Source organism: Loxodonta africana, chromosome 12 (assembly GCF_030014295.1).
Source record: "Loxodonta africana isolate mLoxAfr1 chromosome 12, mLoxAfr1.hap2, whole genome shotgun sequence".
NCBI lineage: Eukaryota > Metazoa > Chordata > Mammalia > Proboscidea > Elephantidae > Loxodonta > Loxodonta africana.
The window spans coordinates 98,849,412-98,966,239 of NC_087353.1; the positions used below are offsets into that span (position 1 = coordinate 98,849,412).

Here is a 116,828-nt window from a genome sequence, read left to right on the forward strand (position 1 = left end):
GAGAAATGCAGATCAAAACTACAATGAGATTTCATCTCACTCCAACAAGGCTGGCATTAACCAAAAAACACAAAATAATAAATGTTGGAGAGGTTGTGGAGAGACTGGAACACTTATACACTGCTGGTGGGTATGTCAAATGGTACAACCACTTTGGAAATCGATTTGGCGCTTCCTTAAAAAGCTAGAAATAGAACTACCATATGATCCAGCAATCCCACTCCTTGGAATATATCCTAGAGAAATAACAGCCTTTACACAAACAGATATATGCACACCCATGTTTACTGCAGCACTGTTTACGATAGCAAAAAGATGGAAGCAACCAAGGTGCCCATCAACTGATGAATGGATAAAGAAATTATGGTATATTCACACAATGGAATACTACGCATCAATAAAGAACAGTGAGAAATCTGTGGAACATTTCATAACATGGAGGAACCTGGAAGGCATTATGCTGAGTGAAAAGGACAAATACTGTATAAGACCACTATTACAAGAACTTGAGAAATAGTTTAAACTGAGAAGAAAACATTCTTTTGTGGTTATGAGGGGGGGAAGGAGGAAGGGTGGGAGAGGGGTATCCACTAATTATATAGTAGATAAGAACTACTTTGGGTGAAGGGAAAGACAGCACACAATACAGACAAGGTCACACAACTGGACTAAACCAAAAGCAAAGAAGTTTCCTGAATAAACTGAATGCTTTGAAGGCCAGCAGGGGCAGGGGTCTGGGGACCATGGTTTCAGGGGACATCTAAGTCAACTGGCATAATAAAATCTATTAACAAAACATTCTGCATCCCACTTTGAAGAGTGGCATATGGGGTCTTAAATGCTAGCAAGCAGACATCTAAGATGCATCAATTGGTCTCAACCCACCTGGATCAAAGGAGAATGAAGAACACCTAGGACACAAGGTGATTACGAGCCCAAGAGACAGAAGGGGCCACATGAACCAGAGACTACATCATCCTGAGACCAGAAGAACTAGATGGTGCCCAGCTACAACCGATGACTGCCCTGACAGGGAACACAACAAAGAACCCCTGAGGGAGCAGGAGAGCAGTGGGATAAGCAGACCCCAAATTCTCATAAGACCAGACTTAATGGTCTGACTGAGACTGGAAGAACCCCAGTGGTCATGGCCCCCAGACCTTCTGTTGCCCCAGGACAGGAACCATTCCCAAAGCCAACTCTTCAGACATGGATTGGACTGGACAATGGGTTGGAGAGGGATGCTGGTGAGGAGCGAGCTTCTTGGATCAGGTGGACACTTGAGACTATGCTGGCATCTCCTGCCTGGAGGGGAGATGAGAGGGTGGAGGGGGTTAGAAGCTGGCGAAAAGGACACGAAGAGAGTGGAGGGAGAGAGCAGGCTGTCTCATCAAGGGGAGAGTAATTGGGAGTGTGCAGCAAGGTGTATATGGGTTTTTGCGTGAGAGACTGACTTGATTTGCTTAAAGCACAATAAAAATTATTAAAAAAAAAAACTCCTTCTTTGGAAATCCAATAGCTTTTACGCCCAGCTTCATGGTATAATGGACTAGGCATCAAAACGCCAGCCCTGTCACTAATTTATATCGAAACCTTCAAGTTTTTAAAACCCCTGGTCCCGTTTCCTCAATTACATAATAACTTGGCTTAACTTAAAGGCTCCTTTCAGTCTGGAATGACTCATAAGACATGAAGTAAAACACACCAAATCGTAAGCTTTGTTTACACTAAAATGCAAAATGCTGATTTAAAAGCAGAACCAGAGATTACTATTAAATGTGCTTATCATTTGAGGGAAACTAAGTTATTTCTTTTATCATTTCTCATATAAAATCTGATATTGTTAACTTGCATGTGTTATTCTTATTTCTCCATATTATAACAAAAAAAAGCAAACCCACCGCCATTGAGTTGATTCCAACTCATGACCACCCCATGTTGTTACAGAGTAGAACTGCTCCATAGGGTTTTCTTGGCTGTAATCTTTAGGGAAGAAGATTGCCAGTCCTTTCTTACAAGGCACTGCTGGGTGGGTTCAAACCACAAACCTTCAGGTTAGTAGTTAAATGCAAACTGTTTGTGCCACCCAAGGACCTCGTCCAGATTATAAACTTCTTAAAAGAAGAAACTGTCCTTCATATAGCTGTGATCCAGATAAAATACTATTGGTATTTTGACTCTGGGTACCAACTCTACCAAAGAGCCCTGGAGGCACAGCATTTAAGTGGTCTAATGTTTGGCTGCTAAATGTAAGGCTGGTGGTTCAAACCCACCCAGCAGTTTCATGGGAAAAAGACCTGGTGATCTGCTCCTATAAAGATTACAGCCTAGGAGACCCTATGGGGCAGTTCTGCTCTCTCACAAGGGGTTGCTACGAGTCAAAACCGACTCAGCACACAACAACCAACTCTACAAGATTCCTGGTGGTACAAATGGTTTGTACTTAGCTACTAATCGCTATAGGCAGCTATGAGTTGGAATCGACTTGACAGCAATGGGTCTGGTTTTTTTTTTTTTTTTTGGTTTACTAATTGAAACACTGGCAGTTCTAATCCATTTGGCAGCACCGCAGAAGAAAAGGCCTAGCAACCTGCTTCTGTAAAAATTACTACCAAGAAAACCCTGTGGATCACAGTTCTACTCTGAAGCACACGGGGTCACCATGAGTCAAAATCAATTCGAGGCAACAGGTTTGGTTTTACTGGCTCTACCTAAGTTGGGAACTGCCTCCTGTAACTTCAGGCCATAAGGGATTTTGCTTTCCATCCATGCTGTCCTTCCTTTGCCAACAGGTTGTCTCTCAGTGGGGTTATTAACTTAACCTTTTTGCATCTCTACCCTACCTGACCTTGTTCCCCCTACAACCAAAGACTTTGCAGCCATGGGACAGAGTAAAACCAATTCCTTCCAGTTCATTAGTGCTACATGAATAGCTGCATTAACTAACCTGAAAGAACGCAGTGTGGCTATGAAACTGGGAGTTCACACAATCCAGCGTTGGGCTCAAGAATGGAAACCACCAAAGGGGACGACATAGGCACTCAACTACTAAACTAAAAGTTGGTGGTTTGAACCCACCCAGCAGTGCCACAGAAGGCCTGGCGATCAGCATCGTCAAAGATTACAGCCAAGAAAATCCCAGGAAATTCTACTCTGTAACGCAAGGGGTCCTATGGGTTGGCAACGGGTTTTGGTTTTTGGCTGTTGACCCGTAGTGGCACCCAAGGCAGGAGGGTTGCTCCATAATTTCTATGGGTTCAAAGGCAGCAATCTAGTTGGAAGTGGGGTTCAGGGCATTTCTTTGAAGCTTCACCTGCAAAGGAAACAGTGTCTTCACGTACTTTTTTTTTCTTTTTTCGGGTTTTTAAATTCCACCAACTCCTCTTTTTTTTTTTTTGTTTTTGGAGGCACCTTGGGCGTAAGAAGCAAGTGATTCTGACGGAGGAAGGGTAGAGAAGGTTCCAGAAGGTTCCCGGGGAGGGAACATGGCAGAGGCGGCCCGACCGAGGGCAGGGCGCTGCTAACGGCACTGGAAGCGCTCGGAGGCGGCCTGGGGCCGGCAGAGAACCGCAGGGAGCCGAGCACCGGTCGCCCCTCTGACCGTCTCTCTGAAGTGACAGAAGCGTATCCGCTGGAAGGTGCAAAGGGCTCGAGACGCTCCAACGCTGAAGAATTCACCGTGTGACAAGGGCCCTTGTGAAAACGCCACGGCTCCGCACTTCGGCCTGAGATTCTGGGCAAGTTTTTCAAGAAAAGGAGGCGCGCGTGCCCTTTGGTGGCGCGGCGGCTGAGGGTCTCCGCGCTCCGCCGCCACATCCGGCCGGCGCCCCGACCCAACGCCTGGGCTGTGCGCGTGCGCGGACCTCCGCCACCCCCGGCCGGCCGCGCTGCGCAGGCGCCGTAGCCACTTCCGGAATCTGTCAGCCTCTCCCTCCCGGCCTCCGGCCTCCGCCCGCGCCCGCCGGAGCCTGTTCGCGTCGACTGACCAGAGTCCGCGAATTCGCCGCTCCGAGCCGGACCGGACTGCCCCGATCCCAGGTAAGGGGCTTCAGGCGCTGGCGGCCTCCGCGGTGCCGGGCTACAGCCCGCGGGGGCGGCGAGACGGGGGCTTAGGCCGTGGGGCCCCGAGGCTGGGGGGCGGCCCGGGTCTCCAGCCCCGGGCCCCGTTCTCCAGGGTCCCCCCGAGTCTTTGGGGTCCCCACACGTACAGATCGCTTTCCTCAAGACATCAGGCCGCCTCCAATGCGAGAATTAACGGCTTCCTCTGCACCCCCAAGCCCCTATTTGCATCTCTATTGTAGGCATTTATCGCAGTAAAATTGGGAGAAGTGGGATAATGTCGCTCTAACCGGGGCGTCACAGGGACCATTAATTTCTTTCTCTAGCGGCTAGAATGGGTCGCGGGCACACAGTAGGCACCCGTGGCACCTGTCTAGGGCAGCACTCAATCTTTCAGTTATTGGGGGATCCGCCTGAACTCTAGAAAAATATACTCCCCACCCCAGATCCTTAAGATTCCTCCCCTCCAGTGCTGCCTTCCTTAAAGTCTCAATTGCACCCTCCTCCGATCTCCTCTTGCACATTTGCTCTTGACCTAAAGGTTGGTAGTTCGAGCCCACCCCCATGGTACGGAGGAAGAAAGACCTGGAGATCTGCTTCCCTAAAAATTTGAAAAAACAAAAACAAGCCTACTGCCATGGAGTAGATTCCGATTCATAGCGATCCTGTAAATTACACCCAAAAAAGCCCAATGAAGCAGTTCTTTTCTGTAGCACATGGGGTCGCCATGAGTCAGAATCCACTCCAGGGCAACCAGTTTGTTTTTTTGTTTGTTTCTGCACTCCTTTTCCATCACATAGGGTCCGAATTGACTGAGAGCACCTAACAACAACACTTGCTTAGCGGAACCTTTGATGTAGCACCTTCCACATTCCAACCACCCAGTCGGACTGCCAGTGTTCTAAACCTGCTTTGTTTATTGGGCGACCATCGGAAGATTGCTTCTCTGTCTCTGCTCCCTTTTGCAATAGGACAATAATTTTGGTAACCAAGTCTCAGAATTTTTCTGAGTATCATATGAGTTTATTTGCATAAATTGCTCACAGTTGCTCCTGGACCAGAATAGGTGCTCAGTAACCATTATGGGTTATTACTGCTCCTGGGTATTCTATGCATATTTATCTTCTCTTCCTCACCCCCTTTCCCAGACCTTAAGGGCCAGGAAGATGCCGGATTTTTTTATACGAGTCGGAATCAACAGCAACAAGTTTGGCTTTAGGCTTTTTGGCCCCAACCAGGTACCTACTCCTCTGCTAGGAACATGACTTCTTGTTAGCTGCCATGGAGAAGGCCCGACTCACGGTCACCCCAGGCACAACTGAACAAAACGCTGCCCAGTCGTGCGCCATGCTCATGATCAGCTGCTGATTCAACTGTTGTGATCCGTAAGGTTTTCACTGGCTGATTTTTGGAAGTAGATCACAAGGCCTTTCTTTGTAGTCTTAGTCTGGAGGCTCCGCTGAAACCTGTTCAGCATAATAGCTAGGCACTGAATAAATGGTAGCTTAGAATCTTTGATTATAAAGCCACCTGCTCTCATACTGTGACTTTGGAACCTGAAGGAGATTCTAACCTACTTCCATTTCAACTCATTGCCTAAATTTCCTAAATTATCTTGGTTCTTCTCTCCTTGGTTCTTCTCTCAGTTTTATTCAAACTTTCGGTTTCAGGTGATTGTTATTAGTTGCCATCGAGTTGATTCTGACTCCTGGTGACCACATGTGTGCAGAGTAGAACTGCTCCATAGGGTTTTCAAGGATGTGACCTTGTAGAAGCAGATCGCCAGGTGCTTCTGGATCGGTTCGAACTGCCAACCTTTGGCTAGCAGTCGAACACTTAAATTTTTGTGCCACCCAGGCTTGCTGTGGATTTTTCAGGTGTCTAAAAACAAAAGAGAGGATAGCAGTCAGGAAGGTGTTTTTGGCCCACTAAGGAGTGTGTTTAACTATTGGCCACCTCTTACCACAAAGTACTCAGAGTCCTTCAGGAGTTAATTCATCTACTACTCACAATTAAAAAGCAAAGATGTCACTTTAAGGACTAAGGTGGGCCTGACCCAAGCCATGGTGTTTTCAGTCACCTTATATGCATGCGAAAGCTGGGCAATGAATAAGGAAACCTGAAGAAGAATGGACACCCTTGAATTATGGTGTTGGTGAAAAATGTTGAATACACCATGGGCTGTCAAAAGAACAAACAAATCTGTCTTGGAAGAAGTACAGCCAGAATGCTCCATAGAAGTAAGGATGGTTAGACTTTGTCTCACTTTGGACGTGTTATTAGGAGGGGCCAGTCCCATGCTTAGTAAAGTTGAGGGTCAGCGAAAAAGAGAAAGACCCTCAACTAGATTGACACGATGGCTGCAACAACGGTCTCAAGCATCTGGGATCATGAGGAGGGCACAGCAATGGGCAATGTTTCGTTCTGTTGTGCATAGGGTCAGTATGAGTTGGAACCAACTCCTTGGCACCTAACAACAACAACTCGCAATTAAAGGAGGGAATTATCTCAGAAAATTAAAACTCCTGCTTTGGAGGGGGGTGACGATATTTTGATCCAGTTATCTAATCCTATGCAGAAATGGTTGTTCTTTATAAAGAAGTTTAAAGGGGTCTGCCAGTGAGGCAGTGCTGGCATTACAGCCTGTCTTGGTGAGCACCAGGGAGGGTGGGGTGGCCTGGTAAGAGTGCCTGGTGTTGCCAGGTTGGGCAATGAGAGCAATTAGAAACAGGATGAATCACAGTCCTGAAGACTGACTCTAAACCAGGAACTGAAAACCCCACTGGTGTGAATATCTTGAATGAAGCCCTGGAGGAGGAGGGCCAAGAGTGTAAAGCTTATGTAAACTTTTCCAAGTTCAGAAGATACTAACCAGTGTGTACTTCTGGGGATGGTGGGTCAAAAAAAGGGAGGGAGCTAACTTATTGAGCACCTGTTTTGTGCCAGCCTCTACACGACTTGCTTTCCCCTGTGCTATCTCGTTTAATCCTCCTATCAATAGCCTCATGATGTCAGTGGAACCTCCGTTTTTACAGATGAAAAACCTTAAGATTGAGAGAGATTGAGTCACTTGCTCAGGGCTCTTCAAAGCTGAGATTCAAACGCAAGTCCCCTGGGCTCCAGGTCCACCCTCTCTGGTGTTCATGGAGACAGACCCTAATTCCAGGCACCACCTCACCAGCAGGCCCCTTGTGCAGAACGACTTCTTTATGGCTAACTAGACATCAGAATGCCTCTGTCCTCACAGTGAAGGGGAAAGAAAGGGGGTGAGGGGAAATCTGTGGAATCATACTATGCCACAAGTAGTTTTTAATCATCCTCAGTGCTAGACAATAAAATGGTAATCAGTAAAAATTTGCTATATTTAATGCTACCACTTTTTCCGCCTGTCCCTTTTTTTCTCTCTAGCCCCCTAAAGCAAAGGTTTTCAGCATTCCCTTAAATATTAACCACAGTCTGAAAATTATAATTATCAGCATATAACAGAGATATCTGTTTCTTGGTCTTTTAAAATTCAGGCCGTTATTGAGAATGAATTTCTTAGGCATTTACTGAGTTCAGTGAATACAAGCTGTCTTTACTGGGTATGTTATAACTTTGACAAACGTGGGTGTTGTCTTGCCCTACAGACTTAGAATAGCCACATGATTATAGAAGAAGTACAGGTCTGAGTGTATGTCCAAATATGGAACTTGAATGATATAACAAAATTAGAAATGCAATTTTAGAAATAATTATGCCATTGTGTGGATGCTTGCCTCTTCGGAAGGCTGTACTACGTTGCTTATAAAACTGAGTTGGAGAAGGGGAAAGCATTTGTCTGCAGCTGTTCGTTTTTCCACTATACATGAACTATATGCTTTTATTGCATGTAAATAGTCACAGTAAATTATTAACTTACAGACCAACTTTGTTTCAGTTAACAAATGAACATTTTACAGGCTGTAAAAAACATGGCTTTTGAGCTAAATGGGTTTTAATTAAGGAGATCCCACAGTTGGTGACACAGCATGTTATTTTGAGTGTTGTTGTGTGCAGTCAAGTCAGTTTCGACTCATAGCGACCCCACATGTTACAGAGTAGAACTGCCCCATAGGGTTTTATTGGCTGTCCCCTTTACGGAAGCGGATTGCCAGGTCTTTCACCCGTGGAGCTGCTGGGTAGCTGTGAGTAAAACCTGTTGCAACTGAACGATTTGGGTAACCATCTGACGTCAGAGATGAAGAGAGAACCATGCAGTGAGCATCCGGAAGTTTAAGTTTTAAAAAACAGATTAAGCAGTCTCACTTGAATTCCTTAAAAAATGTTTTTATACTTCCAGTTAGAGGTTTTATCTTTATTTACGAGTTGCAGTTTGCTTTCTAGAACATGAAAAAGTTAAAAAGAAAAAAAAAAATGGCCTAAACATCTTCACTCTTAGAATGTGAAACACTGACGTTTCTCTTGCCAGTTCAAGATCCCAACTGTTTTATTTCAGGGTGCACTTATCTCATGCTGACCTTTGGGTTCCCTTACAACAATTAGCAGAGACACTCTGCTTTGCCAGCTGAACTTTCATTGTTCACTTCACACCTTTCTGGTGACCCTTCCATTCATTTCCTGTTTGCATCAGAATTCCTATCTCACATTTCAGTCTCCATCCTCGGTTAACATGACTTGTTTTGAAGAGTACTGAAACCTCATATTGTCATAATAGTGCCTCACGGTAATGATAATATAGGGGTGGGAGGAGGGCTGCTGGCTTTTTTAAAACCTGTAATTCTCTCCCCAGTTTAATATATTAGGGGCCCTGGTGGCACAATGGTTAAGTGCTCAGCTGCTAGCCAAAAGGTTGGTGGATCAAACCCATTCAGTGGCTCCACTGGAGGAAGACCTGGCAGTCTGCTCCCGTAAAGATGACAGCCTAGGAAACCCTATGGGGTAGTTCTGCTCTGTTACATGGGGTTGCTGTGAGTTGGAATCGACTCGATGGCGTCAGTTAATAGTTACTTCATCAGTGGATCCAGCTTTGGGTGCCTATAAGATAGAAGATTCGATTTGATTTTTAATTTGATGGTGTATTGCAGATTTCTGCTTTCCACTTAGGTACAATTAAAAAGTTTACACAGGAGTAATATAACACCTGCGTACTCTTCACCTAGATTCACCGATTGTTAACATTTTGCTACATTTGCTCTTTCTGTATCTACCTTTTGTACTGAATGACTGCAAGTAAGACAGAAGACATTATGATGCTTCTAAACACGTCGTCATCTTATTTCCTAAGAACTAGGACATTCTATCTAACTGCAGTTCCGTTATCGTACCTAAGAAAATGAAAATAATACCGTATTGTCTATGATGTCTAATCCAAATCCAAATTTCCCCTTTTGTACAAAAAATGTCTTTTATGGCTATTTTTTAAAACCTAGATTGCAATCAACTTAAATGTTGGCTACCTGCCATTTGTAATACTTTTTTCGGTTGCTCACTGCAGCTTTGTATCCTCTGAAAACACTAAGACAATGTCCCTGCATCAGTTTTTACTAGAGCCAATCACCTGCCACGCCTGGAACAGGGACCGTACCCGTAAGTATGCTGTTTATTTTGTTTCTTTTTGTGGCACCTTTGGTATATTTCACAGTTAGACACTTTCAGGAATCATATTTCAGTGTCACATGTCAAAAGCACGCACATCTAATGACACAGATTTAGAAGGGAACTAGATTATCCTATGGTTTACAGATAGAGAAACTGAGGCCCAGAGCGATGGAAACGTTTTCCCATTGGTTACACACGAAGTTAACGCCTGAGCCGTTGCTAGCACCCATGTCTTGCAACTCCTTATCCAATTCTTTTTCTGCAATACCACTTGAAGGACCATTTATTTCAGAGAAGTCTTGCATTGCTCTAAGATCCAGTATCTTGAATACTTGTGCAGGAACCCTCACTCTTCCAGCATTTAGTCAGAATAACTGGACCTAGAAATGAGCTGTTAGGCCTGTGGTTCACTCCTTGAGTACTCAGAGTACTCTGGCCTTTTTTTTTTTTCCCGAGATATTTTGACTCTTCTGGGTCCCCTGCATTTCTGTATGGATTTTAAGATCAGCTTGTTGACTTCTGCAAAGAAGCCAGCTGGGATTTTGATAAAGCTTGTATTGAATCTCTGGGTTTTGTTTTTTTTTTTTTTAAGCAGTACAGATGTGGTTCAATTTTATTTTTAAGAATGTCTTTGGTAGATGAACAAAGTTCTCTTCCAGTTTATTGTTGGGTGAAGTGAAGAACTAGATATGAGCCTCTAGGTTGGATTTTGAAAAAGATAACATAGCAGGACTGTGAATTTAGAGCTTCTGTTTTGTGATCATCTCACAGAGCTTTATTGCTGAGTTTCCTATATCTTTTGTCTTTACTTTTCCATCTAAAAATAGGCCTTTGGGTTATTTTCCAATTATTTTTCATAGAGGTGCAAGTTATCCTCATTTAAACTACTTGATAAGTCGAATGTATTAAGTCAAATTTTTTGTTATGCCATATTACAATTTGAAATTTATAATGTTTTCCAGGTTTAAATTTGGATTTGGCTTTTGGAATCTTAATATGCATCTTAGAAATTTAGAGAACTATGTAACTAGTTGCTAAAAAGCACCTAAAGTCTTAGGAATTTAGAGCTAGATATTTATCTAGAGCTGTACTTTCATCTGGAAACCCAGGTTGCATAGTGGTTAAGTACTACGGCTGCTAACCAAAGGGTTGGCAGTTCGAATCTGCCAGGCACTCCTTGGAATCTCTATGGAGCAGTTCTCAAGGGCACTGGGTTTGGTCTTTTTTTTTTTTTTTAATAGTTTCATCTGTAAAACAGATGGAGCTTTCTTAAGAAGGGGAGAAAAAGAGAATATATAGATAAGGGAACTATTGACTGATTGGCCTGAAGTTTGGATTGTAGATCTCAATTTTAATGTTAGGAAATCCATGTTTTTTTTTCCCAAGAAAAAGATATATTAATATGAGTTAGAAAAAATGTGTATATTCATATTATGTATGAATTCTTAATATTTTGGATTGGTCAAGAAGATTTCTCAAAAACAATTTTGTTTTATGATCTCTATTGGCTTTACTGTAAAAGGGAACTTTGTTATGTTTTATTAGCAGAATCAAGTTTTTCTGATAAAGTGGTGGTGCCCACCCTGGGTCCATGAGAGCAGAAATGGGAGTCTAGGAGCTCTTTTCAACATTTCAGGAAGTCTATCAGAAATTAAATATTTCTCTCTTGCAGAGATGAATGTCAAATATCTTAAAAAAAAAAAAAACAGTTGCCATCGAGTCGGCTTCCATTCCTGGGGCCCCCATGTGTGTCAGAGTAGAACTGTGCTCCGTAAGGCTTTCCTTGGCTGATTTTCCCGAAGTAAATTGCCAGGCCTGTCTTCCGAGCTGCCTTGAGTGAACTTGAACTACCAGCCTTTCAGTTAGCAGCCAAGCACGTTAACCATGTGCCCCACCGTAGACTCCCATACATCTTTACTGTGGGCTGAAACTATGTCAACTAATCATAGTCACCGTGTTTATTTCTTGCTAATTAGAATCTTTAATTGACAGCTGTGTATGTCTCTGGAAAAAATGAACTTTGTAATTTAGATTGCCTATGAAACATTTTTAAATATGGAGTCCAGGCAGAGGTAAAATTAATGAAAGGAATTCTTCAGGAGTGAATATTGGGAACCACTTTTTGAAACCATTTTCTTATTCGTTCCTTCAGTCTGTCTTTAAAACACCAACTGTAAGAGATCTCTTTTGGGGACAACTTCATGTTTGTATTGACTTCTTCCTCCAGAGATTGCCCTTAGCCCCAATAATCATGAAGTCCACATCTATAAGAAGAATGGGAGCCAGTGGGTGAAAGCTCATGAACTCAAGGAACACAATGGACACATCACAGGTAAAGGAAAACGGCCGGGAGCTCAGTTCAGTCTTTTGAAATTAAGCACTCTTTTGTTTAAATCACAAGCCTAATAAAGTAAGTCTGCCACAATATTTAAAACTGTACAGCATCGACTGAGTTTTCTTTAGACAGTTTGAGAAGCTGTCATAATAGCGATGTCAGCTTTTCACACTGGTTCACAGTACTCTGCTAGTATTGTAAAAAGCACTGTACCTGCTCTTAAGGACTAAAAACCTTAAATGAGGAGACAAGGCGTGAAAGCGAAAACTAGACAACATGACAGCTGGGCGGAAATGTAAGCCAAATGGATCACAAGTGCTGAGGGAACACAGTATCTCCCAAAAGTTTCCTTCATGGTGGTTTTAGGGAGAGGAAGACATTTCAAAATATAGGAAAGGACAAAGAGTAACCAAACAAACACCCATATTCCCACCACCCAAAATTAAGAACTACTAATCAATCCTTTTTCCTGTGTACCAGGAGACTTAAGAAACAGTATTATCACAGATAACGGTAAAGTCCCTCTCTCACCCCCAGTTTTGTACCTCGCCCTTCCTTCCCAGAAGGCAGTCTCTGATCTCGTCTGACATCATCCTGGTTCATTTTTAATACATTTATACACATGCCCTGGTTGGATAATGGTTAAGCGCTTGACTGCTAACCGAAAGGTTGGCAGTTTGAACCCACCCAGCAGCTCCACTGGAGAAAGACCTGGCAATCTGCTTCCCTAAAGATCACAGCCTAGAAAAGCCTGTGGGGCAGCTCTACTCTGTCACATGGGGTCCCTATGAGCCTAAATTGACTCAGCAGCACCTAACAACAGTGTGCATTTGTAAACAACCTTTAGGACTGCTGCCTAGTATTTTTAAGTGTTACACACATGCCACCACGTTATACACCGCAGCCTGCTGTTGTTTCTGCACTCTTTCCATAGTGGTATAACTACATCAGTTCTATTCCTCTGAACTGCTTTGTGGCATTTCATACCTCTTCAACTTACCTTTCCTCCATTGGAGGACATTTAGGGTTTTTCGTTATTACGGTGGGGTGCTGAGTTGAGCATCCCCGTACAGATCTCTTTGTACCTATGAGTGAAGGTTTGGGTAGGTAGGTAGCCTTGCCGGAACACAGATATGCACACCCTTAGCTGTGCCCGATGGTCTGCGTTCCCCTCGCCATGTTAGAATGCCCACTTTCCCACACCCTACAAGTTCTTGATGTGGCCGGGCAAAAGCCCGTCTGAGTGAAAGCTGGCGTCTCTATAAGTTACATGTTCCCGACTAATAGAAAGGTTGAGTATTTTTTCATGTGTTTATTAGCCATGTGAATTTTCTCTTGTGACTTGTCTGTTCATACGCTTTTGACCATTGTTCCATTGAGTTTTTGTCTTTTCTTTGTTCATGTGTGGAAGAATAGATCTTAAAGTATGTGGATCTGAGGCAGATTCCTGAGTGTACAGTAACTTTCGTCTTTGAAGAAAACTTACCAATGACTAGATGAATAGAGTTGGCAGGCAGAGCAGTGCTAAGTTTTATTAACCAAAAAAAATCAAACCCACTGCCATCGAGTCGATTCCAACTCATAGCGACCCTATAGGGCAGAGTAGAACTGCCCCATAGAGTTTCCAAGGAGTGCCTGGAGGATTGGAACTGCTGACCTCTTGGTTAGCAGCCATAGCACTTAACCACTACCCCAGCAGGGTTCAAGTTTTATTAATAAGTTTTATAAAAAGTTTTTTATTTATAAGTTTTATTAAGCAAGTACCAAATAAGGAAGAATGAGAGGTAAAAATGGAGAACTTTTTACAATGTTTTTCAGAATTTAGTGAACCAAATTTCAATAGGGTTTATTGCTTTGTAAAGTTATGTCTGGCTATTTCTTTAAAACCCATCTTCACCTATTGATCTGTTCAGGAAAAACTCTTGTTCTTTGATCCTCACTACCGTACTTCCCTTTTTTGTCTATTTTCTGGCAGAATCGACTCATCCGCTTGCTTTGAACAATCTGCCCAAGCGCATCAAAACTTAGTCTCTATAACTTCAGAGACAAGTTTTTCGCTGCAGTCCGGAGCTTTCCCTCTCCTCATGCTGACATTGCATTTAAGTGGGCAGGGAAGAGAATTACTATAGTGACTTGTTGTTGTTATTTTGGACTCTAGAATTTTGTCTCTAATCCCCGAAAATTCTCACTAACTTAAAAGATGTCCTTCCCCCAAGTCAGAAAATAAGTTAACGTTTTGGCCTTACCTAAGTTGTCTTTGCATCCCCAGCAAAAACTCGTCACCAGCCCTTCTTGCTTTTGCAGTGATTTGTGTGTGATGCCAGTGAGCACTAGAGCCCAGCGTGTTACTGAACCAGCACCGGGGACATAATTTCTATTTTTGTGGCTATTGCTTTCCCACGACCTGATTTCCATGAGGTTGGGCCTATTTTCCTTAAGTCCCTTTGCCAGCGTGCCTTGTAGCTTAAGAATATAATCACTTCTGTTTTAAATTGGAATTTTAACATTAGGAAATACTTTTAAATGAGGAAAAGCCAAGATGAAAGGCTAAAGAAATAGTCAAGAATGTGAAATATTTAGTGAGATCTTTTTTCTCCCCTACTTACGTTCTCTTTTGGAGTCCTTTTTACTTGGGCCTGATTTCTGTCCAAATGCTCAAACAACACTTTTTTACATCTGAGAAAATTGTTCTTGAAAGACTCTAAATATAATTCTGTGGCAGGAAACCAAACATCAGACCTATTTCCTCAGAAAAGAGTACTACAGGAAAAAAATTATCTTGGGAAGCGTCCTAGAAGAAAAGACTAGTCATTACTACAGAGAAAAAGAGTATGGCAAACATCAAAGTGATAGCATAGTTCTGAGGGTTTTTTCTGTGAGTTTATTCTTTTGTGTTAAATGTTTGATTGTTCTCCCTTCCTTTGAAAAAAAAAATTATTATGGAAATTTTTAAACAGATCAAAAATAAATGAAATAGTGTAATGAACCCAGGAGGGGACAGGAAAGCTGGTAGTAGGGAACCCAAGGTCGAGAAGGAAGAGTGTTGATATGTGGGGTTATTAACCAATGTCGTGAAACAATATGTGTACTGTTTCGTAAGAAGCTAGTTTGTTCTGTAAACCTTCATCTAAAGCACAATAAAAAAAAAAAAAAGTATTTTCATTTTTAACAGAGAAGAACTCATTTCTTTTGTTGTTGAAAGTGTACACAGCAGAACATACACCAATTCAACAATTACTACACGTGCAATTCCTTGACACTGATTACATTCTTTGAGTTGTGCACCTATTCTCATCTGCCTTTTCTGAGTTTTTCCTCCCTTGTAACATAAACTCACTGCCCATTAATTTTTCTGTCTAATCTTTTGAGTTGCTGTTGTCAGTTTGATCCCATATAGATAGATCTTAAAAGAGCACACTGCTCAGGGCAGACATTTTTTACTAGTTAAGGTAAACTATCGTTTGGTTTTAAGAAGACGTCAGTGGATATTTTTGGTTTGAGGCTTAAATACTATCTCAGGGCAGTAATTTCAGGGGTTTGTCCAGCCTCCATGGCTCCAGAAAGTCTGGAGTCTGTGAGACTTTGAAATTCTGTTCTGTGTTTTCCTCCTTTTGATCAGAATTCTTCTATAGAATTTTTGACAAAGTGTTCGTTAATGGTAGCTGGGCCCCATCCAGTTCTTCTGGTCTCATGGCAAAGGAGGCAGTTGTTCATGGAGGCAATTAGCCACACATTCCATATCCTCCTATTCCTGACTCTCCTTCTTCCTCTGTTGCTCAAGGCAAATAGAGACCTGTTGTTGTGCCTTGGATGGCTGCTTGCAAGCTGTTAAGACCCAGGCTCTACACAGTGAAGCAGGAAATAGAACAGAAACACTAAACACATTATTAGGCCAGTTAGCTGGTATGTCCCATGAAACCATGACCCTAAACCTCCAAACCCAGGAGCGAAATCCCATAAGGTTTTTGGTTGTGCATAAACAGCGTCACCTGCTACTCTATTGTTGTTGTTGTAGGTATATCTATCACACAGCTTTTGCCAGCTCATCTTATACAGGTGTACAACTTAGTGACAGCAGTTGAAATAATCGGCTGTGCAACCCTACCCTTAATCAATGCAATTTTTCTATCACAAGAACTCTTATATGTGTATATATTTAATTATATTTATTAAATACATATTTAATTTTTATTGTGGTAAATATACATGAAACAAAGCATTTGACATCTCAATAGTCTTCACGTGTCCAGTTCAGTGACGTGCTCACCGTCTTGTTCAACCATCATCCTTACTTGTTCCCAAATTTTGCATCATCTTTAACAGAAGTTCAGTGAAGGACTCTTCTTTTTAATGATAACCACTGCGACAGTTTACTTTAACTGGGTTTCAGATAAGTTCCACACATTGTGATTTAGTTGATGTATCTCTTATCTTTTTTTTTTTTTAATAAGTTCTCTTTTTTGTTTTCTTTTGTAGTTTGTTTTAAGAAAACTGAAAAATCCAGTAGTTTGACCTGTAGTATTCAGAGCCTGGATTTTATTGATTGCAAGCCCATGGTGCTGTTTTATATACATACTCCTCTGTCCTCTCTATTCCCTGTAAATGGCTAGTTGAATTTAGGTGGTAATAGGTTCTTTCATCAAGGAGGCCTGATGGCACAGTGGTCAAAGCACTTGGCTGCTAACCAAAAGGTCGGCAGTTCTAACTTACCGCTGCTCCACAGGAGAAAGATGTGGCGGTCAGCTTCCATAAAGATTACAGCCTGGAAACCCTGTGGGGCAGCCCTACTCTGTCTTATAGGGTGACTATGAGGAATTGACTTGATGGCAGCAGGTTTTTTGGTTCATTTGTCAAGAAAGAGAAGCTTACCCTCATCTGCTGTTTGGTTAGTACAGGAAAGAGGATAAATGGCTTGATTCCCCTCCTTTTTCTTTTCAGCCTTCTGATGACAGGAAAACCAAAGGAAAAAAAAAAAAAAGAAACAAAGCTAAATTTTAGTGAGAGATGAGAATTTCCATTTTACTGAATGTTTGATCTTCTCACTTTTTAACAAGTAAATGTTTAGAAAGGTAAAAGCTAATGTCATCTAAAATAGTTGAGGCAATGGCTATGGTTTTACAGCTTCCATTTTCAAATGAAAGGCGTGGCTCTGGAAGTAGACTTAGAGTTATAAAACTAAGCAGAAGGCAGTTCTCTTTATTTTTCTTAGAGGGCAGTGACCTATTGATTAAGAAAAAACACCTCATGCTGTGCTCAGGAATCCTTATTAAACGCATATATGTTTAATTAGAGTTGTCATATGGGATATGGGGTAAAATTTGAGATTGTCAAGATCCTTCTGAAATCACTGAGCGTTTTCTCTTTACAAGGCAATGTTCTGGGTGTCAGAGGGTAAATTAGTTTTCTCTTGCTGTCTAAAAAATGTCACAAACTTGGCTGCTTAAACCAAGACGTACTAGCTCATGGTTTCTGTGGTCAGGGGCCTGGGCACGCCTTATTTGGATCCTCTGCAGATTTATTTCCTCATGGCTGTGAGATTTATTTCCTCATGGCTGATTTATTTCCTCTGCAGATTTATTTCCTCATGGCTGTTTGAGATTTATGGCAGCTTCCTTCTTCAAAGCCAGTAGAGAGGGAGTGTCTTCAGCAAAAGGGAAACTACCCTCTTAAGTCATCATGTGCAGATAATCACATACATCCCACCACCTGCTCACATCCCATTGGTTAGAGGCGAGTCACAGGTCCTACCCACACCCTGGGAAGGGGCTCACACAAAGGCATGAGCACCAGGAGGTGGCATCATGGGGGCCACCTCACAGTATTTCAGAAACATGCTTCCTGTCTCAAAAGGCTTGCAGTCAAGTTAGGAAAACAAGACATTCATAAAACATTTTGTATTCCACCTCTGAGAATTTATCGTAGAGAAATAATTTTCACCAGAGCAAAAAAGTGTGAGCCTGAATGTTTATTGTAGTTTTATTATATCAAATGATTGGAAACTTAACAGATGTCCAACAGTGGGGGGATGATTTAGGAAATCATGAGAAGATCAGTGTTCTGAGATAACGTATGACCACTACTAATTTATAAAAAGCAGAGGGAAACATTTGCCAAGGCAGTAGGGAGGAGGGTGTGGACATAAAGAATGGGCAAGACGTGACTGACTTTTCTCCATGTCCCTTCGAGATGTTTGTCTTGTAACGATGTGTGGCTATTGCTTTTCTAGTTTAAAATCTAATAAAGAGGAAAGAAAAAGGTAAGGGATCTTCATACCAGGAATTTTTTAGAAACCTGTGTGTGGGTGGAAAGAGTGTCCCTGCTTAGTTCTGTAACCTCCGCAGTTACAAAAGCGCATTATAAAACGGCTCTGTCCCACCTGTCCTCGTAGAGGATCCTGAGTCTTGGGGCCTTTGCAGGACAGCCATACCTTTGTGTGAGATGGTGCTCAGGACCGTAGGTGGGGAAAGGGTGGGACCAAGAGGAAGGCATCATGCTCGCTGGTCCCACCATGCCAGCGCCCACCTGCCTGTGCCCCAGACAGTTTCATTGACTGGGCAAAGATACTGATACCACATCTCACTTACAGGTATCGACTGGGCACCCAAGAGCGACCGCATCGTCACCTGCGGGGCAGACCGCAACGCCTACGTCTGGAGTCAGAAGGACGGTGTCTGGAAGCCCACGCTGGTGATCCTCAGAATTAATCGGGCAGCCACTTTTGTGAAGTGGTCGCCGCTAGAGAACAAATTTGCCGTGGGAAGTGGAGCACGGCTCATCTCTGTCTGTTACTTCGAGTCCGAAAATGACTGGTGAGCAATATAAGAACATATTTTCTCTGTCGAATTGTGTAGAGCTATGTATTTGGACTGCTGGGTTCTGGGGTTAGGCTTGGTATGAGACTTCCTGAGGCACCGTGTGAAGGCTTAATTATAACCAGTTTTTCCTCATCTGGAGCTTTATTTTCCTCTGAAATTCTTCATTCTCTGTAATTGAACGTTTTTCTTTCTCATGTGCACATCGAGCTGAGTCTCACGCCTTTCTCATTTATTATAGAGCAACTGTTAGTGTGTTTTGATCTACTAACGTGTTTGTTCTGTAAGATGGCACTGCTGTTCTCATTCTGTACTGCTCCAATTGCTGTTTCTTACTCTGATATGTAAATTATAAACTCAAAAGATTCTCAGTGCCCTGCGAAATCATTTGTCTCCCTACATCTATCTATTTAAAATATCTGGGATTCTTACAGACAACGTGTTATCCTTTCTTCAGCATTTATCTGCTAATCAAATCTACGTCTTGGTATAATATTTTACTTGTTTAAACCATTGGAGTAAAAATTCACCAGAATCTTGGAGGTGTGTTAGCCTGTTGTACTTCTATATAAATAATTTGCAGCCGAACAATTCAAACTACAAAGATTCATTTTTATGTCTAAATAACTTATTTTAACTATTCATTGCTTAAACAGGAAATAGCTCTGTTCTATCTGGCATGCATTCAGAAAGTACGACAAAGGTCCTTCAGCGTGGAATTGTCATCTTGTACAAAACTGCCAGTGTTTGTGTTTCCACTAAAAATAGCAGAGTACACATTACTCTTTGCATTAGTCTTGCTGTTTGCATTCTGCCGAAACAGTGAAAGGAGGCGATTACTTTGTTTCATTTTGTAATTGAAGAAAACCTCAGAAATTTTGACTCTTTGGAAAGGAAGTCAGAATTTACAAGATTGAATTATAAATTGACAGCTGCATTCTTCCTTCCAGCATGTGCAAAATAAGGCTCACAAACAGCTGCCCGCTGAAAATCATTGGAGGCCTGGCTGTAACGAGCACAGGAGAACCACACGTCATTAATAGGATGTCCCTGCAGGACGAGGCCTTCTGTCATCGCCTAACTCCTGCATTTATGGGGGAAATGTACTTCCTGGATAAGCTTCAACCTTAGTGATGGTTAACATTTTTATTCATTGAGAAATAGTTGAAAATATAGGTAAATTGGGCTTTACTATGGTACACAGTCTTGTAATTTGGACATGCTGTCTGCTCGGGAGAGTTTCTCAGCTACAGAATAATATTTCATTCCTACGATGTGAGTACATCCTTGACTTATAACGGATTTCACTTATGACCGTCTGTTTTGTTTTTTTTTTTACATCTTATCATTAGTAGTACGTACTACACACAGTGTTACAGCACGTAATTTGCTGATGTTATCATTCTCATGCCAACCCCCAAAGACAAAGATCAGATTTATAAAGATACCGATAATGAAAGACAATAATAACGAAAACTAAAAAAACAAATGAGCTCTTCAAGTTACATCAGAACCGACTTACAATGGCGTCATTGAAGCAGAGCCGCATCGCTCGTCAGGGACTGCCTGTGCTTCCAAACAGCCTCTCGGAAGCCTACGGCCGACTCACAGGAGCTGCTTTCATTTTGCTTGCCATTCTTTTATTTAAAGTTACTGCATTATAGGACAGTTCAGCATATTGTCTCTTTCAGAAAGATTTCTAAGCAAAAGATTCTGTAAAAAATAATTTTGCGTTCAGGAAAAGGCATTTGTCTCAATATTAGGTCTCTGAACTCTTGAACTCTCAGGTCTCTGAACTTGACTGCTTTTTAAACAGCAGTTTGGGGGCAGAAATTGAATTAGTTAAGTCAAAATAATGACTCTTTTTAGCCATAAATTATCTTTTTTTGGTGGAACTAGAGAACTCCCAGCAAGAGAGTCTGCTAATTCCTTAGTTGTAATTTCTCTGGAAAAAATAATAATTTGTAGCTTCATGGAGACTCGTAAAGGAGGTTAAGTATCTCACAAACCAAAGTTAACCCAAAATGAACTAACAAATCACTGAATATTTATAATAAAAATTCGAATAACTTTAAGCCTCAGTTTTTATCTCAAAGGCTAAAGTTGCATGTAACCTGAAACTCCACTGGGCAGTGCCAGAGTTGATCTGTAAGTTTGTTTACGAGTGAGGAGTCCCTGGTAGCTGGACAAGTTGAGAGCCCGCTGATCTGATAAGAATGTCAAAGCCTAACAGACAGACTGTTTGTGGTTCTTCTTTCTCTCTGTCCTTCAGAAATGCACCTTCTCACAGGCAGCCACCGTAAGAGCCACGCTGAGTCTTTTCAGCGACACGCATTTGTAGGTCATTTGGGAACTGTCGCTTGATGTGTAGATAAGTTAAAGTGGGTTTTCTCCTCCCACAGGTGGGTGAGCAAGCACATTAAGAAGCCAATCCGCTCCACGGTCCTCAGCTTGGACTGGCATCCCAACAACGTGTTGCTGGCAGCAGGCTCGTGCGACTTCAAGTGCAGGTGGGAACAGATGCGATTGGTAGGCCACCTTGAGCTGCTTTTTGTCTGCCTCTCAGCAAATAGGTGTAAGGTTCCTTTTCTTTGCCAGGTACTCCGCGAGGCCCTGCGCGAGACTCAGAGAGGACAGCCGCTTGTGGTCTAGAAAGGGGCTAAAATAAGGGCATAAGTCACTAAGTGGAATGCAGTGGACTCGGAGGCCCAGTAGGAGGGACTTCTAGTGTGGGGTCAGGAAGCTGTCCTCAGGCAGAGTATCGATGGTTTGGAGCGGAGCCTTAGTCTGCAAGTGTGTTCTCTCCCTCTCTCTCTCTCCATCTTTCTCAAATTATTTCTCATTTGATGTCCCAGGCAAACAAAAACAAAAAACCAAACCCAGTGCCATCGAGTCAATTCCGACTCATAGTGACCCTAGAGGACAGAGTAGATCTGCCCCACAGAGTTTCCAAGCAGCGCCTGTCAGATTCAAACTGCCGACCCTTTGGTTAGCAGCCGTAGCACTTAACCACTACGTCACCAGGGTTTCCAGATGTCCCAGGCAGCGGACTACAAATTCCAGAGTGAAACTAAGATCAACAAAGCATAGCTGAACCATGCGCTGCTGTGCCTTTTCCTTGAAAGCTTTTTGTGGTCGTTACCATGAGGCTGGAAGGAACACAGCCACTTCGCTCGGAGCTGTAGGAGTCTTACCACGTGATTGCGTTCGAAAGCTGTTCTTCATCGGGAAGGCTTGGGTTCCCTCCACCAGAAGCAAAGCAAATAAATGCTGTCTCGTGTTGACTCTGTGGTGGGTTGGGGAATGGCACGCATCTTTCTTCAATAGGCTATGTGGAGAACTTCCAGAAAACCTAGTGAGGAATGCCCAAGGGTGAAAAAAAGAGAGATGAGTGTGGGAGTTTGGCTGCAGGGATGGGGGTGCGATAGAATCAAGGTACTTCTTGGGAGACACTGGGAGATGATGGTAATTAAGTGAAACTCCTGTAGAGAAGTTGTATTGTACCAGTCAAGGCACAGAGACTTCTCTGGAGTCTTTCATATGCAGGATTTGTGTTGTTTGTATGTGTTGCTGGAGCATTCTCACTCCCTTGGGAGATGAAACTAGGTGGTACTAAGCCATACCACCTGAGTTCTCTTGACGTGTCTGAAAGTCTGGTTTTGAAAATAGGTTACAGTTCTTTTGCCTAATTATTAATTTCAGCAAATAAACTTTTCATTGACTCATAGTCATGTGGGTATGGGTTCATGCTGTCTGTACTCTCGAGTTAGTGGCTGAGAACCCAGCTCTCTTGGCCTCTGACCGCTGAAGGAACAGCCACTGAGGCTCCAGCTTCACGTCACCCAGTGTACAGATGCGCCTCTCCAGTGCCTGCCTCTTGCACCATCCTCGCTGTTATTTTGAGGGAAAATATCCTCAATCCTTCAGAGAGTCCTTAGTTCAGAAGTTGCTGAAGAGAGGAAGTTATACAAAGTAGAAATAGCTTTGGAGGGCAGAAGAGACTAAAGGGATAGATCCCCAGCTGTTCTCCTTTGTGCCTTCTCCTTCTCACCTCTGGGTTAGAATATCTGCACACAGAATTACAGAGACTGAGTGAGTTAGAAAGATACTGACAACACCAGGCTGGAAAGGCCCCGTCTTCATCTCAGACTACCTGCCACAAAGACTGGACAGTGGTCTGAGGGTCAGGGAAACCAAACCCTGCCCCCTGACCTCACTAGGGAGGGTCTGCCTACTCCTTCTCACTGGTGCCTTCCTTGGCTTTCTCTTTGGTCATCTCTTTCTTCAGATGGTTAATACCATTGGTTTGTTATGGGCCTAGATAGTTCCCTCTCACCTACCTTTTGATTGTATTGGCTTCCTTAAGCACTGTGTTGAGAATGATGGTGAGGTAGACAAGAAAAAAATGCCGTGATCATTTATCAAGGTCTGAAATGGGCAAGGGAGGGGTATGACAGCAAGCACCCCCCGCCACCATGAGTGCTCCCTGAGGGAAGGGCTTCTGTGTTCACTGCCTTAAGAGCCACTCACGTAGAGCTGTACCTGTGCATAGTAAGAGCTCCGTGAACATCTGTTGCTGAATACGGGTTTGCTGAGCTTGGAGTGGGGCCAGTAAACAGCCCTTAGAGCCATTCTTTGTCTCTTTGTGTATCTGAACTTGTCCATCATGTTTCGTTTTTATGAGTCAGTCTCTCTGTCCTGGGTTACCTGCCGGTAGCTCTGTGTGTCTGTTACTATCTACGTATCCTCATGTACTCTTTCCTCCTCTTCCTGCCTCCCACACTGTAGGGTGTTTTCTGCCTACATTAAAGAAGTGGATGAAAAGCCAGCCAGTACGCCATGGGGCAGCAAGATGCCTTTTGGTCAGCTGATGTCAGAGTTTGGTGGCAGTGGCACTGGTGGCTGGGTCCACGGGGTCAGCTTCTCTGCCAGCGGGAGCCGCCTGGCCTGGGTCAGCCACGACAGCACCGTGTCCGTTGCTGATGCCTCCAAAAGCGTGCAGTGAGTACTTGCTTCTTGCTTGGAGAGTGGGGAGCCGGGAAGAGGGGATTTCTCGCCAGCTGGGATGAGGAGGCTGCCATCCTTCCCTGGGTAGGAGGATAAGATACAAGCAAACACCCCAGCTAGACCTGCAGAGGCAGCCTCTCAGGTTTCAGCAACACATTGACAGCGTTCCTTTGAGGGGATTTTGAAGAGTCAGGTCTGTCTTCCAGAAACACTTCTTCATGGTAATGCTGATGGTGATTCCTTTGAGAAACACACCTGGCTTGCTACTGATAAAGAGCCCTTGAAAGGGGCCAATTAGCCTGTGATGGCATACCTCATTAAATGTCAGCCACCAGCCTTTAGTAGGGAGGCCTCTTCTCTCTGCATTCTGCGAGCAGTGACTCCATTATCAGACTCCCCTCCACGGTGCTTAGAAAGCCTCCATGCCCGTCCTCTAGAGTGTGCTGGGACAACCTGAATTGTGACAACTCGGGTACGAGTGGGTGCTGCCCAGCCTTAGGGGAAGAACATTGGCTATGTCGTCAGCCGTCGGGATTTCTCTCGGCTCATTTATAAGTCGGAGGAAGACAGAAGATTGGATTCTCTTTTTTCCCCCTTGTGAGTCTTTGTTCTTTCCTGTTGACTCCTTCCCCTTTGACAGCTAAAGGTGACTTGCCTTCAGAGGTTTTGTGCCTTGTTGGCCTGTGGGTCCAGAACCAGCCACTCCGGTCACTGACTCCCTCTGCTGCATGGTGGTAGCATTACATGAAGTGTTAAGAGATGATTTTTTTTCCTCACTAGATTGTGATTTTTTTTTTTTTTTCAATTTTATATTTTTGTTTCTTTAAAAACCAAAACTACTCATTATAAATAATGAAGTTTTCTAGAAGATTTCTATGCACATAGAAACCTGTTGCTGTCGATTGACTCATAGTGACTCTACAGGACAGAGTAGAACTGCCCCATAGGGTTTCCAAGGAGTGGCTGGTGGATTCTAACTGCCGACCTTTGTGGTTAGCAGCTGAGCTCTTAACCACTATGCCACCAGGGCTCCATGTGCATATAGGCACTCGTATATCTTTTCATTTTTAACACAAATGGGATTATATTATACAGTTCGTACAGTAATTTGCCTTTTGCCATTCAATAATTTTGATGCTATTTTGATGCCATAGTTGTTTGATATTTATACAGTTTATTGTAACACACAGTAGGCTCTTAAAATATGCTTTTTACAAAGCCACGTCTACCCTTCTATTAATTATTTGGCTTTTCTAAGACTTTAAATCAAGTTACGTCCTCCAGCCCTTCCCTTCTCAAACATAACTATTCACATAGTAAAAGCCAGGTATACCACATGAAGGGCTTGTGATAAGGGTTAGTCCTTTAATCTAATGCCGACTTATTAAGGGGTCTCCTGAGATACACAGAGTTAGCTTTCAAAACACATCATCTCTTGCATGAAGCTGGTGATTTTATTCATCAGCCAACGTGTTTCCCCACCACGTGCATGTAACCTCTTTGCCAGGCGCCAGAGCAAATACTTACTAACTACAGGTGGTCCTCACTTACGACATACTCGAGTTACGACAAACAGCACTTACGACCGTCAGGGTTTTTCTGTTGTTGTACATCTTACCATTAGAAATAATGTACTACATACAATGTTGTGGCTTGTAATTTGCTGATAACATCATATCTGTAAGTTTATATGTTATGTTTCCAACCCCCAAAGACAAAGATCGGATTTATAAAGATGCTGGTAATAAAAGGTACAATGCCGAAAACTTAAAAAAAAGTGAGATACTCAACTTATGTCAGAACCAACTTACTAGGAATCATTAGAACGGAACCCCGTCATAAGTCGGGGACTACCTGTATATACATGTGTACATATATTGTATATGCACCCCCAGCCCATTTGAGTGTGAGCTCCTGGCCTGTGTCTTATTCATCTTGGCGGCCCCAGAGCCTGACCTGGTGCCTGCAGAGAACAGAGACTAGGCTGTCAATAACTGTGTGGTCCCCGCCCGCGAGGAGCTCAGGGCGAGCCCAGATGAGGAGAGGAGAACAGAATAAGGCATTCAGTCCTGAGCGATCATGACAATAAGAACTTTAGGAGAGAAGAGAAAGGAGAAGCCATTTGAGGCTGAAGTGGTCCAGGAGTGGTTCACGGAGGTGATAAGTCAGAGCCAAGCTCCAAAGACTGGGGCCGACTTTGCGTGAGAGGAGTGGAGACACACCATGAGGGGAGGGCATGGGAGCAGAGGCAGAGAGCAGGGAAAGAACAAGGCCCTTTGCCCTGAGTGGGCAGGCTCCCAGGAGAGGCAGCACATGGGCTGCAGAGAGCACCGCAGGTCTCAGTTTCTGAAGGTTCGTTACCCCTGGGCCATCCATACTTGAGATTCCTGAAAGTACAGTTCATGGGACTCCTTTTAAACATAAGTATTCGTTTATATTGCAGAAGCCTCCCATAAGAATGGGTGCTTTGTCATCTTTTGTGCCTGTAAAAAAGTCGTGTGGTCTCTTTCAACCCTGGTTTAACAAGTGTTCTTGTGTTCAGAGTTGCAACTCTGAAGACAGAGTTCCTGCCGCTCCTGAGTGTATCCTTTGTCTCGGAGAACAGCGTCGTGGCTGCTGTGAGTATTTGCCTTCGTTATTCCTCACAGTACACTGTATACGACTCCAGAACGGGAACAGTGCGTGCTCTGTGGCACCAGCACAAAGTAGAACAGCTTTTTAGGAGAAACAGAACAAGCTTTTGAGAATAGGAGATGCCTGCAGGGGGAACTCTGAGGGCTTGGTAGGCGGGTAGCGTGCGCTCCCAGGCTGACCGGGATCTTGTTCCAGGGCCATGACTGCTGCCCAATGCTCTTTAACTACGACGACCGTGGCTGCTTGACCTTCGTCTCCAAACTTGACATCCCGAAACAGAGCATTCAGCGCAACATGTCAGCTATGGAGCGCTTCCGCAACATGGACAAGAGGGCTACCACCGAGGACCGCAACACGGCCTTGGAGACGCTGCACCAGAACAGCATCACGTAGGTGCCACAGGCTCCCAGGGCCCCCTGGGTGCCCTGTAGCCAGGGCCACTGACCGCCTGTAGAGGACGGTCAGGGGAACAAGACGCCCTTCTTCCCCTCTGTGTTCCCTGACCGGGTCCCGCTGAAAGCTGTCTGTGCTGCAGGCCAGACGTCCATCCAGGAAAGAACAGTGAGGAGTCTGTGTCCTCCTGACAGTGGGCTCTTGTCTTCAGGTGGTGGCAGTGAAGTGCCAGCTGTGATCCTTCCCTCGAGGTGTGGATGGCACAGTGCACCCAGATGAGGAGTGCACATCCCCATGCAGGCCATGAGGTGCCGTGGTCAGTGAGCACAGCCTCTTCCTAGCGTTCACCTTCTCAGAAACGTCACTGAGAACGCAAGGAGATCTTCCTGAAAGCCAGGCCTATGCCTCTGCTAGCGAACACGGCCCAGGAAGGATGGTTAGCTCTGGTTTGAGGAGGCAGTTCCAGCTGTCACTTCACCCAGGGTTTTCAAGTAACAGCAACACTGAGAAGATCGTTTAATTAGAGAAACAGAACTCCTTAGCATCATTAGGACAAAGCTAAGGTGTCTTTTTTTTTTTTTTTTTTTAATTGTGCTTTAAGTGAAAGTTTACAAATCAAGTCAGTCTCTCCTACAAAAACCTACACACGCTTTGCCATATACTCCCAGTTGCCCTCCCCCAGTGAGACAGCACACTCCTTCTCTCCACCCTGTTTTTCCGTGTCCATTCAGCCAGCTTCTGTCCCCCTTGCCCCTCACATCTCCCCTCCAGGGACAGGAGCTGTACACGTAGTCTCATATGTCTACTTGATCCAAGAAGCCCACTCCACACCAGTATCGTTTTCTATCTTATAGTCCAGTCCAATCTCTGTCTGAAGAGTTGGCTTTGGGAATGGTTCCTGCCTTGGCCTAACAGGAGGTCTGGGGACCACGACCTCCAGGTTCCTTCTGGTCTCAGTCTGATCATTAATTCTGGTCTTTTTACGAGAATTTGGGGTCTGCATCCCACTGTTCTCCTGCTCCCTCAGGGGTTCTCTGTTGTGTTCCCTGTCAGGGCAGTCATGGATTGTAGCCAGGCACCATCTAGTTCTTCTGGTCTCAGGATGATGTTGTCTCTGGTTCATGTGGCCCCTTCTGTCTCTTGGGCTCATAATTACCTTGTGTCCTTGGTGTTCTTCATTTTCCTTTGATCCAGGTGGGTTGAGACTCATTGATGCATCTTAGATGGCTGCTTGCTAGCGTTTAAGACCCCAGACGCCACTCTCCAAAATGGGATGCAGAATGTTTTCTTAATAGATTTTATTATGCCAATTGACTTAGACGTCCCCTGAAGCCATGGTCCCCAAACCGCCACCTCTGCTACGCTGGCCTTCGAAGCATTCGGTTTATTCAGGAAACTTCTTTGCTTTTGGTTTAGTCCAGGTGTGCTGACCTTGTCTGTATTGTGTGTTGTCTTTCCCTTCACCTAAATTAGTTCTTGTCTACTATCTGCTTAGTGAATCCCCGTCTCTCTCCCTCCCTCCCTGCCTGCTCTTGTAACTATCAAAGAATATTTTCTTCTCTGTTTAAACTATTTCTTGAGCTTTTATAATAATGATCTTATACAATATTTGTCCTTTTGCAACTGACTAATTTCACTCATCATAATGCCTTCCAGATTCCACTAAGAAGCCTCTTGACTGATATTTCACAAGGCTTATGTGATCATATAAGATAGTAGAATTGTGTGTGATCCAGAAAGTTGTTTTTTTTTTTTAATCTAGAGGAGAAATGCAATTTTTTTCTAGTTTTTTTTTTTTAATTTTTTTTTACTGTACTTTAGATGAAGGTTTACAGAGCAAACTAGTTTCTCATTAAACAATTAATACACATGTTGTTTTGTGACATTGGTTGTCAACCCCACAACATGTCAACACTCTTCCCTTCTTGACCCTGGGTTCCCCATTACCAGCTTTCCAGTCCCCTTCTGCCTTCTTGTCCTTGCCCATGGGCTGGTGTGCCCCTTTAGTCTCATTTTGCTTTATGGGCCTGTCTAATCTTTAGCTGAAGGGTGAACCTCAGGAGTGACTTCATTACTGAGCTATAGGGGCATCTGGGGGTGCAATATAGTTTTGATATTTGAAAATTGTTGTGTTCAGAGTTAGGTACCATAGGATTTGTTCGTTTTGACGAGGCCTTTTGTGTTGAGAGATTTTTATTGTGATAGCAGAAGGGATAATGGAAATCTCTATAGATAGTCTCTTTGAGAGAATTGTTATTAAATGTAGATTGTACTTTTCCTGATGCTTAGTGGAAAAGACAGCTGGACTTAAAATGCATGTGCTGTCTTGAAGTAAGAATGCAAAGGCATAACAAACTTACCTTTTCTTCATACTCTTCAAGTTTCTCTGTCTTGAATGACTTTGACAGTTATTTCTTGAGTTTCTCTTATATTTCTATGCAGACTATGTACTAGGTAGGAAACAACTCTCATTGACTCTCTGAGACTTTTGGGCTAAAAGTAGAAAAACAAAAAGGGCAAAGAGGACTTAATTTCTACAAATAAAAGTAAACATTCCAATTTGCAAGGGTTAGCAAACTTTTTCTGTAAAGGACCAGATAGTAAACATTTTAGGCTTTGAGAGGCCATACAGTCTGTGTTGCAACTATCTCAACTCAGATGTTGTAGCGCAGAGACAACCTAGACACTATGGAAATGACTGAGAATGGCCATGTTCCATGTTAACAGACACTGAAATTTTAATTCCACGTACTTTTCACGTGTCATGAAACAATATTCTTTTTTTTCCCCCCAACCATTTAAAGATCTAAAAACCATTCTTAGCTCACAGCCATACAAAAACAGGCACTGCACAACCCAGTCATAAAGTGGGCAAAGGACTTGAATAGACATTTCACCAAAGAGGACATTCGAATGGCCACCAAACACATGAAAAGATGCTCAGCATCATTAGCCATCAGAGAGACGCAAATCAAAACCACACCGAGATACCATTTTACTCCTACTAGACGGCTATGACAAAAAAAAGAAACAGAGCAAGATAACAAATGTTGGTGAGGATGTGGGGAAATTGAAATACCCGCTGCTGGTGGGAACACAAAACGGTAGAGCCATTGTGGAAAACAGTGTGGTGGTTCCTCAGAAAACTAAAACTAGAACTGCCACATGACCCAGCAATTCCACTCCTAGGTATGTATGCAAAAGACTTAAAAGTAGAGACTCAAGCACAGACATGTACACCAGTGTTCACTGCAGCTCTATTCACAATAGCCGAAAGGTGGAAACAACCTAAATGCCCATCAGCAGATGAATGGATGAACAAAACAATGGAATACTCCTGAGCCGGTAGGAGAAATGCAGTCCCAATACACACTACAGTATGCATGGAGCTGGAAGACATTATGCTGAGTGAAATAAATCAATCACAAAAGGAGAAATATTGTATGACCTCACGTACATAAAAAGACAAGAAAGAGCAAATGTATAGAGACCGAAGTTTATTAGTGGTTACCAGGGGCGAGAGGGAGGGGGAAAAGGTAGGATAACGGTGATGGAAAAATTGCATTGATTAAGGGTAGGGTTACACAGGTACTTATTGTAATTGCTGTCAATAAATTGCACACCTGTAAAAAGTTGAATTGGCAAAAATTGTATGATAGACATATTTACAATAATGACCAAAAAAAAAGAATAGTTGCTGAGGCTGCTTGTGTACAGGCAACATCTCATGGAATTTGGTTCCTCGATTTGGAGGTTTAGGGTCATGGCTCCATAGGACGTTCCAGCTAATTGGCCTGATAACGTGTTCAGTGCTTCTCTTCTACCTCTTAGTTCATCATGTAGGGCCTGGGGTCTTAAAAGCTTGCAAACAGCCATCGAAGGCATAACAGTAGGTCTGTGTTTACTTGGAGCAACAGGGGAAGAGTCAGGAATAGGAGGAGGATATCGAATGTGTGGCTAACTGCCTCCATGAACAACTGCCTCCTTTGCCATGAGAACCAAAGAACTGGATGGTGCCCTCCTACCATTACTGAATATTTTGATCAAAGATTCCATAGAATAATCCTGATTAAAAGGGGAAAAATGCAGAATACAATTTCAAAATTTCATGGACTCTAGACTTTCTAGAGCCATGGAAGGTGGAAGAATCCCTGAAACTATTGCTCTGGGATAATCTTTAAATCTTAAACCAAAAATATCCCCTGAAGTCATGTTAAAACTGAATAATAGTTTAGCTTAACTAGTAAAAAAGGTCTACCTTGAACATTATGCTCTTCTAAGATCTATCTATAGGGGATCAAATTGATAACAGCAACTCGAAAGATTAGATAGGAACCTTAGGGTGCAGTGAGTTTATGCAATGGGAGAGGAACAACTCAGAAAAGGAGAGAATGGTTGCACAACTTGAAGAATGTAATCAATGTCACTAAATGGTACATGTAGAAACTGGTGCATGTTTTTCTGTATGTATCCTCAACAATAAAATAAATAAAATTATATTTTAAAAAAAAGTAAATAAAAATCAGGTACTGCAGGTCACGGTTTGTCCTCTGTGCCCTAGAGGGGTAAGTTCTAGACATCTCAGAAGACAGAAAAATGCTGTCTGAGCTCTAGACTCAATTCACTGTAAGTTTTTCAGGTAATTAGGCTAGGATAAGCTGTTGCATTTACCTCTTCCTCTGCTTGGGTAGGCTGGAATCTTGTGGAGTGTGTGTCTGCCTGTTGCTAGCATGTATGATTATTAATTTCAAGCACAAGGAAGGCTCTGTGTCCTGGCCATCTTGGGGGTGTTTTGGGAGTTTTTGTTTGGAGCCATGGGATTTCAGTCATGCTTCCTCGTGCCTCTAGTTAAAAAATTGTTTCCATTCCAGTCACTGCTCCCGTCCTGCCCATCCGTGGGGGGGCCTTTGGCATGCTGCGTGGTCTGGATTATCCTGCTTCTCCAGGTCACCTTAGATAATGCAGCTTCTTAACCTTCCCCGTACTCAGTCTTTCCTTTTCTGGACATCCAGTAATAAAGCTCCCTTTGGATGTTTTCTCATGCTGCCTCAGTTGATGGACCACGTGATATGCAGGGGCTGACAGATAACCCATTCCCTAAGCTTCCGGCGGTGCTGTCAGTCAGGAGGGCTGCCGCTCCCTGTCACCGCCCACCTCACGATCTGTTTTCGTCTTTTTCAGTCAAGTGTCTATCTATGAGGTGGACAAACAGGATTGTCGTAAATTCTGCACTACTGGCATCGATGGAGCCATGACAATTTGGGATTTCAAGGTATTTTCTCCCTTTCAGAACACATCTTGTTTGTGTTAAAACTCTTACTGTGAGAAAAAAGTTCCTTGTTTCTTGGAACATCAGAAATACAGAGTATTTAAAAAAAAAAACAATGATTAAGAGCTAGACTGCTAACCAAAAGGTCAGCAGTTGGCATCCACCAGCCGCTCCTTGGAAACCCTAGGGGGCAGTTCTAGTGTGTCCTGTAGTGTTGCTGTGAGTCAGAATCACTCAACGGCACATAACAACAACAGACTATAGTTCTCTTTAAACCTGGAAATTACTAGCAGGAAGAAACCACATTTTCCTCAATGAGACAGCATACATGCTTTTAGGTGTCCACTTACTCACTGAGGAAAAAATCGAGTGCTTTTTTGGGAGCAGGCCCTATGTTGGGCACCAACCTAAGTGTAACTGGATAGACAGTTTCACAGTTTCCACTAATTTAATTAACATTCAGGAAGTGCCTGGTGACAGGGACTCAGGATATGGAAGTGAAGGAAATGAAACCCTTGCCCTTGAGGGGTTTGTCTGGTGGAAGAGAGAGGTCAGTACCTGGTACAGGGTGGGGGGATAGGTGGAGCCCCAGAAGAGAAGGCATGGCCTTTGTTTTTACACTGAGGAAATTGGGGGTGTCTTAGGGTTCTCTAGAGAAACAAAACCAGTAAGATACATAAAGAGAGAGAGATTTATTTTTTGAGGAATTGGCTCACGTGATTGTGGGGGCCGGCAAGTCCAAAATCCGCAGGTCAGGCAACGGACTGGGAATTCTAGCAGTCTTGGGAGAGAAATTCTGGCAAGATGTCTGTTTATAGTCTGGAGGCAAAATGCTTCAGGAAACCTCCCTTTTTGCTCTTAAAGCCTTCAAGTGTTTGGATGAGGCCCGCCCACATTTTGGACCGTCATCTGCTTTACTTGAGGCCAACTGATTTAATCATATGTAACTACTTCATAACAACATCTAGACTAGCGTTTGACCAAACCATTGGGTACCACAGCCCAGCCAGGTAACACGTAAAATTCACCCATCGGAGGGCTGCATCTGGAGCTGCAGTGGGGGGTTGCTGGGAGGGAAGGTGGGGAGAAAGGAGAGGAGAGCAGCCTAAGCTCTCTCTAAGCAGCGTGGGCCAGGCCAGCACAGAGCTAAGAGGGTGCATGTGGCATTCACGGGCCTGCTATGGCGTGGGTCCTACGGAAACAGGAGCTGGAACCAGAAAAAGGAGCCATGACGTGGCCAAGGCGAGGAGGTAGGGCTTGATGGAGACACTCAAGGCCTGTCACAGAACCTCAGGAGAAAGCAGAGGTTGGAGGTGTAATGGCCCGGACTGGCAGTGGGGAGTCCAGAGAACAAGTAATGAGGAGTGAACTCCAGCAGTGGCAGAGGGTGTGGCCAGAGGTTCTGGACTGGGGCCAGAGGTTCTGGACTGGAGCCAGATTTAGGAGGCCAAATGGAGGACATAGTGACCAGACCAAACCAGTTGCCATCAAGTGTATTCTGACTCATGGCAACCCCATGAGTGGCTAAGTAGAACTGTGCTCCATAGGGTTTTCAATGGCTGATATTTTGGCAGTAGATTGCCGGGCCTTTCTTCCGAGGCACCTCTGGGTAGACGGCCTTTTGGTTAGCAGCTGATCACATTAACCATTTAGTTGCACCATCCAGGGACTCAAAGGCACAGTGACAGTGAGGGACAAATCCATAAGGACTTGACTGTCTCTAGGTTGGGGGTTGGGTGGGTGGCAGGCCTCTCACTGAGATAAGGAACCAGGGAGGAGCAGCAGGAGTTGGAGAGGAAGCTCCTCTGTGTGGCTTTAAATTTATTTCTCCTGGTTGTTAACCTCCCAAGCAGGCAGACACTTACACAGTTTTTTCCCTACCTGTGCGTTTCTGGGAATCCCTGGTGGTGCAGTGGTTAAGAGCTATGACTGCTAACCAAAAGGTCAGCAGTTCAAATCCACCAGGCACTCCTTGGAAACCCTATGGGGCAGTTCTACTCAGTCCTGTAGGGTCACTATGAGCCAGAGTCAACTCGATGGCAACAGGTTTGGTTTTTGGGTTCAGGGCAGTTACTGGCAGTGATAGGAAATCTTTCTCACGTGTCCCTAACCCAGCCCTCCATTTCCTCAACCCTTCAGGTCCAGTCCCTCTCTCTCCTCTCGCACTGGTACATGCTAGGGAGGCCCAGTGTATTTGCCTCTTGTAGCAAACCTCTGAGCACCTGCTCTGTGGATTGCCTGGCTGGCTGGAGGGTCCCTGCCATTAGGTGTTTAGAATGCAAAGAGGAGGGACCACACGCTTAAAAGCTGTGGCCCAGATAGGACATGCCGCCTGGCCTAGAACTGCAGGGAAATGTGCCAGGAGCCCTAGGGGCTGGGGCGATGGACAGGGAACATACAGGCCTGAAGGGGCTAGCAGAAGGCCAAGACCTGGGAGAGCTGGTCACAGAGGAGGGGGCAGGGTCACACGGGCAGGGGCTGCACCTCAGCCGAGCAGAGGGTGTCATAGTGTAGTACAGTGTGGTACAGTGAGTATAGTGCAGTGTATGAGCAGACAGTCTTAAGCAATTATCTGTGTTTCTCTGCCTTCTTCAAGACTTTAGAGTCTTCTATCCAGGGCCTTCGGATAATGTGAAGCTGAGCAAACGTCCAAGATTGATCTAGCATGACAAACAGCGACTGACTGCCTCCCTGCCCGCAAGAAACACTGAAAACATGTATCGTGCAAATACTGTGTGTGTGTTTTTGTTTGAATATAATTGGTGAAAGTGTTGGGTTGTTTTTTTAAAGCAGCAGTGAATTTTTTTTTTTTTTTTTTTTTAGGCTGCTCCATTCTTGACCAAAGCTTCTCTTTAAGTAGTTTATGTTGGAAAATTGTCACACTGACTTAAAGGAAGGGGGGAGGTATGTAAGTTGTCTGTTAGAAAATGAAATAAAAATACTGAATGTGTTTTTGGTTTTGTCTCCTTATACTATTTCCATTTTTAATAGAAAAACATGGGTAAATTATTGTAAACTTAATTATTGGGTAAACTATATTTTTTTCTTTAGAGAAAGGAGAGCTGCTTTTATTCTTAGTTTCTCAAATTGTACCCTCCTACACAAGCTTTGGAGTCCCTGTCTGGGGCAGAGAGTTATGTACTCAGCTGCTAACTGAAAGGTTGGAGGTTCAGGTCCACCCAGAGGCACCTCAGAAGAAAGGCCTGGCTACCTACGTCCAAAAAATCTGCCATTGAAAACCCTATGGAGCACAGTTCTACCCTGACACACATGGGGTCACTGTGAGTCGGAATCAACTCAGTGGCAACTGTTTTTATACAATCTTTAGCCAAAAGAAGCATTTACTGAATGCTGTCAGAATTACAGAAACCCTGGTGGCGTAGTGGTTAAGTGCTACGGCTGCTAACCAAAGGGCCTGGCAGTTTGAATCTGCCAGGCACTCCTTGGAAACTCTACTGGGCAGTTCTACTCTGTCCTGTAGGGTCGCTATGGGTCGGAATCGACTCGACGGCACTGGGTTTGATCTTTGTTTGGTCAGAATTACAGGACTTCGGCAAAGTAGGCGACCTGTTCCCATTTTGCGAATGAGGCGGCAGAGCATCCCACTGTCACTAAGCATCCGTCATTTCCAAATGGGAGCCTGCTCTTCAAGGCCCTGTGTCTGGCTGTGCCCTGTGCCCACAGCAGGGGGAGCCACTGTACAGTGCACTGCCAAGGGCGTGCTGCCAGTGAGTGGGCAGGTGGAGGGAAAAGGGAAGAGGTTGTAATCACGGTGGAGAAGGCTGTTAAGCCAAATTTATTTTCATCATAATTAGACATGAAGTTTGACATTCCAAGGCTGAGATTCTTGAAGGGTACAAACAAATACAAGTGAAGAGCAAAATAAATAAACACAGGGTCACATTGAGCTTGGCGAGGCTCTCAGTCTCACTGACACATGGCCATGGCACCTTTGCCAGAGCCCTGGCTGGAACAGCTAAGCATGCTCCTGCTGGGCGAGTGGCGGGGGGGATGTCATTGAAACCACTAGGAGGTGGCCCCTCTGTTGGATGACACCTGGTAGGGTTTCATTATAGACCTGAAGTCCTCAGTTGAAGTGACCCGAAGAGGCAGTCCTGTGGCTTGGGAGGGCGGTGTGTGCCAGGGTTGACTTTGCCATCAGAAGACCAGTCTTTGGGGGCGAGGCCTGGGATGTGGAATGTGAAGCATGTTGCAGGCTCAGCCTGGGGAAACATCTGCCTCCCGGGGCTTTGGCCACCTTACCTGTGCCTGTGGCCTCGGGAGGAAAGCAAGGGCTTTCCCCTCTTCTCTCCTGCTAACAGTTATCAAGTGGCGATCTCAGCCAAAGGGCCTTGGCCCCTGTTCTGGGCTAGGCACATGACCCTGTTCTGGCCAATGAGATAAAGGGGGCGTTTGCTGAGGGCCCCTGAGAAAGGTTTTCTCCACCTAGGCCAGCCCATTGCTTTCTTGCCGTTGAAGTGCCTGGAGCTTGGCTGCCATTTTGTGACCGGGAGGCAATAAGGCCAGTGCAGTAAGGAAGAAGGTGCAGAAAGACAGAACCTTGGTGACCTGAAAACACTGCACCACCCTGGACTGCCTTCAAGGAGCCCTAGTGGCACAGTGGTTAAAGTGTTTGGCTGCTAACTGAAAGGCCAGCGGTTTGAACCCGTCAGCCTCTCCACAAGAGAAAGATGTGGCAGTCTGCTTCTGTAAAGATTTAAAAAACCCGTTGCCGTCGAGTTGATTCCAACTCATAGTGATCTTATAGGACAGAGTAGAACTGCCCCATAGGGTTTCCTAGGAATGGCTGGTGGATTCAAACTGCTGACCTGTTGGTTAGTAGCCGAGTTCTTAACCACTGCGCCACTGTAAAGATTACAGCCTTGGAAATCCTATGGGGCAGTTCAGCTCTGTCCTATAGAGTGGCTGTGAATCGGAATCAACTCCGCGCGGCCCCTCCGAGTCAGCCAGCCCAGATGTGTCATGGTCCTGGGTGTGGACTGAACCTCCTGAAACGGGGAGTGCAGCATCTTCATCCTAGGCCTGCTTGACACAGGTTCCAGGAAGACACAGAAAGCTCTCCAAGTTGTTCTGGGAACTCCAGATGAGATCCTTCGATGCCCAAGGCTAAGTGCTGCTTTACTTAAGGGTTATAAGACTCAGCCCCTGGCGGAGCCATTTGAAATAATGCCTCCATCGCTTCCGGGTTCCAGGCTTCATAAAAATGGTGTGGGGGGCAGGGCGGTGTCTGACCTCTAACTTCACAAGGGGGAAGGAGAATCAAGATCAGCAGCCCAAGGCTGATTCCTGTGAGACCAAGGTCTGACACGCGTCCTCTCTCCACCATCTTTACCAGTTCTGACACCAACTGTCCCTCCCATGGCACTCTACTCTGCTGGTTTACATAATTCACTGCAATGGCCCCTGGGAACTCACAGACAGTACTCAAAATTATGGGGTTTATTAGGGAAGTAACAGGTTACGGGAGACCTCGTGGCACAGTGGTTAAGAGCTATGGCGGCCAACAGAAATGTTGGCAGTTCGAATCCACCAGCTGTTCCTTGGAAACCCTGTGGCAGTTCTGCTCTGTTCTATAGGGTCGCCCTGAGTCAGAATCGACGACAACAGGTTGGGTTTGGTTTAACAGGTTACAATTAAGGTTCAGGAATGCTCAGGATACAATTCTACCAGGTCAGCCTCTTTTCTGCTGTGCCCACAGGCACGCCTCTGTGGCCCTCAGCCTCGGCCCTGCTCAGGCAAATGTTACAAAGCTCTTTTAGCTCTGCTGATAAGTGCCCAAAGGCACCCCACCCCACCAGCAAGCCTCAGCTGAAGGCCCTCAGCTGTAGCTCTGTGGATCAGTAAATCTAGCTCCACCATGTGCCCTGGAGGCACCCTACTCCACCAGCAAGTCTCCTGCCCAAAGGCACTCAGTTTTATCACTCCACGGGCCAGGAAGACTTTGTACCATCTCCTGCCGCCATTTCTCTGCCACTGCTTCTCACCGTCTTCAGTGTTAAATCCCTCTCTCTCTCTCTGTCTCCTGGTTCCAGGAGCTTCTCAATGCAGGGTTCCACTCTGTGCCTGGCTATTCCTCCTTGGTGGTGGTGAGATCCTTCTTTGCTCTGGAATTGGCTTTCATTTTAAGCCTTGTGGGATGGCAAAACTGACCAATCCCCTCGTCAGGGCTCCAAGCACATGAGCATGGTCCTACCCAATCGTTTGGTGGGAGTTATAAGACCACAGCGAGACAGGCCACACCAAAGCATCCCATCACACTGCAGTCTTAACTTCCCCATCCATGGGTCTTCCCACCACCACGACAGCCTGCCTGCCATCTCCTGGCTTTGCCAAGGAGTGAGCCCCACTGTACAGATGGGGAAACCCAGGCACTGCCAGAGGAAGGACCTGCCTGGGGCCACACTACCAGTCAAGTGGCAGAACCAGGATTGGATTCAGTGTTCTGACACCACCTGTTCACTCATTCACTCATCATTCAACGGATGTGTACTGAGTGCCTCCTACAATCCAAGCACTCTTCTTACAGGCACCAGGGAGAGTGGGGATGGGCAGTACAAACAGGGGTTCTGCTCACCTGGAGCTTGTGAGTCTTCTTTTCATCAAATCAAGCTATCTACTCAGTTCAGTTTCCACAGTTCGGAAAAGGGGGATCCTCAAAGTATGTGTATTTTTTAGGATGCTTTTGGTGATGGGTAACAGAAAAACTCAAACCAGATTAAAAATAGAGTAGATGTATGGCTCACGTATCTCAGACCTCCCTCGGGTTGCAGGTTTGGCTTTGAGGCTGGCCAGTAGCAGGCTGGTAAGGGCTTCGGTCATTTCTCAGGCATTCTCTTCACTCTCCTGTGCTGGCTTCATACTTGGGCCAGCTTCCCTTGCAGCTATTCCACAGCCCTGTTCAGATTCATGCAGCTCACCCAGAAGACAGGAAAGGGCTTCTTACCCCTCCATCATCCACCAGAAGTTCTGGGCTTTGCTCTGATTGGCCGTCTTAGGTCATAAGCTCAGGAACTGGGTTAGGCCACTCAGGGCACACCACCAAGTCAGTCCCACCTGGGGTCGTTCCCTGGGCATCTACAAGGGGTAGACAGGAAGCCAGGGAAGCAACGTCAGTGTCACTTGTCGCCATGGGGGATGCCAGCACAAACCATGTGAAACAGTTTTGTTTAAACTAAAGCCATCTCCCGGCTTTGCCACCGCTGCAAGAACAGCAGGATGGGGACCCTGGATAGCAGCCCTTCAGTGTCCCCTCAGTGCCGGGAGGGCTCATGGTCATAAAAATTTCAGCTGAGGTTTATTGAGCGCCTACTGTGTGTGCTCACTGTGCAGGTGCGCACCATCAGCTGCTGCCTGGCTGCCTGGGGTGAGATGGGCCCGAGAGAGATGCCTGAGGAGGTGCAACCTAGCAGGGTTTTCGCCAAGGTCTCCTCCATCTGCCTGGCCTCCTGACCACTGATGAGGCAGGGGGTGGGGATGGGAAGACCCCTGGAGACCACCTGATCCAAGACCAAATTTATGTGCCTGCAAGGACAGCCCCCCCTCACCTACTTAAAAGAGTGAAGCACGTTGCTGTGCAAGAAGTTAGAATTGTAATCGGGGGGGGGGGGCTGGCGCGCAACCCTGCCCGGGCCAGCACCCCGGTTTGCGGTGGTTTGTGGTGAGGACAACGGACTGGGAGGGCTGCCGGGGGCTGTCGTGGCCACACCTGCGGGGCCAGCACCCGCAAAGGGATCACCACACAGAGAAGGGATGTCCCCTCCCCAGGCTGGGCGCCGAGGCCTGCAGACACCCTACAGGCTGCTCGGTCACTAGTGAGGGCTCGAGGAGCCCGCCGTCCGGGCTCGGCAGCCGCGGCTCTGGGTCCCCTGCGCGGTCCTCCCTGGGGGATCCGGAGGCGTGCGCCCTGCCCAGTTCCCCCACCGCCCCAGGTTCCCGCCCTGCTGCTACTCAGGCCACCACCCTCTCTCCCAGCCTCAGTTTCCCCACCATAACGGGGAGGGGCGATCGCAGTCGGTTCTGGGCGCCTCGGGCCCCGACGCCACGGACGGAGCCGGCCCTGCGCTCCCGAACCGGGGGTGGGCGGGGCCGGGAGCTGTTGGTGACCTGGCCTCGCCCCTGGCCCCGCCCCCGCCCCGCCCAGTCCCACCGGCCCCCTCCCCCGGCCCGCCCCCGCCCACGAGGAAGTGGCTCCTGCTACGCGCGGGGCCCAGAGCTGGCTCGGCGCGTCGACTGCCCAGAGTCCGCGGCCGGGGCGCCCGCAGGTGAGGGGCGCGGGGACCCAGGAAGGAGGGGGCGAGGGGGCGCCGCCTGGAGAGGGGGCTGGGAGCGGGGGCAAGGAGCCTCCAGGAGGCGAGGGGCGCGGAGGTGTCGCCTGGAGGTCAGCAGGCAAGGGGCCGGGAGAGAGGGTGTCGGGGAGCCGCCCAGAGGTGACGGGAAGGAGGGGCTCTCGGAGAGGAGAGGTTCGCGGAACCCCGGAGAGTGAGGGGCAGGGGATGGGGGCGAGGAGCCCGCTGCAGGCAGGGGCGCAGGGGTGTCGCCTGGAGGTGAGGGGGCTCGGGGCTAAGGGAGAGGGGGTCTGGAGAGCGCCCAGGGGTGACCGGGCGTAGGGGCTCCTGGAGGGGAGCGGCGCGGGGCCGGGGCGGGGGCGCGCAGGGCTTCCCGACCCGACGAGGCACGGATCCCCGGCTCCCGGGCCCCCAGTTACTTGGGGCCGGGCGGGCCCACGCCCAGCCACTTCCCCTCCATCCTCGAGCCTTCCGGGTCGCTCGGCCGGGAAATGAGCTGGCGCCCCCGCCCCGTCTGAGGCCCCCAGCCGCCTCCACCCCTGAGGGGTCCCGCCGCAGGCCGGCCCTTCTAAACGAATCGAGCGTTCGCTCCCTTCCCGGGGCTGGGGCTGGGGCAGGGCGAATGGGACCAGACTGGTGGCAGTAATAGTAACAATGACTAAAGGCTAAAGCTGCCCCCAGGCTCCGCCTGCCTCGCGTGCAGGGCGGTTCACTGGTTAAAAGCGCCCATCAGAAGGCCCGGGGGCATAGGTGAGTGTGCCAGCTCCTTCCTCAACTGGCTAATGACTTTGACAAGAAACCTAACCTCCTTGGGCCTCAACTTTCCTTATCTGGAAAATGGACATTCAGGTTGTGAGGTTAAATGCAACAATGTGTGTAAAATCCTGAGCCAGACACAGAGTAGGAACGTGTGCCATTATTAATGTTGTTGCCATGACAAGGTCTGCCCTTGTGAACCCGACCTCCCGAATTTGGGGTGAGAGTTCCAGCTAGGTGGCCTTGAGCAAATCATTGCTTTTTCTCACTGAGCCCAAGTTTCCTTTGTACAGAATGAAAGTTTAGGGGGAAAAAATCACTTCTCAAGCTTGCTTTAGGGGTTAAAAGAATGGATGTTGAAAGTCCTGGGTAAACTCTGAAAGTCCCTGACAAATGCCAGTAAAGTCACTTTATTACATGTGACTTGGTACATAATCTTTTCTGATAGTTGAATAGCATCCCAACTTGTTAATATCACAAATCACTCTTTCCGTAGTTGTCATCTGGATTTTTCCACCCTGTCACCGTTATAAAGAACATTATTAGGAATGTGTTTGCTTTAAAAAAAAAAACAAAAACCTTACTGGCTGCATTTTAGCACCAGAATGGATTAATGCAACCAAACCACGTTAACAGTTTTTAAGTTTTGGTTACTGTTATTCTGTCCTGTTTGTTATCACTCAGTTGTTAAACTGAGAGTCATCACACTGCTCTTCAGAAAACCTGAAGTGACAATTTCCCCACAGCCCTACCAGCACTAAGTTTTATGTGTTTTTGATTTTTGTTTTATTTGGATTGCTGTAACCGGTGCTTTATGGTGCCTTATGAATGTTTTCGTTTGCGTTTCTTGACTTTGCCTGGTTCGTAGGACTTCCAGTGCAGAGCTGGGGAGGAGGAGTTGGCTGGTCTGTGTGGTGTGGAGATGGCTGCTCCACACCCGGCTCCTGCACACAACAGGAAGTTGAGTAAGTGCTTAGCACTAGCAAAAGGGTTTACTGGCAGTTCTCTCTGAGCGCTGAGCTGGGCGGGGACTTCCCCAGCTCTGGTAGAGCCCAGATGCTTGCTCCAGGCAGCTAGCTCCTGCTTGGTTTAGCTTCAAATACAGCCAAATGTCTGGATTCAGAGAAGCCTGGCAAAGCCAAGGATCCAGAGCCTATGCTTTGCTCAGCCCAGCCTTTTCTGGCTAAAGATGTGGAGAAAGCATAAACTGAGTGCACCCAGCCAGCAGGGAGAGCGCCAGGATTTGAACCCAACAGTGTAAGGAGGGAAGGGCGTCCTCCCTGGCTGGGCAGCCCGAGCCTTTGCCTAGTTTGCTGTAGAGGGGAGCTGGATCCTTCCTCTGAATCTGCTGAAGGGACCCTGTAGTCTGGAGGCTTCCAAGGTTTTTTGACCATGGACCCAATCCTGATCATTTGTATCAGGAAAAGATTTGAACACAGACACCCCAATAAATATTTACAAAATCCTTATAGAACATCCCCAAGACAGACGTGAAAAAAAAGAGTGTGATATATTCATTCAGCCACATTCAGTAAATCTTTATGGAGCCCCTGCTATGTGCTAGGCACTCTAAATGGTGCTGGGCTACACTGGTGAACAAAATACAAATACCCCTGCCCTCCTGGAACTTATATTTAAGTGTAACCAAAAAGATAAACAAGCCAACCCAATCTGTTGCCAGCAAGTTGATTCCGACTCATAGCGACCCTTTAGGACAGAGTAGAATTACCCCCATAGGGTTTCCAAGGACTAGCTGGTGGATTCAAACTGCCATCCACCTTTTGGTTAGCAGCTGAGCTCTTAGGCACTGTGCCACTAAGGCTTCCGGGGCAGAATGGTGGTCCAAACAAGGCTGCTTCCCCAGGTCTGATCACACAGAACAATCCCATGGTCCTGGAGTCAGGAGGCTGGAGTCCCAGTCACTCCTGGCCCTGCTGCAGAGGCCACGGTGGCCTGGAGAAGGTGCTCACCTCTCTGCTTCCCCTCTGCCCCTCCTCAGCATTTGTAAGATATGGAGATTGGGGGAGTTATCTCTGAGGCCCTGCTGGTTTCAGTTGCTTTACAGAAGTTAAGAAAAAGGGGAAATGAATCTTCCTCTCTCCCCACCCCTTCACCCTTCTCCCCTGCGCCCTTTAAGGAGTTTCAGTGGACTAGGAAGTATTTGTTTCTGAATTCATGCTAAAGTGTGATTGGCTGATAGGCATGGGTCTCAACCTCCTCCTGCCTGTCACACTGCATTTGGCCATCTGTACCAGTCCTCCTCCCCCCACCTGAGAACGTTTAGGTCTGGGAAAGTGGCAGTCAGGGCTTCCCAAGTCCCCTGAGCTGCCATTACCTGGTGGCACGTGAGGACTGCTGTCCTTGGCAGGCCCAGCCTCTTTGTCTTCACAGCCCAGCACTCTGGAACATCATGAGAACAACATAGTGTGCCCCATGGCTGGCTACTCTTATGCCTGGGGACAGTTGATGCTGGGAAGTCAGGTTCTGCCAACCAGCTCAGGGCCCAGAGTTCCGGCTCCGGGGGGCCCCAGGCTATACCAAAGTCTTCTTCCTTCTGGACCACCTGGGGCTGAGGGGAGAGGCCTCAGCTGGAGTCCAGGAGCCAAGAAGTGTCTGGGCTGGGGCCTGGAAATGGGCTTCGGGCTCAGTGCTGCCCCTACCCCACTGGCGACCCGGGGAAATGGGACGGGGTGGACGAGCAAAGTGCAGCGGTCAGATGGGTCTGGCGCATGCCACTCCTGAGAAATGAACCAGCTCAAGTTAAGCTCGACTATTGCTGGCACAGTCCAGGCGTACCGGAAGTGGTTAGGGGAACCCCCAGCAGGCTACTGATTGGGGCCCCTGGCTGAGACAGCGCTTCCGGGGCCTTCGCCTTACAAAAAAAGACCTTTTAAGGAGAAAGGCTCAGAGAGGAAGTCATGGCAGGAGCAGTGTGCCATGTGTGTGTGCAAGGTGGGACACGGATGTGCATGTGGAAACGGTGTCCGTGTGTGTGTGTGCACGGCCAACACACATGTACGTGTGGGAGCATTGTGCATGTATGTGTGCAAGGCCAAATGTGTGGGAACATCAGCGTGCTTATGTGTGTGCCAGGCTGAACGTGCGCATGCGGACTGGGTGCAGGCTATGTATGCTTGTGTGTGCTTTCTTTCTTGGCAAATGTACACCCTGCTCAGCGCCGTGTTCTAGGCACTGGGGAAACAGGCTTGGTCCCTGCCCCATACATGCACATATGTCTGTGTGCACACGCATGTATGTGTGTCTGTGGGGGAATTAACTTCCCCAGACTTCCTGCTGGAAGTGGAAGCAGGTGATTTGCATCTGCGGTGAGCAGGGCCCACCAGGCAGTGAGCTCTATGGCGTGAAATCAGGCCATGCAAGGTTTCTGGTGTGACCTCAGGTCAGCTGATTACTGAGCCCCAGCTTTCTCGGCTGCACAATGGGCCAAACTGCAGCCCTGGCCAAGGCCACTCTGTCCCTCGGGCCCAGCTCAGGCCATGCCGTGCTGCTCCTCCCAGTAGGGGCCTGCATGGAACCGTGATGAGGGAGGAGACAGACCCCAGGGTTCCCATAGGGCCCCCCATGCTAGCTATGCGGGTGAGCTCAGCCTGATCAGGCAGCCCTGCTGAGGGGAGTGTGGTGGGCTGCCTGCTAGAGCGGGGCAGTGACAGGGCAGCACCAGCTTCTAGTGTTCAGGGCTCTGGGTCCTGGTTGCCCCCCGCCCCCGCCGCCGCCGCCAAGTCAGTTCTCCCCCCTACTTGATGGCCCTGTGACTGAGCAGGTGGCTCTGTCATGCTGGTTATCTGCAGCTGACCTGGAGCATTTGCCTCCAGGCCCAGGGCTGCTGATATGTGCGGCCTCTGAGTGCCCTGGGCTTCTGTGACAAAGCACCACAGAGTAGGGGGCTTATAAATACAGAATGCATTCTCTGACTGTCTGGAGACTAGACGTCTGAAAGGGTGTCAACAGGCTGTGTTCGAGGGGAAAATCCTTGTCTCTCCCAGCTTCTGGTAGCCCCAGGTATTCCTTCGCTTGTAGATGACATAGCTCCTTGTCACATGGCCATCTTCCCTTTGTGTCTCTCTTAGAAGGACACCACCACTCAGATGGGAATCGGGTCCTACTCCAGTGTGACTTCATTTTAATTTAACTGATAACAACTTCAAAGACCTTGTTTCCAAACAGGAGCCCTGGTGGCACAGTTGTTAAAAGCTGCTAACCAAAATGTCAATAGTTCGAATCCACCACCAGCCATTCCTTGGAAACCCTGGCCTATAGGGTCACTACTGAGTTGGAATCGACTTGACGACAACGGGTATTTTTCCAAACGAGGTCATGTTCATGAATACTAGGGGTTAGGACTTCAACGTGCCCTTTTTGCAGAACACAGTTCAGTCCATAACAAGGAGTTTACTATTGAGCCTAGCCAGTAAGAAGCATTCAAGAAATGTTACATGGTATTTTTTTTTTATATGTTTTTATAATTGAGAATTTATTTACTCTTCTGAGTGGTAGTGGCAGTAAAGAAATTTGCTCACCAGATATTTACGGGGCATTTGGTCAATGGGGATAGAGACGTGAACAAGACAGATAAAAAAGTCTGCTTCCTCAGGCTTACTGTATTCCAGCAGAGGGAGAAGGGGAACAGGCAAAAATAAGTCCACTGTAATACAGTAAAACCTTCAAAGCTGGCAACTCTGAGGTGGAAACCCGTCAGAGGAGGAAAATAAGTATTTTCCACTAAAGCAAATGATAAAAAAGGGATAAGACTGCCAAAGGCAGAAAACTTGCCAGACCCAGGAAAACAAGGCAGTCCCATCAAGTTCCAGCTCTTACAGGTCTCACTCTGCACATCAGATGATAATTACCTGTGGGAATACTGAGGTGGGCGGTGGCTGCAGTTTCGTATCAGGTGGTCAGGGAAGGCTTCGCCGAGAAGGTGGCTTTTGAGCACAGACCTGAATGACAGCAGCGAGAGCTGTGTAGTCCCTGGGGAAGAGCACTGCTGGCCCAGGGAGCGGCCGTGCGAAGGCCTGAGGCAGGAGCCTGTGTGTCTTCTAAACATAAATCTCGGCCTAGTGCTAGGCCTGGAATGAGAGCTGCCATTTCATGAACACCTACATGGGGCCACCCCAGCGGCTTCTTGAAGACCTCCACCCTCAGGCTGGATCCAGTCCTGGGCACCTTGGCCCCAGGGGCAACAAGTGGGTCTTCAAGACTGAGAATCAGATATGTCTGCGTGTCCACCTGTCTCTTCACGCACAGGTCCCCGCAAACCCACTGCCTCCCCTCCCACCTCACCCCATCACGGCATGGGGGTGAGATGGGAAGACCAGGGCTCCAGGAGCAGTATTGTGTGCTGGGCACCCTTCTAGGTGGCTTACAGGAATTGGTTCGTCTAATCCTATAAAGGGACTTTATTCACTCATGAGGAAACTGAGGCATGGATGAACGATGTGAATATCTGGCTCACAATCCCGGCCACACCTCATCACCTCACTCATGGGAGCACCCTCACCCCTCCAGGTCCAGCCTGTTGTTCCCTGAAGCCTCAGAGACATCCTGTGGGAGCAGCTTTTTTATGAGGAGGGAAACTGAGGCCCCAGGAGGGAACAACATGCCAGGCCACGGTCCACGGAGAGAGTGGACAGGACTGAGCTGGCCCTGCCACCCTCCCTGCAAACTGCTGACCCTTCTCTGAAACCGAGGGGCTTTCTGGTGTGGAGCAGGGGTCGGCCAGGCCTAGCCTCCACAGGGTCAGGCTGACTTGGACTCCCCTTCTCTTGGTCACAGGAGGAGCGCCATGGCCTACCACAGCTTCCTGGTGGAGCCCATCAGCTGCCATGCCTGGAACAAGGACCGTTCCCGTGAGTGCCTGCTGGGCCGTGGGGGCGGGTGGGAGGCAGGCTTGGGCACCCTGGAAGAAGTAGGCACCTCCTGGGTGCACTGCCTGTGGGTTAGAGCAGCCGGGAGTCCCATCTACAGAGCTGCAGCCTCCGGGCTGGCCCTGTGTGCAGGGTCAGCAGGGTGCCCAGACGCATGGACTTCATGAGGGGCTGACCATCCCTCCTCTCCCTCGCTTAGGAGAGTACTCCCTGAGTGTTCATGGAGGGAGTGAACGGACACCCTGGGGGCAAGCAGGGCCAGCTGACCAGGCCTTGCAGGGGAAGGAGCAGCAGGTGCCGAAGGGTAGAGGTGTGAGGTCAGCCCTGCCGCTGCTCTCTGGGCTCCCAGGCTAGTAGGGGGCCAGCAGGAAATGAAGACATAAACACTTCGTGCTAGGTAGCAATGTGAGCTATGAAAAAGAAACCAAGAAACCATGCAAGGTGATGGAGGAGGCACTGTCTTAGGGAATGCCCTTATGGGAGGTGACATTCGCAGAGACAGAAAGGAGGCAAGGGCAGGAGCCGTGCAGGAGGTGTGGTCTGGCAGGCAGAGGCCCTGAGGTGGGTGTGCCTGGGTCAGCAGTGGCTGGAGTTCGGGGACACGGGGGAGTAGGAGGTGGGAGTGGAGTGAGGAGAGGGCCAATGGGAGAGTAGTAGCCGGGTAGCTGCCCACCTAGGTGGGGAATGAGTAGAGGTCCCAGTGGGCAGGAGATTGCTGTGGGGGCATCAGAGGCCAGCGGGGATCAGAAAGGGGACCCAGCAGAGCCTGAGAGGCTTCAGGGGGCTCCTCCAAGGCAGAGGCGGAACACTTAGTGGTGAAGGACAAGGAGCTGCCCAGGTGGGCCGTGGGGGAGTGTGGGGCCCCGGGCATGCATTCCTGAGCCCCTCTCCTGCAGAGATCGCCATCTGCCCCAACAACCACGAGGTGCACATCTATGAGAAGAGCGGGGCCAAGTGGGTCAAGGTGCATGAGCTGAAGGAGCACAACGGGCAGGTGACAGGTGAGTCAGGCTGGCTGGGAGCACCCTGCTGAAGGAGGGCTGGCTGGGGCCATCTACCCACTCACCGTATTAAGCAGGATGGTTTGTGTTGCAAGTAACACAACCCTGATTCAAACGGGCTTCAGTTACAAAGGGAATGTGTTGGTTCATGTGACTGAAAATCTCAGAGGTGTGTGGGCTTCAGAGGAAAAGATCCAACAGCTTTACCAAGGACCTGTTTTTTTTCTGTCTCTTGGTTTTGCCTTCTAGCATGTTTGGCGATGGCTTGGGAGAGCTTTCACCCCCCCTAATAAGCTCAAGTAGCACCCCCTAGAGTGACTCCAGTAAACACTGAACCTGAGTAAAAAAACGTGCTTGCTGTGCAGATTGCGGCCTCTGAGCCCCTCCCACACAGCCACGGTAGAGCTTTGAATGAGGATCCTGTTACTTGCAACCCAAACCATCCTACTCAATACAGCAGCTTCAGGCTAGTGTCCCCCTCCCTCCTGCTGCAGGCATCGACTGGGCCCCCGAAAGTAACCGCATCGTGACCTGCGGCACAGACCGCAACGCCTACGTGTGGACACTGAAGGGCCACGTGTGGAAGCCCACGCTGGTCATCCTGAGGATCAACCGGGCCGCCCGCTGTGTGCGATGGGCCCCCCGGGAAAACAAGTTTGCTGTGGGCAGCGGCTCCCGGGTCATCTCCGTCTGCTACTTCGAGCAGGAGAATGACTGGTGGGTGCCTGGGCTGGACAGAGCCGGGCCGGGCCGGGAGGGACCAGGCTGGCCGAGCTCAGGACTGCAGACCAAGATGAGGAGAGGCCAGAGTGGCCCCAGAAAGCAGTGGCTGGGCGTTGGGACCTTTATCACATGTCTCTGGGGAGGGTCTGTCCTCTCTAGGCCTTGTAAGTTGAGGGGCTCCACAGTCCCTGGGCGGCCCCAGTCCAGGGCTGCCTCTGCAGGGCATCTGCCAAGCTCTGCACACACTGGCCCCACAACCCCATGGACTGGGGCAGCTTTGTCCCCACTTTATGCATGAGTAAACTAAGGCCAAGGTAAAGTCACTCACTGCCCAAGGCATCCATCTGACTCCAGGGGTCCACTCACAAGCTCCCAGCAGCTCAGTCTTCTCCCGTGTCCCTGAGGGCAGAGACCACCGACTGGATTCTGAGACCTGAGTTTGAATCCAGCATGACCAGTTAGGAACTATGTGACTTAGTCACTGGTGACTTCGTTTGCTGAGTTGTCGTGAGGTTTAAAGGAGGCAACCAGTAAACCAGTTGTCGCCAGGTTAACATGTATGTCGGAGTAGAACTGTGCTCCATAGGTTTTCAATAGCTGATTTGTCAGGAGGAGATTGCCAGGCTTTTCTTCCAAGGCACCTCTGGGTGGCCTTGAACCTCCAGCCTCTCAGTTAGCAGCCAAATGCATTAACCATGTGTACCTTCCTGGGACACCAAGGCAGACAAAGGGACCCAGCACATCATGGGCCTGAACCAGGGCTGTGAGTGCCCGGGGCCTACCCTGAGGGACATGGGTGATCTGTAGGGCCCTTGGGGGCCCTGGGGTGTTGAGGCCCATGGATGCCCCCCTGTGTCTCTCCGCCCCTGTCTGTCTGCTGTCTGCAGGTGGGTGTGTAAACACATCAAGAAGCCCATTCGCTCCACCGTCCTCAGCCTGGACTGGCACCCCAACAATGTGCTCCTGGCTGCTGGCTCCTGTGACTTCAAGTGCCGGTGAGGCCACCAGGCAGAGTGGGGTGCTGACATAAACACGGGAGCCCCGTGACTGGAGGGTGGGGGGAAAGCCCAGTCCTGAGAGCCCCAAGTCCTGCCTCCCGGACCAGCTCTGCTGCAGGGTAACTGGGGCCTTAGTCCAGTGTCCTGTGAGCTTTTGCTGTGGAAAGGACTATCCTCGTGTCCTGCCTCCCTCCCATGGGAGTAGAGTCTTAGCAGGATGTATCCCTTTTCACATCTTAATGTCAGATAGTTTCCTTCCAGGCCCTCTTCTCCTGCCTTGTTAGAATCCCTACCCCTTCAGTTTCCTGTGTGAAGGGAAATGAATGCGTGTGCTATTTCATACTAAAGTATGAATGACTACTCACTGGAACGCAGAGTCCCCAGTTGCCGTTTAGCATTATTCACCTGGGCCTGGCACCCATGAATCTCCCTTGGCTATCAAACTCTAAGCCTTCAAGCTATAGCTGCAGGCAGATGGCCCCCCTGGGTCTCTGGATCTCCACCTGGGAAATGGGGCTGTAACCAGCACTGGCAACCCTCTCAAAGGCCCTGGGCACAGTGAGGAAAATGTCCTCTGCTGATCTCTTGGGGCTTTGATGGTGGGCGGGGTGGTGGCTGGAGGAGTGTGGAGGAGGGCGTATGTCACAGTGAGGGGTGTGGAGGGGAGTGCTGGCAGGGTCAGGCAGGATTGGTTCATGATGGAGAGTGGGAGGGAGAAGAGGCGTCCTAGAGGCTTGCTATGGAAGGCAGAGGCCAGCATGATGGGGACCTGGCACCCCCTGGGGGCCATGCTGGCTGTCAATGGTCAGCCCTCAGATTAGGTCCCCACGGGCCCTAGGAGTTGCCAGGACTTTGAGCAGGGAGACCAACTAGCCCGACCCCTTGCACAAAGGGGACAGAGGCCCAGACCTGTCCAAGCACTGACACAGGTCATGGCAGTCCCAGGTCTGGAACCATGGACTCTTAGACCAGTGATTTGTGGCCAGTCTGAGCAGGAGGCCTCCTTCTCAGACTTCTCAGTAACTCCCCCTATTTTGCTACTCTTGGCAGGATCTTCTCAGCCTACATCAAGGAGGTGGAGGAGCGACCGGCACCCACACCATGGGGCTCCAAGATGCCCTTTGGGGAGCTGATGTTCGAGTCCAGCAGTAGCTGCGGCTGGGTGCACGGTGTCTGCTTCTCAGCCAGCGGGAGTCGTGTGGCCTGGGTCAGCCATGACAGCACCGTGTGTCTGGCCAATGCTGAGAAGAAGATGGCGTAAGTAGAGGCCATCCAGGTTGACGGGGGAAGGAGGGTACCAAGGCAGAGTGGGAAGAGGGGCAGAGTGTGGCTGACATTTCTCTCCCAATCAGTGTCGCAACCCTGGCCTCTGAAACACTGCCTCTGCTGGCCGTTACCTTCATCACAGAGAACAGTCTGGTGGCAGCGGTAAGGATGCAGGGACTGGGAGAGGCGGCATCCAGTTAGAGCAGGGTTCCCTGCAAGCCCAAAAGATGCTCATCCAGCTCTCCACGGGTTCCTCCCTCTCCTCTTTTCCTTCCAGCCATCCACCCGTGTCTGTATTTGCACTGGTCAGGATAGGTCAGGTTTGCTGCAGTAACAAAAACCCCAATCTCGGTGGTTAACACACTAAGGATTCCTTTCCTGCTTACATTTTATGTCCAGCGGAGGTGTTGCGAGGGGGCTCTTCTCAGTTTAGATGGCAGTTTTGTCTCCAACATGCCACCCCAAATGCCATGACAGGGAGGTGTTCACTCGTGCCCTGGATCCTGATATTCCTACTTAAACTTTATTGGTCAATGCAGATGACGTGGCCACACCTAACTCTGAGGGTGAGGGTGGGGAGGGTGCAGTTCTACCCTTCCACCCCGTGCCCAGAAAGGGGACCTGGAAATTCTGGGTGAGCACCACCAGTGACTGCCCTCCCTTCCCCCTGCTCACTATCTGCTATGTCCCTTTTCACCAGTCAGCAAACATAAATGGGGGGTGTCTCTTCTAGAACAGGTGGAACCAGGTGGGCAGGACACAAAGGTGCCTGGGCCCCCAGGAGAATTCCAAACAAACTTTCCTCCTTCCTCAACTAGACGCTGATCTTGCTGTGGGAGGGGGCAGCCCCTAGATGCAGTCTTTGGTGTCCACCCCCAACATCCAGCCCTTGTTATACACCTGGGGTCGGGGGCTCTCCCTCTCTGCGGCCCGGGTCCCTGAGCTGCATCGGGACTCCTGGGAGCCCCACCGCAGTCCCGCATCCATCCCCTCGGCGCCGCACCCCCTCGGCCTCCGTTTCCCCGTGGGGAATGGTGGCGCTGCGCCTGCGCTCCAACGGCACGCCCACCTCGCCGCAGGGCCACGACTGTTTTCCGGTACTGTTCACCTACGACGGTGCCGCGGGGACGCTGAGCTTCGGCGGGAGGCTGGACGTGCCCAAGCAGAGCTCGCAACGCGGCATGACGGCCCGCGAGCGCTTCCAGAACCTCGACAAGAAGGCGAGCTCGGAGGGCGGCGCGTCCTCGGGCTCCGGGCTCGACTCGCTGCATAAGAACAGCGTCAGGTGAGGCGGGGCCGGGGGTGGGCGGGGCCGTGCTCGACTCGCAGTACAAGAACGGCGTGGGGGTGGGCGGGGCCAGGCTCCACTGTCCACGCAGAATAGGGCGGGGCCTGGGAGGGGCGGGGCCCGGAGAGGCAGGGACCCGACCTGGGAGCGGGAGTGATCTCTCGGTTGCATAAAAACATCCTTAGGTGGTGGTAGAGCAGTCAGCTTTGTAATTAGGAGACCAATGTGTGAGAAGTGCCGGGCAGGGTCTGCGGTTCTAGGGCGTGGCCAGACTGAGCAGCGAGCTCCCCGTGGCGGGGCCCGGGCGCTCGAGGGTCTCGTTGCAGCCTCGTGAGGACCCCGGCTGGGGCGGGGTCCATCACGCAGTGAATCAGAGGGAAAAGTGTGCCAAGACTGGTACTTTTCCGTGGCCCCCAGCCCAATGTCGTCTTCAGAGTAAAATTCAGACGCTTGGTCAGAGTTCAAGGCCCTTCAGAACTAGCTCCTGCATCCTCCCATTTTCTGGGTCACTGCACAGTCCCCGGACACACTGTCCTCCTTGGCGCTCCTGCTCAGGCCTTTATGGGCCCTCTTCCTGGAGCGCCTCAGCCCTTCTCACACCACTGCTCACCCCCAAGAAGTCCCTAAAGCCTGTCCTGAGGCCTTGCCAGCCCACCTCCCAGGCTCTTCCTGGTGGGGCACCCTCATATCATTGGGTGCTCCAGGAGGGCAGCCTGGGTAGGTGACCCTCTATCCTCTTTGCAGCCAAATCTCGGTGCTCACCGGGGGGAAGGCCAAGTGCTCCCAGTTCTGCACGACGGGCATGGACGGTGGGATGAGCATCTGGGATGTGAAGGTGAGGCCCACAGGGCTCCCCGCAGGCCCTCAAGGTCCACCCTGGATCGCCCTGCCCTTCACTTCTGCAGGAGGAATGGGGAACAGGGGGCCTGGGTCTGGGTCCTGGCTTTGCTGCTGGTTGTCAAGTGGCCTTGATGCTCTCTGGGACACCTCCCTTTAGGGTTGGGACTCAAACCCAGGTCCAGGTTCTGTGTCCTTTGCTAGGCCAGGTCCCTGGGGGTGGGCTGTCTACAGGACAGCTGAGACCAGCCTGTCTCCTCTGCCTGTCTCCTTCCAGAGCTTGGAGTCAGCTTTGAAGGACCTCAAGATCAAATGACCCGTGGAGTATGCTACTCTCATCCCGGCTGCTGGAGAAGGGGAGATGAGGCTAAGGGTCGCTTTGCTGAATGTTCCTAGGGTGCCAGCACCCAGCACCCACGGGGCTGCTCCCTCAGGAATGGGGGTGGGGGGACTTTTCTTACCTATTGAAGGAACATGTGCCTTTTTCTTAGAGAAATGTAAAAAACGCCCCCGAATCACTATGCTGGTCATGAACTGCTTCAGAATACAGAGATAATAAACATGTAACTGCAGACACGTTTGTCTGTGTTTGGGAGGAGGGATTGGTTTTTGCATGAGCATAGGTGGCCACTTGCCAACAAAACTGATCCTCAAGTCTGAGGGCTAAACTCATTTTCCAGGGGCGGTAAGGATGAGGTGAGGTAATGGCTCAGGTATCATCAGCCACTGGGATGCTTCCTCCTACCACTCAAGTCCTGAGGTCGTCCCCAAGGAGAAGGCAGCTGCTTGGGCACCCAAAGGATAGGAAGAAGGGAGCCCTGCTGTGGGCCATGCACAGGTCTGTGGCACTTCTGGCCCCGGGTCCCTACTTGGTAAAAGCAGCGAGGGGCTGGCTCTGGTACTGAGGTCTCTTTCAGCAAGCTTCTCAGTGTCACCGGACCCCTGAACTAGGCATGCGCCCAGAACCTTGTCAGGCAGGCCTGCCTGAAGAATGACACCATGCCCTGCTGGGTGATAACGGCCCAGGCATAGGGGGCCCAAAGATGATCCTGAGGCAAGGATTACGATAACGTCAACTTTAATCTGCCAAATATACAAGTTGAATTTGTGGAGCGTGTTCTGCCTGGGTGCCGCACAGTAAAGAGGTTTCTTGAAATGACTGATGGGCAGGGTTAAAAATGGGCCCTGGCCAGGTGGGTGGGAAGGGGGCAAGAAAGGGCAGAGAGTCTCAGTTGGGGCTGGCCAGGGACGAGCCGGGACCCTCAGGGGCCCAGGGCACGGGCTCCCAGAGGACAGCCGCTCTTGTGAGTGAGCAGCCAGGCAATACAGACTGGGGCTGGTTGTCACAAACTGGTCAGCCACCCTGGGTGCAACCGCCCACTAACGTCCAACCTACCGGAGGAATGGCAGCTCTTCTCACCCCACCTCCCACATACCCACCAAGGGCTCCGAATTCTAAAAACAGCAAACGTTCAAATGGTTACATATGAAATGCTCTCCTGCATCCTTGTCTCAAAGATAGCAGCCGCTCCCTCCCCCCAGACCCTCCCACCCACCATCCCCCCAAACGATTTCTGTGCCAAGATGCAGAGGAGGCCCCAGGCCACAGTGGGGGCTCCCAGCCATGAGGGGCTGCTGCAGCGGCGCCAGGGCACAGGGCGGGCTGCACGCAGAGGTGCTGGCAGAGGTCCTGGCAGCACGGCCCGGCCCCCGGTATCTCCTCTCCCCTGCGGCCAACTTTACTTGTTCAGGGAGAGCGATTGCATTCGTTTTCCTGACAAAGTCGCATCATCTTTTGCTGAGGGGTGGGAAGGGGAGGGAAGGGAAGGAGAGGAGTTAAAACCAAACCAAACCACCCCTACACGCGCTCACACCCCCAGAGCCACGGAGCTTTAGTTTGGTTGGCCTCAGGAAACATTCTGTGCAATGGCTCAGCTGGCAGAGGAGGCCAAGACTCCAGGGACGCCCTGGGATCTAGGCGTCCAGACTTTCCTGACATGTTTGCGTGGCTGCCACAAACTTATTGGCAGCTGCCCCTCCACAAAGGCCCACTGACCCACAATCCACCAGATAAATGGAAACTCTTTCTTGGCCCACCTCCCAGGCAGAACCCCATAATCCCCACCTCTCCCACAGGTTCCGACATCTAAAATCAACACCTTCAAATGGCTGCAGGTGAAATCCTTTCCTCCTTGGGGCTTGTGAAGCAGAGCATGTTATCCCCCGCATGGGAGCTGGGATAAACATGGAACCTCTGGGGCAGCGGAAATGCCCCTGGGCAACTGAGCTCCCATTTCTGGGCCTGTTCCCTCAAACCAGTAAGGAGTCAGGACAGCAGGATCACTAGGGTTCTCCTCGCTCTGACTGTGGAGAGGATTCCATGAGGCTGGGATTCATGGAACGTTGTGAGTTGATCCCTCCTATATAAACTATACCAACTTGCCATAACCAACCTGGATCTAGGGGGAAGCCCCCCACTACCTCCCGTTGGCATGAAGGCAGAGCATGGGGAAAGGGGCACCTGGACCAGACTGTACCCAGCCCACCCCACCCACCAGGCCCCTTCAACAGACTGGTGATCCTAGGCAGCACTCCATGCTTCACAAGGCACCAGAGACCTCAGTTGAACTTTCTAGCCTTGAAGGTCTGTACTGGGTGCATGAGCCTCTGAGGCTTCTCTCTGCCAGTGACCACTGTTGACAGTGCTCTGCTAAGGTTCAAAACCACCTTGCACTCCATGTCGCTTCAGACCCTCCTAGCACTCTGGGAGATGGCAGGCAGGAATGCCCAAGCCCACCTGACAGAACCACGAGAAGGTGCCATCTGATCACGCTACTCCTCACACAGTCCCGTTTACAGACAGGACACTGAGGCTGGACTTGGTGGCTTGCTGGGAACCGTGTCCATCAGTCAGCAACCCGTCTGTGCCTCTCCCGAGCAGTCATCCGTCTCGCCTGCAGCCCAGAACTTACCTTTCCTCTCCTCTTCTTTCTTCCTGGCAGCTTCCTCCCGCTGTTTCCGGATGATCGCCAGCCGGGCGAGGTCAGCCTTGGCCTGCTCGGTCTTCCCAGCTAAATGCATTTTCATGTATCGCTCTTTTGCTTTCTGCTTCTCGATTTCTTCTCTGTTTGGGTAAAATGGTGTCAAAGGGAACATCTTCCCCACCATTTAGCGGAGCTGGACGTGGGAGCCAGAACAAAGGCCAAGGACTCAGGCTTAGGGCCAAAGTGGGGAGGGCCCTGGCTTGTATGTGCCCTCTGTGTGATGGACACTCACCTGGCAAGCAGTGGAAGAGCTGGAACCTGCGCACATGTGTGCCTAAGGGGAGGGGCTGAATGGTGCACTCAATGTCCTCAGATGGAAGACATGGGTGGGGAGGTGAGCTTGGCACCTGTGACCTTCAGAGCCTTAGCCTGTAAGAGGACGATGTCTGGCTTGGGGGATGACATTCAGAGTTTTCATGACTAGGTCCTGATGTCCATGGTGAGAAAGGGGGACCAAGACAAGCGAACTACATATCCACAGAAGATGGCCAGGAGAACAAAGGCACTAGACACCACATTCCATAAGGAAGAAAAAACGGTGCAGGTGGCCCCAAGCCATGGTTAAGGACCATGATCGGAATACTGACACATCTAATCTCAGATTAGAATGGTGTGGGACTGGGCAGCATTTCATTCTGTTTTACATAAGGTTGTTATGAATCACAACCGACTCAATGGCACGCAACAACAACAGTTATCTGAGGTCAATGCGACATGGCCATTCTCAGCCAGAGAAGCTCCCATATACAAGAGGCTGCCTCCCAAGGGGGTGGGGCCCCATCAGTGGGGCTGTGGGAACAAAAGCCAGACTGGCCCAGGGCGAAGGTGTCAGCGATTGAACACCACTAGGCAAGGGAAGTGGTGAGGCAAATCCATCGCTCTCTAAGGAGCTCTTTGCAAGCCTGAGATTCTGAACTGGAGTGGGTGCCCTGCATGGTATGAGACAGGAAGGTTCCACCTCCATGGGTTTCTGAAGGGCCAAGTGCTGGAACAGAGTAGGAGCCCTGCCTGGACACACAGAGGCCTCTGCAAGACACAGCTAGGGCACAAGGACAAACAAGGCATGTAAGCCTGCCTAAGGGAGAAAGCATAGCCACCAGGGTATGGGATGAGAAGATGTGCTGCCGGGGAGACGCAGGACAAGCCATGTGCTAAAGATGAGAAGACAACACTCGTCAGCCCAGCAGATCCTCCCAGGGAGGGAGGTCCAGAGTCAGGTGGTGCTGGTCTGGTCCTCAGAGCTCCAAGCCCAGGAGACCACGGAGGCATGTGGAACTATGAGCGAGGCTGCCCGGAGGCTCTGCAGATCCCAGTGAAAACTAGAGTGCCAGGCACGGTACTGGCCTTGACAGCTATTGTCCTGGCAACCCTAAAGGACAGGGTACCAACAGGATCCCTCTTTACTGGTGAGTACACTAAGACCTAGAAAGGCAGTGACTTGTCCACAGCAGCACAGCGGCTAAGTGGCAGAGTTTGGTGTCACTAGAGCCCTTCTGCTCGGGGAAGGCCAGCACCAGCCCAGGCCGTTGGGGTTCTGGGGGCTCAATCCCAAAAGGGAAGCTACTGAAGGAGCAGATGGCTCCTTAGCAGCCTCCACTCATTCCCCAAGCTCACAGGCCTTCCCCATGGGGTTTTCAGACAGCTCCCGTGGTGCCACGGTGTAGTCGGGACAGCACAGTTGGGAAGTGGATTTAAAACCTAGCAGTCCAGCCAGAAGAGAAACCCGGCTGCTCTCCCCAGCACCTTCAGCCCCTTGTCAGGCCCCTAATAGCCATCAGGTTAGGTCACTACCTGTCAAGGACGACTGTGAGCAGGCACACGGTCTCATTCTCACACAACCTATGAGAAGGGACTTGCAGCTCTATTTTCACACGGGACTCAGAGAGAGCTGGGACAGCCAACTGGGGCTGCCTTCTGGACAGCACAGACCCCAGTCCCCGTGGCCACGGCAGTATAGATGGACGCAGGTCAGGAATGGTCAGCCCAGGCTGGAGCAGGGGTGCTCTGGAAGAAGGGACCGTAGGCCAACCCACTGTGTCCCTGGGCCAGCTACTCCAAGTGCAAAGCTCAGGTCTTAATCTTCTATTTTCCCTGACTTCACGTTCCTGTTGGTGAATTTTTTAGGGGGAGAGGAGGAAAGAAGCTGCTGTAGGGGCTTTGGGTAACAAGATGAAACAAATGAACACCACAGCTAGAGCCCTCACCTAGCCTCTGGGAACCGCAGAGCCCAGGTCACAGGCCCACCCAGCAGACGTTACCGTTCTCTCCTCGAAAGCTCCTTCGGCCCGTCCAGATCCAGTTGTGTGACCTTTTTGGTTGTCTGTGCCACCCGGTTGGGGTTCTCAATGTCGATGAGCCCTTCCACACCTTTGCGCTTTTGCTAGGATCGGATAAGATGGTGGCTGTTGGAGAAGTGTAGGTCCTGCAGAGCCCCCAGGGCCGTTCTCTCCCACCATCCCACCAGGATGGGAACACACTTTCGCGCCATGCCCTACCCAGCAGGATGCTGGACCTGGGCCTTACAGAGGGGACAACACTTAGGTGCAGGGACCCCAAGTACAGTGCGGATGTGGTGTGTGTGATGGGAGCCCGGCCCATGCCTGGCCCAGCAGCGGGGGTTATGAGCCCAGCTTTGGAGACGACAGAGTGGAGGCTCAAGGATAATTATCCTGGCAAAGGCCAACTAGGAAGTAAACGGCAGATGAGAGGCAAACCCAAGCCCCATTCATAAGCTCTCAGCCAGGGTGCTTTTCCCCAAAGGTATTTTCCATGGGATTCCGTACCTATTTCAAGCACCTGCTGGATCCCAGGGATGGGTGGGCCAAGGGCGTGTGTCCTCATGACCAATTCCAATCCCCACCCATCTCCACTGATGAGAAGAAGGAAACGCCAACTTGAGATTGAGCCATCGGATCCATAGCCCACATGGGTTTCCAGAGAGGCCCAGGAAGCTGGTGCCCATACCTCCTGCCCTCTCCCCCCTCCCCCCGCCCAGGGGAAGTTCAGGAGGGAATGAGAACACAAATTCTTAACAGCTGGCAGGTTTGGTCAACGTTTTGGGCCCTGCCAGCCCTAGCTTCCCCCTTTAAGCGACCACAGAGACACTTCCAAACACCAATCAACCTGAGCACTCTACAGAGCACCAGATGCTGACCTCCAACGCAGCTCCATATTTATATCTCTCCACCGACCAGACACTGCAAACATGACCCATCTAGAACAGAGCTCAAGACTCACCCCTAAACCTGTTCCTTCCCACGATCCTAGGGACCACCCAATTCCTCTCTTCCCTGCAACTCCACACCCAACCTCAGCAAACCCCAACAAGTCTCTCTCCAAAGACGTCTTGAATCTGTCCACTCATCTCCACTGCCACTGCCACCACCCCAGTCCACGCCACCACGTCTAGTCTGGATGACTGCTGCCATCTCCCTGTTCCTGTACTCAACGCCCTAGCACGCATCTCCAGAGAAGCCAAACGGATCTTTTAAAAACAAATCAGCTGTCAACAATGACTTTAAAACAAAGATGGGAATGCAAGAGGGCAGGGAAACTAGAACAACCAGAATGGAACAGAACGACCACAATGGAAATAACGAGAATGTTTCCGCATCTTGAGAAATGTAACCAATGTCACCGAACAACACGTGTAGAAACTGTTGAATGGGAACCTAAACTACTGTACAAACCTTCACCGAAAACACAATAAAATACTATTTTTTAAAAAATCAGGCATCTCTCTCCCACTTCAAGGCCTCCACCAGCTGCATACTACACTAAAACTCAAACTCCTTCCACGGCCCTTGCCCACCTTTCTTCATCAGCAACACTCTACTCCATACCCACTAAGCCACAGCGCCACCGGCCCCTTTCTGTTCCCTGAACAGGCCAAGCTTACTCCTGCCCCCAGGGCCTTTGCACTTGCTGGTCTGGCTTACTTGACTGTTCTGCAAGCCCATTTCCATATGATTGACTCCTTGTTTTTCAGATGTCAGCTTAAAAGTCACCTCCTATCAACACCACTTCTCCAAGCACCCTCTATCAGAACCCATTTTACTCGCATACTTACCACCACTAGAAATTATTCTGTGAGTTTATTTTATTGGCTATGTCCCCTGCTGCAATGTAAATTCTTAAGAGCAAGGACCTTGTCACATCTACTACTGGGTATGGTGATAACCAGGCACTTGAGAAATGTTCACTGAATGGATGAGTCCAGCCCCCATGGGAATAAATACCTGGTAGTCATCTTCATCCTCCTCACTTTCGTCTGAGTCTAGAGACTTCTTCTCCTTTTTGGGGTCACCTGCAGCCCCATCTCCACCCTCTTCTCCTTGTTCCTCTTCTTCCTGTTTTAGAAATGGACAACCTTGCAAAATCAAAAATGAAAAACAAACCCCCAAGACTCTGATCCCCACCACAACTACCCTCAAGACTGTGTACCTTGAGAAATCAAGCCACTGGAAGGCCGGGACCACATCTGACAAGAGTCCTGCTCTGCGACCCTGGCCCCAGGGGATGAACCAGGGGCCGAGGCAGTCTATTCACTCATTCCAGGCCTGGAGGCTGCTCAGTGTAGCAAGGCCCTCATGCAGCCAGCCTAGGTGAGGAGCTCCTCTCTGGGGCAGCACGACTCAGGCAAGTGGCTATCCCCTGCCCACTGCCCAGCCTGGCATGCATGCACCAAACTGTACTCACTCTCCTTGGGAAGTCCACTCACACTGCCACTGGCACCAGCCACCCCAACCTGCCCTCATAGACGCCCTGCTGCATGGGCTTCCCAGACAACACCCTGGCATGCCCTTTCCCTCCACCTGTCTTGCCTCCTCTCAAAGTCTCTTACAAAAACCTTCTGTCCTTCCTCTGATCTTCAGTGCCTCTGTTCAATTCTCCCTCCTTCCTGTCATTGCTGCCTCTGAGCACTTGCCCACATTCTCCTCCACAAGACCCACCCTGACCCCTCAGTAAGATGTGGCCCCTCCTCTCCATTTCTGGGGCATGAGCTGTGCCACTCATCTGGCCCTGCCCGTGTCACCTGTGCCCTTATTCAGGCATAGATCTAGTGAGTGGAGGGGACATGACCACCGGCAACGAAGGAAACATCCTGTGTCCTAGCGAAGGGCTGAAAAAAGTAGAGGGAACTACTACATCAGAGGGGCCAGTGGGCTGGCGAGGCTGCAGCAGTGAAAGAGGCCCAGAGGAGGTGCACCGAACAAGGTCTTGAGAAAAAAATAGCTCTTTGCCTGTGGGGACGTGGCAGGCAGTCCTGCGTGGCAGGAACAGGAAAGTGAGAGTGCTGGGAGCTCGAACCCCAGCGTGGCAGAGCCTGGAGGAGGGGGAGCCCCCAGAAGGCAGGAACTGTGTCCTTTTCTCTGTGTTCCCACCCAGAGCACAGGACTAAAAACCAATCCACTAGAGCACCATCTGCCAAGTGAACAAAGTTCTTTCTAGTTGGTCCAGTCAGAGGATGGCTTCCGAACTCTGTCGCTTGTTGTTCTGGGACTCCCGCCTGCTGCCCACTGCCCCTGGGATGGGTGGCCCTTGCCTGGTTGCTCTGGGGGCCAGAGGAAGGGCCACCCGGGACCACTGGCATGGCCTGGACAGAAATGTACTCACCCTGGCCTTCTGCTTCTCAGCCTGAAGCTGGGCGTCGATCTCCTCGGGGCTTGTATACTGCCTTGCCCGGCCTTTGTGGCCGCCCTTTCTTCCTGCGCGAGGATCAGCAGTTAGGAGGTGGAAGGGAGGCAGCTTCTGTGACTGCCCCAACCCCCAGAGGGATGCGTCCTGCATGGGCTGCTCTTCTCACCTGCCCCTAGCCAAGTGCCACCCAATATGTCCACTTTCTCCTCCCCTATGTGTGCAAAGGGACACAAGAGCAATATGTGACCCTCCTGATGCACCACCAAACTATGCAGGATGTGGGTTTCCACAAATAAGACCCAAGGGGACAGCACTGGGGAGGGGGCACAGCACGGGGCGACCGGCTAAATCCCAACGTAGTGAGCTTTGATGCAATTGTTGAGAACGTGTAACATTTATGCACCCCACGCCACTATGGTGCTTTTTACTTGCTATGTTCTGTCACAGCCCTGGGCTCATTTGATCCTCAGTACAAATCTAGGGTGTAGGAGTAACTGCCGGTCCTGTTTGTTTTAGAAACCAAGAGACTTAAATGGCGCAGGACTAGGCAGCATTTCCTTCTGTTGTACATGGGGTCACCATGAGTCGGGGGCTGACGTGAGGCCAGCTAACAACAGCAAAAGTCTAAAAGCTAAAAACATGAGTAAGAATTTTAAGAGTATCAGTTTTACAGACTGACTGTCTTGAGCCAGGACACTAGACTGTCACCTGCTATAGCCATCAGCCAATTTTAGAGTAGGGCGGTACGTTCTCTGTGGGCCCCAGAGGATGCTGGATTCCCACCAGAGGACCTCTTCTGGAAACTGAGGCAAACCTGACTTCCAGTGAGCTCCTCACCCACAGCAAAGAATCTGTAATTAGCACAAGCTGCTCAGGCCTCCCCTGATTTCTTAGACAGCAGCTGCAGAGCCATAATTGGGCTGCTGCAGACCACATCACCCATTTTTAATGACTACCTGGCCTCCCAGAGGCGTCTTGGTCTATGCTCATGAAAGTCCTATTGTGAGATCAAGCTTGCCATTTAAAAAACAAAACAACAAAAAACCCCAACACCCTCTTAATGTTCCAGGCAATAGTAACTCCTCAAAACCGGTTACTACAGGTTCTCATCTGCACATCTGGCTTTGTGATAATGAGCTTGCTTTACAGTAACTTTTACTGAAGTTCTTCGAGCTTTTAAAAATGCTTCCCAGTTAGCATAATGGAAACAAATCAGTCCTAGGTGCTTGGTGAATTTTATACTTTTTTTAAAAACACCTTCATGTTTTCTAGGATCCCTGGGTGGCACAACAGGTTTGCACTGACCACTAACCAAAAGGCTGGAGGTTTGAACCCAGCGAGCGGCACCAAGGAAAACAGGCCCAGAGATTTGGTTCTGTAAAGATTAGAGCCAAGAAAATCCTACAGGGCAGCTCTACTGCCATGCGGGGGTCGGAAATCGACTCATCAGTACCTTATAACAACAAAGCTTTTCACAGGCCAAAAGACCAAGCTACGAATTCATATTAAACATTTTGTAATGGTAACTTCCAATTTTGGCCCAAAGTATCCATTAAGTAGGACTCTGGATTGAAAGGACTGTTAGAGCCACTTTCACAGATGCTCATGCTGAGGAACGTGGAAGGTACACGGCTCCCCCAGCTCCAGAATAAATCAGTAAAGAAACAGATTTGAACAGACCCAGCTCTGTCAATCTCATTATCTCTGGAAGTAGAGTCAGAAGGTCACTTAGGTGTGAAAAAGCTCCAGGTAGATGTTCCTGGGCTGAGTGCACCGAGTGCATTTTAACCAACTTGACACATGAGCTGCCACTATTAACGGAACAGCTGTTCCCGGCCAGGAGCTAACCAGGCACTCCGTCTGTTCCATCATTTTCCGACTCCCACCCCGGCTCTGAGCAAAGAGCCACTACCCAGTGTTCCCGATGCGGAAAACAAGCTGTGTTCAAGGCCACAGAGTTAGACAGTGACGCCGCTGGGACTCCAGCCGGGGACTACTGACTCTCAGGGGAAAGAGGACGGAGGACCGTCTTCAACAAACCGAGTCACGGACTCTCTACCTTCTCGGCCTTACAAATAAAAATGCTTAGTATCTGTTGGGCCCTTAGCGGCTGCCAGGCATCCTGTCGAGAGCTCCGATTACCTGGCTAAAGCCTCGCGCGTCAGGCTTACGAGGCAGGTACAATTCTCATCCCCATGACAAGTGAGGAAAGAGACACAGGGAGGTTAAGAGACTTGGCTCGAAGGCACAAATGGAACCGCTACCGGAGAGAGGCGTCACAGTCAGGTCGGCCGGGCTCAAGAGCATCCCGTTAAGGCTCATTCGGCAAAGGCCCGGCCCGGCCGGAGCCCGAGAGGGCCGGCGTTTTACACGCGAGGCAGGCGGGCCCGGTCACAGGCGCGGGACGCGGTGACTCAGTCCCCGGCCAGCCTCGAAGCGAGAGAAAACTTCAGACGCCCTAGGCCTGGAGAAGCGCGCCCCGATCCAGCCTCGGTGCCGGGGAGAACCAGGGCCTCTGGGACCCCTGAGACCCCTGAAGGAGTGGCTCTAGGCCACCACGGTCCTCAGTTTCCACATCGGAACAATTGGGCGTCGAGGCCCAGCCCTGGCCCTCAGCCGACAAGGACGCCCGCCCTCTGCGCTGCTCTCCGAGACACATCGCGGGCTGAGGGGACAGTGGGACTGGGATTCTGGCCGCCCCTCAAGGCCCTCGGGACACGCGCTCCCGCTCTCACCTCCTTTAGGCATCGCGGCTCCGGCGGCTCCTGCGGCGGCGCCTCAGAACTGACACAGGAACCGGAAATTCCTCGGGCACGACTCTTTCCGCCCGGCCAAGTGCCCACCGCGCGCCGCCGCAGCCACCGTGAGGACCGGGGACCTCGGAGAGGCCCCCAGCAAGAAGAGGGGCTGTCCAGCACGCTGCCTGAATCTAGGCTCGCCAGCAAGCAGTCTGGCAACAGCGCCCCCGGCGGCCTCGCCAGGGAAGACGCGTGTTCCTGCCAGCCACCCCTCCCCGGAAAGGGAGGACGCAGGGTAACGGCGGCTCCGGAATTCTCTATAGGCAGCTCTGTGGACACCTAAGATGACGCAATCCCCACGCGAGGAGGGGCGGGGCTCCGCGAGGACCTCATCCCCAGAGATCACGTGAGAAGCGGAAGCAGGCAGCAAAGACGCGCTGGACGAAAGAGACGGCGTTTTCGGTGGGTGTTTGGGTGCCTTGGTAACGGTTTTAGCCAGAGGTTGGAGGTCTGCGCTGACCCAGAGTGCTATCTGAGCAACTGGACTGGGATGGGGTCGGGCCGCTTAATTGGGAGCCCGGAGTGAGTTTCCGGGAGAAGGCGGTGCCTTTGTTGTTTTGCGAGGGCATGGCAGATTTGTGGGCTTTCTTGCTGCTAGGCGTCTTTTCACGCCGTTTTCTTCGCCGGGGACTTGTTTCCTTTACATCTTGTTTATGCTTTTAATGCGTCTTTCGTTGCCTTACTTTCCTTGAACCTTACCTAAAGTCTTACAGTATTTTCTCTCCCTTCTGAGCGTTCTTCCCCTCTCTTCTTCCTCGAGTGCTCCTAAGGGATGATGGTTTTTGCGCCTCCCGCCACTTTTTTTTGACCCGGTTACCTCGTACTTGCCCCGGGAGGCCGCCTCTGACTCCCAGGCTGGGCCAAAAAAAAAAAAAACCAAGCCCGTTGTTGTCCAGTCGATTCCGACTTACAGCGACCGTATAGGACAGAGTAGAACTGCCCCATAGGGTTTCCAAGGTGCGGCTGATGGATTCGAGCTGCCAACCTTTTGGTTACAAGCCAGGCTCTTGATCACCGCGGGTAATAGGAAAATGATCCTTTTCTTATTACTGGCTGTATCTGTGCCCTCGCAGACCATCCTCTGTAGCTTCACACGGAGAAGAACAGTGTAAAGAGCACTGACCCTGCCAGTTTGCAGGTATGGGGCCCTGACTTTACCTGTTGGAGTTTGATTTCACTGCTGTAAGGTTGCTATGGAGAGTTCATGAGAGGAGGCGGACTGTGTGTCGCAGGCATCTTGGTAAACTCAGTCAACTGTCAGAAGGGAAGGACCGGGTGAATTTGGGGGAGCTGTGTCAGTTGTGCTTAAAGGTTAGCAACAATTGGCCTGCATTCTCTTTGCCAGCTAGGAAATGCTGTGTGGTTTGAAAAGTGCTCTGCTCTTCAGCTTTGGACTGGTTTATTGCATGGACTGTCCATGACTCGTCTTTGGGTAGCTCGTTTGATAGACCTAAAAGGGATCACAGCAATCAGCTAATCCACTGCCTTCGTTTTACAGATGAGGAGACTGAGGACCAGAGAGGGAAAGTGACCTTCCCAGAGTCACAGCAAGTAAATGGTAGAGCTGAACAAGAACCCAAGCCTGTGACTGCAGAATCCAGAGGTATTCCCAATATACTCTTAGAAAGTAGATCCTAAGGTGCTTTGGTTTTACAGCTGTTTCTTTCCCTCGTAAATATTCATTCTCCCACCTCCCCCAGTCTTAGCCCTTCTCACACTGCATTATAGTCATCCTTTCAGCTTTCTGTTGTGTCCCCTGCTAGAATGTCACCTTCTGGGGGCAGAAGCTCTTTCTTAAATCATCCAGTACAGGGTTCAGACAGTAGGTGATGTTAATGATAACGGTAAGCATTTATTAAGTACAGGTTATATATTGGGCACTTGATAGATACAATTAAGTTTTCACAATGATCTTATAAGGTAGCTTTTCTTATGCTCATCTGACAGATGAGTAAACTGAGATTTAGTGATTTTCAGGAGCTTTCTAAAGTCATGACAGTGGTTAAGTAGCAGAGTCAGGATTTGAATCCAGGCATTTATAATGCTGAACCCTTTCTAGGAGCCACTGCCCTGCACTACAGGAAGTGGATGTGTGCCATAGTGGTAGCTTGTGAAGGCCTTTGAGGATCTGAGGTTCAGAAACCAATTCAGTTCATTTTTTTTTCCTAGATCTTTACAAATTATTTTGTGAATAAAAATGCCTAAAGTCAAAAGAAGCCGGAAAGCTCCCCCAGATGGCTGGGAGTTGATTGAACCAACACTGGATGAATTAGATCAAAAGATGAGAGAAGGTGAGTGTGGAAGTACCTGTCCTGGTTGGCTGAGTCCTGGAGTCACAGGCTGAGGTGCCTCCAGGGGCCAGGCAAAATGAAGTATAAATCAGAAGGGGTGGTGCCACTGTGTCTCCTGACGTGGACGTATCTTGTTTGTTTATAAACTCAAAAACCAAACCCGTTGTTGATTCTGACTCATGGTGACCCCATGTGTTACACAGAGAAACTTCCATAGGGTTTTCTTAGATGGACTTTTGGTGGAAGCAGATGGCCAGACTTTTTTCCTGCAGCACTGCTGGGTGTGTTTGAACTACCAACCTTTGGGTTAGCAGTCAAGCTCAAACCATTTGTGCTGCCCAGGGACCTCTACTGGCTCATAAAAAAACAAAACCCAAGCCCACTGCTGTCAACCCTATTCTGACTCATAGGGACCCTTTAGCACAGAGTAGAACTGACCCATAGGGTTTCCAAGGCTGAAATCTTTTTTTTGATTTTTATTATTATATTTTAGATGAAGGTTTACAGAACAGTCTAGCTTCTTGTGAAATAATTAGTATGTGTATTGCTATGGGGCAGTTCTGCTCTGTCCTATAGGGTTGCTATGAGTCAGAATTGACTTGACAGCCCTGGGTTTTATTGTTTTGTGACATTGGTTACCAACCCTGTGACACGTCCACACTCTCTCGACCTTGGGTTCTCTGTTACCAGCTTTGCTGTTCCATCCTGCCTTCCGGTCCTTGCCGTTGGTCTTCTGTACTCCTTTTATTTAATGGGCTTGTCTAATCTTTGGTTGAAGGGTGAACCTCAGGAGTGACTTTAGTATGGAGTTAAGAGGGTGACGGGGGGCCATACTCTCCGGGATCTCCGGTCTTTGTCAGGCCAGTAACTCTGGTCTATTTTGTGGTCTGTCGTTGTTCTATGTCATGGCGTTTGTTTATCCATTCGTCTGTTGATGGGCATCTAGGTTGTTTCCACCTCTTTGCAATTGTGAATGATGCTGCAACGAACATGGGCGTGTATATGTTTATTCGTTGGATAACTTATTTCTCTAGAATATATTCCTAGGAGTGGGATTGCTAGTATTTCTATTTCTAGCTTTTTAAGGAAGTACCATATCGTTTTCCAAAGCGGTTGTACTATCTTGCATTCCCACCAGCAGTGCTTAAGAGTTCCAGTCTCCCCGCAGCCTCTCCAACATTTGTTTTCTGTTTTTTTGATTCGTGCCAGTAATGCCAGGGTGAGACGGTATCTCCTTGTGGTTTTGATTTGCATTTCTTGAATGGCTAGTGACTGCAAGCATTTCCTGTGTCTGTTAGCCACCTAAATGTTTTTTTTTTTGGCGAAGTGTCTGTTCATCTCCTTTGCCCCTTTTTAAGTTGGAATATTTGTCTTTTGTTGTAGAGGTGCTAGATTTTCCTATAGATTTTAGAGATTAGACGTTTGTCAGATTTGTCATAGTCAAAAGTTTTTTTCCAGTCTGTAGGTTCTCTTTTTAATCTTTTAGTGAAGTCTTTTGATAAGCATAAGTGCTTAATTTTTAGAAGATCCCAGTTCTCTAGCGTATCTTTTGGAGTTTGTGTGTTGTTGGTTATGGTTTGTATCCTGTTAATGCTGTCCATTAGGGTGTCTAGTGCTGATCCTATTTTGTCTTCTATGATCTTTATGGTTTTTGGTTTTATGTTTAGGTCTTTGATCTGTTTTGAAATTTTTTTTTTTTTTTTTTTATGTTTTCTAAAGGACTTCTAGGAGCCCTGGTGGCACAGTGGTTAAGAGCTACGACTGCTAACCAAAAGGTCGGCAGTTCAAGTTCACTAGCCGCTCCTTGGAAACCCTGTGGGGCAGGTCTACTGTGTCTGTAGGGTCGCTAGGAGTCGGAATCAATTTGATGGTGGGTTTAATGAATATAAAGTGGTATTTGGGGTTTAATGAATATATAGTGGTACTTCTTCTTTAACCTTGATCGTTGAAAAATAACACTATATCCTGTGTAGGCTAACTTCTCCCCCAAAGCCAACTAACTAATCTACCCTTTTGTCCACAGCGGAGACAGAGCCTCATGAGGGGAAAAGGAAAGTGGAGTCTCTGTGGCCCATCTTCAGGATCCACCACCAGAAAACCCGATACATCTTTGACCTCTTTTATAAGCGGAAGGCCATAAGCAGAGGTATTTGGCTAAATTCTCTTGGCCTTACAAATGTGAATGATTTTCAGAGTTATTTAAGTCATGCTGTCCTGATGTTTTTTTAGAGCTAACAAAAGAGGTGTGCCCAAGGTTGGGTAAATACTTTCCCATGAAGGGTGGGTGGGGGAGGCTGGTTACAGCAGGTCTGATGCCTGTCCCATCTTCCTGACAGAGCTGTACGAATACTGCATTAAGGAAGGCTACGCCGACAAAAACCTGATCGCCAAGTGGAAGAAGCAAGGCTACGAGAACCTGTGCTGCCTGCGCTGCATTCAGACTCGGGACACCAACTTCGGGACCAACTGCATCTGCCGGGTCCCCAAAAGCAAGCTGGAAGTGGTGGGTCCTCCCATGCCTGGGATTGGTGCTCTGGTTGACTCAAGGAATCTTGTTATTTTGTGCTGGGGTGTGGCTTTGTCGCGGGACGTCCTGCTGGCCACCCCTCCAGGGAGTGAATCACAATCAGCAGTGCCTGTTACATGGGGTTTGGTGGTACTAGTGTTTGTTAGGTCTGGGGGTCAAGCTCAGCTCCACCCTGGGGCACATTATTGAACTCCCTTAAAGCCTGTTTCTCATCTATAAACTGGGGTGATGATACCTGCCTCAGGTGGCTGGGAGGGTTAAATCAGAGAAGGGCAGGCCCGTCCCGTCCCTCTAGTCCTTCTTTCTGTCTCAGCCCATCTGGTGTTCCAGGCCTCCTTCCCCTCACAGTGATAATTTCACATTACCATTCACTGTATTTCAGAACCTGCCATTCCAAAACTAGGCTAGGCAACTCGAGTATGGTGGTGGCGGGTGCAGGCCATCTGGGGCAGAGCTACAGCACGAACCAGGAGAGGACCTGCAGTGCTGGCCATTGGTGGCTCTCCCTGCACAGTCAGGAAGCTCGGGGACAGGTCTGCTGAGCAGTAGAGAGTAAGCGAACAGAGGAGAGCGAGCAAGGGCGGCCTCCCCGAGGGAAGCTCTGGTGCTGGACTTGTTTGGGGGGGGGGGGGCGGGGGCGGTGCCATGGTAGAGTCTGGACGGGGGCATGCTGTCCTGGCCCTGCAGCCAGAGGACAGCCGGTTCCAACTTTGCTATATTTCACCATAGGATTTTGTTTGCTTAGGGTCTTGCTGCTTCAAAAAGGGGGAAAAAATAAAAACAACTGCTCTGTGAGCAGCTGGCACAGGTCCCTGGCCAGACATCCATCCCCACCTGGGCAAGGAACACCATCTGCTGGCTAGAGATGCCAGTGCACACCCACCCTCCTTCCTGGGCCCTACCAGAGGGGGCACTGAGGCCCCTTTGCCCCCCCCCCAGCCCCCACCCCCAGTGGTACAGGCCCACCTCCAGCTCAGTCAGGGTATACCATGCTCACTGAGTGAGCAGAATAAGTCACCTGGATCTTCTCTCTTTTTTTTTGGCAAGCCTGAATAGTTGAGAAAGCAGTAACTGTTTCCATTTTCATGAGGGATTGGGTTCCCCACCTCCAGAACTGGCACTGAGGGGTTTCTGAGGAGCATCCTCGAGGGAGGCAGTGTTCCACTGCTGCTCTCTTCAGCGGGAGGACAGCTGTGTATGTGTCAGTGGGGGGTGGGGGACACCAGCAGGGAGCTGCTGCCTGCTGGAGCCCGGCCTGGGTGCGACCCTTAGCCCTTGGTCTCTGTTGCAGGGCCGGATCATCGAGTGCACGCACTGTGGCTGCCGGGGGTGCTCCGGCTGAGGCCCCCCAGCCTTACCCCACTCCATCCTGGACTTCGGACATCGTAGGCTCTGTGTTTGCTGTCCCCGCCCCCCTTTCGTGGGAGTCGCTCTTAGCTACCAGCACTATCCCAGACCCGCACCGGAGCGTGGGCTCCCCTGGGGAAGACTTTGGTGTTCATTAGCTGTGATTTGTAAAAATAAAACCTCTCAGCCTCATGGCCTGTGTTCGTTCTTTCAGAGCAGCAGAGTTTGTGGATCCCATGGGATAGTGCCAGGGACTCAGTGCTCGGCAACTGAGCAGGTTCATGTGCCTTATTTGCAGTGGGGACAGGCTCCTCAGGTGATCGTGAAGTTGTCCTTTGAAGATGGTGTGAGTAGCCCCCAGACTTGCTGTGAGCTGCCCAGCTTCTCCGGGCTCCAGCATTTGTCATCACAGCAACACCTGAAAAATGCTGCAGCTCTTACCCCAGACCACATTTTCTCTCCTCCATGACTCTGTGACTTTAATACAAAAGGGCCTCCTGGGCGGCCACCAAGCACTTGGGGTCCATGCACTGTTCCAGCGGGGCCCCAGTGTTGGAGGCTTCCACCATCACCTGTCCCCAAGGCCCCTGTCCACATCAGCCTTAGTCATGGAGCCTTGGTCCGCTTTGGGCTTGATCCTGAACTTCTCCCAGGGGTGGGGGGTTTCCTCGGCTGGCATCACTTTGAGCCACTGCTTGTAGTAAGCTCGGAAGCCGTCGATCTTCTCCAAGTAGGTGTTTTTCCCTTTGTACTGTGATTAGAAAACCCACAGTTAGAATCACCATGTGTTCCCTCAGCTAACCTCAAACCATGGCGGCTGCTTCAGGCCTCCCAGAGGCTCGGCCTGGCTCTTCTTGCTTCCAGACAGAGGGGAGAGAGCACGAAAGTAGTTAACACTCAATACGGGCGTAGCTTACAACAGAGAAACAGGTTCTAGGCAATGGGCTGTGCCATGAGGCAGGCCCAGAGCCACCCCAACAGTCATCTCTAAATGTGCTCCACTGGGCTCCTGCACCCATGGATGTCACCCGTCACCCCAGCCCCTGAGCTAGGATCACTGGGTCCCACCAACTCCCCCTCCACACGGCCACCACCTCCTGTCTGATCCCTGATGTCGGCACGGATGCAACAGTCTACACAGAGATGGGGGAAGAAAAGGAGGAACCACCAAGAGAGACCTGGGGAGGAATGTGTCAGAAAAAGTAGACTTCAGATAAAAAAGTATTCCCCGAGACGAAGACTGCTACCACAGATGAGAAAAGGTTCAAGACTCACAAGAGTTACCAGTTCTGTACTTGGATATTCCTAATGTAGCCTGTGACCATGAACTGAACCTAAGAGGCCCCTGGTGGGCCCTGCACCATAGGGTGAAGAGACAATCCACTAAATGGGGAGAGATTTTCACGTAACCAACAGAAAACAAGTTATCTGGAACATATAAAGAACTCCGAAGAATCAAGAAAAGACTAACCACTAACCTTTCAAAATGGCACTCAAGTGTCACACTGCATGGCCATCCCCACCTGTGCCCCATGCAGTGCCGATGGTCCCCTCCCTGCGTTGTGCTCCTCCAGGTCACAGTGGCTGTGGACGCTCTGCACGGGCTGACTCAGTCAACCCAAAAACCAACCACCCGAGCCTGGCTGCCTCAGCGCAGCAGAGAGAATGTCCATTAACACACGCCTTCCATGACCCTCTGCCCTATTGCTGCCCTGTTTGCTAACAAATAGCAGCCCAAACTGAGCACCAGGCAACAGGCAGCACTGGGGACCAGGGAGCAAGGCAGTGGGAGGCACCACTCTAAACAGCTCATTTCTTAGTGGACACACGACAGCCTATAAGACGTGGCGTCAAGGAAACAGTGCTGTATGCAGTGGGGAGGGGGACTTGGGTTGGGGAAACTCGTGGCAAGGTGTCTCTAATGAAGAGCCCTCAGGCCAATACCTGTGGGATGAGGGGGAGCCCACCACATGAGAAGCAGGGGACCATGTTAAAGGTAAACGAAACCGCTAAGTCAATTCCGACACGTGGCGACCCTATAGGACAGGGTAGAACTGCCCTCTAAGTTTCCAAGGAGGGGCTGGTGGATTTAAGCTGCCGACCTTTTGGTTACCAGCCAAGTTCTTAACCACTGCGCCACCAGAGCCCCAGAGGGTATACAAAAGGCCAAGGCAGGTACGTGCCTCATGCGGTCTAGAAAGTGACAAAAGGTCAGAGCGGCTGGGGATGAAGGTAGCAATGTGGCCGGGCCCACAAGCTGTGGGCAAAGGAGGAGCCACGGGACAGTTTTAACGGGGGAATGTCAATCCTGAAAAGCCAAGCCCGGGTGGGGCTGAAGGTCAGGGGGTTGACAGCACTTCCCAGCTTGGTACACATACCCGGTCAAAGGTGGGTGGGTACTCGGCTGCGAACTCCAGCTGGCGGATGACCACCTCGTTCACAGGGACATTGTTTCGCTGCATGTCCTTCAGGATGTCGATGAGGTAGGCGTAGTCCAGCCTCTTGAGGGCTGCGTTGATGAGGGTGCTGTAGATGTGGGTGTTGGGAGTCACCTGGGACTTCTGGAATGTCATAGGCACCAAAAATCACCAAGATGAAGGTGGAGCTGGGACAAAGCAGCCCACTGAGGCACGTCCAGCAGACCAGTGACCACGAGCCGTGCTCCCTCCTCCCAAAGGAAAGTCTGTGCCGGCTCTGTGGGCCCACCCCAGCCGGACCCTCTGAGCCCAAAGTTAAGAACATGGAGAACGAAGCCACTGCTGCTCCTGGAGCCGGTGGAGCTGGCGCGCAGTGGGCAGGAGACACCGTCTCAGCTCTTTGCTGTGGATTCACCGGTGACAATGTCATCACCGAAAGGTGACCACCCTCGAAAAGTAGCCGACATTGGCTGGGTGAGTCCTGTAGTGTCCAAGGGAAGCACTGAGGCCTGGGGGCTTGGGAGAGCCCGCTTCCTGCACCCAGCCTCCCGAGCCCCCCTCAGCCCTCGTGGCCTGCACAGGCCTGGTGCTCACCTGCATGTCGGCAAGCAGCTGCAGCCCGTCCCTTGGCCTGTGGCACCCAATGGCCAGGTTGCAGAATGTCTGCAGGTTGGGGACAAGCCCCCTCTTTGCCAGGACTGGCAACAGGGCCTGTGGGGACAGACATGGTGTCACTGTCACCACCAGCCCTGGTGAGAGCCTTGCTGGGTGAAGCCCTTGGCCGGAGACTGCAGATCCCAGGGGCCAGCTCTACTCCGAGGCCTCTGGCCCTCTGCTGACCACTTGCCACCCCCAGCCTTAGCTCAGCATTTGAGGCCACTCGGCCATCCAGCCGGGCTCTCAGCACCATCTCCCAGAGGTCATGCTCCTCTGCCTGGGCACCCACTTCCTGCCTGCCTGCCCGACCCACCCGTGGTGCCCCCTTTACACATGCCCCTCGCCTTAACAAGCGCCCTTCGCCTTCACGTTCTGTCCGTCCGCACTGCCCTGCATCCCCTCCCCATACCTCACATGCTCCTCTGCCGGCCACCCCAGGACACAGCCCTCCAAGTTTCCTGGCACTACGGCCAGGCTCTCAAGGGCCCGTGGCCCAGGGAAGGAGGGTAGAGACATGCTGAGAATGGTGTGGGCCAAGGGGCAGGCCTGAGGGCACAAGGAACCTGGCTGGGGCCTGGGGATAGGGGCCCCTGGGGCGGGCTCTGGCATTTTCACCTTGTGGAGAAAGGCGTGCTCAGGCCATGGGTTTAAAGGCAGGGGCTCCAAATGCCCCATCAGTGCTTCTGACAAGACAGGTGACACACAAACACTTGTATGAATAGACAAAGCCTGTGAAAGCCCTAGTGCCTGAGTCAGCGCTGCCTGGAGCTGACCCCTTACCAACTCCCCAAGTGCGAAGGATGGCTGCTCCCCCAGCCTCACTCCCTTCTAAACAAATAAGGGCGGCTGAGTCACAGGCTGAGGCTGAGCTTCCAAACACAGCTACAGGAAGAGTCAAAGAGGGGCCAGGCCTTGCCCAGGCCACTGTGGCTACCTGGTCCCAGAGCTCTGGCTTCACAGCCAGGAGACGGCCTTCCAGACCAGGCTCCGCCACTTACCGGTGGTGACACAAGCCCATCCCGGCCTCAAAGGGGCCAGTATAGTGAGGCAGTCAGGAGCAGGGACTGCAGGGACCGCCAGGGTTCACGCACTGGCCCAGCCCTCGCCAGCATGTGGCCGAGGGTGTGACTAGCCTCTCCGTGCCTCCATGTTCCCACCCGTGAAATGGGAAAACCCACACCCCAGCAGTACCCCTGGTCTGATTAGTAAAGAAACCATGGGTGTGATGCACACAGCACAGCATCCAGCAGTCAGCACAGTGTAGGGATGGGAGGTGACTGAAGGGGGGACCCTCACATGGTACCGTTCCGAGTCACCAGCCATCAAAGGCAGCCTCCTTGGGGGCACTTCTCAGACCCCCTCCCACAGGTCCCCACAGCACTGGTCCATCGCCAACGTAGGACACGTACCTGCCTCCCAGCAGGGCAGGGGTGCGTCACCTGGCTCGTGGGGGTCCCAGCACTTCCCAGGCCCAGAGCAGGAGCTCACGCCTGCCCACTGACCGACTGTGGGCTCAGCCGGCCACACCTGGCAGGCACACTGGGCCACTCATCCAAGGGTCAGAGTGAGGGGAGGGGGTTCCCACCCGAGTGTCCAGCGCTGCCCCCGAGCCCTCACCTTCGCCCCCTCCAGGTCACCCAGTCTGCTCTTCTTCCTCATCAGCGTGTTGAAGAACGTCACGTCCGCCTTCACGTGGTGCACATCCAGAGTGGCCAGCAGCGAGGACTCCGCGGGGCTGCCGGGCGCCACCACCTCAGCCAGCAGTGTGAAGGTCTTGATGTCGGGCTGGAGCCTGTGCTCCGCCATCTTGTCCAGGAAGCCGTCCATGCCCCCCATCAGGGCCAGCCTGTCCGCTGGCGTAGCCACTGTCCCAAGGGAGACCACAGATAGGGGTGCTGCCCTGAGGCTCAGGAGGTTGACCACCAGTCCTGAGGGAGGGGGCTGCAGGGCCACAGGGGTGATGGGTCCTGTGTGGTCAGGCTCCTCCGTGCTGTCCACCTCGGACTGGGCCTTGCCCAGGGCTCTGGCCTCCTGAAGCTCTGGAGGTACCGCCACTCCCTGAGAAGATTCCAGAAACAGCTGCCTCTCCAGGGCCTCCACAAGCAGCGTGGCCAACACGCTGCCGTCTGCCCCAGCCAGGGCTGTTTTCCTCACCCACTGCCTGTCTGCTGGGGGCTGAAGCAGGGCCGTCTCCTCCGTGGGCCTCAGGAGCAGCTTTGTGGCCACCTCTGGGTCCCCTAGGCCACAGTCCCGAGCAGCCCCCAGCAGCAGGTTGTAGCCATGCCGGCTCGGCTTGAGCCCCAGACTCAGCATCTGCCGCCACACCTGCTTGGGGAGAGAGAAGGCTCAGTCCTCGGGCCTTCCTCCTCTGAAGAGCCCTCAGCAGAGACGGCTCTGGGAGTTAGCAATCAGGCCAGCAAGTGGGAACGGCACAAGAAAAATCCAGAAAGTGGCCAACCCAGCTCCAAGCTCTGGGCAGCTAAAAATCTTAGGCAATTTGAAAACTCTCTAGGGGACTTCAAAGGGACTGATGTCCCTTACTTTCCTTCCCCACATACCCCAAAATTTTCTGGCAGTTTCATCCCTCCACTTTCTCCTGGGAACAGTCTTCACCCCGAGTCTCTGTCCACCCTCTGTGCTTCCCTTGGGAGGGAGGGCCTGAGAGGCCGGGCTCTGGAACAGTCTAGGCTGCCTTTAAGGCTGATTCCACTGCACTTGGGGAGTGTCTCCCGGGTACTCTGCCTGTGCCTTCCTCCGTGGAGGGTAGTTAGTGGACAGGTGAGAACTCCAGGGCTCAGACAGGTAACAGCACCGTGTGAGGGCAGGCTCGGCACCGGGCAGGCCGTGGCTGACCGCTGCCCCACTTCTCACTGGCTGTGGGCCCGGGAGCTGTCACGTACTCAGCAAGCTCGACCAACAGCAGCTGTGACCACACTCGGGCTGCTCTGACACCACAGCCGGCACCATTTCTAACACGCCACCAGGGCTCACTGCCCAGTGTACACAGCCTCCACTGCCACATGGGGCCCAAGCTGTGCACGTGACTTCCTGCCCTTGCCAGAGATGAGCACACAGATGAGGCGGGCTGGGCAGGAGGGACACTGTTGGCCAGAGAGGGGCTTGACAAGGGGTCTCGGCTGCCACATCCCACGGAGATGGGGTGACAGAGCTGAGGTTTGGCAGGGACAGAAGTGCTACCGTGAATGGCAGGGGTTCAGGCTTGAGCATCAGAGAGGCCTCAGTTCAAATCCCAGCTCCACCACTCACTGGCTGTGGGACTATAAGCAAGTAACTTAAGTTCCTTGGCCTCAGTTCCCCTGCCTGTAAAATGGGGATAGTGGTCCCCAGCTTAAGCAGTGTTTAACAAGCGCTTTATACAAACTGCCTGCTGCTGCTATTACACGTTAATTCTACCTAGGACAGATCTAGGCCAAGACCAGGAGGAAGGAGCCCTCGGCTGCACTTCCACTATAAGGGAGAAACACACAGGTGCCACCGTGTTCTACAGCAGAGCACTGCCGCCTGGGGCGTGGGCCTGGGCAGTGGCCCTGGTCCAGGGCTGTCCCAGATCACTGGGCTGAAACTCTGTGCAGAGAAGTCGCCTGAGTCTTACTGAAATGCAGATTCAGATGCAGGAGGCCTGGCTGAGGCTGAGATCCTGCATTTCCACAGCTCCCAGGGGGGAGACGCTGCTAGTCTGGGGCCCAAACTGCATGCTGGAGGCCTCTGGGTAATCTCCTGGGCCCTTCGATGAGAGCTGCTTTGGTAAGAGTGCTGACACTAACTCCCACCCGATGTAAGGCTTTATCTCTAGGACCTGGGGTGGCATCAGAGATCTCTCAGGGACTCAGTGCAGAGATGCTCACAGAGAACCTGGGGGGCGGGGGTGCCGCAGGTGTCCAGGGGGTCTAGGCTGGCCACAGAGAGTAGCACAACAACAGAGATGTGTGGTGAGCTGAGCCGCACTCCCTGGGCCGGCCAGGCTGACCTGTGGCCTATGCCCCCACTGTCTCTAAGGGAGAACAGCACAGCCTGCACGGGGGTGCTCGGAAGACCCAAGGGCAGCAAAGAGAAAAACGCCAGCCCAGGCAGCAGTGGGGGCTCGGGGACACCGAGGATCAGCATGGAGTGCCCCTGGTGCAGGGGCACACAAGAGGCAGGATGGGACAGAGCCAGGAGGGACTGACCTGCAGGGCGTATCGGAAGCCCATCTTCTTGTCCTGGATGCAGCCCATAAGCAGGAAATTAAAGGTCTCCCCTGTGACCGCATGACCTTTGTGGATAATTTCCTGGGGGACAGAGTGGAGGCTGAACTAGGGGTGACCGGGGCAGATGCTTCAGGGAAGAACCAGGCTCGTGCGCGTGGAGGCTGCAGTGCCCAATTCTGGTGCTGGGATGGCTGGAAACCACCCCCTGAGCTGAGCACCCTGACTGCTACCCCAAGCCCCTTGTTGCAGACCTCTCCCCTGGCCACGCCCCCTTCTTTGCAGGCCTTTCCCCCCACCCCCTGCCACGCCCCTGTCTTCAGGTCTCTCCTCCCCAGCTCTGCTCCCACCCCCACAAAGCCCACCCCAGCAAGCCACTCTCAGCCCATCCTCGAGGCCCTGGGACTGCACTGAGCTGGCTCAAGTCCCAGCCTCACCAAGGGCCAGTGTCCCAGGTCTTAGTCTCATTCGAGGAGTGGGGTCACAGTTAGGGCTTGCCTGAGGGAATCTTTGGAACAACCCCACGGACACCATGGGGCCTGCATACAGCAAGTAGTCATGGCACAGGTGACAGCTTGGCCTCTCGGGGGTGTCAGGGTTGGGCAATGCCTTCTTCAGACACTCCTCCCACATCACACTCTCCCACCTCGTCTTCTCAAGTCCCCCTTTCTGTCCTTATCGGCGTGTGGACTCCCCCCAGCTCCCACCCCCTGGGGCCTCCTCCTCTGTCACCAACACTTCCGGCTCAGTGAGGTTTGGCCCAAGTGCACTCTTCTGTACACCACAGCTGTCTCTTAGCTCTCTCTCTCGGATCCCTCCCCACACCACTCAGAGTGGCCTGCTTAAAACACCAATCTGACACCCCTGGAGAGGGCCAGTTACACTGTGCTCTTCTGGAAGCTTTCAGCACCTGCTTTGCCCACAGCACCCTTAGGAGCTGACTCACAGAGGGCAGCCAATCTGGAGACTAGCCAGCAACAAGTAGGCTGCCTGAGGGGAAATGAGATGTCCAGACCACCTAGAGCTCCCTTCTCAGTGGCACTGCCAGGCTCCCACAGGCTCCTCAAGGTAGTGCACACGACTTGCCACTCTCACACGTCAGGGGCCGAACACTCAGTCAGGCTGGGCCTCTGACAGCAGGAGCCTTGTCAGAGTCATCCGTGGGCCCTGGGACCTACACTGGCCCAAGCCTTCCTGTGTGACAGGAGACGGAAGGTCCCACCCAGGACCCGCTCAGGACTGGGCGAGGAGGGGAGGGTGCCCACCTTGAACACATCGAGGCACATCCTGAGGTCTGAGCAGCGGGCAGCTGTCTTCAGCAGGGCATGGTACGTTTTCAAGTTGAGCTGGAAGTTTCTGGCCCTGAGCTGCTGCCGTAGTTTCAGGGCACACTGCAGAGCGGAGTCCTTCCAGGGTGACTCAGCACAGGCGTTGAACAGGGCTGTGTAGGTGGCGTCCGAGGGCTCCAGGTCCCGCTTCTTCATCTGTTGAGAAGAGGAAAAGCTAGAGGCAGCTCCGGGATCAGCCAAAACAGGAACAAGCAAGAGGGAGTAGCGGTGAGTCCGTCCATCACTGAGTTAAAGTCTGGGACAGCGCACGGCTGAGGCAAGGGTGGATGAGGCAGTGGAGCCTGGCTCTCCAAACCTGACTCAACCAGAGGGACTCTGAAAACTGACTCCCCGCCCCTAAAAAGACACCAGTCCCCCTGAGAACTCATCAGGTCACTCTGGAGCCAGGCACTCAAGGCAGGGGGCTCCCAGGGCTCCGACCACCAGGCACGACTCGGAGGCCCTGACTGTTAGGGGGCTGTGGGGAAGCGCCCTAGCAATGACATGCTCCAGGCCTGCAACTGGCGCCTTCTGATCCCAGAGCCTGGCTCTCCCTCCCTGCACCCCGCCTCACTCACGTCGTTGTAGAGCCGGAAGGCCTTCTTCAGGTAGCCAGCCCGCCCGCAGCCCCCGATCAGCACCGTGTAGTTGTACTCCAGGGGCTGCAGCTGCTCCTCCTCGAGCATCTGCCTCTCAAACAGGTCCAGGGCCTCGGCCAGCTGTGGGGGTGGGGGGGCAGGGAGGGGCTCAGGACAGCCGCAGAGGGACCCTTCCAGCCAAGGAGCCAAACGCCCACACTGGGTCTCTGCCTCTTGGTCCCACAGGCTCCGCAGTACAGAAGTGACCTGGTGACCGGGAGGGAAAGAAGGAGCATCCCCCCTGGTCTCCCACCACCTCTCTGCTAGGACTTCGCCCTCCGTTTCCCTCCAGGGATACTGAGACCTCCCTGAAGGCAGGGACCAGGCCTTTTGCACCTCTGTGTCCAGGAGTGGAACCTAGGGCCTGGCACTCAGTAAGTCCTCAGAAAACGTTAATTCAGTGAATTGCAGTATCACCCTGCCCCTGCGTCCTGGTCCTTCCTTTTCACCCTTGGTGACCTCATCCTGTATGGCAGCCACCTGGGTTCCAGCTGGATGGGAGGAGAGGTTCTCGTCAGTTTGCTGGGTATGCTCAGAGCCATGGTGCCCACAACTCCAGGGGACCATTCACAGCCACAGGCTCCTGAAGAGTGTCCTAAGGGTGCAGGGCAGCAGTGCTGGGTGAACAGGCTTCCTCTGACTGCAGCCCCCCGGGGCCCGCAGCTCCTCTCTGTCCCCTCCCCTCACAAAATACTGGGCACCAGAGAAGCGGAAGGCAGCGTGCAGACGTTCCTCACCTTCCCTGCCCTGATCAGCTGCTTGCACCGCAAGAAGTACCAGTAAGAGTTGTTGCCTGGGCCCCGCCATGACTTTGGCTCCTGCTCCCCTTCCTCGTCTCCCTCCACACTCTGCGCCCCGGTCTGCAGCTTATACAGCTGGGCCGTCGATTTTCGAAACATTCTCCGAGAAGAGTATTTGTTGGAGAGGGTCCCAAAGCCTTCCTCCTCCTCCTCCTCCTCCTCCTCTGCGTCCAGCGTGGCCGTGGGGCTGGGCTGGCTCGGGTCAGAGCCGAGGCCACTCGTGCTCTTCTGGTTCCCCGGATTGGGAGGCAGCTGCGAAAGGGAGCTGCTGGAGGCCGCTGGCGTCGGCCAAGTCAGTCCTGCAGCCCGTAGCCATGGGGGCCCCTCTCTGCCTCCTGCCTGCCTGGTTCTGTGCAGGTAGAGGTGCTGGAGGACGGATAGTCCTGCAGGCCGGGGGCTGGAGAAGAGCCGGGCGAGTCCTATGAGGTTCATCTCTGGCCTTCCTCTCCCTCCCCAGCCTGGAACAAGTCAAAAAAATAATGAAGTCAACTCAGATTCGTAGTCACAAAGGGTAGAAAGAAAACAGAGAAGTGGTTAGAAATGTGGGTCCTGAAGCTAAAAACCCTCAGTTCAGATTTCAGCTTTGCCACACAACCACTCCAGTGTCCCTGGGCACTCACGCCTCCGGCCTCAGTCTCCTCGCCTAACAAATGGGGTTAACAGTGTTTCCCACACAACACTATCAGTCATCGGATGCGGTCTCTCGTACACAGCATGTAGCCCAGAGCTGGTACTCCACAGACATAAGCTGTTATCGTCATCACCACCAATTACGGCCAAGTTGAGTCCAACCCATGGCGGCCCCTTGTGTGTCAGATCAGAACTGTGATCCATAGGGTCTTGGATGGCTGCTTTCTCTGGAAGTAGGTCACCAGGCCTTTCTTCCAAGTCACCTCTGGGTGGACTCAAACCTCCAACCTTTCAGTTAGCAGCCAAGCACATTAACTGTTTATACCATGCAGAAACTCCTACTCAAAAAAAAAACAGGTGTTTATTTTAAACGTTCAATACGATGTTATTTATTGTGCTGCTCAAATCTTTCCAACTTTGGCCACTGGGAGCACAGTTCTACTCTGACCTACATGGGGTCCACCATGAGTTGAGATCAACTAAATGGCAACTGGTTTATTATGATGGTGATCACGTCCTGATCCAAGAGGGCTAGCGCCGAAGTCAGACCTGGATCTGCATCTTAGCTCTGCCAGAGCTGTCTGACGGGGCCAATAACCTAAACTTTCCTGTGCCTCGATATCCTCACCTGCAAGATGAAGATAACCTCACTCGGCTCACAACAAGGCTGCAAGGACGAGATGTGTTTACCACAATGCCTGACATTTAACAGGTGTTCGAAAATAACAGCCATTAACCCACTGACCCACTGCCATGGGGTTGATTCCGACTCATAGTGACCCTATAGGACAGAGTGGAACTGCCCCATAGAGTTTCCAAGGAATGCCTGGCAGATTTGAACTGCTGACCTCTTGGTTAGCAGCTGTAGCACTTAACCACTACACTACCAGGGTTTCCAAATAACCATTATCATTTATTACTAGGAAAAAATTGTCGGCAAGCTGGGTCTCGGCACAGGGGAGCTGACCAAACATTTCTTTTCTGCAAAATTTGTGGACAAACGAGCCATAGCTGTGCCATCCAATACGGTAGCCACTGGCCATATGTGGCTACTGAGCCCTTGAAATGTGGCTAGTCTGAACGGAGGTATGCTGTATGTATGAAACACACCCTGGATTTCAAACACTTGGTACACCGAAAAGAATGTAAAATATACATATTGATAATCTTTTCACATGTTGAAACATTTTGGTTATATTGGGTTAAATGAAAGATATCATTAACTTTAATTTCAGTTTCTTCTTACTTTATTTAATGTGACTACCTGAAAGTTTACTTGGATCCACAATTAACGCCCATGGAAGCAGCAGTCAAATTGAATGCTGTATTGCTCGGGCAAATCTACGGCAAAAGTCGCCTTTAAAATGTTGAAAAGCAAAGATGTCACCATGAGGACTAAGGTGTGCCTAAGCCATGGTGTTTTCAATTGCCTCATACGCATGCAAAAGCTGGACAATGAATACGGAAGGCTGAAGAAGAATTGACGCCTATGAATTATGGTGTTGCTGGAGAATACTGAATATACCATGGACTGCCAGAAGAACGAACAAATCTGTCTTGGAAGAAGTACACCCAGAATGCTCTTTAGAAGCAAGGATGGTGAGACTTTGTCTCACATACTCTGGACATGTTGTCAGGACGGACCAGTCCCTGGAGAAGGACATCACACCCGGTAACGTAGAGGGTCAGCGGCAAAGAGGATGACCCTTTCCAGATGAACTGACACAGTGGCTGCAATAACGGGCTCAAACACAGCAATGATTGTAAGGATGGTGCAGGACTGCGCGGTGTTTCTGTTCTACGTAAGGTCACTATGAGTTGGAACTGACTCAACAGCACCTAACAGAGACAATAACTTAGAAATTTTAAATTACATAGGTGTTAACGTATTTTTATTGGTCAGCGCTGGGTTAGAATCTAGCCTGACTACTTTAAAACCCTTTCATAAGGTTTAGGGTCACGGTTTTGAGGGTCTGTCCAGTCAATTGGCCTAATAACTGTTTTTAGAGTCTTTCTACCTCCTAGTTTGGCAGGTAGTGCCTGGGGTCTTCTGAGTGGCCATCCAACATACAATGATTGGTCTCTATCTGCCTGGAGCAGCAGAGGAAGAAGGAGACCCAGGGAACAGAAGGCAATGGACTGCAGGTCTAATTGCCTCCGTGAACTACAACCTCCACTGCCATGAGACCAGAAGAACGGGATGGTACCCGAACACCATTACTGAACATTTTGCTCAAGAACCCAATAGATAAATCCCGATCAAACAGAGGAAAAATACAGAACAGAATTTCAAATTCTTAGAGGAACCAGACTTATTAGACCCACGGGGACGGGGGGAGCCCCCAAATCTATTGCCCTAAGATAACCTTTAAACTGTGAACCAAAACTATTCCATGAAGTCATCTTCAAACTAAACAACAGTTTAGATCAACCAGTAAAGAATGCTGCTTTGAGCAGTGCATTCTTTGAAAGAAATACCTATATGAGATCAAACTGACAACAGTAACTCAAAAACACAGAGAAGTTTAGGAAACAGAGAGTTTAAGTTACTGGTTGTGAAACAATATGAGTACAGAGAGCAAGACTGATGATACAAGGCAAAGAGTATACCCAACGTCACGGAACTGTATAGGCAGAAAATGCTGAATGAGTGTGCATTGCGTTATATATATTTTCACACACATACAATACATACACATACAAATATACATATATGTATACATTTACATACAGAAACCCTGGTGGCATAGTGGTTAAGTGCTATGGCTGCTAACCAAAGGGGCGGCACTTCGAATCCACCAGGTGCTCCTTGGAAACTCTATGGGGGCAGTTCTACTCTGTCCTATAGGGTCACTATGAGTCGGAATCGACTCAACGGCACTGGGTTTGGCTTTTTTGAGAATGTATACATATGTGGACGTACACGTATATATACATATATAAAACAACCACAACAACAAAATAAAAACACTTCCATAGAAAACACCAGAACCACCGGCATGAAAATTTTCAAGGTCTAGTTATATTAGAAGGTCAACACTGGACCTCAGAAGGGATGGTAGGTTGAACAGGTTAAGATCTGAGGCACAGCAATAGGAACAGACTGCCCAGGTCCCCCAACAGGGCTGTGGGTGAGCTGGGCCTGCACACAGGCTGGACTGGCTTTGACCTCAGGCCCATGCAATATATTAGACAGCCTCTCTGGACCACCGCCAGAAAAACCTCAAAACCAAACCCACTGCCATCGAGTCAATTCCAACTCATGGCAACCCATATTTTATGAATAAGACGGCTCCCTATGGCTTTCTTGGCTGTGAGCTTTATGGAAGCAGATTGCCAGGCCTTTCTCCTGCAGTGCCGCTGGGCAGGTTCAAAACATCAGCCTTTCGATTAGTTGTTGTCAAGTTGGTTCCAAGTCATAGCAACCCTACATACAAAAGAACAGAACACTGCCCTGTACTGTACCACTCACAACCATTGCTGTGTTTAAGCCCACTGTTGTAGCCACTGTGTCAATCCATCTGGTTGAGGGTCTTCCTCTTTTTTGCTGACCTTCTAGTTTACCAAGCATGATGTCCTTCTGCAAGGACTGGTACCTCCTGATAACACTTCCAAAGTACGTGAGCCATCTTCACTTCTAAGGAACATTCTGGCTGTACTCCGATGAGTAGCTGAGTGCAAACCATTTGCGCCACCCAGGAACCTGACCACCACAGGAAGAAAAAAAAAAAATTACCATCGAGTCAATTCCGACTCATAGCAATCCTATAGGACAAAGTAGAACTGCCTCACAGGGTTTCCAAGGAGCGGCTGGTGGATTCAAATGGCCAACCTTTTGGTTAGCAGCCAAGCTCTTAACCACTGCGCCACCAGGGTGGCCTGAATTCAGCATCTGATGAAACCAAGGACTCCTCGGAATCACGTGTTCACATCCATTCATTAAAATACATGGAATCAAAAAATATACTCTAAAAATGTTTTAAAACGAAGGTATTTGCTGTCCTGATATTGTGATAATCAGGGCAGGGTCAACTGTATTAAGACTACACATGTGTTCCTAAACCTAGTACTTCCCCTGTTGTTGTCAGGAGCCTTCGAGTCAATTTTTGACTTGCAGCGGCCCCATGTGAGAGTAGAACTGGCCCACAGGGTTTTCTAGGCCAAGTTGCTGAGTCGGAATCAACTCAGTAGCAACTTTTTTTTTTTTTTTTAATAGGTAATCTTTACAGAAGCAGATGGCCAGGTCTCCCTCCCACAGAACCGCTGGGTAGGTTCAAACCGCCAACCTTTCAGTTAGCAGCTGAGCACTCAACTATTTGTGCCACCAGGGCTTTTACACAGGCTGATAGCAAACCAAGTCTAATTTACCATACAACCATCTTGTGTGGGGAACAGCCCTGAATCTAGTTATCTTTGTGCAAACTTCAGAAAAAATAACAGTATAACTAGCGCAGTAACTTGAAAAGAACCAGGGCTAAAGAGGGCATGAACAAGAGAAATTCTGTGATTATCAACCAGTTGTCATGAAATGAGTTGTAAAATTACTATGTTTTATTTTCTAGGGTAAAAAAAAAACAAATATGCTATACTAGCATATATGCTTCTTTTTCCTATAATTTTATTTTTTGTTAAGAGTATACACAGCAAAAGATACACCCTTCAACATATACAATTCAGTGACATAAATAACGTTTTTTGAGTTGTGCAACCCTCCATTTCTAAGTTGTTCCTCCCCCATTAATATAAATTCGCTGCCCCTAAGGTTCCTATCTAATGTTTAGTGTTGCTGATGTCAACTTGGAAACCCTGGTGGCATAGTGGTTAAGCGCTAGGGCAGCTAACCAAAGGGTTGGCAGTTTGAATCCGCTAGCTGCTCCTTGGAAACTCTACAGGGCAGCTCTACTCTGTCCTATAGGGTTGCTATGAGTTGTAATCGACTCGAAAGCACTGGATTTGCATGTCAAGTTAAAAGATCTTAAAAGAACATAATGCTTAAGGCAGACATTTTTTAAAAATAATTTTTATTGTTTTAAGTGAAAGTTTACAAATCAAGTCAGTCTCTCACATATAAACTTGTATACATTTTACTACATACTCCCACTTACTCTCCCTCCTTCCAATCTCTCCTTTTGTGACCGTTTTGCCAGTTTCTGACCCCCTCTACCTTCCCATCTCCCCTCCCCGATGCAAGTAGCTCACTCCTCACATCAGCATCTCTCTCCAACCCATTGTCCAGTCCAATCCATGTCAAGGCAGACATTTTTTATTGATTAATCAACTACTGTTTGGTTTTGATAAGACTTCAAGGTTTAAAGATTATCTCTGGGCAAAGTTTTGGGGGTTCGTGCGCCACCCATGGCTCCAGAATATACACTTCTTTTTCAGCACATTAAATGCCAAGGTCAAAGGGGCGCGAGGGCAACTGTCAGCTCCAGGTATCACCACGTGGCGGTTACAGGTATCTCCCACAGTATTTAACACCACGGCTTTGAAATAACAAAGTCTCTGACGCTGCATACGCTACTTTGGTCTGTTGCCTCCGTCATGGAAAGAAATGCTAAATTTCACAAAGAGAAATCAACGGGGTCACCTTCTCCCTACAAGTACAGTGATCCCAGGTTAATAATTCCTGTACTGGGGACACGCGGCCGCTGCTCTCCCTCGGAGGGACCTACCGACCCCCAGACGCCTACGGGACCTCTGGCCAACTACCACCGCTCTCCACAAAGGCCTTCAGGGCCTCGGGTTCCTCATGGGACGTTCCCCGCCCCCGCGTCGCCAGTCGTCCTGTCCCCGCCTCGGCCCGCTACCGGTTCGCCCCGGCCCCCTCCTCGGTCCCCGCCCCGCGTCGCTCCCCGTCCCGTCCCCCCGCGTCTCCCGGTCCCGGCCCGCGTCGCTCCCGCCTCGCCCCGCCGCTCACCTAGCTCTCCGTCCCGGAGTCGCAAGCCTCGGCCCGGCCTTGCACGGACGCCGTCAGCGTCGCGAGATCGGCGCGCAGTTTTACGATTTCCGAGGCCGCGAGGCGAGGGAGCGCTCGGCTGGCGACTAAACGGGTCTCGCGGAGCGGCTCGTGCTCCGCGCTCGATTGGCCCGGTCTGGACATGTGAAGCCCCGGCCGGCGGGCTGTGCTCCCGGCATGCCCCGGGCGGCGGCTGTGGCGGCTAAGGCGCGTGTGCGGCGGGACCGCGGCGGGTGGGCGAGTGAGCGGCTGGAGAGTCGAGTGGGAGCCGGGCCGGCAGGCCGCCGCCACCATGCAGGAGATCATCGCCAGTGTGGACCACATCAAGTTCGACTTGGAGATCGCAGTGGAGCAGCAGCTCGGGGCGCAGCCGCTGCCCTTCCCCGGCATGGACAGTGAGTGCGGGGCCGGGGCCGCCGGGCGGACCACCTCGGACCCAGGACCCCTCCTCCAGGATCCCGGGTCCTCTCCGCCCTTGTCTCGGGACTGCTCCCCTTGGCTCCGGGCTCCCTTCCCCTCGTTCCCCTCCCCCTGGTTTCAGGACCCCCTCCCGCTGAGTCTCGGGATCTCTCTCTCCTCGTCCCGGGACTCTTTCCACCTCGGTCACGGGATCTCCTGGGCCTGGGGCTCCTCCTCTCGCTTGGTCGCGTGGTCCCTCTCCCCCTCGGTCCCGAGACCTCTTTCCCCCTGGTTCTGGGACCGCCTTCTCTCTCCCACCTGGGCCCAGGAGTCCTCCTCCTTCGGCTCTCTCATCCCCTGGGGCTGTCCTAAAGTCATCTGCAGGAGAGCAGGGTGCTGCCTGACCAAATAATTCTTGAACAAAGGCAGGTTCTCCATGACTTGGAAATAGCCCCAACGCTCTCTCAACTACAGGAAGGCACTAGAAGACCCCCCTTCCCCAGGAGCCCACCTCCCACTGAGCACTCTCGTATTTTCATCAAAACATTGGGCCCTTGGAGGGGGCTTACTGAGGGAAGGGCCACCTCCCCCCTCTCCCTAGGAGATCCACCAAACCCGTCTCTGAAGCCTACCTCCTCCTCAGAGCCCATCCCTCATTCCGGGCCCGCCCCCCACTTTTTTCTGGTTCCTTCATTACACCCAGGCTTCTGGTACAGACCCTTCATGTTGGCCAGTCTGATCTCCTTTCACTGTCCCCCTTCTCTGGGCGGCTCCGGCTCTCCAGTGCTTCCTCTCCCCCAACTCCGGCGGGATAGTTTGTACCTCAAGAGGAACTGACCGTTTTTTGCTCTCCTCACCTTTCTGGGCATACTGGAAATTTAATGCTATAATATTAAGACTCAGAGAACTCTTGGAGGTTACTGATTCAATCCACAGATCGGGAAGCAGAGGTCTGGCTGGGGGAGGGGACTTGCCCAAGACCACACAGTGCGATGTGGCAGAGCCAGGGGAGGGTTCCGGCGTTTCTGACCCGTTCTCTTCAGTTTCCCATTCTGTCTCCCATCACTGCCAGAGTACTGCGGCCTTGTCCTCCCACTTATCCGTGGGGGACATCCCTACAGCCTCGCTCCCCTCAGGTGGCCATCCAGAGGTCACCTTCTGAGTCAGAGATCCTCTGTCCCACACATGCTGATCGTTCTGTGCCACAGAGTGCTTCTCCTGGAGACACCTGTGCCAGACAGCCACACTTTGTACGTGTGCAAACACTACCGCTGTGGGACACCTCTTAAAAGCAGCCGCTCGAACTCAGACACACGCACCCTCTTACCTACGCTTCGACATGGGATCACGTCCTATGTGCACGCGCACATCCACACCTTTTCTGTCTTGATGACACCAGCTTGAGGCCGTGGAAACATCTGTGTGGGGCAGCTCTTTCCCCCACCCTTCTCCAGCTACACCACAGATCTGAGAGTCTGTGAGGGCAGGCACAGCGGTGAGGGGCCCACGTACCTGTCCTAGGGTGGGCCAGGGACAGGTCCGGTCTCTGCCCAGCCATGGCTGCTGCCTAGTTCAGGGACTCAGACCTGCTAGGTGCCTTTAGTACTCACGGCCTATACGTGAAGGAGCCCTGGTGGTGCAGTGGTTGAGCACTCAGCTGCTAACAGTAAGGTGTGCGGTTTGAACCTACCAGCTGTTCCATGGGAGAAAGATGTGCTTCTATAAAGATTACAGCCTTGGAAACCATACAGGGCAGTTCTGCTCTGTCACATAGCGTCGCTCGGAGTTGGAATCAGCTCAGTGGCAACAGGTTTGGTTTTGGTTTTTGGCCCGTCTGTGATGGCATTCAGCATGTTAAAGCCCCCTCTGACTATCCAGTGAGGCCATGGCTCCACCTCCGTCCGTGCCTGCACCGCATTCCCCCTCATACTGGGGAAGAGCTGTCAGCCCTGCACTAAGGTGTGATCTTTTATCCATCTGCCTGAGACCCAGTCCCAGGAACGGATTTCTAGCTTTCAGGAATGAAGCCTTTACCTCTGAAAACCACAAAGGCCCAGAAATGCCCTTAAATGCAGAGTTTTTGATGTCAGGCTCTTCAAAGTTATTAAAACACAAAAAGTGTCTCCCTTGAGACCCGTTTTCTGCAGTGTTAAGCCTGTACTGTACTAGCAAGATCTGCCTGTCCTGGACAAGCCAAGGAATCTGCTGCAAGTTAGCGAGGAGAGGATGGAAGTGGGCTTTAGGGCTGCCGTCGGTGGATGTTCAGCAACTGTAAAATGTCTGCTGAGAGACAGAAATGTTAAACTAAACCAGGCACTGTCGAGTTGACCGCAACTCATGGTGATCCTACGTGTGTCCGTGTAGAACTGTGCTCCACAGGATTTTCAGTGGGTGATGTTTTTGTGCTTTACATGAAGGTTTACAGAACAAATTAGTTTCTTGTTAAACAATTAATACACGTATTGTTTTGCGACATTGGTTGCCAACCCCGCGACATGTCAATACCCGTTCTTGACCTTCGGTTCCCCATTTCATTTGTCCAGCTTTCTTGTCCCCTCCTGCCTTCTCATCCTTGTTCCTGGGTTGGTGTGCCCATTTAGTCTCATGTACATGCTTGAGCTATGCGTATTGTTGTTTGTTTTATGGACCTGTCTAATCTTTGGCTGGGGGTGAACCTCAGGAGTGACTTAAGTACTGAGCTGTGAGGGTGTCCAGGGGCCATACTCTTGGGGTTTTTCCAGTCTCTGCCAGACCAGTAAGTTTAGTATTTTTTTGTGAGTTTGAATTTTGTTCTACATTTTTCTTCAGGATCGTCTATTGTGATCTCTGTCATAGCAGTCAATGGTGGTAGGTGGGCACCATCTAGTTGTGCTGGACTCATTCTGGTGGAGGCTGTGATAGTTGTGGTCTGTTAGTTCTTTGGACTAATCTTTCCCTCGTGTCTTTGGTCTTCTTCATTCTCCCTTGCTCCAGACAGGGTGGGACCAATGGAATATCTTAGATGGCCTCTCAAAAGCTTTTAAGACCCAGACGCTGGTCACCAAAGTAGGATGTAGAACATTTTCTTTATAAACTGCCTTATGCCGATTGAGCTAGATGTTCCCCGAGACCATGATCCCCAGCCTTCAGCCCAGTAATTCGGTCCCTCAGGGTCACTAGCTGATTTTTAGAGGTAGATCTCCAGGCCTTTCTTCCAAGGCACCTTTGGGTGGACTTGAACCTCCAACCTTTCAGCTAGCAGCCAAGAGTCTTGACCGTTTACACCACCCAGGGACTTCTGTTTGTGGAGCCAGGGACAGTTTACTCTGGCAGCCATGGCTGGTGAATTCCTGGCTCATCAGGACAGCATTACCCTGGGAGCCACTGCCTTTCCTCACACCCTGCCTTTGTTCTCTTGCTATCTCACCTGAACCCGCTGTGTCTATGGGCGTGAAGGAACTAGGTCCCTTTAATAATTGTGTCTTCGTGCTGCATGTTAAAAGCAACTCTGCATCTCTGTGCCCTTCCCTCTAGGAGTACTGCCCCAGGGGTCCCCACCTCTTCTGAAACCTTCCTCCCTCCTCTGAGTCCCATTCACTGGTTTGTACTTCCTGTGAGACCATTCCCTCACTGGGCCTCACATTAACGTGCCTGTGAATTTGCCCTTCTGGAAGGCATGGGGGGGGGAGGTAATTAACTTCTGTGCACTTGTTCTCCATCCTTCCTCCCCTCACCCGCCCTCACCCGCCCGTAACTTCCTTGAAATCATCTTGCTTACAGTCAGCCTTCAGAGCACCCAGTGAATGGTTGGTCTCCATGCACATGCCTTACATTGTGGGGAATGACTGAAATAACCGGCTCTTTCCTGACTTGGTTACGCTTTGCTTTTTTGTGACTCTCCTGTACCCTGAACCCTTCACGGGTTAGAAGCCTAAAAGCCTCCTGCCCACCTTATTTAGACGTGACTAAGAACAGTTGCACCTAGCTTTGTTTGATGTTTTTCCTTTCTCCTTCCTGCAGAGTCGGGGGCTGCCGTCTGTGAGTTCTTTTTGAAAGCTGCCTGCGGCAAAGGTGAGAGATCCCAGCCCCTTGACAATCTTTTAGGCTGCCCGCTCTGCACCCGTCCCCTTGCAGACTCGCAGGCCATCGAGTCTCTTGCCGCCATTGCTTTGTGCTGACTAGCAGTGTCCCTAGATGAAGCTGGGGTTGGGATAGGCTAGGAATGTGACGGAGAGTTCTGCCTGGTGACTAAAACACAGGCCTGAGCCAGCTCCGAGCCTGGCTTTTCACCTCACTGTCCCTGTGGCCACAAGCTGGCCCTCTCCAGGACAGGGACCCCCAGCTCCGAGCCTGGCTTCTCACTTCACTGTCCCTGTGCCCGCAAGCTGGCCCTCCCTTGGACGAAGAACTCCAGCTCCAAAGCGTTCAGACACTTTCTCAAGGTTACATTAGTGAGTGGCTAAGCCCGCGTTTGAACCCAGGCCTTTCTAACACCAGCGCCTACACAGAACCATTGTCCTTTGTGGGCTGCCAGCAAAAACCCCACAGTAGTCTGCCCCGTGGGTCTTGTTCTCACCCACCAGGTCCCAGCAGCTGCTACATGAACCCAGTGGTCCGCTAACCCATAAGGAGAAGTGTCTCTGGACGGGACCACACACGCCACATCTGGGTCTGGGCATTTTTCTCTTTGTAGTAGATTTATTTGGGACTAAATTTTAATCAGGCTTGAATAGGGAGCACAGCATTCGAGTGAGAGGATGGCTTTAATGGATGATTTTGGAGAGTTTTGCTTCTGTAACAGAGTCATTTGCCACTGAACCCATAGACCCACCAGGTAGATAGATGGACCAGTTTGGCCTCACACTGTCTGGTCAGAACATCAGTCCCCTGCTGTGCTCCTGTCTCATTCCCACCTCTCTGCTCTGTTACCGTGCCCTTCTGTTAGCACAGCCGTCCTTAACACAGGTATGATGACTGCCTCTGTGTTAACTAGTACAGTAGCCACTGGCCGCTTAATTACAGTTAAATACAATTGCAAGTACAGGTCCTGGGTCGGACCAGTCATAGTTCAAGTGTTCAGGAGTCACCTGCAGCAGGCAGCTTCCATATCGGACCGCACAGGTACGAAACATTTCCATCACCATTGAAAGTTCTTTTGGACAGGGCTGCTGTAGATCTTTCCCGGCAGTCCCACCAGGCCACCCCGTGAGCAATCGGACATTCCCCAAGTATGGCGCTGTCCTGCCTGGGTGGACGGTCCCTGGGGCCCTGCTACAAGTAGCAGACCTTCCCCAGTTTGTGGTGTTGCACATCTTTTGAAGTCAACCTTCTTTCTTAATTCTTGGAGGCTAAATGGGCGCTGTGACAAGAGTCAGAGCCAGCCTGGGGTCCAGGCCTCTGCTGGTTGTCCTCTCTACGTCACCTCCATTAGGGCCGGTCCTCAAACCCCAGTCATCCTTTTACCACCCTGACAGTGTTTGTCACGTCCACATATCGCTGTAAGTACTCTTTAATTAAATGTAAAAATAAACACTCTCTCGCTCCCACTTGGACTTGCCTGTCATACACTGATATCTGTGAAGTCATGATTTAACGTTTCAGCTATATGTTTCCAAGACCCAATAAAACTACTGAAAGGGGGGCCCTGGTGGCACAGTGGTTAAGCACTCAGCTGCTGACCAAAAGCTCAGCAGTTCAAACCCACCTGCCACGCTGTGAGAGAAAGATGTGGCGGACTGCTCCCATAAAGATTTACAACCTTGGAAACCCTGTGGGACAGTTCTGCCCTGTCCTGTAGGATTGCAATGAGTCAGAATTGACTCGATGGCAACTTTTTTTTTTTTTTTAACAAAATTTAGAATCGTGTCCGTGAATGCTCTAAGGTCATGTGACACTGGCTCTACCTTCTGGGACATGCCGCTTCGGGGTGGCCCAGGGAGGCGTGAGGTGGCTCTGGGCCACATCTGTCTTCCCACCTCCGTCATCTTGGCAGGGGGCATGTGCCCATTCCGCCACATCAGCGGTGAGAAGACGGTGGTGTGCAAACACTGGCTGCGGGGGCTGTGCAAGAAGGGCGACCAGTGCGAGTTTCTGCATGAGTACGACATGACCAAGATGCCTGAGTGCTACTTCTACTCCAAGTTCGGTAAGGCCACCCAGGGCCTCCAGAGCCCTGGGCTCTCGCTGTTGGCCTTCTCCCGTTCTTCCAGCCTCAGATGACCTTTAGTTACGGGGAGTTCATGTTCTCTGTCGTAATCCCACACGTCTTTGTCGTGCTGTAGCTCTTTGAGCACTTTCCAGTGCTTTGGGAGGTTGAGGCTGGAGAGGATCATGCGGGGAGAGAGTGACCGATTGGTGGAGCTGGCCAGAGCCCTGTGCCTGCCCCTTCTCACTGCCCCCTGTCCGGCTTGTCCCTTCTCTCTGGGAGTGAATCCTGGTGTCCTAGTTACCTGGTGCTGCCATAACAGAAATACCACAAGTGGGTGGCTTTAAAGAACAGAAATTTATTTTCTCCCAGTCCTAGGGGCTAGAAGTCCCCGCAGAGTCTCAGCGTGTTGATTCCATCTGGGGGCCTCTCTCCCAGTTTCTGGGGACTGCTGCATTCCTTTGCACATAGACGATCCTCATACATGTTCTGTCTTCCCGTGTATGTCTGTTCTGGTCTTCATAACTCAGAAGCGATTAGGTTTAGGATCCACCCTACTCTGGACTGACCTCACTAACAAAACAAGAATACCGTTTCCAAACAGGGGGACACAGGTATGGGGGACAGGATTTCTATGCAGATTTTGGGGGACACAGTTCAGTCCATAACTTTGAGTAATAGCTTCACAGTCCTGAACTGCCCTTGAGAATAATGAATCCATGGGGTGCCTTCACTGACCTTAAAACAGACTCCCTCTATCCCCGCCTCAGAGTCCTGAATGGCCTGCTTGGAGAAGCGGAGTGTGGTGGAGGCAGCGGGGCTGGGCCTGGACTCAGCCAAGCTCTTGTGCTTTCTGGTGGAATTGGAGCCCCCTGGGTCTCCACTCGGATCCAGCCCTCCGTGAGAGAAAGATGTGGCAGTCTGGTTCTGTGAAAATTTACAGCCTTGGAAACCCTACGGGGCAGTTCTACTCTGTCCTTTAGGGTTGCTATGAGGTGGAATTGACTTGATGGCAGTGGGCTTTTCGGGTTTGGGCCCCTGCCCTGGGGTAGTTCCTAGAGAGAGGCTTGGTTGGTCAGCATGTGCTCGAGGGCTGACTCCGGAGGTTTCGAAGAACAGCCACGGCCCCAGGCCCTCTGTGAGGGCCCGTGGGAGTCTAGTCGCCTGAGCGAAGAACGCTGGCACTGTTGTCAGTGGAGATGTTGATCATTTCAGCGTCCCCCCAGCCTTGGCCTGCTGGTTTATTGATGATCACCACGGCCTTGTCATGCAGCGGCAGCGTACACTGAGAAGGAAGTCGGGGAACAGACAGACAGCGTTTTCCAGTGCTCCACAGCGTCGTCCAAGCCGCCGTGCCCCACGGCAGCAGTTCCTCCACGGGCAGTCAGCCTCCGTCCACACAGGCCCCTCCTGGGCCGGATTTGAGGGCGCCTCTGCAAGTGGTCTCTCCTCCCTGGCTGATGGCCCTGGGTCCTGGTCAGGCCCTCGTGGCTTTGTGATGCCATCCTGCCGGGCCTCCCTAGTGCAGACATGCCATCTGCAGTGGCCCCAGAAGCACATGAGCGTGTGACCTAGGTGTGCGTTGAGGACCCCCTCGGCCCTGAGCTGTAGGGATGAAGACAACAAACCAGCCCTCGCCCTATGGAGCTTTAGCTCTCGTGGCCCAAGAAGAGGGGCAGCTGGTATCTAGAAAAAAGTGAACAGAGAAGAGTGTTGTTCATGACAGGGCCCGTGGAGGAAGTAACAGCGATGAGGCAACAGGTGTGGGGCCTTCTGTAGGCACAGTGGTCAGGGAGGGCCTCAGAGGAGGTACTGCTGGAGCGGGGATCTGGAGACCAAGAAGGGGGCATCCTAGGGTGACACCTGGGGACCTTATTGGCAGAGGGTTGCTGATGGAACAGCCAAGAAGCTAATGTGGCTGCAGGGGGGATGAGGCTGTGAGCGGGGGCGGGCTGGACCACGTCAGGGCTGGTGGGCCTCAGCAAGGAGTGTGCATTTTGTCTAAATCGCGGTGGGTTTTCACCAGGGGGTGACGTGATCGGATGTACATTTTCTGTGTTAACATGAATGAGAGGGGTGCTCGGGCCACAGTTTCTGTAGCTGAGTGAGAGATGGTGGTGGCCAGCTGGGCCGACGGTTCCTGAGAGGTACAAGTTCCCAAATCATCTCCACTTTTGTCCTGAAAAGTAGAGTTCCTCAAATCTTCTTTCTGTCCCAGTTGTCAGTGTAAAGAGACAGGGCAGAGTAGTAATGGCCTGTCTCAGCTGGTGCACTTGAATTCTGAGGCCTCCACACTCCGGCCCCTTTGGGGTGGGGAGTGACTTGGGGAGGTGCCTACGCCAGGCGGTCGTTGGGTGTGCCCAGCAACCTAATGTCTGTGAAGAAAGGACTGTGACAGGCCCTTGTGCAGCTCGGGAAACACACCCAGAAGGGCCCCTGCCCACAGCCCTGGGGCCGGTCAGATACTAGGATTGCCTGGCTCTTCCTGCCTGTGCCATGCCTAGCTCCGGAGAGGCCAAGGTGGTGCTGGCGCCCGCTGCCTACACCACTTGGTGGATACCTGTCTGCGTTTTCCTCCAGGGGAGTGCAGCAACAAGGAGTGTCCCTTCCTGCACATTGACCCTGAGTCCAAGATCAAGGACTGCCCTTGGTATGACCGTGGCTTCTGCAAGCATGGTAGGTGTCTCGTAGGCTGGCCTTGGGAAGAGCCCTCCCCTTCTGCCGACGCGACCACTTGGGCTGTCATCCCTCACTGTCCCATCTGTGGCAGCAGAGCCTGGTATTGGGCATTCTGGGGCTGGGGAGACTTGTTCACACCCCAGGATGTCTACAGGCCACATTCTTGCCTGTGGTTTTGATAAGAAGCCTGAGTGCCCTGTCACTGTCCCCCATGATGACAAGGCAGAGGCTGCATTTGTGCCATCCACTTGCTGTCTGCACCCTGGGTGGCGGTCAGACAGGGCTGTGAATGGCAGAGTGGACACAAGGAGGCCCCTTGGGAGGGGACAGCCTGTGTGACCGGTGCTTGGCTCTGCAGGGCCCCTATGCAGACACCGGCACACGCGGAGAGTCATCTGTGTGAATTACCTCGTGGGATTCTGCCCAGAAGGGCCCTCATGTAAATTCATGCAGTGAGTAGCCAATGCACGCGCACCCTGGGCACCCTCCCTGGCCCTGCTGCTGTCCTCTCTTCTTGGGGTCTCAGCTTTGGTCCTGGGTGGGGGAAGGTGGGAGAGGGGCCGCTCCCTGAACCTAGAGGTGGTGCTCTTAGATCAGCACTCCGCCTTTATTGGGGCACAGACCCTTTGGGAATCTGGTGAAGCCCTGGCCCCTGTGCCCCAGAAAAACTCCTGCTCACGTAGCCTGTATATCGCTTGGGGAGTTTAGGGACTGCAAGAGCCCACGCTCTGGGAGCAAGGAACTGATGTTGCAGGGCCTCCTGTCGCTGGCACTGAGCTTGTGTCATTGTGGTAGTTCATGTGACACTCAAGTGTGAGAGAACAAGAGAGAACACCCCGTTCCACACACAAGAGCACTGAGATGCAGAGCTCAGCCACCTGGCCAGGGCTGCAGGGTGCAGCACCCATCCCCCATGTCTGTCACCTTGTCCTCTGAACTCAGTGCAGCCTGTCCCTTGTGGTGGTTGTGGGCCAGGGTCAGCCTGGGATGAGACCTAGGGTTCAGACAGGTCACCCCACTTCCCACATTGCATCCCCCCAGGCCGCTGCTGCCTGCAGCTGGTGCACAGTCCTCTGGTCTTTGGGGACCCCGGGCCCTCGCCAACTGTGAGCGGGTGGCTAGAGCTGCTGCCGTGGCCCTGCCCTTTAGATAAGGGCCCTGTTTCCAGGGCGGCTTGTCATCCAGTGATTCTGAGGAGTCAGACAAGGTGCAGATGTTGAGTTTGACCCTAAGGGAAGGTGGGTATTGCAGGGCACCTGTGCACGTAGCCCCTGTGTGTAGCCAGCTCGTTGCCTCTGAGGCCACCATGGGCTGGTTCCTTTATTTCTCTGAGCATCACTTGCCCAAGGCCTCACAGCTCATTCTGGGCAGAGGCTGAATTTGAACCCAGGCACATCAGCTGTTTTTCCTGCTGCTCCCATGGCTTCAGGGGCAGAGCTGAGTGCCAGCCCCACTGGTATCTGTGGTTCTGGTCAGCTCTGTGTTTGGGCGGGGCTGGGTGCAATTCCCTAGAATTTTAGACCTCGTGGCGTATCTTCTCTCACATACCTTCCCCTTCTTTTCTTCACATCTCCTGTGCCTGCCTGTTGACCAGTCCTCGGTTTGAACTGCCCATGGGAGCCACAGAGCAGCCCCCGCTGCCGCAGCAGACGCAGCCCCCAACGAAGGTACCGTGGGCGCCCTCCTCGGGCCTATGGTGTCGCTGGCATCAGGAGTGCAGGCTAGCAGACAGGTGCTCGGTGCTGCCTTGCTGTGCAGCCACCTGAGACCCAGGCTGCAGGCCTTGCGAGAAGAGGGAGGGAGGGAGAGAGCGGGAGAGGAGGGAGGCACCTGGAGCCCAGTAGAAAAGCTGGGAGCGGCACAGCTTGCATCTCTCCCTAGAGAGGGCAGCCAGTCTGCTAGGGCTGGCTTCCCATTTGGCTTCTCTGCCGTCTTGGTCTGGGAAGTCCTAGAATTTCATGACCTGGAATAGCAGGCAGGTCTTAGATCAAGTGTGAACATCCATGTGAGATGGGCTGCCTGGCATGGAGGTGGGACGTCTGCTGCCCTTGGTTCCGGCTCAGACCCTGCCTGTACAGATGATAAACAGGGGCTGAGAGGGAGGGGCTTACCTGAGAGGCCACTGCTAAACAGTAGCAGATCTGGGAATAGACCCGAGGCTGACCATTTTCTTTGGCCAATGCTGTTGCCTCCCCTGTATGGAGGGTCCCAACAGCTGGGCGTGCAGGGCTATGAGGGGGCTGGGAAAGAAGGGCTGCAGGACTAGCCACCTTCGGTTTTCCAGACTAGGGCTCCTCTCCAGGCAGTTGGCTTGTCTCCAGCAAGACTAGAGAGGGAAATGCCTGGACTAATGGAAACCTGCAGTAGCCACGCTATCCCCCGAACTAAGGGCATCTGAGTGTGGTTATGGGAGTTGAGGCCAGGGGCACAGGAAGGGGTGCTAGGCAGGGTCTGAGGAACCCCACCCGCCCGTCTTGAAGCCTCACCAGTCTGGCTCTGAGCCAGTGCCCGAATCCTACCCGTTCCCCCTCAGTGCTAGAGGCTGAGCGGAGGAAGGGATGCAGCCACACTTACAGCTTCACGGACCCACCCTCAAGAGGTTGTAGCAGAAATCAAATAGAACTTGTCAGGAAAGCCAGGAACTCCTCTCATGGGTGCAGCCATGATGACCCAGAGGGTCTCTAGCTTGGGGTTCCTGTGTTTATGGGGCTGGAGCCAGGAGCCCCCTTGGTTGGGAGGTGACCCAGCTGCTGAGTTTCAGCCCAGGAGCTCCAGCCCTACTCCCATGGCTCCCAGCAGAGGGCCCTCAGCCCCAGACTCAGGCCAGTGTGTCAGGCTCCAACCATTTTTCTATGACTGTTGCTTGCCGTGTAGGCTGCTAAACATCTGGCTGAACCAAGCGTTCATCCTGACCTGAAGCTAGAACCTCAGAACAAAAGTAAGGCCTGACCACGCCCGCGCCCCTGCCCAGAGACCTCCTCTTGTCTCCTTGGTGTTTTCTTTTCCACTTTTATTTTTCGTTTTTGTGTGTCTGCATGGCGTTTTTCGGGCAGCGGCTCCTGCCATCACCAGATACTGCTTTTCCGCCTGCTCTCCTGAGCGGGGCCATCGAGGAAGCCCTTCTTCCTGCTGGTCAGGCGGGAGAAGTCCGCCTTTTTTCTCGTCCCCGTTGGTAGTCTGCGTGCACGCGTTTTCTGCAGTAAAACCGTGTTGTGTGACTCTTTCCAGCAAAGTAACAATCCGCCATTACAAAGGTCGTCCTCCTTGATCCAGTTAACAAGCCAGAACTCTTCTCCCAATCAGCAGAGAGCCCCGCAGGTCATCGGGGTCATGCAGAGTCAAAACAGCAGTGCAGGCAACCGGGGACCCCGGCCGCTGGAGCAGGTCACCTGTTACAAGGTGAGTCCTGGGGCTCGGGGGCAGGGTGGGGGCTTTGCTCCTCTCTCAGGGGTTATCCCCTCACTCCCCAGACATCGAGTTTTGAAAGGTGAAATCGTCTTTGCCTTTGCTGACTGTAAGATAAAGGTGGGATGGAAACCTTCCTGCCATGATACACACCAAGGCAAGGTAAACATTAAAAGCAGACTGTTAAGTGAGTGGAGTCTGCAAGACAGTGAAGACACCTTTAGGAGACTGGGAAGCACGATGTGGGGAAGAGAGTGATCCCTAGGTCCCAGAGCCATCCTCAGCTCCCATGATTGAGCCCAAGGGTACAGGCCAGAGTCCGGGTCCACTTGGGAGGAATCAGGTTAGCACTGCCCCACATGGAGTGGGACTTGGGGAGGGAGGAGTGAGCTGGAAACACCTGATAGAAAACTTGTCTGTCTCATTCTTGGCTCTGGCTGGAAAGGGAGAAAAGTCCCTTTAGTGTTTGTAGTCACTGGCCCTTGACGTGAGCTTGGGCTTGTATTCGTGCCCTTGGTGAGGGCTGGGAAGCTACAGACTGAGATTTCTAATCTAAAACAGACCTGAGTTGGGAGGCCCCCTGCCAGGAGCCACAACCAATGCCCTTTGCTGAGCCACACAGAACTCCCACAGCTGGAGTTCCACCGAATGAGTTTGTAACCCAAAATCACCAAGCATGCAGGGAAAGAATCAGCCATGAGTGAGTCAGCAGTCAACAGCAGAACTAAAGCCCCAAGGACTTGGGACTTGGAATTGTTAGGTTTGAAATACTAAGTATATGTTTTTTTGTAAAACTTAGATGATCCGTGTATTCAGGGTGCACAGTGTCATCCTCTTACCGTCCCCACCTTTCCCAAAGCAGCCACTTGATTCAGTATGCTCATTTCTCAGATTTCTTGGCTTTCGTACCCTTTACACTCACAGATCCCTAAAGGGGACCCCAGTAGGGGTCCCCAGACCACACTTGGAGAGCTGTTCTTCTAAACTCCTATTTACATAAACACTGTATAATAAATTAAAAAAAAAAAAAAAAAAAAACACGCTGCCATCGAGTCGATTCTGACTCATAGTGACCCTATAGGACAGGGTAGAAATGCCCTATAGGGCTTCCAGGAAGTGGTTGGTAGACTCACACTGCTGACCTTTTCACCGGCAGCTGAGGCTCCACAGGTTTGACGTGTAGGATCTTTTTACCGCTGACCACTGCTGGCTGACACTTTGATGGTTGTGAGCTCTCACCTGATGATGCCGTTAGCATGATGCCTGCCTAGTAGGTCTGAGCCTGAGGGCATATACTGAAAAAGTACATAGAACTTGCCCTCGAGCAAGATGGAACCCCTCAGCCCTTCCTCAGATAGTCCTTGAGCTCCTGCTCTGGGCGGCTCTTCTGAGAAAGGCGGCTGTTCTTTCCTGGGAGGGCTTTGTGTTCTGGGAGAAGGGGCTGGTACGTGGCTTTAGGGCAGGCCTGGCAGGAGGTTTCTGAGCCTGAGCCCTGAAGGGTGAGGAGTGCAGAGCAGTGATGGAGTTGAGAAGGTGAGGCTCTTTGGGAAGCAGAGGAGACAGCAGGCAGGTGCTGGGGTCTGCTCGTCCCAACACTCCCTTCTCAGGTACTGTGAGGAAACAGGCAGCTTGGTTGCCATCTTGCCCCTGTCCAGGAGTATTTAGCAGGGCCTCCCCTGTGAAGCAGGCTCTCCCAAGTCCTGACACCTCACAGAGGCAGAGCTGGGGCGGGGGAGGGGGGCCTTCACACTGTTAAAGACACCTCATGGGAATAGTGGATTCCTGGGGTCATCACATCAGCAGAAGGGCCACTGGCAGCTACACAGGTCACTTGCCCACCCAGAAGTCACACCTACCCATCAGACATTTGAAAACAGGGACGGTGGAGCAGAAGGAATATGACAGGTGCGAACTCTGGGCTGCCATCAAGTATGGCCCCCTACTCGCTCCACCCATCTTTTTGAGGAGTGGTGGGGAAGCCAGAGAAGCTAGGGAAGGGCCTGGATAGTGGAGCCTGGACAAGGCAGGCAGTACTAAAATTCTGAGATTATACCGGGCCTACTCACCCAAGTTTAACCAACCACTGTCCTATCACTCTTCTGCTCCTGTGATCCAAACCAGTCCCCCTGGGGTAGCTTAGGCAGTTGTGCCGAGCCAGGAGGGAACAGGTATGGTGCAGTGTGCCCTCAGCTGCACAGCAGGGACTCCCCCATTTGGGGGGAGGAGCCCCGAATGTTGCCTCAGAGGTAAGTGACCAGCCTGCAGAGGGGCCTCGTCCCTGGCCAGGCCAGGGGTGCCACAAGCTGCCTCCTCCTTTCTGCCATCCACTTTACAAGCCCTTCAGTGAGCTGGGCCATGTCGGGTGGGTGTGGTACCAAGTGGTTGAGATAGTCCCAGCCCAGAGCACTCTGGGGTGCGTGCTGTCTGGTGGCCCGGTGGTGGTGTCCCTTGCTTTCCTCTGCAAGGCGCTGGCTGCTGTGTCTGCCCCACTGCACCTTCCTTCTCTTGCCCTCGTGTTGGAGAGAAGACCTATGCGCCACTGAGCACGTCAGAGTCCCTCACCAGCCTGTTCCGTGGTAGGTGTCCCTGGAGCTGGAGACGCACTTGAACATGCTGTTGTTTTTGTCTCCTCCCCTTGCTGTTCCCAGTGCGGTGAGAAAGGACACTACGCCAACAGATGCACCAAAGGCCACTTGGCCTTTCTCAGTGGACAGTGACAGCAGCTGGAGCCACCTCAGAGCAGCCTGAAGGGTCTGTTGTTGGGGACGTGTGTTTAACTGGTGCCAGTGTCGGCACAGCCCTGGTGAAAACTGGCAGGCAGGCCAGGCGGGAGTGTCCTCTGAGGGGCAATGGCTGTTCGTTTCTCTATCACTTTGCTGTAATCTCTTTCTTTTTTTAAAAAAGGGACGTTGGGTCCCTCAGGCCGGCATCATGTTTGTCTAGGCGCTAGTGCCTCTCTGGGACTCCCCACACACCCACCCTGTGAGGAGGGAGGCCACTGCTGGGGAAGGGCTTGTGCTGTACCATCTGTATGGAAGGTGGCCGTCCCCTCAGAGCCTTATCAAACACCAGTTCTTGGTGACCCGGGGGCCGGTAGATCATTCAGAGTTGCTGGTAGATCAAAGCTGTGGCCAGGCCATGCCCACTTTCTCCATGACCTGCTGAACTCAGAAGCTATGCCTATCAATGTGATTAGGAGGTGGCCCAACGTGGCAGCACTTGAGGGGTACAGGGCTCTGCAGTTTGAGCTTTCTCCTCTGGGCTTATTTTCTCTTGGGACACCTGCAAGACCATCTTTTAACCAGATGACCCAGCCCACCTGTGTGCCACCTCACCACCCGTCCAGCGTGCCATTGGCATGTGAAAGAGGCCACCCTGCCCCTGGGCCTGGAAAATGTGAAACCGTCAACTGCAACCTGCTGGACAAGTGGGCCTACCCAAGTTCAAGTACAAGAACATTTTTTATAAGCTTGATTAAAGCTTGTTTTTTTAAGTCGTGTCTTGTTCATTAAGGGACACCGTGCAGAGGCCTTTTGATGCTGCTGCACCAGCTGCGCGGATGTCAGTGTTTTTTGTTCCCTTTCAACAAACGTGTGTCTGAAGTGAAGTGACACTGCTGGCTGGACCCTGGTCAAGGTCAGAAGCTTGGGCTTCAGAGGAGCCACCAGGCAGGTCACCTTCCCTCATCTCAGACACTGGATGACCCTGTTTATTCAAATAGAGCGGTCCCCTTTCCCTTCCATGTGGCCTGTGTGCTGACCACACACTCAACAAGCAACAGGTTCTGGCCTTCCTACTACTTGTAACTTTACTGAAGACCTTTAATAGAAGGGTAAGGAAGTAGGTGCTGAGGTGGGGGTCTATCTGTTAAACTCAGACCCCCCAACTGAGCTTCTGCAAGTAAAGCTTCCTTACCAAGAGGCCCCCATTAAGTGCAGCCTGCGGGGACAGGCAGGCAACACTGGCCTGAGGGCTCTCCAGACAGTGCTGGGTCACTGCCCCTGATGCCCCCAGTAATGCAGAAAGATTGAGGGAGGGGTGACATCAGGCCATCCACAAAAAGGCCTGTCTTTGAGCTTAGCTGTATCCACTGGCAATTCCACACCTCCCCTGCCTGGGGCCTCGGAGCAGCCAGCTGGGGTCTGACGGTCCTAGAACACAGGGCCTCTGGTTTATACTGTCCACCAGTAAAAGGCAAAAAGTACCTCCAGATGCCTACAGCACTCCTGGGAAAAAGCAGGGACAGACCTCAGGGCACTGCTATCAGGGAAGCTCTGGGAGACACCCCACCCCCCAGCAGCCATGGCTCCTCCCCCTTGGGCTCAAGCTGGCTGGACACCCCAGTGAGCTGGGACAAGATACCAAAGCAGTAGTGTGGGAAACCACCAGGCCTCAGGTCAAAGCCCTGGGCTGTCGGCAGCCCACCTCTGGGAGTCCAGAACGCAGGTGCTCCTAGAGTTCAGGAGAATGGCCCAGTCAGACACCACGTATACCTGTCTTTTATTGGACACTAGTTGTCAATCGGGGTGTGAAAGGACTGTTCCTCGAGGGGGAAAGGGTGCCAGGGCCAAAGCAACCACAGCCAGGAATGCAGACGGCGTCCTCTCCACTGGCTTCCTCAGTGGTACTTACGTGACCGCTGATGTTCTGAAGTAAGAAAATAAAAAGTTTTTTAAAAGGTATAGTAAGCAGACAGGGATTGGATGGGACAATGGGATAGAAAATGATACTGGCAAAAAATAAGCTTCTTGGATCGAGTAGACACATGAGACCATGTTAGCATCTCCTGTCTAGAGGGGAGATGAAGGGGTCAGAAGCTGGCCGAATGGATACAAAAAGACAGAGTGAAGGGAAGGAGTGTGCTGTCTCATTAGGGGGAGAGCAATTAGGAGTATATAGCAAGGGGTATATAAATTTTTGTATGAGAGACTGACTTGATTTGTAAACTTTCACTTAAAGCACAATAAAAATTCAAAAAAAAAAAAAGGTACAGTAAGCCTAAGAAGGGAAGCCCTGGTGGCGAAGTGGTTAAATGCTACGGCTGCTAACCAAAGGGTCAGCAGTTCGAATCCACCAGGCATTCCTTGGAAACTCTAGGGGGCAGTTTTACTCTGTCCTGTAGGGCCGCTATGAGTCGGAATCGACTCGACGGCACTGGGTTTGGAAGCATAAGAAGATGGGGAGGGAAGGTTACACCATGTAAAGCCATCCTGAGAACTACTTTGGGGAGATGACCCAGAACTCAAACTGGGAGACCTGAAGGCACCACCCGCAGGAGCTAATCTGCCACTGGCCAGCCTCTTTCTTTCAGGATAAGACATCCCCTGACAGCTGAACAGCACCTGAGAAACAGTCCTTCAGAGACAGTGTATGCTGGATCCAGGCCAGCAGGGGGCTCAGCTCAGAAACAGCCCTGGAAACCCAGTCAGAGGCCACTACTGACAGTTCCTGGCATCTTCCACCCAACTCCTCGCAGGTCCAAGGCTAGCTGTGCCTTCCCAGAGCACTGGATTGCACCACTCAACCTATTGCCCTCTTCACGTTGGCTGCTAGGATCATCAAAGCCAAAATTTCCACCAACATTTAGCAGAGCCCACAGGACCTTACAGAATGCTTCCTAAGTATTACCTTTACCTCAGCTTCATCTTGCTGTCTCTTGCCCAACAATTTCCTCAATATCCCATATGCTGTATTGTGTTCTGATCAGTCCCTGCAATCCTTTCAAGTGGGAGCATAGGTAAGGAACATCCTTTAGGTTCCTCAGCTGACAGGTGAGAGGTGGATGGCCAGATCTAACAGAGTGAACCAATGCCACCCTCTTACGGGCACTCCACTGAAGTTAAGACAATCCAAAAGGCACTCACTGAGTTTCTTGTAACAACGGCAGTAGTTGAAAACCACGTAAGCTCCCAGCACCATGGAAATCCCAGCGACGCTTCCCTTCTTCACGTTGACATACTTGTTGTAATACCGGTCATAACCTGCGAACAGAAGAAGCGGTCACTGCCCTGCTTTGAAGGACGTGCTTCACAGAGTGCAAGGTCAAATCGGGTTTAAATTCAGGGACCACCCAGGCCTGCGCTGGCTCTAAGCCACTCGCTCTACGTTCGCTGGTTGATAAAGGAAAAGTACAAGTGTCCCAAGTAGGGCCTGGATCCTCACTAGCGCAGGACCAGCTCCAGAACCAGGCCCATTTTGATTCTGCCCCTACCCTTTGACCTTGATAGTGCAGCCCTTTGATCTTGCCTCACCTCTACCTCTAGCCCTCGGGATCTCCTTAAGCTAATTCTGACTGAAACCCCAACCCACAATAAGGGCGACTTGGCCATGGACAGCAGGGTTAGCCTGGCTCCCCGGGAAGAGGAAGGCTCTTCACTGGGTGCTTAGGCATGTGCTGAAGCTGCTCCCACAGTGAGGAAATGACACTACCCTGCCCTCGGGGCCTCACCAACCTGGTGGAGGGAGACTGAAATGACCACAAAAAACTACAGTGAAGGGTGCCGGGAGGCGCAGTCCAGGAGCTACGAGCATGGGCAGGCCACGTTCACCTCCCCAGAGAAGGACAGAGCTTGAGGAAAGGCCACAGGGCAGGGGGCAACGTGGCATACAAAAGGCTGAAAGACAGCCTGGGTGGTCAGAATTAAGAGAAAAAAACAGAAGGTGGCGCCCTGAGGAGGCTGGGACTGCACTGGGTCTTTATGCCAAGAGTGACAAGACGCATTACGCAGGAAAAGATGTCAGCAGCCACGCGCTTCTAAAGTAACTGTAGACCTGAAGGATGAAACCAAAAAAACCAAACCCACTGCTATCGAGCCAATTCCAACTCACAGCGACCCTACTGGACGGAGTAGAACTGCCCCACAGAGTTTCCAAGGAGCGCCTGGCGGATTCGAACTGCCGACCTCTTGGTTAGCACCTGTAGCACTTAACCACTATGCCACCAGGGTTTCCGACCTGAAGGATAGGCCACTTCGAATATTGATTGTGGAAGTTTTGCCTGGCAGGGAGGTCAGGAGCATATAAACTGATGTCCACTATGCTTTGAACTCAACGTTCCTCCTGAAGTTTTATGATGGAAAAATGCTCATAGACAATTCTTTAAGAAGGAGGCAGCAGTACTGATCCCAAGCGATAGAAAAAATTTTCTGAATTATCTCAGAGCCAACCGCTAACAGGGCCAATCAAAATTGGAAGCTGAAGGGCTAACAAGCTCCCTATCTGTCCCCAAAGGAAGGACGCGGGAGCCGTTCTTGACATACTTGCTTATGAGACAACAAGGCCATTACTGTCCAAATTAATTCATGGCAAGAAGAGACCTCAAGACCCAGAGATCTGCTTTTGTTTACAGGTTTCCATAAGGATCTCACCTCTCCGAACTCCCCAAAAAATGCCACGTGGGGTGAAGTCCCGCATCAGTATCCAGCTGGGCAGCTCCGCTATTTTGACATCCATAAGTCTCTTCTCCTTCAGTGGTACTGAAAAGAGGGAAAAAACACAGCACTGAAAAATCTGCCAAGAACAAAAATAGCAGCCTTTTAAGCCACTTATTCCAACCATTCAATAAAGATATCACCCTGTACAGGCTGCACGTAAATACACGTGCCTACAAAACCCAAACCAAACCAAACCCAGTGCCGTCGAGTCAATTCCGACTCATAGCGACCCTATAGGACAGAGTAGAACTGCCCCACAGAGTTTCCAAGGAGCACCTGGTGGATTCGAACTGCCAACCCTTTGGTTAGCAGCCATAGCACTTAGCCACTACACCACCAGGGTTTCCGACGTGCCTACAAATCCACCATTAAACCTATTACAGCTTAAAGACTGAGTCTATATAATGGCAGAACTGCTTTCTTCATGAACAGGATGTGTCTGACAGCCTGCTGTGAATAATTCTGTAAAGAGAGCTAAGGGCTGTGAGGAGGAAGGCAATAAAGTGGACAACAGAGAGATTAGTATTTACTTTACATACACTAGCTCATTCAGTCTTCACAACAATCCTACCAAGTAGCTGATGCTTTCATTTTATAGGGAGGGAAGGAGACTCAGGTTGAGCAACCTGACCAAGGTCACAGAGCATGCAGGTAGCAGAGGCAGGACTCAATTCAGGTCTGGCCCCTATGGTCCCTGAGCCACGCCCAGGGCAGACAGATGTGGAAGGACACCAGTTGTGATGTGCTCTGAGGCGTCCACTCTGACTAGACGCACTTGTTTATTGGTGACAGGCTTCGAGAAGCACCAGGGTTTGCTCAGGCGCTATCTTCCCTGATGTGCCAGCCTGAGTAGGTGCAATTAAAAGAACCAAAGGAATTTCTACCTCAAGCGTCCTACCTGGGACCACAGAGGTCAACAATTACCAGAGGCAGAAATAAGAACATATTCCAAGAAGTCAAATAATACAAAACTAATACAAATGATTCATTGGGCCCCAGATCACATTCAAACTAACATCTAGGGCAGAGGACAAGAAGGGCTCCTGGCTGAAGCCATACTGTACTCCCCTCCCAGCCAGGAGTAAAACAGGGAGGGAAACAAGGACAGTCAGGGAGAGGGTGGAGCAGCATGTGTCCAGGAGGTGCTCCAAGGTAGGAGTGGTCTCCCTTCCCCTCTCCTCACCCAAGAGATCAATTTTTTAAAACTTAGCAAGTCTTCTCTTTAAGGAAAGAATCAAAGACCAGTGTCCCTTCTTAAAGATGACCAGCCACAGGAAGAGCCTCACTAAATCACTCCAAGGTTTCTTCTCCATTTTGGGATCCAAAGAAAGGCTAAGGTTCCTTTAGAATCAGCTTCGAGAGTCCACAGGAGGAATCCCACAGTTCTCCTGACACCTCTCCACCCTTAACAAAGGCAAGGGATCTCAGGCCTGCTGCAAAATAGCCAGAAATGCAGGGCTTAACTTCCAGTCTGCTACTGGCTGTCAAGAAGCCAGTGACAAGCAGATGCATAAGCCAATGACCAGCATGCATGGCTTTAGGGGCACATTCAGGCCCCAACCTTCCGTCCAGCCTCATCCAACAAATACGACACACCCACTGTGTGAGCTGCTAACCAAAAGGTCAGCTGTTCAAACCCACCAGTAACTCTGTGGGAAAAAGACCTGGTGATCACCTTCCATAAAGATTACAGCCTAGGAAACCCATGGAATCACTGTGGTTTGAAGCTGACTCGACAGCACCTAACAACAGTACGCCGGCAGTGGGCTAGGCCTCAGTGCTCTTTTTGCATGTTGTCTAAACAATGAGACACGGGAGAAAATTGCTTCTCACCTTTTCTGAACTCTTCTTCACTTCTCCAGCCTAAGAATAACAACATAGAAGCTGGAGCAGGACACACATCGGGTAAGCAGAACTCTGCCACTGTCATGCTGTGTGACCTCTAGTGGACCACATGACATTTCTGGCCGTTCTTTTCCTCATCTTTAAAGTAAGATAAGTGCTCCCGACACCGACTCCCTGACAAGGCTATTGTGAGGATCAATGGCTAAAACATTGTTTACGTATCAAAAAAACAAACGTGCACACCCTGGTGAGTGTAGAGATGTACACCTGCACGCTAAAGAAAAGCCAGCCTTGTGAATAAAGCTCAGTTTACTAATTTACCGCGAGGCCCCGGACTACGACCTAGGCTTAAATTCCAGGTCCGTCCACTCATTAGATGTGACGCGTTCAAGGTCACTTCACCTCGCCAAGCCTATTCGGCCCACAGTCAACACATCTGCATCGAACCTTACAGGTGTGAGTCAAGTCCTAGCCATCAGCCCCTACCCCTACTTAACATGACCTTTCGCTTTGAAAAGAAGGATGGCAGCTGCGCGTAGGGTTCAAGTGCAAAGCGCGCGGCAGGGAGAAACTACTCCTTAGAACAGAGGAAAGCAGGTCCCATGAGGCGCGTCCCCAGGCCCGGGGCGTTCGGTCCGGCTGAGCTCACGCTCCACGCCGCGGCCGAGCGGCGCAGGACCCCGGGCCAAGGGTCGGGTGCACCTCGGGGAGGCCGCGAAGAGGGCCGTGAGCGAAGGGCAGGTGCCTCCGCAGTCCCCTTCCTTCCTTCCCCTCCCAGTGCGGCTCCGCACCCCGCACCAAGCCTCCTACGCGGCGGCCGAACAGCCCTACTCCGGGCCGGACACTCACCGACGGACGCCATCTTGGAGTCCTGGGTGTCCGCTGTGCGGGGCCGCGCGGGGGCTGCTGGGTAGGGAGCAGGAGCGCCGGCGCGCGGGAGCAGAGGCTCACGGGAAGCAAGTCACTCTGGGTCGAGGCCGGGGTCCTTAGAGCGCGGTGGAGTGAAGGGAGAGGACCCTGGAGGGCAAAGCCCCGCGGCCCTGCGGCTAGAGAAGGATGGGCTGCAGTCGAGGCTCCCCTTCCCATAAGGAAGGAAGAAGGGAGGCAGAAAGCCTGTGGCGTCACTAGGGTTGGTGTCACCCAGTGCATTAACTCATAGTGTCACACCCCCATCCATCCCGTCCCAGGGTGGGCGGGGCCACTCGGCGAACCCCTCCCCTGGCCCCGTCCCACCCAGCCCGCAGCTCCTCCGCTCTCCCATTGTCCAAGGCCCATACCCTGACTGGCGGGTGACATGGGGTGGGGGGTGTTGGTGGCGAGGTAACGCACTGGGTGACAGCAGCCCTACTGACTGGCGGGTGACGAGTGGGGGGTGTGAGACGAGTTGCACTGGGTGATGGGTGACACCCCCAGCCCTAGTGACACCACGCCTTGGCCGTCCTCCTCGCCCTCCCACCATCACTGCCACATACCCTGGGGCCATTTTGATGTCACTACCTGTGACAGTGTCAGGGGGTGCAGTTCGCACCCCCCAGTGACACCACTGCAGAAAGGGACAAAAAAAAAAAGGCAGATTTTTTTTGGCCAGAAAAACAAACAAATCAGTCTTAGAGGAAATACAGTCAGCATGCTCCTTAGAAGCAAGGGTGGTGAGACTTCAGCTTGCTTACTTTGGACACGACATCAGGAAAGACCAATTTCTAGAAAAGGACATCATGTTTGGTAAAGTAGAGGGTCAGTGAAACAGAGGGAAACCTCAATGAGATGGAGTGACATGGCAGCCGCAACAACGGACTCAGACAGACAAATGATCGTGAAGATGGCACAGGACTGCAACATTTCGTTATAACTAACAGTAGTCTTCCATCAAACATACATTGTTCTGGACTGGCACTGTGGACACAGTAATCAATCAGACATGCCTCTGTTCTCTAGGATCCCTGTATAGCACGGGAGGAAGATGTACAGATGTGAGAGCACAGCAATAGAGGTATGTACAAGATGCACAGCAGGGAGCCATCAACTCCTTGGGGCGGGGGACTGGGAGGGCTTCAGAGAAGAGGTGCTTCCTTTTAAAAAAGGAAAAGGCAGTTGCCACATGGACAAGGTGACGAGGGGCACTCGAGGTACCAGGAGCTGTATGTGCACAGGTACGGAGGACCAGAGCGTGTGGTGGGTTTGGGTCAGAATGGTGGCAGTGATGGCAGAGTCAAGAGATGAGTCTAGAGGGGCAGCAGGAGTCAGAACACAAAGTGCTGTGAATGCTAGGAGAGGGTAGTGGTAAGCCAGTCTAAGGAAAGAGTGACCCACTGAGATCTGCATATTAGAACGATAACCTGGGGTGCTGAGTAGAGAACAGATTGGAAGGTAAGACTGGGGGCACACAGCCCAGTTATGCAGGGATCATAGTACTGAGCGTTCCAGGCACTGTTCCAGGCACTGGAGATACTGGGAAAACAAAACATAAAAATCCATGCCCTTGTGGAGCATTCATTCCAGGGAAAGAAAGAAACAAACAAAAAAAATGTCAAATCTAGAGTATGAATAAATCAGGATGGGCTACGTGGTAGTTGTTGTTGTTAAGTGCCGTTGAGTCAGTTCCGACTCATAGTGACCTTACGTGCAACAGAACGAAACACTGCTTGGTCCTGCACTATCCTCACAATTGTTATGCTTGAGCCCACTGTTGCAGCCACTGTGTCAATACATCTCATCAAGAGGCTTCCTCTTTTTTGCTGACCCTCTACTTTACCATGCATGATGTCGTTCTCCAGGGACTGATCCTTCCTGCTAACATGTCCAGAGTATGTGAGAAGAAGTCTCACCATCCTTGCTCCTAAAGAGCATTCTGGCTATACTTCTTCCAAGACAGATTTGTTCATTCTTCTGGCTGTCCATGGTATAATCAATATTCTTTGTTAACACCATAATTCAAAGGCATCAATTCTTCAGTCTTCCTTATTCATTGTCCAGTTTTTGCAGGCATATGAGGTGATTGAAAACATCATGGCTTGGGTCCTTAAAGTGATATCTTTGCTTTTAACACTTTACAGAGGTCTTTTGTAGCAGATTTGCCCAATGCAGTGTGTCATTTGATTTCTTGACTGCTGCTCCCATGGGCACTGAGTGTGGATCCAAGTAAAATGAAATCCTTGACAACTTCAGTCTTTTCTCCATTTATCATACTGTTGCTTATTGGTCCAGTTGTAAAGATTTTTGTTTTCTTTATGTTGAAGTGTAATCCATACTGAAGGCTGTAGTCTTTTATCTTCATCAGTGCTTCATGTCCTCTTCACTTTCAGCAAAATGGGCTAGGTTAGGCTGCAGTAATAACTAATCCAAAACCTTAGTGACTTAAAAAAAAGAAGGTGATTTTTCACTGACTTGATGTGCCCATCACAGGTGGTCCAGGGGCTCTGCTCACACAAGGATTCAGGCTGATGAGCAGCCACCATCTCAAAGAGATGGCTGTCATGCCTGCGGGAAAGAGACTCTCACCTTCTACTCAGTATTCTGACCTGGCAGTGAAGTGGTGCTTCCGCTCACACTCATTGGCCAGAAGTGGCCATGTGGCCTCATTCAGGAAATGCAAAGACATCTTGTACTCTGAAGGGGGAGCATGAGAGATGTTTGGAAAACGGCAATAATGACCTCCCCAGTGTGTCCGAAGGTAGTAAGTGGAGGAAAATCAACCTGGGAAGGCCAGAGGAAGAATGGCTGTGGTTTTAAATAGGAATGGTCCAAGCAGGTGGCAACAGGTGGAAAGGGCACTCTGGTGGCGTGGAGCGAGCATGTGGGTGTCCAGAGAGGCACCACAGGACAGGGGATCATGTTGGACTGTTTGCAGAAGGGACAGAAGCAATGGACAGCAGTGGAAAGACACATCCAGGGGGCAGTTCCTCATGACTTGGGGATTGATTGCGTTTGGTAGGGGGTGGCAGGAAGGAGTGAAAGAGACCCTTGGTTTTCTGGCTTGAGAAAAGGATCACAGAAACGGGAGCAACTATACCAGCGCTGTCTGAGAGAACATTCTGCAACCAAGGATATGGTCTATGTCTGTGGAACCCACTGTCTAATTCGATAGCCACCAGCCATATCTGGCTATTGAGTCCTTGAAAATGTTTATTTAGTTTTAAGTAGCCACATGTGGGTTGTGACTACCAAATTATACAGTACAGAGCTAGAGGCTTAAATAATGAAAAACAAATGGAGGAGGAGGAGAAAGTATGGGAAATATATTGTTCCCAATGGAAACAAGGGGACTCCAGGGCAGCATTTGGGGATTCAGTCACAGGGACAAATGCTGGCCGCTTTGAGGTGCAGCAGGTGGCAGGGTTGGTTAGAGACTAAAACAAATCCAATCATTTACCATCTCCTGTAAACAGAACTCTGTCTGTTTCTTGGATGATTTCTGTGTGGCTCCCACTCATTCTTTGCCCTTCACTCATCCCCAGACATAATCCCTATCCTTAAGGGTGTGTGCTTCCATTGCCTGCTCTTCTTTAGATGTGTATCAGGCTTTTAAATCAACTAGCAATATACTGAATTGTTTTCTAGGTCTTCAACCTGACACATACTTGGGTTCACGCTTTCTGTTTCTTTCTGGGGCTTGGTTTTATTGGACTTGATAACAGTCATGGCAACCTTACCTATTGGTGGAGAAATCCACTAATGCTTTTACATAAACAGCAGAAAATAAACCCAACTGTACAGATCTGTCTGCCCACTAGAACTTGAGGTGACTCTCCTTTGTGGCAATTTCAATTTTTCTGACAACTACATCTTTCAGAGGTTTACCTCTGGGATGATTTTTAAGTAAAAACATTCTAGGATTGGAAAACTGTCTTTCATTTGATGTGAAAAGGAAGAGAAAGAAGGGCTTTTCAAAAAAACAGCCCAGCAGAAAGTACCAGCAATGAACAACCTGAAAAGGAAGTGAAGAAAACAATTCAATTTACAATAGCATCTAAAAGAATAAAATACCTAGGAATAAATTTAAACAGGGTGGTAAAAGACTTGTACACTGAAAACTATAAAACATTGCCCGAAGAAATTAAGAAGACCTAAATACATGGAAAGATAGCCCATGTTCATGGATTGAAAGACTTAGTATTGTTAAAGATGTTAATGCTCCCAAAGCGATCTGCAGACTCAGTGTCGTGCTTGTCAAAATTCCAACAGCATTCTTTGCAAAAATAGAAAAGCCAATTTGCAAATTCGTATTTTATGATCCCAGTTATTTCAGATATCTAGAATAGGTAGGTACATGCATACAAGGGGCTGGGGGCAGGGAAATGGGAGCTCTTGTTTGAGGAGCACTGAGTTTCTGTCTGGGGTGAAGAAAAGCATTTGGAAATGGATAGCGCTGATGGTTGCACAACATGATGCCACGAAAATATGTTGTTATCTATATTGAACCACAATCACACTATAAATATATATATTACCAAATCAAATACAGCAATTTACAAAAAGAAAACACAACGTGATCAAGTGGGTTTTTGAAAGTTGAGGTTGGTTTAACCTGTTAAAATCAAAGCAATTTACCATATTAAGACAATAAAGGAGAAGAATCACACGATCATCTCAATAGTTTCAAAAAAGTGGTAAATTGAATACTCATTTGTAATTTTAAAAAATCTCAACCAACTAGGATTAGAAACTGATAAAGGGAACCTACAAAAAGTCTACAGGTACCATGGTGCTTAAAAGTGGATGACAGACGAAAATCTTTCCCCCATAAGATGGAGAACAAGGTAATGACATCCCCTCTCACCTCGCCAGTGCAGTAAAGCAGGGAAACAAAACAAAGGGCACATAGTGTGTGATTCAGAGACCACATGATCACATACTTGAGGAAATCCAGAGAAATCTACAAAAAAGTTATTAAAACTAATAAGTGAATCTTGCAAGTTTATATAATACAAGGTTAATGTACAAAAATCACTGAAACATTTATATAGTAGCAATGAACAACTGGAAAATAAAAGCATACCATTTATAGTACTGTGGTATAAAATACAGAATCCAGCAAATGCAAGGGACACCAAAGCATACTTATAAATCTTTAATACCTCTGACTTGTTGCAACTTTCTGTGATACATCAATCTGGAACCTATGTTTTACATAAATCTGGATCTGAAAGAGAAAACCATGTTTTTCATACAGTTACAAGCTATATGTGAAAAAAAAAAATTTTTTTTTTTAACCACCATTCTGTAAAGCTTTTGGCAAAAGAGAAAATGTATGCCTTATGCTACTGTATGATATTTTTCTCTATAAATTTGAAAAAGAAAAAAAAAAGCAGTTTCTTCAGGATAAATCCTTCTGATCTTTAAGAAACTATGGACTCTGCCATTGTTACTTAAAAATGTAATTCTCAAATGCAGCAGTGATCATTTTTACAGGGTAAATGTTTTTTATATGCGGAATAACATTGCTGACCCAGTTTTAATACCACTGGATTAAGATGAAAGAACAAGAAGATAAAATTCCTTCAGCAAAATAATTCACCAGCAGGTTGAAAAGCCATAGTAAATTACATTGTTTATCTTCTAATCGGGACATTGGGAGTTCAGTGGTAGAATTCACGCCTTCCATGTGGGAAACCCGGGTGTGGGTCCCAGCCAGTGCACCTCAGCAAAACCACCAACCTTCTCACATCAGAGGCTTGTATGCTGAACAGGTTTCAGCAGAGCTTCTAGATTAAGACAGACGAAGAAGAAAGGCCTGGTGATCCACTTCTGAAAATCAGCCAGTGAAAACTATGGATCGCAATGGTCCAGTTCACAACACACGGCACGGTGCAGGATCAGGCATTTTGTTCCGTTGTGCATGGGGTCACCATGAGTAGGGACCAACTTGACGGCCCCTAACAACAACAACAATCTTCTAACAGTCTTTGCTGTAAATTACAATACCCATACATCCAATAAAGCTAGTGTATGTCACCATGTTCATTTGTTCAACTAATAACTGAACGCCCACTATACGCCAGGCACTGTTCTGGGCCTAAGGACGGATACAGAAGTAAACAACACAAAGGTCCTGGTCTTGGTAGGGCTCCCATTAAAAGATCATGTAGTGTGCTTCCTTTTGTCTTCCCAGAAATTATAAAATCTATAATGTGATTTAACAGCATATAAAAATCATTGTGGATTTCCCTCCCTTTCGCCATACTTTTCATGTAAAACTTTTTCAAGAAGTAATGATACTATGAGCTGAGATTATATTTTCACAAATATTTTGAGGCTGAATTACAATATCCTGACATCCTGAAAAATGCTGCACGTGAAATGGATGCAATGGTAGAATGATGACAGAAAGCTGTCACTCTTTCAGGAACACGAGAAGGCCTTCACTAAGCCAGAAGTAGTTGCGGTAAACAGAGGTAACGACTCTTGTTGTTGTGTGCCACCCAGTCGATTCCAACTCATACCGACCCTACAGGACAGAGCAGAACTGCCCCACAGGCTGTAATCTTTATGGGGTGCCCTGGTGGTGCAGTGATTA

The 116,828-nt window shown here is 50.4% G+C and overlaps 7 protein-coding genes across 21 annotated transcripts; 4 read left to right on the top strand and 3 right to left on the bottom strand.

The window, feature by feature from the left end:
- Nucleotides 1-3,923: 3,923 nt before the first annotated feature.
- ARPC1A (actin related protein 2/3 complex subunit 1A) lies at nt 3,924-35,039 on the top strand. 5 transcript variants are annotated; one of them, XM_064296049.1, is made up of 12 exons: nt 3,935-4,038; nt 5,208-5,297; nt 9,536-9,627; nt 11,867-11,971; nt 18,561-18,783; nt 21,189-21,296; nt 23,575-23,787; nt 26,336-26,411; nt 26,623-26,816; nt 32,002-32,092; nt 32,954-33,099; nt 34,686-35,039. In XM_064296049.1, exons 3-12 carry the CDS (start codon nt 9,564-9,566, stop codon nt 34,690-34,692), a joined length of 1,227 nt encoding a protein of 408 aa, XP_064152119.1. In that variant the 5' UTR covers nt 3,935-4,038; nt 5,208-5,297; nt 9,536-9,563; the 3' UTR covers nt 34,693-35,039. The 5 variants fall into 5 exon arrangements, with proteins under 5 accessions (XP_064152117.1, XP_010594583.1, XP_064152119.1 ...); XM_064296048.1 differs by lacking the exon at nt 5,208-5,297 and adding an exon at nt 4,860-5,043 and having other exon boundaries at nt 3,940-4,038; XM_064296047.1 differs by lacking the exon at nt 5,208-5,297 and having other exon boundaries at nt 3,924-4,038.
- Nucleotides 35,040-40,272: 5,233 nt separating this feature from the next.
- ARPC1B (actin related protein 2/3 complex subunit 1B) lies at nt 40,273-53,721 on the top strand. The gene is made up of 10 exons (XM_064296051.1): nt 40,273-40,371; nt 46,945-47,018; nt 47,933-48,037; nt 48,532-48,754; nt 49,648-49,755; nt 50,809-51,015; nt 51,111-51,186; nt 52,104-52,309; nt 53,057-53,147; nt 53,427-53,721. The coding sequence occupies exons 2-10, from the start codon at nt 46,955-46,957 to the stop codon at nt 53,463-53,465; spliced, it is 1,119 nt and encodes a 372-aa protein (XP_064152121.1). The 5' UTR covers nt 40,273-40,371; nt 46,945-46,954; the 3' UTR covers nt 53,466-53,721.
- A 489-nt stretch (nt 53,722-54,210) lies between these two features.
- Nucleotides 54,211-64,700, bottom strand: PDAP1 (PDGFA associated protein 1). 2 transcript variants are annotated; one of them, XM_003416528.3, is made up of 6 exons: nt 64,569-64,700; nt 61,810-61,901; nt 60,432-60,542; nt 58,452-58,573; nt 56,122-56,273; nt 54,211-54,947 (listed from the first exon to the last, which is right to left on the bottom strand). In XM_003416528.3, exons 1-6 carry the CDS (start codon nt 64,579-64,581, stop codon nt 54,889-54,891), a joined length of 549 nt encoding a protein of 182 aa, XP_003416576.1. In that variant the 5' UTR covers nt 64,582-64,700; the 3' UTR covers nt 54,211-54,888. The 2 variants fall into 2 exon arrangements, with proteins under 2 accessions (XP_003416576.1, XP_023411737.1); XM_023555969.2 differs by lacking the exon at nt 54,211-54,947 and having other exon boundaries at nt 54,954-56,273.
- A 205-nt stretch (nt 64,701-64,905) lies between these two features.
- BUD31 (BUD31 homolog) lies at nt 64,906-70,969 on the top strand. 2 transcript variants are annotated; one of them, XM_003416530.4, is made up of 6 exons: nt 64,906-65,033; nt 66,130-66,234; nt 66,801-66,922; nt 68,946-69,068; nt 69,259-69,425; nt 70,741-70,969. In XM_003416530.4, exons 3-6 carry the CDS (start codon nt 66,829-66,831, stop codon nt 70,789-70,791), a joined length of 435 nt encoding a protein of 144 aa, XP_003416578.1. In that variant the 5' UTR covers nt 64,906-65,033; nt 66,130-66,234; nt 66,801-66,828; the 3' UTR covers nt 70,792-70,969. The 2 variants fall into 2 exon arrangements, with proteins under 2 accessions (XP_003416578.1, XP_023411738.1); XM_023555970.2 differs by lacking the exon at nt 64,906-65,033 and adding an exon at nt 65,691-65,769.
- Nucleotides 70,970-71,248: 279 nt separating this feature from the next.
- PTCD1 (pentatricopeptide repeat domain 1) lies at nt 71,249-87,521 on the bottom strand. 6 transcript variants are annotated; one of them, XM_064296043.1, is made up of 10 exons: nt 87,392-87,490; nt 82,997-85,174; nt 80,779-81,299; nt 79,982-80,122; nt 79,341-79,559; nt 78,058-78,159; nt 75,488-76,195; nt 73,808-73,924; nt 73,175-73,357; nt 71,249-71,547 (listed from the first exon to the last, which is right to left on the bottom strand). In XM_064296043.1, the coding sequence occupies exons 2-10, from the start codon at nt 83,133-83,135 to the stop codon at nt 71,365-71,367; spliced, it is 2,313 nt and encodes a 770-aa protein (XP_064152113.1). In that variant the 5' UTR covers nt 83,136-85,174; nt 87,392-87,490; the 3' UTR covers nt 71,249-71,364. The 6 variants fall into 6 exon arrangements, with proteins under 6 accessions (XP_064152113.1, XP_064152112.1, XP_010594585.2 ...); XM_064296042.1 differs by having other exon boundaries at nt 82,997-87,028; nt 87,392-87,486; XM_010596283.3 differs by lacking the exon at nt 82,997-85,174 and having other exon boundaries at nt 87,392-87,521.
- A 94-nt stretch (nt 87,522-87,615) lies between these two features.
- On the top strand, nt 87,616-103,528 carry CPSF4 (cleavage and polyadenylation specific factor 4). 4 transcript variants are annotated; one of them, XM_023555968.2, is made up of 9 exons: nt 87,791-87,825; nt 91,829-91,879; nt 93,156-93,306; nt 93,801-93,953; nt 96,534-96,629; nt 96,991-97,084; nt 98,227-98,299; nt 99,861-100,031; nt 102,686-103,528. In XM_023555968.2, exons 4-9 carry the CDS (start codon nt 93,806-93,808, stop codon nt 102,752-102,754), a joined length of 651 nt encoding a protein of 216 aa, XP_023411736.1. In that variant the 5' UTR covers nt 87,791-87,825; nt 91,829-91,879; nt 93,156-93,306; nt 93,801-93,805; the 3' UTR covers nt 102,755-103,528. The 4 variants fall into 4 exon arrangements, with proteins under 4 accessions (XP_003416579.1, XP_003416580.1, XP_010594586.1 ...); XM_003416531.4 differs by lacking the exon at nt 93,156-93,306 and having other exon boundaries at nt 87,616-87,825; XM_003416532.4 differs by lacking the exon at nt 93,156-93,306 and having other exon boundaries at nt 87,618-87,825; nt 99,936-100,031.
- Nucleotides 103,529-104,520: 992 nt separating this feature from the next.
- ATP5MF (ATP synthase membrane subunit f) lies at nt 104,521-110,346 on the bottom strand. The gene is made up of 4 exons (XM_003416533.4): nt 110,165-110,346; nt 107,405-107,512; nt 105,902-106,018; nt 104,521-104,684 (listed from the first exon to the last, which is right to left on the bottom strand). The coding sequence occupies exons 1-4, from the start codon at nt 110,175-110,177 to the stop codon at nt 104,656-104,658; spliced, it is 267 nt and encodes an 88-aa protein (XP_003416581.1). The 5' UTR covers nt 110,178-110,346; the 3' UTR covers nt 104,521-104,655.
- Between the last annotated feature and the right edge of the window lie 6,482 nt (nt 110,347-116,828).

What these genes read in the sequence shown, in the direction of transcription:
- ARPC1B (XM_064296051.1), top strand. Translation starts at nt 46,955, where the DNA reads ATGGCCTACCACAGCTTCCTGGTGGAGCCCATCAGCTGCCATGCCTGG. An exon ending in GCACAACGGGCAGGTGACAG is followed by an intron (nt 48,038 to 48,531) that starts GTGAGTCAGGCT and finishes CTCCTGCTGCAG; the next exon opens with GCATCGACTGGGCCCCCGAA. An exon ending in AATGCTGAGAAGAAGATGGC is followed by an intron (nt 51,016 to 51,110) that starts GTAAGTAGAGGC and finishes TCTCCCAATCAG; the next exon opens with TGTCGCAACCCTGGCCTCTG.
- PTCD1 (XM_064296043.1), bottom strand. Translation starts at nt 83,135, where the DNA reads ATGTCCTTCTCCAGGGACTGGTCCGTCCTGACAACATGTCCAGAGTAT. An exon ending in GCTTCCGATACGCCCTGCAG is followed by an intron (nt 76,196 to 78,057) that starts GTCAGTCCCTCC and finishes CTCCCCAAGCAG; the next exon opens with GTGTGGCGGCAGATGCTGAG. An exon ending in AGCTGCTTGCCGACATGCAG is followed by an intron (nt 73,358 to 73,807) that starts GTGAGCACCAGG and finishes ATGACATTCCAG; the next exon opens with AAGTCCCAGGTGACTCCCAA.
- PDAP1 (XM_023555969.2), bottom strand. An exon ending in CTGAGAAGCAGAAGGCCAGG is followed by an intron (nt 60,543 to 61,809) that starts GTGAGTACATTT and finishes TTTCTAAAACAG; the next exon opens with GAAGAAGAGGAACAAGGAGA. An exon ending in AGGATGAAGATGACTACCAG is followed by an intron (nt 58,574 to 60,431) that starts GTATTTATTCCC and finishes ATCCGATCCTAG; the next exon opens with CAAAAGCGCAAAGGTGTGGA.
- ARPC1A (XM_064296047.1), top strand. Translation starts at nt 9,564, where the DNA reads ATGTCCCTGCATCAGTTTTTACTAGAGCCAATCACCTGCCACGCCTGG. An exon ending in AGAACAGCGTCGTGGCTGCT is followed by an intron (nt 26,412 to 26,622) that starts GTGAGTATTTGC and finishes ATCTTGTTCCAG; the next exon opens with GGCCATGACTGCTGCCCAAT. An exon ending in CTGCACCAGAACAGCATCAC is followed by an intron (nt 26,817 to 32,001) that starts GTAGGTGCCACA and finishes CGTCTTTTTCAG; the next exon opens with TCAAGTGTCTATCTATGAGG.
- CPSF4 (XM_003416531.4), top strand. Translation starts at nt 87,723, where the DNA reads ATGCAGGAGATCATCGCCAGTGTGGACCACATCAAGTTCGACTTGGAG. An exon ending in GCCCTTCCCCGGCATGGACA is followed by an intron (nt 87,826 to 91,828) that starts GTGAGTGCGGGG and finishes TCCTTCCTGCAG; the next exon opens with AGTCGGGGGCTGCCGTCTGT. An exon ending in AGACGCAGCCCCCAACGAAG is followed by an intron (nt 98,300 to 99,860) that starts GTACCGTGGGCG and finishes GACTCTTTCCAG; the next exon opens with CAAAGTAACAATCCGCCATT.
- BUD31 (XM_003416530.4), top strand. Translation starts at nt 66,829, where the DNA reads ATGCCTAAAGTCAAAAGAAGCCGGAAAGCTCCCCCAGATGGCTGGGAG. An exon ending in GCGGAAGGCCATAAGCAGAG is followed by an intron (nt 69,069 to 69,258) that starts GTATTTGGCTAA and finishes TCTTCCTGACAG; the next exon opens with AGCTGTACGAATACTGCATT. An exon ending in CCAAAAGCAAGCTGGAAGTG is followed by an intron (nt 69,426 to 70,740) that starts GTGGGTCCTCCC and finishes TCTCTGTTGCAG; the next exon opens with GGCCGGATCATCGAGTGCAC.
- ATP5MF (XM_003416533.4), bottom strand. An exon ending in TTTTTGGGGAGTTCGGAGAG is followed by an intron (nt 106,019 to 107,404) that starts GTGAGATCCTTA and finishes TTCTGTTCGCAG; the next exon opens with GTTATGACCGGTATTACAAC. An exon ending in CCGTTGTTACAAGAAACTCA is followed by an intron (nt 104,685 to 105,901) that starts GTGAGTGCCTTT and finishes TTCTTACTTCAG; the next exon opens with AACATCAGCGGTCACGTAAG.